Raw genomic sequence first — 144,179 nt, 5'->3', positions numbered from 1 at the left:
GTGAGCACTATATTGATGGAAGACAAATGATTTTCAACAAATGTCAGAATGCATGGCCATATGCATATCACTGGCCGCTTATTGTAGTGAAGGCCCAAAACGGTGAGAGCAGGGGAATCTACTGGACTGAACAAGGCATAAATGAAGAGAAATCCAGATGTGAAATTTTATTTGGAATTGAAAATGCAAAACAACCTCACAAAATAACCAGTAATTTTCTGGAAGAACCACTTAGTGATTCAAACAGACCAACCAGAAAAGGCTAAGCCTATATTATTCAGAATGAGAGGGATCTAGCTTCTGATTGTCCAGGTACAATGTTAGCACGATTATAGGATGACACAAGTTGCATTTTACACATTTTGCGCCATTGGTCAGACAGACCAAGAAGGTTATACAAGGGTAGAAATACATGTACATTCATTTTAGATAAGAGAGATTTCAGAATGATAAGCTATGTTGTACACTGGTGAGATCAACCATTCGCAGTCCCAGAAGGTCCTGAGCTGTATTGATCAGACAGGTACATGTATAGTTTCCAAAACAAATGGGTCAGATGGACATAAAGGTTCCAGATAAAGTACATGCATGGCTGTACATACAGTGTGCAGGTCAGATGGTCATAAAAGTTCCAGATAAAGTATGACTGCACATACAAAGTGTACAGGTCAGATGGACATAATGGTTCCAGATAAAGTATGACTGTACATACAAAGTGTACAGGTCAGATGGCCATAAAGGTTCCAGATAAAGTATGGCTGTACATACAAAGCGTGCAGGCCAGATGGCCATAAAGATTCCAGATAAAGCATGGCTGTGCATACAAAGCGTACAGGTCAGATGGCCATAAAGCTTCCAGATAAAGTATAGCTGTACATACAAATGTGCAGGTCAGATGACCATAAAGAATTCAGGCAAAGTATAATTGTACATTGTATACACATCAGATAGTGCATAAAGGTTCCAGATAAAGTATGGCTGTACATACAAAATATACAGGTCAGATGGCCAGAAAGGTTCCAGATAAAGTATAGCTGTACATACAAATGTGCAGGTCAGATGACCATGAAGAATTCAGGCAAAGTATAGTTGTACATTGTGTACAGGTCAGATAGGGCATAAAGGTTCCAGATAAAGTGTGGCTGTACATACAAAGTGTACAGGTCAGATGGCCATAACGGTTCCTGATAAACTAGAGTTGTACATTATTTACAGGTCAGATAGGGCATAAAGGTTCCAAAAAAGGTTACAGGTCAGATAGGGCAAAATTTCCTGACAAAGGTAAGGCTGTACATTGCCAAAAGGTCAGAAAAGCTATAAAAGTTCCGAAAAACACAGCTGTGCTTTTTACCCAGATAAGATAGACCATACACTTCTGTCATATCTGTGCTTTTCACATAGGTCAGTTATCAGCCATAAAGGTCCTAGGGCTTGGCTGTGCATTGCATACAGGTCAGACAGGCTAGTCTCTCAGAACAGAGACTGTGTGTTTCTAAAGATAGTCAGACATTTCCTGCAGACTTTTACAGCTACTTGAACACATGCATGTGTATCTTGGTAGGAGTGATATTTTCTGTAGGAACATCAGTAACTGTTGCTGATATGGCAAACAGTGTGGCTGAGTAACTCAATATGAGCAGGCAAACCACCTACAGATCACCTTCATTGTTTGAACCAATGTTAGGTTCTACATGTTTAACCTGATGGAACTTTCTTTAGATATCGCATGAAAAGTTATGAAAAAGATAAAAGTATGAAAATTATTTCTGATTTTAATATCAAGAAAGGAGGCTAACAGGCACTGCTCCAAAGAGCATAGGCAAAATCAGCATCCTAACGTGAATGAAAACAAATATGTTTGAGGCTTGTTCCATTTTAAAGAAAACACTTATGCTGTACCAATTAGCTTTCGGTCACATACACATAAATACTTGCTTACATGCATCTTAATTTTAAATAGTTATTTACCACTGTACATTTCACCATTTAAATAACCAGAATTTGAAGTTCAAACTAATTTTACTATTTACACACCAACAGTGTTTAGTTTTCAATTATGGTAATCAATCTGTTGAATATATAACAAATGTGAACATACCTGTCTTGAAAAAGAAACTTGTCTTGAACCTGGAATTACTGTTGTCATTGTACCGCTTTTCAAAGCATTTGGCTTCTCTTTCTTTCCAGCGTTTCTCTCTGGCTGCATCAGCTTGAGCGTTTTCCCTTTCTCGTCTGTAAATTGATCTCAAATCTGAACTTTTTAGAGTGTCCATAGGCAGCAGATATGACTTTGAACTTGTCTTCCGCACCTTCATACTCGGTTCTTGTCAGGGTGCCATTGTTTGGCCAGAGCCCTTATATGCCTTTTTGACCTCCTCATCTGTAGAGGATGGCTTAACTCCCAGGACATCAAAAAAGTTCACTTCTAAATCTATTTTCTTGCCCATAGTTGTAAGAAGAGAGTTGAGGGATGGATCAACCAGATTCAGAAGGATTTCGAAGGCCAGGTTCTTTAGCTGCCAATGTTAGGAAAGATCAGCCAGATCACCATGGAGGAAGGTAAAATTATATATGTACACTTATTATATACAGACGATATCCGTGAAGAACTATGTACAACAAATCCGAGGTAAGTCTGTCATAAAAGTCTTGTCCTTCAGGTTCATGACAATCATGTTGCCATCTGTCAGTGCCCGGGTAAAATCTCCCTCTCCTCAAAGTAAGAGGAGGGTTGGCTACACATTGATGATGGCCGCAGCCCAGATAGCTCCCAGCATTCCAGGATTGGGTCACAGGCCAACAGAAGGATGGTGTATACTGCACAGGTCTGCCTGTTCTCCTGCTACATGTACAGCTAAAGCCTACCTGCAGTAAGCTAGGAGGTGCCAAATCTGTGTGCTAAATATAACTGTTCATGTCCAGAGGATACACATTAGAGTATATACTCTATGTTCTGACTCACAGTTGGGAGTGAAAGATGATTGAATGTGTATGTACTTACAGTAGGCCAGATCTACTTGTACCAGTACCATGGTAACAGCCAAGGTCTCAGCTTGTCATGCCTATAGTTGGCCATCACAGATGTAACCACAAACTCATTTTTGGACAATAGAGGACTGCCCATTGGTCAATGCCTGGTTCATTAAGTTTCATTTTTGTGTGCGCTTAATACAAGGCATCTTTTCTTTTAGATGAAAGATACATGAAGATAAATCACAGAGCTAAGTGATTAAGACAGTGATAAATTCACTAAAAATATGGTATGCACACAAGTTGCTGACAAGCAGTTAAATCAACTAATTCATACAAAAAATCCCAATGTATTTCGCAAAGAACAAAGTCCTTAAAGTTCAAATACTCCTAATCAACTGGAAAAAAAAAATTCTTACACCTTGAATTACAAAAGCAATAAATACAATTTGTTGAAGTTTGTTTATCTAATAAATGAGACATGTACATGAAAGTACATGCATGAAAAATTGGTGCTTCTGGCCCACCATACACCCTCCCCATTTATAGATCTATGCCAGCTATTAAGCATATTAACATACAGGCAGTCTTGGTGCACTACACTAAAGCATCTTTTCTATTTCATAAAGTACAAACACAGTACAAAATAGTTATACTTGTAATATAGCTGCTTTATTATAGTCTTCTGATCATAAAAAATGTTTTACACTAACTGAATGGAAGTATTTAATTGCATGAGTGCACATATATGACAGAATACATGAACAAAGATATTTACTGTAATATAGTCTAACTAGTCTTACTTTCAATAAAGAAATATTCTGATACATTTGTCCTAATATGTAACTGAATTATATGAAATGAAAAAAAAAAATCAATATGCAGTTTTTCAGTGTGACGCATCATAATGACAACAGAGTGAAGTGCATTTCAGCACAAAATGACAAAGCTGCCTTATGGCATTGTGGGCCTATTTGCCTATCTTTTAACATGGCAGTATCTTAATTTTAGATAAAACTAATGGTGGAATATCATTAGTCTTGCAACATGTATACATGTACGACAAACAATCCCAACCATGAACACAATTCAGACCATAAATCTGCATGATACATTTCAAAATTGATCAAAATTTGTAAATGCACAAGCAAATAACTCTAAATTGCTGTGTACTCATAACATTGTCAAATTTTATAAGACTAATAAGTAACCTACCATTGGATGTCCTACTTCAGATTTGTCAGGTAACCATAGCTGGATCCACTGTTGACCAATTACCAACCCCAACTATGAACTGCATGGAATGGTGAAACAAACAATTATACACTACTTCTACAGTGAAATCATAAAAAGAAAAAACAAATTTAATATAATCCAAATTACTTAGGAAGGGGAGTGGAAACAGATCTACACACCCAGACATTTTTCCTGATGTGCTTGGTAACTGGGTAAATCCACTTTTAATCAGAATTCTTTAGAGACCATGGATATGCCATGTTAGAGAAGCCAGAACATCACTTGTACCCCATGTACATATGGTTTAAATGCAAACCATGATTCAGGTGACAGCAGCGTCCTTAGGTTATAGAAAACAACCAATCTGATTAAAACTTGCGCTCTGATCAGTCAAAAATGGTGATACTTTAGTAGCCTCGGCCAGTGTGCACTATTTTGCTTACTTTGAACTGGGATATCTCGGTTGTGCAACATCACAAAAATAAAAAGTTATACTTCTTATATCCTTGCTGTATAATTTTATCAGGGAATATATATACAATTTTTTTTTTTCAAACAAATTAATCTGTAAGGCCTGGCACATTAATATTCTTTCACATAGAGATAATCACTAATAAATATGAATTTGTACTTCTATCACTAAAGGTTGGCCCTGAAATCTTTAGGATTCAATGTTCAGAAATGCTACAGACATGCCCATAATGTGAGAAATCTACATGTATGTCAATTTAAGCATTAGAAGAATCAAGAATGGTATAGGCCTACTGTTTTAACAAGATAACTCATGCAATGATGTATGCTGTTTGATATATGAGGTGTTCCAATTGCCTCTCTTGATCTTTACAGAGTCTGCATCACTCATTCATGTGCGCTGTTTGACATATACATGTATGTATGTATCAAGAGTTTCAATTGCCTCTCTTAAACCGAGTAGTAACCGATGTCCAATAACGTTTTGAAAATTAATCTGAGCTTTTGAACATGCCTATGTAACAAGTTAAATTATGCCATGAAAACAATAAACAACTTGGGGCTGTTCATCGCAGTGGAAATAGTTCAATAGTTCACATTCACTTTAAAAGATAACCAGCCAAGAAATTTTTATTTTCCTGCTGTATAATTACTTCTTTGTACAGTCATGTCATATCCAGCCTATCTGAATAAAACCTGTAAAAGTATGAACATCAAAAGCATCAACACTGGGATAGGACAATTATGCATATGTATATATTTATTTATTTATTTATTTGATTGGTGTTTCTAAACAAGGCTTCATTAGGCTCATCTTTTCAGGTTTAATGCACATGCGCCATCAAGGAACGATAACTTCTTCAAGACCCATAACTGTGGCGAAGGCAAAATGGCTGCTACTTTAGCAATGACCATGAAAGGAATCTGGGTCTCCTGTGTCCCTTACCAAGTGGAATATACGTGAGATATTGCAGGTGCGGCCGAGCTGAGAGGTAAGAGCCAAAGTTGACAACTAGTTTTGGATTGCAGGCATTCTTTTAGAAAGGTCTTATTAGATATGGCATGAATCGGTGTATGGTTTACCATTGGTTGCCACTGTGGGTGAGATACTCCGCCATCTCAGTGTAAAGAGAGGATCTTAAGTAGACACCTGGGGTTAGGATTGCCCTAGAATTGTGTTATCTGCGGCTGGTTTAGAAGTTAAAGATGTTGAATAAAGCTGAATAACAACGACTTTACTACACATAATGATGTGCATGTATGCCATTCACACACTACTTTTTCATGAAAATTTAGCCAGGTAAAGACTAGTGCTGAACTACTCGGCGACTTTCTAAGCGTAGCGCGACTTGTTTTGTTGTTGCCAATAGCGACTAGAGCCAAAATAAAGCAATGAGGTGAAGAAATAACTTCTTCCATCTATGTTAAAAGTCCTAAAGCCCATAAAGCCCACAGGGCGATGCAGGACAGCGATTAAAAAATGTAATGATCTAAGCACTACAAAAATGAAACAAAGTACCGTTTTCGAAATAAGTTCTTCCCCCAACTGTCAAATTCGTCCCAAGCGGTTACTTAAGGTCAAGGCCGGTATGAAATCGTACAATGTCAAGTAGTCTCGTACATTTACGTACTTCTTCAGAATTGTCGGCGAGCCGGCTGACCCAACCAACAATATCCATGAGTGCACCTCCACGATGGGGACTGCTCGACGCTGAAACTGCTCCACGGTGGGACTGGTTGTCCCAAACATCAAACCAAAATACACTGATCGTGGCCTATATGAATTAAATTTTGCGTAAGCAAGTAAACAATCGTTTATAAGTCATTTGTTCATATATTCAGCTTTGTACTTGCTTCTTTGATATATGAAATATATACCGCTTGTAGGCAAATCTCTAAAACCTAACTGGGCCAAATCTCTAAAAATAGTTACAAGCCGGGATTGGTCATTCCCACAGCCTATACATACAGCTGAGCCATCTTCTAGCTTGGGCTGGTCGATCTTATCGCCTACCTAGATGCTACAGAATCATCTCCACGTGGGGGAAAATTATTCTAATTTCTTACGTAAATACTACTGAATCACCCACGCTGGGGCTGGTATATATAAATAAAATAAAACCACTTTCGCGTGAGAACCGGTCCTTTTAACCTCTTATGTAAATACATGTACCGGGTACTACAGAATCATCTCCGCGATGGGGCTGGTCATTTTTATAGCACATATAGATACTATGGTTATTTTCATTTCTCATGTTAATATTTCTTATGTAAATACCACATAATCACATATAGATACTACAGAACTACCTCCACATGGGGAATGGTCATATTTATAGCCCATATAGGCCTAGATACTACAGAATCACCTCCACGTGGAGACTGGTCATTCTAATTTCTTATGTAAATACCAGCGAATCACCTCCACGCTGGGGCTGCCATTGCTGTCTTTTATTTGCACGAAACTTGTTCGATAGCAAAGACAATCGACCTGGACCTTCGTTGAGTATGACCTTAAAACTGTTAGCGTCAAGACTCAAACGAGGCAAGACCAATATAAGAAATGGAGTTGGGAGTTTTCCGGGCTAACCTCACTGCATGCCTGCTTGTGGATTATCCAGCTGCCACCACTGAACACGGGAGCTCTTCACCTGTAGTTCAATCCTCCCTCATAACTAGCCCAGAATAACTATGCTTCACTCTTTTACATTTGTTATGGCTCACTGTTATCCAGGGTTAGGTCAAAACATAGCCTACTATATGTGTTGAGAGAATAGATTGCATTGCGGACAGATGTAAGAGTTCCTGTTCCACTGAAGTATCATGTCGAAGACACTGTGACCGGATATGACATCCAACCCAGTCACATAATTAACTCTACCAGGCCAAGCTTGCCTGTTTCAGCACCTCTCAGCGCTAACGCAGCAACAAGTACCCAGCACGTAACATTTTTAAAGTCTTTGGTATAACGTTCATGACCCAAGTTTGATCCCAGATCTCCAGCTTTGAAGTGGACGCTCTAACCACAAAGTCACATAAGCGTTTCACTGCAGAGGTGTGCAGCATCATGATTGTGGTGCAGTGGTGACAACATCGGCTAAGCTGCAGTTTCAAATTAAGAATGTTTAACTTCACCATACTTAAACTTAAGTTTTAACCTCATCAGTAATTGATTCTACAACTTCCTATTCTCTGGAGGTGGTATAGTACATTGAAATACTGGTTGTTATCTAGTTCCATACAATCAGACTCTGTTTTATACATGTAGGTCACACTGTTTAACAATCAGAACTATAAAACACAGTCATATTGTACAGGACTAGAATTGCCTGTTTAAAAGTCTATTTTTGGATCACAGAAGTTAAAACTGGGAACATTTGAAAAACGTTTTTAAAAGACGTGGGCATAGAAATTTGAACTTTTGGGGCCATAATTAAATTGCATATATTATAGGTTTTAAATTTTGGCTTCATTCAAACTCCCTTTGTGCAATCAGTACCAGGATTAATTGACATCATCACCAAAAAAATGAAAACCATATGTTTATTTTTTTGACCAGCTGAAAACTATACAAGACCTTGTCCAGTTCACTTCCGATTTAGTGCTACTTAATAGGAAGACTATGTAAGACATTACAAACTGGACAAACTTTGAAGTTGTATCATGTTTAATGTTTCCTCAAGATCCACCATGGGACAAACAAATTTCAATGACCATATCCTTAGGCATCTACAGAACAAATACTGAAACAAACAAAACACCACTGAACACTGTATCAACCAAGGTTTACTAGTATTCATTGAGTAAAAACACACTTTTTCAAAACTGTGTACAACCATTTATATACATATAATACACATTTATATATAGATTATAATTTATACTTATCACAATATAGACTTGTTTAGCAAAGACATGGAACACTTTGGTAAATATTGTACCAGTTCAGCACACACAACCGCAAACACATGCCTAAACTAAATCTGCATGAGATGCTATAACAAAGGATAGCATCATGTGTGGTAAATGTCATTTCAAAACAGATTTTACACGTGTAAGGCCACTCCTGTACTCTGTAATCTCAGAGGCATATTCTTCGTGAAGTTGTATCACCTGAAATGTGATCAACCTTAATGCAGCACCCCACAATTCATTGTTAACGAATAGAAAAAAAAACATGCAAAAAATAGCAAATAGGGAATCATACATATCAATATGAAAGACATATTTTCTTTTCTACACATTTGTTGCCAAACATAAATTCAAATTTAGAGCCCGTTTTAAAAAAAAAGAGTATATAGCATATGCATCAGGCTGCGCCATCAACCCCTTACTGGTAAGAAATTAGAGCTGGGCAATTAACAATATTTCCCATCCGAGTAACATAACATAATTCTGAAGTTTCAGTCAGCCCTCATCCCTGATGCCACCACCCCCTGGGGGGCAAAAATAACAGCTAGGGCCCAATTAGCTAGGGTTGTTTCAAGCAGAAGACATCCTGGCCACCAGAGTTTGTTTTATACATGTAACATAATTAAATATACATTACCAGTATATTTATAGGATTATCCTGATATATTAATACCTGAATAATTACTTAATGTACTTATTCAAACAAAACAATACCACATGTATATCATAAACATTTCCTCATTAATAGCCATTTCAATGACTAGACATAAATTTGCTTGTGACCATGGTAGTTTTGCTGGTTGTAGCTGTGGCATTTATATTTACCCAAAATTTTACCTAATAATGGCTGTGAAGCACCATGCTTGTATACTGAATGTGCGAAGTGCAGGACGGATCAGTGAACCAGGCTATTAAAACTGAACACAAATACTTACATAAATATACCTGCATATCTAATATTCTTTGGAACAGCTAAATACATAACAAACTGTAAACAGTACACATCTAGTGTCTGGGAATATGGGAATCCTAGAGATATGACTATATATATCTTGAATAAAATTCACACAGGTTTGCCTACAGACTTAGACAAGATTGAACCAGCCTAGCTGTGCAAGTCTTTGTTTTAAATACCGATGGAGAGTGTTCCATACATGAGACATCTTGAATGCATGTACATTTAGTATCATAAGCAGCTAATTCAAATTGTAAAAGTGCATTAAGGTACATGTATCTAGGGCTAAAATTCTTTGTGAGAAATGGATTTAGGAAGTCTAGTATATACCTGAAGTACTTGTCCTGAACTTTGATTTTATCACCTGCTGTTCAGAGCTGTGAAAACGACAGAATGTAGCACGATCAAAATAATATCTGAAAGGTAATATTAGACTTCTACATCACATTCCAATTACACATATTTATCAGACAGGCTATTACAGGAGTCACGCTGAGAACCGGGAGCAAAGATGAAGTACAAGACAGGGGAGACAACTTTGGGAAGACTAGAATATAATACTCATTTTCCTACTCTTTGATCTGATGGCAGTTTCCTTTATCAGTAATCATCCCTATCACATCTCTGAGCTCTACATTTACATGATATAAAAACATAAAGTTTAAACTCTCTTAATAACTATGATGGGATGACCTGCAATATTTTTCATCAACATAGTTGGACACTGAATTTGAATTCTTCAAGGTCCTTACATTCTAAGTAAATATATCCTGACAACACTGAAGACCACTTCACTCTGAGACAATCTTCAATAAATGACACATACAACACAAAGTCAGTCTCAATTTTACATATCTAAGAACTGTATTAACCGTGATTAAAAAACTGTCATAAACAGAAATAATACCACAAGTGTACGTCATATATTAAAGGGAAAGACAGCACCTGACAAATGTTTATGTCCACTGAAAGACTACAATTCAAAGTATCTTAAACCAGCATTAAATGTTTTTTCAGATTTGTTACAACCCACTAAAAGTTTAGTGAAACTTCATCTTGACACAGCTTCAGCACGCCTCCATTATCAAGAGCAAGGTGACATCATGTTTACTCTAACTCTCTAATGTCGAAAGTATTTTCCGTATAATAGTCTAAGCAGTAGCCTATAACAAATAGAAGTTGTGAACTTCAGCGATGAAGGGCCACGTGATACACAGAGTTTTCTGTGTATCAAGACAGGGAGTATCCTTAGATCAGATCTGTTCTGAGGAAACATATAACTAATGAGACAAAAAAAAAAGAAAACAGAAAAACAGTGCAGGTTGTAAAACACACAGAAATTGTTCCAGACAAAATCTATAAATTTAGGTAGCACTGACTATGCAGTTTATGGATTTCTAAATATTGCGTAGTAGAGTTCAAACCCCCCCAAAATTCATCTGTAGGTCTACTTTCCTTGGACACTTGTGCAATGTATGTATACAAGAACCAGTAACAGCAAATTTTAACAATTTTACTGTAAAATCAGGTTCTAACTTTGCAAACTATCAATTTCAACCACATACTAGAAGTTACAAGGATCAACACTTCAAAGTTTCACTTAGTGGCTGAACGAAGAATTGTGTGAAAACAAAAACAACCTTGTTTAGGAATTCTCTAAACACAGATATAATTACCCGGTTTATCTTTTAACATGATAGTAAACTTCTACATAGTACATAGAATAAAACCACCTGTTCATCACATATAACAGCTCAACCACATTTCTGTATTCATGATGTCACACACAAGCTTCAGACTTCAGGTCATCCTACAATGTCCAATGTGCGTATCTCTCCATGACATCTGTTTGGCTATTAATTTGACTACAGTTTCTTGTCCGGGAATGGGCTTGGAGTGTTCAAGACTTTATTCCCCTGATAGATAGCCTTCAGCTCATTGACGAGGGTTTCGTATCGGTAGGCTGCCCGAATATCAGGGACATTGGTTTCTGCTCACATCATTTCCCACCACCCCTTCCCTGGTGTAGTTCAGGCCCAGCCAGTGCTGTTTTACCTGTCATGACAAACAAGTCTGGTTCATTACATGCATCCAAATCACTGTCAATCTATGCTGAAGAGATTCCTACTAAAAGGAACTAATCAGTGCTAATACAGAGAAAGGATATATCATATATCCTGAATCTTCAATATACAAGAATTCTTGATGCAAACTGAATAAATTGTCTGGCTTTAATTTGGTTACACGGCAACACCCTTGAAGTTGATCATCTCGCTCTCTTCCTACAGTGAACACTGAACTTGTTGTCATTTACTGACACCCTGTCAAAACACTTTAACAGCCAGGACAAAGGGTACACCCAGTTCTGAGGCACTACTGCAAAATATCTGTCACCATTGGATGAAATACTGCAAATATGGCCTTAAACCCTAATCATTCATTCAAAAGATCTCATTTGCCAGATTTTGGTAAGATCTTCCTAAACTGCTGCTTTCTGCATACATCAAAGCTAGTTCCTCAACCAGTACATCAGTTTGGCTATTAATTTCTTTTCCCCACTGAATTCAAAATAAATTCACCTGCACCACATAAGCAGATCAAATCATTTAAAGATGTTTCACAGACTATGTTCATAGCTTACCTCATGGGCAAATCCACTCTGTAGTACACTGTTACGGGCTATTTCACACATGTCACAGGTACTCAGTTTCCACACCTGAGCTGCAATACTGTACTCCTCCATGAGTGGCTCCTGCAAAAGTACAGGACCACACGTAAGTACCACAGTATCAATTCTACTCTTTACTTGCACTTCATAACACAGTAAATACAGTACAACAAGGTCAAATGCAGGCTGACCTGCTTAAAACACAAAATTTTGCTTTACCTTTTCTGCTGTTTTTTTTCTTGGTTTTGTACCAAGATTTATCAATTGCCTTTAAACCACATACAACAGTGAAGAAAGTACATTGCTTCTGTATTTTGATAAATTAATCATAGCGTAAATAGTGTTTTACCCAATTATGTAAAAAGACCACAAGTTAAAATGCAAACTGTTCCAGTGGGTGAAAACCTTACCTTTGTGAAGTGAAACTGTAACGGGTCATCAGTGGAAAGAGAAACATTCAATCCCCGTGCAAAGTATTCAGGAAGGGGATTTCGGTGGTAACTAAGGAAGAGGGAGTTGTTACTGAGGGGTGACATGGCCACCCCCACCTGGGCCAGGTAGTAAAGGTACTGAAGGACTGGAACCTGGAAAACAGCAACAGAGTATATCACACAAGACTTTTCATCATTAAATTAAAGAGACATTACCTTTTCACTTTTTGACACATTTATTTATGTTTTTTATTTGAACCAAAACCTTAGATGAGATAAGTAGGCCGTGTTCAATCCTTTGCCTTCATTAACTGCTGTTAATTATTGCACTTTATGAACCGAGTTGTCCTGAACACTTCATGATGAAAGGATGCAGGTTTTTCCAGCATACAACTATGACTACTACAACTATGTCGATGAGAGTATAGCTAAGAGGGAGGAATGAAACAGATGTCAGTTCTAGGCCACACTCAACAACCATGCTCAATATTTCAAACCAACTTTATCAACTAGGTCCCTGCAGAGTTGTCTTTCTTGTTTTCTAATGAACCAAGAGGTACTCTTGTTAAACATTAGGTTTTCAATTGTGACAGATTAGCCTTTTATACAAATGCTCAAAACAGCTTTTAGGTAGACAGATGCACATGAGCTCAGGTGAAGCCTACCTTTCTCAGTAACAAGCCATGGGAGATGTTCTCAGCCAGCATGAACCCAGACACCAGGTGAGTCACATTGCCAGCCTCTCCAGAGTGAGGCCGCAGTGTGAAGGTAGACATGCCTCGCTCTCTGCCACAAAGTCAACACACATTACACATTAATTACACAATATATCAATACATATTTTTTGTTATCTTTGTTACAATTTTAAGTTAACTGAAACACACTGTATTTCATTCTACCTACTGCAAGGTCGGGGAAAATACCATACAGCCTGTCCAGAAATCAAACTAACAACTTTTAATATTTATTTTAGATTCTCATTTAACAGCATACTCAAGAATTTTGCTTTAGATGATGGTGGTCGGTTTTATGGCTAAAGGCGACTGGAGAGACTCTGTTAAGCCACAGGCCTTTGGCATGTTACTAACAAATTTTCACAAATTTGATGTCTGTACAACCTCTTTGGACTACTTTGCCTGCAGATCTCACCTTCTGAAGTGGTTAAGCACAGTGATGTTGGCATACATGTAGTAGATGTAATAGTTATAAGGAGGGTTTTCCTCCATGTCCCAGTCTGGAGGCAGAGGGGTTTCCGAGTCAAACATGATGTTCTCGGCCTTAGACTCATCATCTACAGAGTCAAAACCAGTCACCTGCATGGGGGAGGCACACAACAAAATACACCAGATATGAAATGACGACCATGAACAATGTAATGATCATAGGCCAGCTGTGAGAAAGGCTATTTTTTTGTAATAATAACAAATTTGATATATGTATGTTGCAGCAGATATTTGTATCAAATTCATATTCAACAATCTACATGTACATGTAAATATCTACATTTTCATGTTTCAAGAAATACAAGTTTAATAGTTACACAGGTCTGACAGTATCTTGATGCATTTGCAGACATAAGGAGTTACATTTAACTCCTTAAAAATCTATTTTAATTACTGTGAAACTTACATATTGCAGGAACTGATGAAGCTCTGGATGTGATGATGGATCATTTGTGACCTCAAAGATTGGGAGGAAGATGTTCTCTAGGATCTGTTGGAAATTTTTAACTAGTTTGTTTGACTTGAAGACATCACTGTAAGTCAGAATAATAAACATATAAGAATAGGTAATCATACAGTGCAATGCACTCAACCATTTGGTCAATTGGGTGCATCGATGAGAAAATATAGGAAAATCAAAGTTAATGAAAATCAACAGGGTTCATCCTCATGGCAATGTGTACTACAAGCATAGGTTTGGTGAGCTTGAGATCACCTATTCTGAAGATAACATGTATGCCGGGAAACAAACAGATGGATGCCCTAACAGGCTGATGATTGCTGATGAAACACTGAAATAAAATATTGTTCATCTACATGTCTCGGTTTACATGTTACGCACATTTAGTAAACTTTGCTTACAAACTTCAAGGGAAATCCTGATAACAAGCCTTTCATAAAATTTAAATTTTAATGACCTCTACAACCTTGAATAAGTATGTCAAGGTAAATAAACAAAGGGTCATCCTCATAACAGTGTAAGTTTGATGAACTTTAGATAAACTGTATTTACATGTTATACTGTGTTAACAAGAAAATGGACAGACAGGCAGCTGGAGTCACAGCTGCTCAGATCGCAAAAGATTTGCAACACTTTTCAACATAAGTGTTACAGTTTTGTCTCGTTGAGCCCAGTTGCCCTGGATCATAAGTCCACCTGCTCGTGGCCTTATGTGTAGCAATGTCAGTTTCAGAAGATGATACATAAATCGCCTGACCTTCCAACTATAAAATGATACGTTACTGGTAGTTATAAATAAAGGCAAATGAGAAGATATATATTTCCCTTGACTAAAATTGGTGAATAAACACTTCTACAATTTATGTACATGTACATGAACATACAATCATTTAATACCAAATATAAGATTCTTGTTAATAAACTTACTAGAGCCTGGGTACCTGGATAAGCCAGCGGACATGGTCAGAGTGGACATTGTGGTTTACTGCCCACTTTGCCAGGTTATCCCACTCATCACGAGATCGACCGTATATAGACAAACGATATTCAGCATTCTGGTATTTGAACTCTTCCAGGTCATTCATTACCTCCTAAGGAAAGAAAAGAAACAATATGAATTAATCCTGAATAATACTGCAAAAGGGGATTATCTAAATGTTAATACTAAACTATATCAAAGAAATTTAAGTTAATATTAAACTCTCTAGGAAAACAAGTATTAATGTTTTGTAGGCCATTAACTGGATACGTGTACAAATCAAGATAATGTCCTATATCAGGCTGGACTAACTGCCAACCCATTTATGGTGCTGTTTCACTGGAACACCATGTCAAGGATACAAAACACAAACCTGTTATACTGACATCACGCTGATTACTAATTGGCCTTTTTCTGTAATCCTGAGTGCTAAATGAGAGGTAAAACTAATGACATCAATCTTTTAGCCACAGGCAGGCTATGACTCCAGAAGACTCCAGATTTAATACTGACAAGCCAGATGTTTTAGTCAATATACCACTGCACAATCACACATAGTATGTACATGTATACCTGATATTACTAAGCTTTGTTCCGTCCTTTAACATTAACATATTCTGTAGTCTTAACTGCAAATGATGATGAGTAAGACCTGTGTAAATTAAAAAACACTGTGGAAATGCATTTTCATATTTAACAACAAACATTCATACTAACCTTTATTACATGAGCGAAGTATTTTCCTCCAATGTAGTTGTCAGTTTTAATGAAGATCTCTCGTAACCTGCTCTCGCCAATAGGATTATATTTCGCATTGAATTTATCAAAGCGGTGGAATGTGTTGCGGTCCTGGTAAAGACAAAGTGAAAACGAAACACATTTACTAGTACTGAACTGGACAGTTTCGACGACTGTATTTAATTACTTTACTAACAATGCCACAAAATTATCCTTCAGAATGAAGAATTTAAAATCACAGTGTGTGTATACAGATATGAAGTGTGACTGACAGATTTCAATCAGAAAAACTGGAAAATAACTGCCTATGAGTAACTGCTTTAATGTATACAAATTACACTATGTGAGTGCTATGGTTATTTCAAAAAACAATGAGACTTCAATGCATACTAAAGGCCACTTCAAGGATACAAAACCTCCACCCTAGATGAACGTTTGAATTTCCACTCTAACAAACCCTGCCAACAATATTATCTCCTATGACAGAGGTAACAATGGAATCTTCACATTTATCATGGAAATGGTGGAACTAAGTACAGCGCATACAACAAAAGATGCAGGACGTAATAGTCAGTACATACACATTCTGATTTACATGGAAATAAAAAGCGTATTTAGAATACGGTGGTGGAGGGAAACATGAACAAATTTTTTTAGACATGAAAATATCCCCTTAAAAGTTTGATATTGCATAAGTGATACTTACAGCATGGACATCCAACATATCCACATTGAGGTCATATGGAGTCAGGTTGAGGGTCTCGAAAACCTAGAAAATAAGACTGAACTGGGTGAGCAAAGCAGGTTAATATCTCTACTCTTTTGACATAGTAAACATGGAAAACAAACCATATTCCTGACATACACAAACATGCAGTTGTGTTTGCAGAAACAAATGTTACCATGAGTGCAGTGGTTTATTTAATTGTGGTGAAACATTTTTTTATGTAGACACTATGTTGTCATATTTCTACAGAACAACTTACAGTAAAAAATTTAACAGTAAGTAATTTCCTTCGATGAAAAAAAAATGTGAACAAAAAAAAACAAAAAAAAAACATGGTAATTCCCTTCCATGAAAGGCACTCTTGTGTATCATGTGCTAAGGGGCTAAAATGTTAAGTACATGTAGTGAATGAAGAGTGCCCAGCTGCTGGAAACAAAGAGTCTTATTAAGTATAAGCAGTGTTGAGTGCCTACCTGCTGAAGAGTGAGCACCTCGCCACTCTTATCCTTGTATACCTGATCATTAGCATGGGTCCTCATGGTCTTCTTGATGAACCTCAACAGGTGCTTCTGGTTCATACAGGATGACGCATGCACGTGGGTATCCACCTGTCACAACAAGCAGCACAGTTAAACATCAATCGGGAAACTAAAGTCAGTATTTTTTATGGTTTTGTTTTTTATGGTCTTGGAGCATATATAACTTAAAACAATATTCAACACTGTCAAAACTAGTGTCTGTTTCTCCTGAAAACATGACTAAGCAAAGACAGAAAGAAAATCTCAGCGTATGCTGAAATTGTGGATAGTCTAATGACGAGATCTAAACAAGTTCTCAACTCTTAGCTGGGTCACCCCATCACAAGAGAATATATTTCATAATGTCATGAAAACAAATGTGGGAGATATCAAGCCCAGCAACAATAGGGGAGTTTCAAGTTCAAAGTCTTTAATCTTTGAAGGTAGAAGAAGTAAAACTATCATGTGACCTTTCAAAAATATTTTTGATCACATCCACTATAATATGGGTGTCTGATAAAAGTGTCATAAAAAGTAATTTAGAGTGGATTTATTTATTTATTTGATTGGTGTTTTACACCGTGGGAGGAAACCGGGCAGAGCCCGGCGAAAACCCACGACCATCCGCAGGTCGATGACAGACCTTCCCACTTATGGACAGAGATGAAGCCAGCATGAGCTGGACTTGAACTCACAGCGACTGCATTTAATTTAGACTGGAGGAATGATAGAAAAGATTGAGAATATGAATGTCTGTGAACTTGAGAAGTTCCTAAAGGACAGACGTGTAATTTGTGCCTCTGGAAAAAGGTGAGACAGGTGATCGGTAAATTAATGTCAACAAAGGTTGCCTAACATTTTTCACCATTGACATGATACAGTACGACTGTTCTTACCTTTGAGTTCCAACTCGCAACTCCCTATTAAATAATATTATTTTATTCTTCCCAGCTTAGCTTTCAGAAATACAGATGTGTACTCTTCCATTTACTTGTCTGGAACTCAGTCTTCCCACATGTGCTGTCGAAGCTGTACGCTACAAAAACGTGTTTCCTGTAATTCTTCAGTAATTCTTACTTCATATCCCTTTGTTATTCGTGAACAGTAAAACCACAGTATCAAAATTAACACAAATGATTAACACAAGCCAAACTTCACTAACCGCCATTTTCAATTGAGATGGCCGCACTTGGCATAAACCGGAAAAAGATAAACCCATGGAATGATTTGATGGAAACCAATGTGACATACACCATCTAAAGGGTGACTGACAAACTGTTTGGGAGTCTATCTGGGTGTCTTTGACTTTAATCTGGGTGTTAATAATGAACAAAAATGATCTATAATCAATTATATTTTGAAAAAAAAATGGTCCTAATTTTGGGAAGAGCAGCCGAATCCACCCTAGCAACAGAGTCACGTGATTTGAAAATGGCGGCTTGCGAAGTTGTGATGCTGTTCGCGTGGGTGTGTTGATTACATTTGTGTTATTTACGACGCTGTGTTCTTTCTTATTACCACATAATGAAGTGATATAAATTCAGAATTACTTTAACATCATCGGACAACTCTTTTTGTGGCGCACAGCATTGGTACTTTGGAGACAGTGCAGATGACAGAACCGAGTTCCATGTTAGTGAATGTAATGTTTCAGAGCGGTTAATGTGGGAGCTAAGCTGGGAACATGGTTAACTGATCTCAGAGCCAAATTTCAACCTACCTTCCTGATGTTGTAGAAATCTCTATGTGGAACAGCTTTCTGTTCTGCAGACTCCTTCAGTTCGTTCAATAATGTGTGAAGTTGGTACTTAGATGACAAGTATGATAGTCTTCGGTAGCAAAATGACTTCCTGAGAGAGAGATACAGAGAACACCAAATATTAATAACCTTTCCACACAGAAAGAATATTACAGTAACACTCTGTGGAGCTCAAGTAGAAGGAAGGGTGAAAAGGGTGCACGTATGTATGAGTATGTATACTTGGGCCTTAACATCCTATAACGTTGAGGAGTAATTAGGTACATGTATGTGTACATGTACTGTGTCTTTTTGTGGCAGTGCGGGTCCATGCGGCCAAAGTGCTGCAGCCACTGAAGTATCATGCCAAAGACACCAGACATGACACCCCACCCTGTCACATTATACTGACACCAGGCCAACCAGTCCTGTTTCCTTGCTCTAACCTCTCAGTGCTAAAGTACCATTTATAAAGTCTTTTGGTCTCCTGACCTGTAGAAGGAAGCTCTAATCATTAGGCCACCGAAACCATTAAAAAGGTTGCATGTGAAAATCTATCAGCATATGCTGGTAACATTCATTTGCATCTTTTACGTTTGAGTTAATTAGGGTGCCTGGAGTAAACCACTGACTTGGCTAGTTATATTGAGGAAATTGTCCCAGTGTTGAGTATTGCTTTAGTTGTGTATATAGGAAACTAAAGAGGCCAGAGTATATCAGCTGCCTTTGCCAGGTAATCCTCAGCAGAATTAACTAGAGAGGTATCCTTCCACGACTCACAGTGGTCCATCGCTAATGAAGGCATACATCATGTTCTGATCATCAAGGAAGGTCTGTAGGTCTGTGTAGGGAAACTCTATAGGCTTCTCCTTGCCCAAATGGTCAGCATCCTGATACACATACATTACTCCATCCTTCATCTTTAGCTGACATCCCACACCAGGAGGCAGCTCGCTTATGAAGGGATTTCCATCAGTCCGTGGGGGGTGGATGGGGTGATCTACATGTACAGAAAGAGAAAGAACCCCAGATTATTACATGTCCATACTGCTAGCTAGCTTCTTAGTACTGATGGAAACTACAGGTTATATTTTATCACTCTGTCACAAACAATGCTATGTTTGAATGCTGTTAAAATTTCCTTCATTAATAAGATCATGGTTCACGTATTTTAACATTTAAGTGCAACATGCAAAGTATATAAGGAAATAATTTTCCTCAAAGTCTTATTATTTGAAGGATTTTTTTTTCAAGAAAACCTTTGTCCACTGTGAGTGTATGCTAAAATAACCTTTCTAATATGCATTGTAAGGAAGATAATTCTGGAAAAACTTGTAAATGCTGAAGGTTTAGCAACAAGACTAGAAACAAATGCCAAACATCCTTATTATCTTCACAAATTTCCATTTACTGCCGACAAACCCACAGCCTTTCAAGCAGGTCTCAATAGCGCAATGAATAGCAGGCAAATGGTCGTCACTGAAAATGAAAGTTGGCACTCTGAGGAATTTAACAGAAGCAACAGTTTTCAAAATATTGCCACATGCACTTGTACATGTATATCAATAGATTCATACAGTTGCAGTAAACAATAAAAGTTACCCTTGATGGATTTCTAGCAGAATTTGTTTACTGTGGAAAATGGTTCATGCACAACACAACTTGACTACAAGTTATTACAATTATAGGCAAGACTGCCAAATAAATAGTTCTCCTGAATGACAAGGAAGTTATTTTTTTGAAAACAACACTGGTAAAATTTCAAGGAAGAGATTTTTCCCAATTATACAACACACCGTGGTAAAGATGTATCTTTACAGTGTCAAGTACATGTACAACTGATCTAAACTTGAAGCTTTGTACACACAGTACTTGTAAATATCACACGGCTTCAAAAAACTTTTGGCCATATCTTTGAGAATTATAGGTATGTTACATAACCTTTAATACATGTACATCCAAAATGAAATCAGCTGTCTGGACAGGTAGTTCTGAGTTACACCCACAACTGTTGCGTTCACAGTGTACCGGTTCAACCTACTGTTTCTGACACAGGGTGAATCAATACACTTGTCTGGCTGCATGTACGATGTACCTGTATTACCATTTATAACATTATATTTATTACATTTATAACATTATCACAGTTAACATAACATCACAAGTTTTCAGTCACATGAAACAATGGCTACTTATTGTTAGATGTGGTGCTACTGTTAATACCGACACCCAAGCGATACAAAGAAAAATTTAAAATATACAAATTTGCAAAAAAGATTTTGAATAAATTATCTGGAGAAGACACGGAAATTCCATCCATATTGTGCTGCAACTGGATTTTACTGGACATACCTACTGGTCGTTAATAAAGACGTAAACTAACAAACTCTTCAAAATTACATTCTATGTCACTTTGCAGTACATGTACGTGTAGCTACGTTAAATTTTCACTGATCAAGTAACTATCAGATTCATGGCATAAATCATGCAAATCACTACAAACATAAACTGGGTGTAAATGCACAGCTAAACTGCAGCCACGAATTCAATGCAAAGTGTCTTTAAATGTTTTACTTCCATTTCTCTCTCCTGCATTGATACCTACTTCATTTATTGGTGCTAAAAATGCAAGTGGCATTTCCTTGGGATATAATCAACAAGAGTTGATGTGATTATTCCTACTAAATAAATTTGAAATGTAGTTTTGAAATGAAAATTGTTTCAAAATTCTTTCACCTCAAGACAATTTCTGTTAACCAAATCACATCATGAGGTAACAGTAATTACTAATCCCATGCACTTACAACTGATATGTAGCTCCATAACAAGAGATAAGAAGCATGTAAGCACATGACAATACTACTCATGGCATACAAGAACTGTTTTTTCCAGCTCAATCTGTACTGTTTGTCATCACTCAATACAAATAAGTGTTGGCTGACAAAAGGGTAAAATTGTCAAATCTTGGGGTCACACCTGGGCAATTCTGAAAGATCTCACCCATATCTACTCAGCTAACATGTACAGTGTAGAAAATTATGTACTTCTGTCAAACTCACATTCTGTACACACCAAACGTCAACAGTCTGGAGCACATCCATGATTCGTATGGCACCATTTAAAATTGTTTACAAAATTAATGTGTTTCACACACTGTTATCATAAAGTGTTTCACACATAATACATATAAAAGGTTAAGTTACACAATCAAGAGTAGTAAATCTTAATGCAGACGTTAATTTTACTAATTTTTTGTCTCTTTTTTACACTTTCTCAAATTATTTCCCATATATATTAAAAACTCTGTATTAAAATGCACACAGCATTACTCCAAAACAGTTAGACTTTATATTTATTTAGATTTTCAGACCTTTGTTAACAGTAGCAATTGACAAAAGCCTGGAGTGAGAATCATGAATGTCAGACCACACAGCATGTATTTGACAAAGTGAGAAAACAGAATGACATTACTTCCTTCTCCAGACGAGAAATCCTTGCTTGCTGACCAAACAGGCCTTGGCTGCTCTAAAAATTCACAATCACAACACATGTATGAGCACTGAGAATCAAACTGAACAATTCATTCAAGAAGACTGCAATGTCCTGTTATAGACAAAAGATATGTCACAATATCAGATTATCATTGTTTGCATGGCAATAAATATAACCTGCTGTAAGCATGCAAAAACTGCTTATTGATTAAAATGTATGATTGTGTCAATTTTACTGCTTGAGTAAGACGTTTTATAATGCAATATGGCTGATTAAAAAATACTGTATTTATACAATGGGAAACAGCAGTGAGCTTGGATCCAACTTGTTTTGTTGGGAAGAGCTACTGGTTCCAACCAGACACTGCTATCTATGACATTAACAACGAAGTTTCTTCCTCACAGAGTTCCAATGTACTAACAAGAACTGGGTCACCATAGCAAGTCAATAATGGAATTTTGCCAGTGATGGCCACCAGTGTTAGCTATTTACTGTAGTGCAAACTTCAGCCTTCAGGTATAGCACTGAGGACAATTAGGACTGCTACAGCTAGCAAGCTCACTGATTCCGCTTCTCTCTTTTTTTTAATATATATATACAGTAGATTTCCCTGAGGGAATTTGACATTCATGAAAACACACTTTGACATGGATTTTGACATAGAAGAAATCTGTTGCACAGGGATCATCATTATTAAATCACACCTGCATGTACATGTTTAAATCATAAGGACAAATTTTTCTTCCCTACAAACTAGTACCTAAAACTACCTGAATTATCATTAATTATTTCCTCAGCCGTGGTCTTTATTAAAACAAAAACATGCAGAATATATATAGTTTCAACAAAATTAAACTTCAAATGTACATGCAACAAAAACTTGTTTTGATACTGTACGTGTATGGGTTAAAAGTTTCACAGTTTCCTTGTCTCCAGGATCTCTTATTTATTTGATTGTTGTTTTATGCCATACTCAAAAATATTTCACTGGTACCATAGCGACCAGCATTATGGTGGGAGGAAACTGGGCAGAGCCCAAGTGGAAGCCCATGACCAGCCGCATGTTGCTGCAGACCTTCCCACGTACGTCCAGTGGGGAAGCCAGCATGAGCTGGGTCATTGCACTCCAAAATATCATGTGAGCTAAACACCAGTGAAAATCACAGAGCAACCACTTCTTTTGAGGAATTGTGCAGGTGTGTGTATGTGAACATACCACAACAGTTATGACTACACTTAGTGTTTGTATCTCATGTAATCCTGACTTCAGAAAGCAGTCAAATTTGAAGTAAATATGCTAGAAATGTTTTGACAAAGCATACATAAAGATCAAAACAAAAAACTGCCTTTAGAGTGTCATGATGTGAAAGCGGAGAGCGTGAAGGCATGGGGATGGAACATGGGACAAATGTAGAGCGACTTGAAAAAATTCTAACACCTACAAATAAAATTCATTACACTTGCAGACACAGTCACTGTTAAAAAAAATATAACTTGAAAAATGTTTCGCAACTTTACCAGACAACAGATTCAAAATATTTGTAAATGTATATACTACTGTCTCGTGACTAGTCCCACTCATTGACAAACTTTCCCACAAGTCACACACAGATATCACCCGCAGAGCAATTTCAATGTATGTGACATATTGGTGAAGGCAATGAAGTATATTCCATCAAACTTTACGTTGGAACACCTGAGTAGCCAGAGCTACAAGTGCTGCTGACTGCTTCCTTTTAAGGTATTGCTTATTGCAACAAATACCCACAGAATAGTAGCAGCAGGGAAAATTAATCAATTACCAGTGCACATTTAAACATGGTCTACCCAGATGTGGAAAGTTGCATAGTAATACTTGCATCCGACATTTTCCAATATAATTTATCTGCACCCCAGCCACCACAAATTATCACATGTACATAGTTGCAAATAATGAAATCTCCCCCCCCCCCCCACCCCCAAATATATTCAATAATATCAATTGACTTTTGTAGGCTCAAATGAAAAGTTTGCAGTGACAAGCCATGTGAATGGTATGGGGAGTTGAGCGAACATTTTAATATATGTGTTCAGAATTATCACGGACATGGAATTAACATAACTCATTGACATTAAACTGCTTTTTTCGTAGTCATCAGTTCACACGGTGGTATATCTTTTATCTCTTCTATTATATTTAGACAAAAATATACATGTATCTCACTATATGCAGCCCTACATGTAATTAAAACCTCTTCTTCATTGCCAGCGTTGAAATCCTTGAGTCAAACCTCTTCTTCATTTTCAGCATCGAAATAATTGTTATGATCACAACCAATCTCTTAAGAAACCAGCACAAAAACAAAACAAAGCTGATACAGCTCTTTTAGCAGCATGTGCTATCATTACATCAGGAATATTACAGAACAGTGCTTGTCTACAATGGCCAAATGGACACTGTTTCCTTTTGCTGAAAAGGATACCAAAAATATAAAATGGCTCAGGAGAGGCTTGAACTCAAGACTGAAGACATCCAGACCCGTCCTCTATAAATTGAACTACTACAAAGCTCGACAAGAACTGCTGGTTTATAGGTGTCCAGTTAGGTCTACAGGTAAAAAGTACTGTCCACAGACAAAAATATTTTGTACCATGTTCAGAGTTTTCCATTTATGTGTTAGAAATCTTATCATTTTGATGTGCTCCCGATTACTGACTGTGAATACCTGCATATCATAGTCAGCAGCTAGCATTGGTCATATAATTCACAATGGCCAGATACACAGTGAATAATACATTGCTTGATTTGGTTTTAAAACAAAAGCAAAGTACATGTAATTCTTAAGTCACCATGTGCTACTTAATTAAAACATTTCTGTTTAACAGGAAAGTGCATGTTTGCAGTGCAAATGTTGGGGGTAACTTTTTATAAAATTTGTTGTACAGTTCAATACAAAAGTTAGACACCAGTTTCACTGTGTTAGTGCACTAAAAACAATGACACAAATGTTGGTCAAAACATGATAACCTGTAACTTGAACACAGTGTCAATGTCTTGAGCTACTGTGATGCATGAGATGCAGGATTTCAGTGTAAGAACTACACTACTCAAATGCAACTCCACAAATATAGCCAAGATGGAGCTGTAAGAGATAACCCAAAGGAACTGGGGGAAGGGGAAACTTAACATGGGCCAGGTTGGGGTTTTGTGAGTGTGTATGCGGAGTGGCACACAAAGAGTTAGCTCACAGCAAACAAGAAATACCTCGGATGTCATAGTACATCACACCATCAACTTCATCTTCTAGAGAACAAAATAAAAACAAAAGCATAACAACACACGCTGCCAGCAAAGCTACCAAATGGTATTATTAAGATGGCAATCAACTGACTGCAATGTTGATGAACAAAATTAACGCCTGCTTTTTTTCTAAATTTGTATCTACGGGACTGACATGTAGCATGTGGTGAGCTATCAAACAAATTACCCTCTTAAAATTGCAGTTTAGTAGATATTAGAATGTTCTGTGGAATATCTTAGTAATCGTGCCTCCAAAGATAAATAAGCAAAAACTGTGTGTTTTCATGATTTTAGTATTTCTAATCTCATCATTCCCTACAAACAAAAAGGTGCTAGCAACCGAACATAAAATATAAAGTAATACCCTCTTTGGCATTTTTCTTCAGACTATGACTTGTTAGAGCATGAACACACACAAGTACATAAGTAAAAAGTTTTATCTCTTTGAATGCATTCAGGCTCTATTGCAAGATACAGATTACAAGAGCATGGCTAAAAGAAATATCTATTCTTTGTAAGAAGGTGTGACTTTTTCATTGATTTATTTATTTATTTATCTGATTGGTGTTTTATGCCGTACTCAAGAATATTTCACTTATACAACGGCCGACAACATTATGATGGGAGGAAACCGATCAGAGCCCAGGGAAAACCCATGACCATCCGCAGGTTGCTGGCAGACCTTCCCACTTACGGTCGGAGAGGAAACAGCATGAACTGGACTTGAACTCACAACAACCGCATTGATGAGAGGCTCCTTGGTCATTAGAGTTTTGTTCATTTTATTTCATTAGAAGAAGCACAAATGTGTGTTGAGGCCTCAGTCCTCCATGCAGATTTGCGATGTTTGACTATGACTGAAATCTGCATATTGCAGGAATGGTATTTTTTGTAAATGAAATTTATAGCTAATTAACAACAAAAGATACAACAACAAAAAGTCAAAAAAGGAAAAAAAAAACACAGAAAAAAAAATTCAAACACACATTTCGTTACTTACCATCAGTGAGTTTTCTGTCCTCAGAGTCCAGCTGTTCAAACATGCCTTGAAACTTCTGTCCACTGTGTAAGGATTGAAGAAAGCGTGCTGTGATCTTAGGAAAGCTCTGCTGTGACAGGGCCATGTATTTCTCTCTGATAGTAAGAGCCTTTACCAGGCTCTTAGATGCATGCTGTAAATCTTTGAGGGGCACCTGCAAAACCGGAGGTTAAGTTGATTGAATGGTTGGTTTATACAGTGTATTGTAGTTATCTACATGTACTAGTCCGTTCACTCTCCAGAAGAAAAATCAGGCAAAAAAAAAAAAAAAAGACCCATTCTCATGGTAACAACTAACAAGAAGTGCGAGTTACACAATCTCATCTGATTTAACAGCTATTCAATATAGATATTCAAAGCTCCAGAATAGCAATATTTAAATGATCAGGTAAATGAAGCAACTGACAATAGCATGAACTCAAGAAGCAAGGGTTTTTTTTTTAGATCAAAATAGGTCAAGTTTATATTGAAAAGTAGTTGATTCTCATACATGAAGTAATCAGCCACAGGTTAATAGGAAATTAACTGAGTTCAATATATTAACCTGTACACCAATTATGGAATGTGTTAACTCGCAAAACTTTTCTTGAGTTACTTCACATTATTAAAGCATGCAATTTTAGTGTGTTTCAAGAAACTTTTGTTTGTTGTTTGTTAAACCAGAAACTAGATCAAAACAGCCTCTCATCTGTAATCTTTATCTGAAGTGGACTGGCTCTTCTACCACGATGGTTGAACGACTTACAAAAATGTTGTGTTTCTTGCAATCCTTAGCATGCTCTGACACATAGTGTACAATTAACTTTCTCAGCATTTTTTTTTTTATCAAGGGTGAAAAACTTGTTTTAGATAAGATCTCCAGCATTTCATCTGACAGTCAGACCAGTCAGTGAGACACAGGGCATTAAAAGGGTTACAAGCTTTACTAAAAATCCTCAGCGGCCATTCAATCTTAGTGTTAAACAAACATGCAAATACCACAGACTGTGGTATCAAATCACATCATTTTACCATAGATCTACCTTAAGGTTCAAGTTCATGGTCTCCATGTCCACTGGAGTTCCTGTGCAGATACTAGTGCACTAGAAAGCATACAAGTATGAACAGATAAAAACCACTGGTAGGTATTACATGTGAGAAAAAGTTATGTCAACAGACCCCACTGGTGTCCTCTCCACTGACATGCACTCGCTGGAAGGTGGGCACTAAGTCCTCAATGTCAGGGCTGAAGTCTGCCGCAGGGGGAACAACCTGTACATAAGGGGTCTTGGATATGCTAAAGGATGTCTCCACAGGTGCCCCAAATTGACTGGGTGTGCCCTTCAATTGGGTCCCACTGTAAGGCCAGAACAGAGCAATAATTACAGGGTATCGGTACAAATACAGAAGTATAACAAAAAGAATAAATAAATAAGTAATACACCTTCTAAGAGCAAGTTACACGCAGAAATGTGAGAGTGGCATTTATAAATTATATCTTGCACAACACTTCCATTACATCAGCTCTACAAAAGTTCTGTAACTAATATAATGTGACCATTACCAAGTTTAAAATTTTATTAGGTATCAGGAAAGTCATCATTTGATCTACATATATTTATTAATTGCCTGCTTGTAGCGCCCTTCCATACATACACACTGGAGCTGCTGGGATCTAAATGCTGATTTTTCTTCTATCAGAATCCATTTAAGACACATATACCTGTATGTTCTAGTCCAGCAGTCACCAATGAAGTCTGCACAACAATTGTAAATACATGAATCAATGACACAGTATTTACACTTTTTACTGGTGATCAAAACCAAATACCCTATTTCCTCAAACATTTTGTATTTTAACATGTTGTTTGTGTAGGGAAATGCATAAGTTGAATATAAAGTTGTCCTTTTCTCTGCAAAGAAAGGTCAATTACCAGTAATTACGGTATACCCCAATTCTTGAACCTTTTCAACCACCACCATCATAAATATTCTGAAACATTCTAAGTGATCTATGGAGAGTAGAGAAATAATCTGCACAGATTTATGAAGCTTGCATCTTAAGTGACACAAACAAATCATTTCTGGTGTCATTTTCATAATAAATGTTTTAATAAATTCCACCTAAAAAGGCGATTCCGTAGTTGAAAAGGTTGAAGATTTACAGTATATTTCTTCATTAGGATAGAATATCTAGCTTAAATACATGCAGGAGGTCAGGAATATGATTGGAGGAAACCACTGCCCAGCTCCTCAAGGACTGTCAGCTTCCTGACATAAAGACAGAAAAAGCCATTCTCAATTATACATTATCCTATTACATATGAAAAACATTCAAACATCTTAAATTCAGTAACTTCCTCATTTAGTCACACTTCGAACTGATCCACTGAACAATGCATGTGCATGTACAGCACTATTTCAATAGTTTACCATTATAAATCAAATGTTGTAGATCAACTGCAGCACACAAAAGGGCCTGAACACAATCACATACACATAAAATACTAATTTGGATGTTTACTTTCTACTCGGCCTAATTCTGCCATTACCTGAAAGTAAATATACCCCCGACATTGATGAGTTTGTTTAAGTCATGCGATCAATTTTAGAATAGCTGTACATTGTTTATTCACCATAGCATTTACTTCACACCTCAAGACCAAATGGTTTACCAGTAGGGGTCTGCCTTGTAAAGACCAAAGTCTATATTTACAATCTAGTGAGAAGTTCGCAGGCCAGCCTTGTTAACGTTCCAGGCCAGATCCACTGTCAGATAGCCTACCCTGCCTACATTGCTTGTTGTTAGTACAGGCATGAATAGATATCAATATCTGTCCAGTATAGGATCTGTGAAATCATCCCAAAATATCAACATCATTGACATAAGATGGGGCTAAACCCATGAGAATGGTGCACCCACATTTCACATATTATACCAAGTAACGCATACCGAAAATCTACCGATTTTACACTGAAGGGCAGGTTATGTTTATAGCAATGAAGCCAGAGAAGACCATCATCTAAAGGCACTGCGTTTTAGTCCTAATGTACTAAGAAAAAACATTCCTGGTCTACTTTCTGTCTTTTATCTGTTAAGAAACCTTGCGCACATATACAACCTACCAATAAGGACTGCCTTCTCTAGCCAATCAACATCTTGATACACAATAAATATTAATAGCTTCTCTATAATAATAATAATACAGAACTTCTATTTGACAGATACAAACTGTCATCAGTAACAATCAGTAAAATTACATTATATATAATGATGCAAAAGAACCTTTGTTTTTTTTTATTTATTTACTTAGTACCTGAAAAAAATAATTCCATATATGTAAGCAGACAGACAGATATTTCATGCCACTGAAACAAAAAAAAACAAAAAAAAAACAGTAAAAATATCCCATGCACTGGGGTAATTGGTGGGGAAAGACACGGAGTATGAATTACATGTACATATAGTACAGACAGGTTTAAAAAAAAAGAGAGATATTACGGTACCTGAAGCTTATTTGTCTCTCAAAATAGTTCTTGGTTTCCTGTTCTTCAATAGGGTACTGCGGAATTTCATAGGGAGCTGAGATTTCACTGCTACCTATTGGGTTTGTACCACTACGACTTCTGTTGAAAATCGTGTCGGCTATTTCATGGAACTGGTCGTCAATTGGAGTGTGAATATGCTTTGGAAATTTAATTCTGGTGGGCGCAAACACTGGTGTTGTTGGATCTGAAATGGAACATATCAACAATGATAAAGTTAATTCCACTTACCAGGTTAACATCTTCTAGGGATCCTCACCCTCCCATAGATAGAGCCAAGGGTTAAATATCATTCACACAAAACTAAACATCTTTACAGAATGCTGAAGCTGTAGATGCAGCACCTTTAACTGGTATCACTTTATGATACTGGTACCCACAAAGTTAATCATTTCCGTGAAGACAAGACATCCTCCATTTCTATTCAGTCTCCATAAAAGCATTGGATTTTTAGGAGAAATATTAACCGATCTTCCCAGGATTATGTGCTGAGCATTTTCACCACACTCTCTACTCTTCCTCTGGTCAATGAATTGTGGTCAATAGTGTGTCATTATCCAGACTTATCAGCCACCAAGGTCCCTCTACTTAAAGACAGCCTCATAACAGCCTGTCAATATGATATAAAAGAATTTACCTTGGTAACCACCAATAATTCAACCTCGAATATTGACAACTTCCTTAGAGGATATACAGTATGTGTTGCAAGTCAAATGTTACATGTGACCCAACCTCACTGCCATGATGAGCCATCTAATCATGTCTGTCTGTGATAAGACTTCTTTTTCCAAGAAGCTTGTCTGCCACGAAGAATTCAATACACCATTCCTATTCACGTACAGATGTGGCCCAGACATGCACTACAGTAAAAATCAAATCAGGATTTCAAATGCATCTATTTGAGCTTACGTTGACTTATTTGGAAATACACTGTACATGTGAGTGAATGCTTGGGGTTTAACGTTGTACCGCTGTACATGTGTGTTGCCCTGATATTGCAATTGTCCGCTCTAGTATATATGCAATTAATACCAGAGAATCCATTAGATGATTAGGAATGTGCATCCAGTGTGACAGCTGGAGACTGCAGCTGGCTGATATCTCATCAAAGTCTCAGACAGTCAACTAGCACATGGCTTAATTACACGCTTTCTGAGGGCTATTGAACATGTTCATTGATTGCAACATTCCTTCTCAATGTTCCTTAGATACAATAATGAATAACGTCTGTTTATTAGAATCCAGACTTTAGGAAATGTACACACACACACACACACACACATATATATAAATATATATATATATATATATATAACTGCATAGTAACTGCCGGTAAAGAATACAGGCTAACACATAAATCTCAATTTAATGATAAACTGTCTGGGTTTCAAAATCAGTACACATGTGCACATAATATCTCTATCATGAATTGTACATATACTTAAGAAACAATGGCTTCATTCACCGCCTATACGCTGCTGCCTCCTCCAAAAACAATGGACACTTCTTTTTTACTGCAGTTATCACAGCATAGTTGCAGTGAACTAAGCCATTACATCTATTCCAACACATCACCGTTCATATGTATTTTACACTAATTTTCAGTTTCTACTTACTTTCGATTTTAAAACTGATAGCTATTCACCCCTTTATTTTGATTACACTTCTCTTGCGTTGATTGATCCAAGGAAGAGTCCCCTTTAAAGAACTACAGGGTTCATATGTCGAGAACCAATGAGAATAAATTGCAGTTGGAACAACCCTGCTAAATGCAGTGACGTTACTCTTCAAAACAGTGTTGGGTCCGTGAAAAAATATACAGTCTGATATATGCAGTCGATGTCTATTTTCTGCATTTATACCTCCACTAGGGATGTTCACATTTCCTCAAAAAGGCTTGAACATATATTAGTTCCACAAAGGAAAAAATATGCATTTAAGCTATATGTACATATCCTTGCATGGCCAATACCAAAGTATACATGTATGTTGACAATGTTTAGTACCACATGTATTGGGGGAAAAGTGTAACAGGGAACTATGATTTTATGCGTATTTTACAGTTAACTGGTATTTTAAATAAAAACTTGTCAATGCATTAAGTTAACCTAAGCTGAACACACAAAACTTCACATCTCATATTATCCCATTTTTCAAACAGTAAAAGAGAGGTGTGCCGATCTGAAAAGTGTGTATTTTGGAAAATCAAAACCCAATTGGGGCCTCTAGCTGGAAATTAGGAACAGACCATTGGGAATGGGGCTCTGGAGCATAGGTAAATAATACCATAATAACAATACTTTACTTACTGAGGGAGATAAATCAGTTACAAAACCAATCTTCCCTGAATCCCTCATGTATACCCACATTCACACAAGTCATTTCTATGTATATACAGTATATATATATATATATATATATATATATATATAGAACATGGGTGACCCTGATATAATATACAACTACATGTATATACAGTGTAGTGCATCATAGACAATTTCACACTTAATCAATGGAAGCATATTTTGACATGATGAACATTTCCTTTTTTTTTTTCTTTTCTTTGAAAACACTGAATTTGATATTTTAAGATGTATAGGGAGTCGTTTCCAGTGTCAACCCATAATATCTAAAAGAATTTGTAAGGGCACTGGTTGAAGGTTCTGGAGGAAAAAGTTTCATGGATGTTGAAGATCGAAGGTTATTTTCATAGACAGTTAGGGGGTAGGTGAAATGGCTGAAAAGGTAACTTTGAGTCAGTCTGTTCAGGCATTTAACCATTAGCACAGCTTTGTGCAACATGCCCTGATAGGTGACCTGTAATTCCAAATGCTTTTGAAATTGATGCCACCATGGCTACTAACTCTAGATGTTAGAACCCTCTGAAAAAAAATTTACAACCAAGCACCAAAGGCTGAACACTTCTTTCTCAAAAATTATCATGACATGATTGCAGAAAGTCTTTCATCCAAGCGACCTGTTGGTAATTTGTTCCCAAATGCAAATTAAATATTTTCTGTCAATAATTGACAGAAATGTCTTTGAAATCAGATGTACACTACACCCCTGCAGATCAATAAGCCAGATCAAGAGTCAATTTCTTTATAAAGATCTCTGATTGGAGTCAAAATTTAAAACTGCATCACCATGTTCATAAAAAATTTAATCAAGACAAGTAAAATATATATACAGGGTATAACTTGGAAAGTTTGTGATCAAAAAAATAAAGATTTCATTATATATCAATACATATAAATTTCCAGTATGATTAGCACAATATCCTTGACCAACATTACAGTCAAAACTTACACTCATGAAACGATAGTTTACAAAGAGATTTCAAAGTGACAGAGGTGATAGCCAGAAAAAAAATATTACAAGCCTATTTTCTCTCAATAACTATAGTACACCAACATTAAGTTACACTTTCCTGAATTTTTTTCCTGCAGATTTTTTTGTGCAGAGGGAGCTATCAGGCCTCTGGCCCTATGCCTTTAACATGAGAATGCCAAGCCCACTGGCAGATTTGGTTTTTAATTACATGTAGACACAATGAGCTGCCAACGTGTTCTTACGTTATACTTGTGTGACTGACAGCAGAGCTCTCTATCCATTCAAAACCACAGGAGCTTCAATCTACCCTAGTCTAATCTCATCTCTCCACACATACTATATTGATGAGGTGGAACTGGAAGTAGATAAAAGTTGTGAAAAAATGATGTTTATCTCTGTTTTTTTTTAAATACCATTACAAAGCATTTCTTCATTTTGCAACAGTCACATGCAACTTATAAGTGAAATTGACGCAGGAAAATTTAACAGATAACTGTCACTTTGCCTTCAGTTGTTTGGAAAATGAAAAAGGAAAATGACAGAATTTGGTCTGGCAGAATTCTACAGCTAATATCTAATGTTTTGGCCACATTCCCTCCCTATCCATCAGTATAGCAGAATGAAGCATTTGTAATTAATTGCCTGTTCAGCTATATTATAATGTACTTGCTATTTATTATATCATTCTGTGCTTAAACAGACACATTGTTTTTGTTCTGTGTATTTATTCATTTACTTGAATAAATGTTTCACGCCACAATCAAGAATATTTCACTTATACAAAGGCGTGGGAGGAAGCTGGGCAGAGTTCAGGGGGAAACCCACAACCATCTGCAAGTTGCTGGCAGACCTTCCCATGTACAGCCCGAGCGGAAACCAGCATCAGCTGGACTCACAGCGACCGCATTGGTGAGGTGCTCCTGGGTCATTGCACAGCACTTGTGAGCGAACCTCTCAGCCACAGAGGCCCCTGTTTTTTGTTTCTGTAATTCACACACAACATTCACTTCTTTTCAAAGTTGATCCTGTTTTGAATAAAACTGAACGTTTGTTTCACTGACAGGTACACTACTAACTTGAAGATGTTGTAGTAAGACTGTAAATAGAATTTGGCTTCCTGCCTTTCTGGCAACACTGATGTGTTAGGTTTAAAGACTTTGGGGAAGAAATTCATCATTAGTGATTGATATCAGGTAGCGATATTGCATATGGCTCTTCGTATTAAGTTGTACTTTGTCATCATGGTTACTAGCTTGCAGGTGGAATGATATTTAAAAAGTTATTGAGGATTTACAGTAAAATTAAAATGAGTTAGTTTGGTTTCATAGCAATTAAATGATGTTTGGAGGTAGTAGTAGTATTTTGCATACCTCTTGAGTATAAATAGCAGATTAAGTAGCAGTTAAATGTTCTTACATGTACCTTTTAAGCTGTCTTTAAATGCAGTGTTTCCAATGTTATGGAAACACAAATCTTAGTTAAGTCATGTACTGAGTATATACCCACAGCTGGGTAATTAAATGCTTTCTCTAAGGTCCTTGCTGGGGCTATAAAAATCCAGCCCTAGAGTGAGGTGAGTAGTGAGGAGTCAGTCACCACCTTGGACTGTCATCAGTGTGGCTGGTCACCCAGATGGCTGCAATACACATCACTCACTCACTGTGAACATCTGTCAGTTCTTTGCCTACCACCTAGCATCCCCTAATGTTAGTCATAGCTAACCTGTTGACTCCCCTCCCCCCCCCCACCCACCATGCAATGTTACAATACTCTGTGCTATTTTGCAACTATCTGACCTCCATACATGTATGTATTCCTTTAAAATAACAGCAAACTGGGTCCACCTACAGTAGCATCATTTTATTTGAATTCTACATGACTGTAAGGCAGGAAACAGATTCTCTGAAAAATCATGTTTTAAATGTAAGGCTGTGGGCCTATTGTAAAGATTAGGGTGTTGTTTACGTGTAGCTTTCTATGTCACTACTTATATCAATTCATTCATGCTTCCCTGACTGAGACTGGCCGAATATAGAGGAAACCGTTTCAGATGTCGTCCACGAGACAAAAGCATACGACAGAAGCACATGCACATTCAACCCTTACCAATGTTCATTTGTCTTAATCACGTCTGAAAAACATGTTCCATCACATTAAATCAAGTGGTCTAGAGGTTTAAGCATCCAGCTACTTACCCAACATGCTGTCTGTTCAAAAAGAAATGATCTTCTAAAATGTATGAACTGTAGCAGACTAGAATGAAAACTAAACATTTCTCTATTAATTTTTTAACCAATGAAAAATCAGTAAAAGCATGTGACTGTGGGAAAAAAATTACGTCAAAAGGCATGAGGAAATCAACACATAAATAGCACCCTAGTCTTTACAAATCACAGGCTATGTTGTCAAGCACGCCAGTATCAAACAGTCTTAGAGTTTACTGCACCTGTGTCTACCTTGAGATTAATACATACAAGTCAACATAGGCTTGCAATTTTACATGTACTGATGTAGTCCCAGGTGACTACTTTAACTTCTCTCTTTATATTGGGCGGGCGGAGTATTGTAGTCACACGGGGAACCAATGGTAAACCAAACACCGATTCATGCCGTGTCCGTCAAGTCCTTTCCAAACAATGGCTGCCGTCCAAAGGTGGTGCCAACTTTGGCTCTTACCTCTTCAGCTTGCCCGCACATGCAACAACTCAGGCATATTCCACTTGGTAATGGCACACCAGCCCTGTATTCACGACACGGCAGACCATTTCTACACAAGGCAGCCATTAGCTCGTCTTTTCAGAGTTAACAAGCATGTGCCATCTACTAACAATAACTTTTTCATGACCCATAGCTGTGACGAAGGCAAATGGCTGCTGCTTTAGCGATGACTCTGAAGTGAATTCCAGGTCTCGTGTGTCCTTACCATACTGCCTGTACGGCCGGACCGAGAGGTATGTTGACCCCCCTTTTGGACTGCAGCCACTGCTTAGAAAGACTTGTCGGACAAAGTGTGAATCAGTGTATGGTTTACCATTGATTCCCCCTATGGTTACAATACTCTGCCAAGCCCAATATAAATAAAGGAGTTGAAGTAGCCATCGGGGGTCTGTTTTACGAAGCGGCTTCAAATTCTGCCTGGCGTATTTTCCATGGCAACATATAGTGAAGAGAAACGTCATCATGGTAAATGTGCTTCATAAAACAGGCCCCTGGGGATAGAATTGACGTAAATACTTGGCTCTGGCTTATCTTCAGAAGAAATTCATCTTCGCATTATTCAGCACTAAAATTTATATGAAACGACCCCAATAAAGTATCAATATGAATTCACAACACTCTGCCAAAACAGCATGGCCTGTCAGTGTCTAGACATCTGTGGTTTAACGTCAAAAAAGGTATTTACCGGAGGCATCTTTTTCGTCGCCATTTGCTTTCTCGTAGGAGCGTTTTACTTCGGCCTCTATTGGACGCTCTTCTAATGCGAGTTCCATGCCTTGTCTTAGATTATATGTATCTAACCAAAATTGGCCGTGAATGCAGTGAAAAAGTATGCTCTAAACGTAGTTGTTCAGGTGTTCAATCTCCTAGCTGCATCAGAAGCTCGCAAGTCGACTGACAGGATGTACACACCATTCGTCTGTCACTTGTAATATGACGTGGGGGTTAACATCAACCAAGCCACATCGAGGACCAGCACCCTTCAGTTGAGCATGTATAAAATGCAGACTTGATTTTATTCTGGACAAATGTGAGCCTCGTGGTCTTCAGTTAGAAATTACATGTTCGCATAGTAACAGGTCGATTTTTTAACTGAAAACCAAGAATAAAGAGAACATTTATCATTGGATAATTCAGATAATTATATAAAAGCACATGCTGGATTAAATTACATTTGTCTGACTTTTCCAGATGACGAGAAAACTTTAAATTGTGAATTTGGCGTCCCCCTGAAAATAAAATTTAAACATCCGTAACGTTTTTATTCTCTCAAGTTTTAATGTTCGTGTAGCCTTCACGTACATGTACCACAGGTGTGTGCAGCCACTTAGGAGAAAGCCGTGACACGCGAAATTGATTTTCCGGCAAAACTTTAGGTCAGCTCTTTCAAAATGTATTTAACGTTTTGTGAATGTGGGTATTCCTGTATATATTTATGTTAATTTTAGGTGTGTTTCTAATATAACTCTTGACCATGAGTGAGTAGCATCACGATTTCAAGCTGACATTATAAAGGATTCTACAATGCGATACAAACTTAAAGAGCAAAACGGTCCGCTCTGCTTAATCGGAGCCCACACGCACTGTGGGATTGTCGGATGTTAACCACCTAGCTGTTCAAGCTTTGTCTGCTCTGAGGGTCAATGTATTTTCAGAGTTTCCGGTCGGAGAAGTTTGTTAAATTCTGGCTCTACGAAATCATTTTAAGGCGTCACTGACATTTATGAAAGCAAACTTGATCATAAAGAAAGGTAATATCTTCAAATCTGCGGGGTCTTCTGGATTTTGGCCACTCTTTTTGGGCTACTTTGTTGAGGAACGTGGTGCGACGTTCAGCGTATAGGACCTAAGCCGGAAGTGCTTCAAATCGGAAGCAGAATTACAAAACCGGATGGATAATTTTGGAGACCGTCACATTGTGGTTGCTTGATTTCATTCCCTCAGAATGAATGTACGGTTAATGGCAGGTTGCGCTCAAGATGTGTATACCTCTCAAATTATGATTTCTGGAGGTTGTCTCCCTGAGATATGTACGTTGTTGTTGTTGTGTGAAGGTTTTGTCTGGGAGTTATTGGCCAGTAAATTTTTTGTTCTGAATGCGGATGTTGTTGTAGTCATGACCAGCACCAGCTGGAAGCAGGACGTATGAAGAGATTTAAAACTTCCGTCTTCGTACAACTTCCTAGAATCACTTCCCGGAGGATAAGAGAAAGCTTAAGCAGGATGTCTTACATAGACGTGTGCACTGTTCTTCACATTCTATTCACAATCCGACGGTTTTAGGGGCATTAATTTCTTGTTTTTACTTCACTGAAAGCTGTAAGTTTGAACATATGGCCCCAGAAACTCATTAATTTTAAATAGTTTATTCGATTACATTTCAACTAGTTATGACTGAGTAATCGGTAAACGAACACCGTAAGATGAATCCATGTACTTCGTACTCATTCAGCCTTTTTGCTCTCTACCTTACAGGGTTTTGGCTGAATGAGAAAACATGAAGAGAGCTACATCACCACTTGTGGGAGACGAGAAGAAGCTGAAGATAGAGGAATATCAAGTTGTGACTGAAGGGGTTGAACTGGAGCAAGTAGAGGAACCATGTGTTACTGAGGAGACATGCATTACAGATGGACTTGTCGTTAACCTGGGAGAAGATGGCAATGTCACCACAGAAGAGTTAGTTTGTGTTGTGATAAATATTTATTAAACTAAAATAATACAGGTACATATCACCACAACATGGCTGGCATAGTTTAAGCCAAAAATCGTTCAGTGAGAGGATTTCTCGGGTTAATAATCCATGGGTTGCTTTATGTAGCATTTAGTAAGCTTAATCACACTTATGACAATGCCAGTAGTACCAGATATATGCAACACTAATTGTAATAAATAAAGCAAATGTTAAAGTAAATTTGCTTCTTGGTCTTGCCTGTTCTTTAACAGGGTATACATACTTAACTTAATGAAAATATTTTCCTATTTGCCCTGTAGAGTAAATACACTGACAGAGGATGGTGAGGTTATATCTGAACAGGGGGCTCCACCCCAGTACCAGAACCTTATCATCCAGCACATGGATATAGCTGAACCACTCTCCACACTGAAGAGGCTGCTTGAGATAAGGCTGCAGTGTTCATTAGCTGGACATGACTTCTATTTACAAGATGACCTTCTGGTGAGTGGTGTAATATAATGTACTTAACATACACATCCATGTGTCCAAATCACATTTCCTTATAATTACGTTCACAAGACACTTGTTACAGTTCAGCAGATTTTGGATTGAAGTTTGAATGGCCAAACAAAATAAATTTGGGCACTTTATCCAGTCACTATAACATTTGGTTATCAGTATACTCTGAACTCCTGTTTTCTACATTTGACTTGTACAATATACAACCAATAACTTTGTTCATTTTTTTTTTTTTTCGTTCTTAGCTGGACTCAAACAAGAGTTTGGTTGACCAGTGTGTGCAGGGGGAAGGAATGGTCCAGATCAATGTAGAAGTGAAATCACAACCAGGTAGAGTACTTTGTTAAACATTTCCATTAACATGTTTTCGTAACTGTAGTTAAAAAAAGAGAAACTTGACAGTTCCCCAAATTATAACCATGGGGTGAGCCATCACTTGGCGAAATGATTGAGGTGCTTGCCTTTTAATGTTGTACCAGCAGATTTTCCTCACAAAAGGTGGCACTAGCATGACATAGGACTTACACGTCACAAGTATTTCATTGTGCCATGCAAAACATGTTGCATTCTGTGGTTTCATCTGTGGCATATTTGGTTTTCCCACTATGATGTCGCACTATTGATGCTGCAGTGGAATATCGAGCATCACTGAAATGACGTAATATGTCCCACTTCGGACTTCTGCCAGTATCTCGTATCTCTAGATCACTTGAGACATCAGTTTATTTGCATCCTTGGACAAAGAATTTTCTAGATTCACCTGCTTCAGTTGTTCTGAAGTCCTTGGTGGCAGTAACCGACGGACCATGCTTTCTTTTTTGCTGGCAGTTATAACCTATCAATATGACCCATGTCGGGTTGATGGTTTACACCTGCCACTAGGCTATTGCCCTCAATTCGACATCCCTTTCACATATGAAAGAGAAACTTGCAGTGCAGTTTATGTACACTTTTAGTAGCCTTCTGAATATGCTTGAATAAACACTTTGCAAACATGCGAAAAGTTTTAAGAATTATAGTAGTGTTTTGATAACATCAGCTGCACCCCCAACAAATGGTTGGGTTGCTCATTATGTCCTAGATACAATATATGTAGTAAACAATTGTCAGGGTATTATGGAGTGTTTTATGTGACATGCTGCGCTGTTGAATTACATTCTTCTTTGTTGTTTCCATCATGAAAGGTGTAAAATCAAAGATAAACATCGTGGACATCTTAAAACCTGCAGAGGAAGTAGAAACTGTGGCAGAACAGGAAGAGACTGTACAAGGTATGGAAAAATTGTGTCACTGTGAAAATATGATCTCCATCTACCTGTATCTACATGTATATTTCTGCATTGATTTTCACATTTGAACATCAAACTGGTAACGTCATACCAGGTATGTAGTATACATGTAACGCCATCCCTTTGCAGGTGGTAGACAACATTTTCAGATTTGTGAAAATATTTTATGAATATGTAACATTTTGTTTATTTGGTAAATATTGGTAACCTAATGACGTCCACTCTTCCCACCATGTTGTTTTTCAGCTGAGGAAGCTATAGAGGCAGGAGCTGTTCAGCCACAGGGTAAGGCTCAATATGCTGAAGAGGCTGAACATGTTACTCGCTGGATCGTTGATCAGAACTTCAGAAAGGAACAAGAGAGACTGAAAATTCCTTTTGGTAAGTTCTGATCTCATACGAAAATTACCATTCATACACATTACATAAAGGTTATTGCACAGTGAGGGTTGAATTCCAGAAATATTTTTTCAGGTGAGAGATGGAACATGATGTATGCTGTGACTTTGTGTCTTGTTGTGTGACATAAGAATGGTGAATGTTAGTAAACTTGTATTGTGACGTCATCCCACCAAGCTCGGAAGGGACCATCACCTAAAAAAAATCGTTCTTTTTGATGTCAAGGCACTTGGGTTTGAGATATCAAGTTATAGTAACAAAAGTGATATCTGAGCGAAAGTACAACTTTTATCAGTGAAGAAAATATATGTAAATGTAAATTATTATCTTAAATTTTCTCACTTGGATGAGGTATCAGTGACAGCAGCGAATAGTTGCCAAGTACTAAAGTGTATGTCACCTTAAACAAATGAAGTAACTGACCAACAATGAATGGTTTACTCCAGACTCATAGTTCTGTGGGTTCAATAATAATAACGAAGTCAAGGAATCAAGGCGTAAATGTTTCAAAGGTTTCACAAGCTTTCGATGCACATGCCGGGATCGTTATCAAGTGACTAGTCGTTATCAAGTGGTTAGTTACTTGATAATGATCCCAGCATGTGGATTGAAAGTTTGTGAAACATTGTTACATTTATGTTGTGATTCCTTGACTTCATTATTATTAAGATAAATCTTGTTAGTTGTGTCTCCATGCTATTATTTCTATACAAAATAATATTTGCCATGAAACATTTAACTCACTGGATGTGAGTTCCCTGCTGATATTTAGGGGTCAAACTCTTTAAACTGGAACTGTCACATGACATCAGTGTCTTCGCTAAATTAAGTAGCCATGTGTAAATATGATTATCAGTCTTGACCTGCTAATTGCGAAAAAAAAAAATTGTCGAAGTAAGCTACACTGTTTTGCAATTATTCGAAATATTACCACATTTTTTTGTAAAATTATGAGGACCATAGGAGAAAAACCATGGCAGACAAAAAGCTGAAAGTTGGTCAGCACGTAGATTAGGTAGATGTGCTGCTCTCCATTTTTTGTTAACCACTTTACTATGACTAATTGTTTTGCCACCAAATGCATTTAAAAAATTTTGCTATATTCAGTGCCTCTGTACCTCAGATTTTTCTCTAGGGATAGTAATAAGATAACGAGCCAGTCTTTAGCTACATAATCTTCTCTACCACACTGTTATTGTGGTTTGTTTTCACAATTGTATGTTTTGTGGAGCTATTGCCGCCCATGTCTGGTTTTGAATCTTGACCCCAGCTATCGCTGCAACAGATGTAACAACATTAATTTGATAGGTTCCAAAAGAATTTATCGTACACATACTTTGACACCAGCAGAATAGAAGGGAAGAACTGTGCTTTGGTTCTTATCATTTCCTTCAGTCATGATATTGTTGTTGCAATGGTCACCACAGTCATACTTATTTTGTGCACTTAATCACACTCTGGTCTGGTGTTTGGAATGAAACAAGTTATATGCCATCAACTAGGCATTCGGGCAGTCAACCATCAGCAACGTTACTGACATAGGGTTCCCCTGCAACATTGTTTCTCTCAAACCTTGTGCTTCGGGGTGTTTGTTGGGCCACACCAGATCATCATTGTTATACTAATGTTGCATGGTTGAAACTAAAGTGAACAAAATTATGCATCCACCTTTTAGCCAGTGAACCCCAAAATGTTTACCTGTGTACCCATTTTGCAAATCTGGGTGCACAGGAGCACATCACGCTTCCTGGTCAGCTAACACTATTTTGGAAACATGACCGTTGAATGGTCAGTCAATCAAACAGGCATAAATTAGGACTGGGAATGCTTTTGAAATTGCTCAAAAAAACTGTGCCCTTTGGAATATTTTCCATAGATAACTTGTTCACTTACATGTATTTGAAGTGAGTCGCAATAAAGGGTTAAGAAGTCACAGCAGTCATCATGCAGATCAACATTACTCTGCCAAACAAGAGACTGTTTTACTATAAAATGTGTAAAAAGCATGCACCATTGCCATCAACAGTCAGAAGTGTAAGATCAGTCTTGATAGGATGTTTAGAAGATGATAATTAAACAGTTGTAGGGGATCGTTCTCCATTTTAATATGTCTCTACATACATTGCATGTACCTATGTAGTATTGTGATCCGTCTAAGGTGTGTTCTACATTATTTTGTGTCCATGCAGACCCCAACTTGTGGAATGAGGCACACGTGCGTCACTGGATCCAGTGGGCAGTCAAGGAGTTCAAACTTGAGGGTGTCAATCTTAGTGATTTCCTGTTCAATGGCAACAGGCTGTGTGAACTCACACACCCAGAGTTTGTTAACTTAATTCCCAAAGATCCTGGCGATATCTTCTGGACTCACCTGGAGCTCCTTCGTAAATGTAAATTTGTTGGTAAGTATCTGCTGACAGATGGTATGTTTCAGGTCTTCATCCACCAACTATTTTTTTTAAAGTTCAAGAAAGAATGAAAGGAGAAAAACCTTTTTTCTCTGTGACAGTGAACACAGAGAAATAAGAGTTGTATGTACATTTCATGCTTAAAAGTAAAGTATTTATTCCACAAGCTTGCAGAATTATAGTCAGAATGAGATTACCTACATATGTAGTGAATAACTCCTAATGGAATTCCGATATCTGTAGATGCCATTTTCGAGTGATAACCTGTGGTGATATTGTAGAATATAAAGTTGCATTCTGTATTGGACATGTAGACATACGATGACCTGGTGTCAGTAGTTATTGTCTGTATCGGATAAGATATGGCACCATAGTGATCACCTCAGTTTTTTTCTGTATCAGATCACCTACATGTACATGTATGACATTGCAATGTCATATGATGACATTGTGGTATCTGTCATTTACACCTTTAAGTGAAAACCTGTAGCATTGTAGTTTCCACCTTCAAATGATAACCCATCATGACATTGTGGTATCTGTAGTTTCCACCTTTAAGTGATAACATGTCATGTTATTGTGGTATCTGTAGTTTCCACCTTTAAGTGATAACATGTCATGTTATTGTGGTATTTGTAGTTTCCACCTTTAAGTGAAAACCTGTTATGACATTGTGGTATCTGTAGTTTCCACCTTTAAGTGATAACCCATGATGACATTGTGGTATCTGTAGTTTCCACCTTTAAGTGATAACCTGTCATGTTATTGTGGTATCTGTAGTTTCCACCTTTAAGTGATAACCTGTAATGACATTGTGGTATCTAGTTTCCACCTTTAAGTGAAAACATATGATGACATCAGGGTATCTGTTGTTTAAACGTTTAAGTGATAACCTGTCTCTTAGTCTCGTTCTGTATCAGATAATCTATGGTGACATTATCAATGTGGTATCTGTAGTTTATTGTAGATTAAGTTATAACCTGTGCTGGCATTGTAGTGTGTGTAGTTAGGTTATAACTTGATGCTGGTATGTACTTACAGCTGTGGTTCAGCAGCAAACACCTCAGGCCATCACCCACATCACAGTGTCAACCACAGGTAAGGGTAACATTTTACTACTGCAAGTCATTCATATACAGATTTCAAATCTGCCACGCCACTGTGTACAGTGTAAGTGAGAAGTGATGTATGTCAATTTACTTTTTCTTTGATAGTTAAATCTTCACACCTTAAGTTGTAAAAACTGTCCAAAATACAATTAAAAGCAGTGGTGTTGTGCCTGTGCCTTCCTGATTACATTTTACACAAACTTTATAACATTGGCATCTTGAATCTTTATTGTTTTTCAAGATCCATATTATGCATAAATATTTTGCATCTGTGTGTTATCAGGGAAAGGTCGCAATTACAAGTGTGGCTCCAAGTCCAGGTCTCCTCGTCTATCAGGAGAGGAGAGAATAACAGGACCAGGGAACCGGACAGGTGAGGTTTTGATTTAAACACTCTTAACATTTGTCCATATTTTCAGGTGATGGTCAGGTAATGACACAACTGCCATATTGTGTAGACAAGTTTTGGTCTGCCTTTCAGTGTTGTCTTTCTGGTTTTTCTGCATGGACCTGGAAATATATGACCTACTAAACCGCGAGTAAATGTCAAGCTATGCGTAATTCAGGGAATTTTCTAGATTCTTATGCTTCCTGGGGTTTTGTTTGTAAGAGGATAGTCTCTTATATGAAGATCTCTTTCAACAAGATTTTATGGATACCCTTAAAAAGTCACAGATGGTTTGGGGACGACACGTACATGTTTGTGTTCATGGATTTTGATATGTTCATTACTTTCAGTGTTTCTGTTGATTATTTTGTCCACCAGACATTAATATGGGAGTGCATAGCAGTCAGCATATCCGTTGGTCAGCTAGTCTGCTTGTCTGTCTGTCCATCATTCATAGTCATCACATTTTTTATGTAGCTGCATTGCACTGAAGCTTGGTTAGTCTTTTTATATGTCTGAGTTGTATTTCTTGACTTATTGTCCAAGTTATCACTGTTTGAGGATGGAATCTGAACATCACAAAAATGTGCCAACATAACTCATCATACAGCTTTCAGTAGGTTACATGAGAACTTTACATAAGTGCTGCAGTGACCGTGTTGTTTGATTGTTAGTTTGATTGCAGTGCAGTAATGATGACAAAAGAGTTATCAAAAGATCATGACTCATTTTCATTGTTGTGAGGCTTGGATATGTCATCTAATGACTCTTATTCCTTGACTTTATCATCAGAGGGGGGCTTCATAAAGCACACATAGCTACATGTATATAAGCCCTTAACTTGCCATGACAGCCTCTGCTGTGAAGATACATGAAACGGAGGCCAGTTATGTTTTTGCTCTGTGTACCACAGTAGTGATTATTTGCTGTTTTCTACAGGTAACAATGGTCAGATACAGTTATGGCAGTTTTTGCTGGAGCTGCTGACAGACAAAGACTGTCGGGAGGTGATCACATGGGTAGGGGATGATGGTGAGTTCAGACTGAACAACCCTGAGGTCGTGGCACAGATGTGGGGAGGCAGGAAAAACAAGCCCACAATGAACTATGAAAAACTCAGCAGAGCTTTGCGGTATTACTACGATGGAGACATGATTGCAAAGGTAGGGCGAACTTCCAAAATCCTATATGCACATGTTGAGTGCAGTATTAAGTGTAGAATGAATGAATGATAATGGCTTAGTCGACAAAATGTATGGTTGATAAACAGAAAAAAGTGTATCGTTAGTTATAGTCATCCAGAATCAACTCATGCCTAATTGGTAATCTTGGTACTACCCCACTTGATGCTCATCGGAAAGAGAGTAGACAAAGTACTGGTTGGTGGAAGGTTAGTATAATGTGATTAGGTGGGGGCCATGTCTGGTGTCTTCGGCATCGTATTCCTTTGAGGCACTACTATAAATATGTCTACTTTTGATCCATCATGCTACGAGCGGAGACCGTTGTCACATGACCCAAATGATGTTAAAAGCGACATTAAACCCTAATCAAATTTACAAACATATTATATTTATAGTGGGTGAATAGAATACGGTTTAATTGTTAAATGGTCATACAGAGAAACAGTGCAAAACACTCTGTGAACAGTGGAGGGTTGTGAAACAATGATATTAAACACTAACGTATGACTGCTGAGGTGACAGTTATAGGGGTCAACCAGGATGACACAAATTAATATTAAGATGATTATTTATTTATTTATTTGATTGGTGTTTCACACCGTACTCAAGAATATTTCACTTATACTGCGGCGACAAGCATTATGGTGGGAGGAAACCAGGCAGAGCCCGGGGGAAACCCACAAACTTCCGCAGGTTGCTGGAAAACCTTCCCACGTACAGCCGGAGAGGAAGCCAGCATTAACATGATTAAAATGAGATATGAAGCGGATGTATGGTTTGAAGATACAGAAAGTTATCACGGGAAAGATTTAGACTTGTTGCCTTGGACGCCATTAAAAATTCCTTTCTGTCGGATGAGTAGTCTGTTTAATGTTTTTTTGTTTTTTTTTTTAAGGTACATGGGAAGAGGTTTGTGTACAAGTTTGTGTGTGACCTGAAAATGCTACTGGGGTATTCAGCTGGAGAACTGAACCACTTGGTGACGGAGTGTGCTGAGAAAAAACTCAAACTTGTGCGGCAGTCTCTTCAGCCGGGCATAGTCAGACGAGATTTCATGCAATGACGCTGAACGCTTCACTCATCATTGTAAATAATTCTCATCTTCCATCGTGCCTTTGGATCCATCCATACACATATTTGTCTAACCCACAGCGGTGACGTGTCATGGGTCATGTGGGCCAACATTTGTAAGACTAGAAATGAAATCAGACATCTGTGTTTGATCATTTGACCAATACAGCCAGGCAAACACTGCAGGAATTCTTGGACCAGTCCCAAGTATACTACATGGGTTGTGGCTTCTTTAAGCCTCGGGGTAAAATTTGTTTGAACAGTGGATCTGGCAGAGAACACAACAAGGCATGCTCACTTACTAGTGTCTTTGGGCACAGTGGCAGGCCTAATCTGTAAACATTTTTATGTATTCAACTAAGATATCTGAATGTGGACAGGATGAACTGTCAAATATCATATTAGTATGTTTTGACTTATTTGAAGGACAAGATAGCACCGGGTTAAAACATGTTTCAGCCCAAAGCAGGATACTCAAGCTTTCTAAAAAGTATCATACTTCCTTATTTTAATGAGATTTCACCAAATAACATGTAGAACATAATGACAATACTGCCCAAATGCCTGGCGTGAGTCGAGGCAGCCATGTTGAGAATTTTATCCAATCAAACATGTTGGTATCAGCTTGTGAGGCCTAAGCTGTGACAGAACCTTTACTCCTTCACTCCATGAAATGTCTGTGCGAGACATTTTCAGATCGTTTACAGTGATTTAGTTACATGTAGCTGAAGGGTCATTTCACAAAGTGTTGTGGGCAGGTTTGTATCATTTACGGACCACAACAGAAGTAAAATCAGTTGATTTACACACTTTGTTTAAAATATTCAACGATGGTATCACAAATTATGCGAGACAGTAGCATACCGTCTCAGCCCAAATCACATTCATCTCCCCAAATGCATTTTTTGTCGTTCATTTTAGCATTTAGTCAGCAGTTTCTAAATAACAGATATCAGAGTCAGTGCATAATTTATTAGGGATTTCGAGGGTTTATCGGAATGAGAAGAGGCATCTCACCGGACAACGCTTAAAGTGAATTGAACCTTATGATATAATTTTTTTTTCTGAATATATTACAAGCTAAGAATTAAAATTTTGCTCCTTCGTGTTTCTCGCATACAAGGGATGCTTTTTTCTGTTCTCTTTTATAAAATAAATGAAAACTATTGAAACGTTGTGTTCAAGGCGAGATGCTTTCTCTGGTGTTCGTGATAACTAGGTCAGCACTGCTTTCTTCTTAGAACCCAAAAATTGAAGCATAAAATCCAGCGACAGTCGAACGCCTAGATCAGCCTTAGTGGTACTTAGATTTATTTCCTTTTGTTTTAGAATTGAGTATGAATCTAGCTGTACAAATATCCTACCCAAATGTTGTAAACATTTCATAGGGGTCAAAATCACCAGCACAACCCCTCCGGAGGCTACGACCTGTACCAACCATACCCTGGCTGTGCATCGGCAGCTAGGCAATTTAAACTGTTGTTGCCTGTTGTATTAGTGAATAATGATTATGGTGGAACGGGCAGTTGTAAAATACGGAATAAAACAGTGTTTGTTTAGGACAAGTGAATGATAGAAGAAGCGGGTAGCCACTGCTTATTTTTTTATCCGGTAGGATTGTTTGCAAATTAGATATCTCGGTGGAAAGTACTTTTGTATTTACAAATTGTTCAATTTCTTATTTGCAAAGAAAGATTAATTACTGGACTGGTGAATTACTAGCTTCTCTTTGTCAGATTTCATGCCCTTTTCTTGTCAGACATCAACAAAGTATGCATTAATTACTGATGATGGGGTGAAAATTTGGATTTTTTTGTTGGACTGTTTACCCCAAGACAAGGAAAAAAACGGTAAAAATGTTCATCTAAATAAATATTAGTAACCACAAGTAATTACAAGATGTGATTCGTGCCCTTTTTAAATATGCACCTAACAATGAAGAACAAGAATACCATCCCCACCTAGAAGAATGCTTTTCTTATTATTTCTCAGAACAGCTTGTCGCAACGAATAAGATGACCTGCAAATGTTAACTATCTGCCGCCTTCATTTAGTATCAAAAATCCACGTAAAGAATGATGGAGGAAGAATTAAAGTGGTCTTGGCAGCAATCCATTTGTCAGCCAACCTGAAATGTGCGCTCCAGACCATGAAGAAATTTAGCCAGATCCAGGTACATTGTGGCATGAACAGTTAGCCACAATTTTCTGCTTCTTTGTCTATGAATACAATTCATATCTGTCAACAAGCCTGTGCCTAATATTCTAATATTTATTTAGTCTTGAAATATTTAGACTTGTATTTTGACATTTAAATAACTTTTGTTTTCTGTATAGAAGAATATCCTCCAAAACGAAAGATTGTGGTTACTGATTCAGCAACTAATGACCAAAATGTATTGCTGTAGATTTTATTTTGAGGATAAAGATACATGTAGGCAACTACTGGGGAAAAATATGTTTTGTGAAGCTTTGGAAGCTGATATTAGTGGTATTATATTTAAGGCTTCCAGAAAAGTTACCAGTGCTTGTGTCTGACATAACCTGATGACAGCCATTTTTGTTGTTGCACTTCTTGCAGGTTCAGGTTCTTTGGTACTTAAATGATATTGCCAGAGATGGAGATTTTTTGAAATGTTCAAGTAAGCAATCTCACTTATGTATGTTTAGGATAGTAATAAAGGTATATGTCTGCTGTATGCATCTTTTTGCATGTTGTCTTGTCCCATTCAGATTACTGTTCTACTGCTTATCGGATGGGGTGCACTCTGTGGATATGAGTTATGACATTAATGCTTATGTAAGTATACATGAGAAAGTAATAACTTGGTGTACGTTTATTTATTCTGTAAAACGTGAAGGGGCTGTACTATATGATGCATTTGAGAACACCAAAACCTAAATCACTGGTTGAATTTATGGCCAAATATTCACTACCTGTAAATCAATGTGTTTCTGGAAGGCAGCTAAAATCATCCTTTCACTTGAAACTCAATCACTGGTTCATATGATTTGTTGTCTTACGTTGTCCATGGCTAAAGCCATTAATTATAATTAATGTCATCTGTATATTACTTGTTTATTATTATGATTTATACCATTGTTAATTGAAGGAGTATGGAGACGGTGTTATGTAAGAACAATGTCCATCAAAATTACTCATACACCTCTTTGTTTATTATTTAGTTGTAATAAAACTATTTCCATCTACCATGGCGTGGTTGTTATTCTCCTAGAATAAAATGACCCATGCTCTAACAAAAAACGTGTTATTAAAAAAAAGTTATTGCAATAACTTGGGCAGAAAATAATTAGATTTGACTTGTTATGATAGCTAATTTGAAAGCGGAATATTTTGAGGTCCCAATTTTGATGCTTCCCTATCTTGGCACTCAGCCTAAGAGATGCATCAATTGCTTGTCCACCGCCGGGAAGTGTCTTAAGGCATATGCCAATTACAGCAACGACAGTGGGATAGTTAGCAAATTGTGGCACGTAAGCGGTGAAATCCGACCTCTTGTCAGTTTACACCATATGCGGCTTGAGAGAATCTAAGACAAGCTGGACGTGGACTCACAGCGGCAGCATTGGCGACAGATTTCTGGGTCATTGTGCCGTGCTGGCACGTTAACCTCCACGCAGGATTCCACTTAAGGTTTTATGGCATTCGAGTAAAGACAGCACTATAAATATGGAGATGTGCACGCTGCAACGAAATATCACGTAAATGGCGAAACAGACAAAGCCAAGCACACAAACTATAGCTGGACATATACCACACCTCCAGGTTAGAATTCACCAGAAAAGCCCCGCTGTCTGATTGATGAGATTTTAAATTTATTTACCTCATTCTATATAACTACAACGATCGACGATATGGTGCTACATGTATGTGGCAGTTAGGAGGCACGTATAACCAATATCCACCTTCATTAAATCAAGTCGCTTTTATATCACTTCGTTCACTGCCTTGATCCGACGGCTACACGAAAGTTTTACATAATTGATAGAGCGTCTGCCTCTTACACGGTAGATCCGGGAACCACGGGCGAACAAGGTGGATATGTCATTCGTGCTGTTGAATGAGGGCAGTAAACCTATGCAGCTACTTCGACCTTGTCGACCGCTAAGGCACTTTTTTTTCAGTGGAATTTATGCATACATAAAGATACAAGCTTCATGTAACTATTGGAATAATTTCTGTGCACCCCACAGTTCTTTCAGAATGACTCAAAATATTGATTACAGCGGCCTTTGAAAAGGTTGAAGAATATGACGGAATAAAACTGAGAGGCGAAATGGTGGTTTGTGTTATAGTTCGGTCACACGTACAAGAATGTCATGAACAGAAATACAATTACAAGTATAAGCACAATGTCTTCCATTGCATAACATTTTCATAACATTTATTTGGAATATCATTACAGAAGCTTATTGTTCACGCGACTGAAGCTTGGTTGGATCTATAAAGGGCTGAATTGCTCACACATGCTTTGATGGCAAAAGCTGACGGTCTAGAATGAACAGAATCACTCGCTCTGGTATAGTATATATAGTGAACAAGCACACAAAAATACAGAATAAGACCTTAGAGGGGCTAAGAAAACCGGTAAATCTACAATGGCTACAGGGCTCGGTTTCCAAAAAATTCTGAACTACTTTGTTTTTTGCGGTTTTTTAACCGACTTTAGCAATACACTCTTTCAGTATAATATAAACCACTGGTTTGCCCCTTGTATTATCGGTTGTTCTATACAATTGCGTCTTCTAGGTGTAAATCCATCGAAAGCCAAGAGTAACATGAATAGGGCCTAGTCCTTTTATCTAAGAATCTGAAGTTTTAGTTCTTATGAAGTGTACCCAGAATACAGAAACGCGACGGTAACATTAATATAATAGTGACATGACGACCCAGGGCAGACATGTTTATAATTTCACACATTCTGATAAATAATTATAAACACGTTAACAGGGTTGACTACTGGGCCTCTTTGTGATCATAAGAAGCAAATCAAATTTTGTAGAAAATAAAATTGCCCAATGTTTGAAACAAACACATATGCAGTTCTTCACACTGACCCATAACATTTTGATGGTTTTGTAATTTTAACCAGACAGAGCAAAAAAGAATCTGTTGTTCACGAATATCCAAACCTGTCTGCTCTAATCAATACCGGTATCTGTTTTCTTTTCTGATGTCATGTGATTATTTTTTTTCCTAAAAAAGGACCTGAACCAAACCGAATGCCACCTTTGAGGGGAGGGAGTTACTGAGTTAGGAAGCAGTGTAAATCTTTCTGGTGGCCAGAAGTTTTTTACAGTCCTTGTTGGACATGCCCTTCGGCTTCACAGTGTCCCCTGTTCCGTCCGCCGAGTCTGGAACGTTGAGGGACATGTTCCCCTCTGACTGACTCAGACTCACATTGTCAACACTCTGCCGGCCGATAAGGTCCACAGTTGATCCCATGGGGGTAGGACTCACTTTATGGACGCGTTTTGAAACTTTTACGTTCAGGACGACTAAGTAGATCACGACGAGGAGCAAGGGCACTCCGAGGGCAGACCCTACCACGGCCCCAACGACGGGAGTCAAGGACTGTGTGAAAGCGCCTGCAATGTGAATACAGCGAATTAATTTCCATAAATATAATGGCTACAAATCAAATTTCACCTGTATATGTTTACGGGCTGGAGAGTTCTTACCAAGAGAGCCTGAGGAAAATCTGAACGAATGCCCACACGAAAAGATTAAAAGGTTAACAAAACCGCGTTCTGACACGGAAGTTAGGCACATACAAGTGAAATGTCACTTGGAACATTTTATCTCTGCCTAACTGTTCAAAATTCCACATATATTCACTAATGTATAAATTCTATTCTACTTACTGGACTTGGGGTTGCCGATGGACAGGTAAGCCCATTCCCCTAAGTGGTCCCTCGAGTAAGCCCGCACTTGGATGAGGATTTGTCGTTTGGGGAAATCCACAGTGAAGTAGTGATATGGTGTACCAGTAAGCAAGGTTTCGTACACAACTCCATTAGACTTCATTATCACAGTCACATTGTAACCTGGGATGTAATTTTATTTCCATTACTCAAATAACACTTACCACCGAAGAACTAAAAAAGCATATGAAATTTGAACTTAGGAGGGAATTATACAAAGAGAAGCAGTAAATAGTTTCCAGTGATGTTGGAGAGAGACAAGGTATGTTCGAGGTGAATGGGTGAAATCAGTATTCAATTCGTGTACAATGCTAGTATATAAGTTGTCGATAATATAATAAGTATATCAGTTGCGCTTTGATTTGATTGCAACATCCAACGTGGCAACCTTACTCACCACATTAGATATACAGCCCCTGGGTTAAGCGGAACTAGACACAGTCATGAAGCAGAATTCCAGAGATTCTGGACGATCTCTCCATATTACTTACAAAGGAATTATACTCATTGTAAAACTGAAGAAATTTAGAACGAAGGCGTTTGATGGAATCACCTTGATACATTACGTATTGCAGTAATAACTTTAGACGTTGGTTGAAATCGTCACTTAACGCACAAGATCTACATGTAATAAATGCTACACGGCGAGATATGTACACGTCCTATACAGCACCTTTCGGTTTATTTCTGTCCAAATAAGGATAATTTAGTATATAAAAACTGAAAGTATCCCTCTTGTTGGGAAGTCTAAGAAAGTGAAAACCTTCATAAAACCTTCCCTATACTTTTCTTGAAGTAGTGACTGAGTTCTGCCACCTGATACCTCAGGCACTTATCGTGTGGCTCTTGCAAAAGTACAAAATTACAGTTTTGGCAGCTCTTCTATATTATGACTTACACTCAAATAACTTTCATTTCTTACCTCTGACAAAGCCAGCAGCGTGTTGAGGAGGAACCCAATCCAGTGCGGCTTTGTCTTCGATCACACTGTACGTGAGATTTGTTGGGGGGCCAATCGGGCTGGACTTTTCCTCATCCACTGCAAAAAGAAAAGATCACATATCGCTTCACAAAATAATTTCAGTTCAAACGAAAACATTTTGTTAGTTCATTTAGTTGGTACTGGTGTTGTCTGCCCATATTATTCATTTTTGAAATATAACCATACTAAAGCATTGTGAAGGCGAGTGAGAATAGTTTCAAAAATTTCATAGTAATGACTGTAAGTTTTATTTCATTAAAGGCTCTTATAATTGTATCTTATCAGTAAGATAAATAGTTTGTTGTATGTCCGATTTAGCCCAAGTATTCGGTAATTTTCGCACTGATTTTTTCTCCATTACGACAAATGTAGATTGCAATATGGTAAACATCTTTCCCCTGTTTTGGTTGACCATACGTAGCACTGCGACGTAAGATACTCACAAATACGTAATTCATTCTGCTAAGACCTATAGATTAGACCCAACGGTTGATGACAGCTTTAGAAATTCATCATGGCAAACTTTTATTAAGGATTGTTTTAAATATATTAAAATATCAAATGGATGTTTCTCTCGCAAAGATATGACTGCATTATTGCCAAAGTGGCCTTAAACCATAATCATTCATTCATTCTAATGGATCTCTCAAATAGCCCTCAGGCCTCTCTCTTTGTGACAGATGTTTGGGACATGGTATTGTGTTAGCGACTCATCTGAGATGCCATTCGTGATGTTTATACAATGAATTGTCATTATACTGACCACACGGCGTAAAACATCAATCAAATAAATAAATATACTGACCACATACAAATTCCGAGTGTTTTTTATATCCAGTAGGACACAGGGCCACGGTATCCAGAACAGCCACATAAGCAGAGTTGAAGAAATACTTCTTGTCAGATGTAAATAGTGCCAAGCTGTCTCGCATAATTGGCCTGAGTTTCTCTGCATGGTGTTCAAGGACGGCCCGCAGATCCTCGTACCAAGCTGAGCATTCTGAGGATGAACACATCGGCGCTGTGTCACAGGAATAGGGGCGCAGTGATAGCTTTATGTCCATCAAATCTTCATCAACAACAAACCCTTCTACTTTCGTCAAGTTTGAGGTTTGTTTCTCGAGCAAATCAGTCAACGTTGACAGGAGATTTTGTCTAAACCCGGCATCGCCTGCATCGTGTAGGTCCTGTGTCTGCTCGTTGGCGATGAAGCTAGTCCATAAGGTTAGATGAGGGCAGATGGGTTGGCCAACCTTCACGTCCAAGAAGGTCTCATGGGAGGTATCAGATCCGTGAGGATTCTCAGCGTGGCACATGTACATTCCACGTGAATCAGCGGTCACCGGCCGGAACTTCAGGAATCTGCCCGAGAGGTTTGGATGGGACTTCGCATTTGTCGTCCAGTGATAATCGGGCTCAGGAAGCCCAGTGGCTTGACACACCAATTGCTCTGCATCTCCTTCAATACACCTAACGATTTTCGTGGCCATGGAGATCTTTGGTGGGCTCACAAGAACCACACTCTGAGAAGGGCCGACCCTAACATTCAAAGCATTTGAAACGCTGCATTCATACGTCCCCTCGTTATTGTACCAGGCGTTGGTCAAATTCAAGTAATTACTGGCCAGTGCGATTGGGGTAATCAAGCCTTTTTTCCACCAAACAATGTTCACTTCAGTCTCGACTTCCAGGAGACAAGACATCTGCACTGGTTCTCCAAGCATCACCGAGATCTCATCCATAGGTGCAAATGACGGCACGGAAATCTCACAAAATATCTTTTCCAACGGATTTCTCGACACTATACCAATGACATTGTTCAATTTCTTACTCAAATTTTCTATGGTAAGTGTGGTCAGAAAAATTTCTTGGAACAAGTCAGTTAGATTTGTCAAATCTCTTTTGGTTTGGTCCATCGATAAATGGCTGATTGAATCCAATAACTGATTGACAGGTAATGTAACCCACTTTACACAGTCTTCTAAATGAAAGCAACCTTGAAACTCCACGTTATCTTCCATGAACCTGTTTTCCCATTGCTCAATCAGTGTCATATTTAATGTGTAGTAAACATCTTCTAATTCGGTTTGCATCAAGTCTTTAGCACTGTAGTAAATCTTCACGAAATGATGGTTTACAAGAGGATTTATTTTTGCTAAGAAAGCTGATAATTTGCTGCCTCCGATTCCATATTTTTCGGTTAGAATTGCCAAGTCAATCCCACTTTCCTTCTTAGATACAGACAGTTGGGTAAAAAACGTATGTATGTACCTCTGAAACATAATGTTTTTCTGTATGTAGCTGGTTGTGTTTTGGAGAATCGTGACGCTGTCAAGGACGAAACTGTTGGCTCTCTGTATTTCCTGGCATTCACCAATCCATGATGTGACGTCTGTTGATATTTTTAAATTATCCTCAGTTAATCCTTTACCGATTCTTGCAGCGGTGTCAGCGTCATTTAAATCGCCGTTTTGTATTACTTCCAAAAGAGTGGTGATAAACTTTTTAGAAATTTTCCACAGATGTGGAACTATGTTTTTAAAGTCTACCTGAATAGTGATACGCCGCCATCCGCTAAGAAGGGGATTAATAGCACAGGTGACGACCACGTCCTCAGAGGTTTCACTCACTATATCCACCTGGAAACCACAGTTTGTTACATTAAAAATGGCGGAATACCCATATTTAACGGCAACCTCGTGTATATATAATCTGGAGCCAACTTCAGCTCGCAAATATTTTAGATTAGTCTTCATCTCATAGACCTTTTTCTCTAGGGTTTCAACCACCAAATTTGTAGCATTATATTTCACCTTCAAATGTTCAAGCTTCTGGCGCAGGAGATCCTCGGTGTGGGTAAGCTGAATCGACTGCCAGGTTGTGTCTTCATACGATGCAACTCGATCAAATGCTGTTTTTGATCGATTGTAAGCCAGTAATCTGACTTCGTGACAGCCAAGTGATGCTAGAAGGCAGGTAAAATCTGGTATTCTGATGGCACAGTTCGAGTAAGGTACACATGGCATCTTCAGATGCTTGTCTCGGATGTCACATATCCTTAAAGCAGAGCCTTGTACACAGATGTTTTTGCACCCAGTATTCATACAAATGGAATTAAGCTGTTGTAACTCCTCTCCAACGAAATCCGTTGCTGTAACTACAGCCTGTTTTGCAGCCTCCAATGCTTTCACAGTTTCACGATAATCTTCCTTTAATTTACTGAGTTCATTGCCATGATTCTGAAGATCGAGTTTTGCTTGATGTAGGCTTTGCTCTGCGTACATAATTCTGTCCGCCGTGTCTTGGACCCTTTGAACAGCAGACATTGCCAGTTTGCTGGCATACTTCTGCAATGCACTATCGAACTCTAGAGAAAACGACCTTTCACCTGGCTGAGTGAATTCTCCTGTCACACGGAGAGACCATTCATCGTCGGGTTTCCTTGGCAGGGCGGGAAGACTGGCTGAAAGGTGCACTGGGAACATTCCGAACAGCTTCGCATTGGATTCCAATAAAATGTCAGATTTGTTCACGACCAGACGAGAAGAAGGATGCACGCCCAAAGCTAAAAACGTAACCCCAACTTCGACGGAAAATTCGTCAGTTTCTTTACTGAGGACAGCAGTTAATCGATTATCTGTTTCCATTTCCACATACTTCCAAAGCCTCTTGTGCCATTCACTGACCCCTGATTTTGTCTGAACGTCCACTATAGTTCCGTTGATACAGACCGCGGGGTCGCTTCCGGAGAGGCTGTTCGACTTCCGCTCACACAAACAGCTGCCTACATCACCTGTATAGTGAAAGGCCCCATGAAGCTTCAGGACCTTTCCAGCTAGGTGAAGAGACATGACCGCCTTCAAACCCCAAGAGTTAGGCCCTTGAAGATGGGGAGTGATGGACAAGGCAATGCTCTCGCTCAGTGTTATTGCCAACAGCTGAAGTTCACCCAGCTTTTCTCTAATGTGCTGCAGGCGTTCGGTGAAAAATGTCATGAATGACAGAGATAGCTTTTGGTCCACATCGTCAATCTTTCTGGTAATGTCGGCTAAATGGGTAATTATAGTAGCATCCAGAACCGAATCTAGAATCAGACTGGAGACATTTTCGTTTTGCCTTTCTGTAATTGCAACTGCCATGTCTCCAACTTTTGTGGCGATTAGTTCAACTTCCGGAAGTGACTTCATTTCAGATTCTGAGACTTCCGATTGGATGTAAAGCGATAGAGTATTTGATAAATTTTTAAATTCGTTATATATCTCATCAAAGTGATAACTTCCCATCGTTTTGAAATTATTCATCCTGTTAAAGGCAAAGTAAAAGTTGGACAGGTAGGACATGAACTCGATGTCTCCGAACACTGGCTGCTTGACCAGAAAGTGACCGACCGGTTTCACCTTGAAAAACAATCCGACTGGGTTGGAGTCCTCGTCACACATACTTCTCCTTTGCTCAACTATGCCACAAGAATAGAAAGAGGTGTCATTTACAGGGCATTTGGTTCTTAAAATTCATTAATGAAAGAGCACTAAGACCATGAAGAAAGACTGGGAGCAATTAGTATCTTATCGGTAAGACATTGTGTTCACATAATTTTTCTCATCAAATGGTATAAAATTCTTTTCAGAAATTGAGATATATATTTCAGGCGAGAGAAAAGTATTTATGATTTACTCTTAGATAGATGTATATAAATTGGAAACGCGTAAAGAATCGCCCAACCAAGCTGCTAGGTGGCATATCTCACCCCCAACAGCAGCAAAGCCGTCTCCGTCAACGCCATGACGATGAAGCTTCAAATGATGGGAAGCTGACAGCAGCCGGGCCGGAAGTGAAACAGACAGACCATCTCCAAAGCCAACTACCATACTGTTCGCTTGGATAAACAAGGGTATTGTAATCTGTCGTGTTCGTCAAAATAAAAATGGAAATTAGCGTCTGATTGTCTTGAGGACAATAAGTAAATAGCTTACTAAATGGATATCCAAAACTATTACAATGCTGTGTTTTCTTTTTTAAATGATTCCGGGGCCTCTGTGGCCCAATTGGTTAGCGCAGGAGCCTCTCACCAATGCGGTCGCTGTGAGTTCAAGTCCAGCTCATGCTGGCTTCCTCTCCAGCTATAAGTGAGAAGGTCTGAAAGCAACCTGTGGATGGTCGTGGGTTTCCTCCGGGACTCTGCCCGGTTTCCACCCACCATAATGCTGGCCGCCGTCGTATAAGTGAAATATTCTTTAGTACGGCGTAAACACTAATCAAATAAATAAATAAATACATTTCAACGATTCCTCTTAAGTAAGTTTGGCTTCTAAAGAAAGTTTTGTGCATGAAAAAACAAAAGTAGCAAACCAAATAGTGGTAGTAGTGCAATGTATATTCACTTCATGCAAAAATTATGCACACCATTTGCACTTTACATGTAGTGTTAATTTAATGGCGTGAAGGAATTTTCCTGCTTTTCGGCTACACAGGCTACACACAAGAAGATTTTATTTGCCAGCAACGTTGTGTTTTTACCATATGCTTGAGACTAACTATATTTGCCCATACCTGAGCCAAATCTGACTCAGCAAACATCACGTCCACAGCAGCGTTGAAATTAATCCATTCCATGTTTTGAATTACTGGGGCTTTTTTCTGCACTTCCAGATGAAGACATAAAGAAGACTTGGCTGGGAACCTGTGCAAAATGATAGACATGGGTAAGTATGCTTGGTAAAAAGTCTGCTCAATTCATGAAAGTGTAAACACTGAGGAAGGTTTTTAAATCCTATAGTGTTTCTATTTGACTTGCAGGCAAATAAGAAAGAAACAGTGCATGGTAGATGACAAGAGATGAAGGTTACAGCCTCCAAAAGTTTTCAAATCTAAATATGAGTAATTCGGGAAGCCTCTGTGACCGAGGTGGCTAGCGCGGCGCAATAGCCTGTCACCAATGCGGTTCGTTTCAAGCCCAGCTCATGATGGCTTCCTCTCTGGCAGCACGTGGGAAGATCTGATAACATTCTGTGGATGGTTGTGAGTTTTCCCCCGGGCTCTGCCCAGATCCCTCCCACCAAAATGGTGGCCGCCATTACAAGTGAAATATTCTTGAGTATGGCGTAAAACAACAATCAAATAAATCAATAAATAAACGTAAGTAATTCTCTCCTTAATGACGAAAAGGTGAAACAGTAGTTGTATGAATTAAGATACATTTCATTCTTTTTTATCTGTCCCTATTATTATGGGACGACAGATCGACACCATGATACATACCCTTGGAGGACGTTTCCGTGGCCGTTCCACAGGCGAGCCCCCGTGTCTTCTCGTGAGATGTGGCCGTAAGGGGATACGGAGAACCCCTTCCAGCCAATTAGCGAGCCAGTCATCTCCTGTATAGACTTGATCGTCACGATTTCCTCTAACTTCTGCTTGGCTTCGTCTGGGAATATGAGATGCACGGCTTCACGAACATCAGTAGGACTTGTGACGATCAGACAAAACTCCGAGGGCAAAGTGGTTCCATCTAGATCTACCGTTTGGCCGTTGACAGTCAGCCTTATCCCGTGAGTGAACCGAAACACGTAATAGAGCACTCCGTCAATTACACGAGCCAACTCACACGAGGGAAGGTTTCTTATCTGATATCCAGTGAGAATTTGAACAAGGTACGTTTTCATATGCTCCAGTTTGTGTTCACCGATTTCTAGACTCAGAGTGGCTGGCAGCAGATGCTTTATGCTTTTAAACAGGGAGTTAAACAGGCTTTTAGCGCTTTTGAACAGCCGTCTGTCCTCTGGCAGAAGTTCTATTTCCTGACATGTGGGTCTGGTCAACTCGCCCGTCTTTTCTCCCTGGCTCGTCTGTCTGTATGGGCTGATCGGTCCGAAATATAGTATATCTGGTCTTACAGTCAGCTCAATGCCTTCGTCATATAGCGGAAGCTCCATTCTGCCCAGACCGGTCGAATGAACAACTCCAAATGTGAAAAACACATCGGTTCTATTCTTCAGCCGATACCAAGATGACGTGGACAGGAATTCGATTTTATACTGAAAGCGGTCTCCTTTCCGTTTGCCATTCACCGATTTGGTAACATGGTGGTCGAATGTGAGTTTAAAACACCCGGTTGGTAAAACTCGGTTATGCAGTTGATGACGTTGAAACACGTCACCGGAGATGACGTCGGTGCCTGAAGGCCGATCAAACCGATTTTCGTCAACACCCGCTAATCCGTATTCCAGTCGAAAGATTCCACTTGCATTCGTGGACAGAATGAAATATCCGCGAATAGCTGGGGTTTTAATAACAATTGGATTGGTTGTAATTACAAGGTCTTTGCCGTGATGCGCCTTGATAATGATGGCGATCTTGGGTCTGACAGTGACGTGTATCTTAACACTACCTCCGGGGTATCTTACGCTCACAGTAGAAGGGATGTCCACGGTAGGTACAGTGCACAGGTCTCCCTTGTAACCAGTTCCCGAACAATCGCACTCGTACATAGGCAGTTCAGTTACACAGTAGCCTCCATTCTGACACGGACAGCCACCTTGAAATAGAAATATAAACATATTTTCTGTCAAATTACATATAAAAACGAAGCTCAAAACATGGCCTATAACTCATCCAGAACTCGGTTGCATACAATTAATACAAGGGCTTTCATTCTGACCTTGGGCGGTTATGGAATTCACGCGTATTTGCTACGAAAGAACAATTTTCGATTTTCCATATTTTATATGAAGACCCCAAGACATGTCACACAAACTTACCTATACAGTGCACGCCATCGCTATGAGGATAATATCCATCTGGACAAAGGCATTTGGACTCCCTCTCCACACATAGAGGCAAACAGTCCAATTCACTGTCCCCTGAGCACCCTAAACCAACCATGTCTCGATGTAAATGAAAAGTGGAAATGCCCCAAGAAATCTGAATTTATGAAGCCCTATTCTCGTCTTCCCAGAAAAACAGATGTGCCTTGGGATTCTTACACCAATTACCAATCTCCAAAACGGATACAATGGAACGCCTTTACCTTTAACTTAATACAATCACATCCAAAAATATATAGTTTAGCTGATACCATCATTGATTTCATCACCTAAATTCATATAAATATATCGGATACATAATATCCATTGCAAAAAAGATTATTAAAGAATGTGCTTTCATCAGTGGGCAAAAAGCATGATTATAATCGTTGCATACCAGCATTTACAACAAAGATCATCAGAATATGTACTTTAGGAATCTGTTTTAGGTTGAATGCCATACTTTCACAAGTCCTTCCGTCGGCTGTTAACCTCTTGCCGGGCTCGCATTCACATCGCCACGAACCCTGGGTGTTTTGACAGCGGTCAGAACACCCGGCTGTGTCCATCTCACATTCGTCCTCGTCTGATGAGTATAAATTGAAACGAAGTGATAACAACCTCCTAAAACATGTGTTTTTCACAAAAACTGCGTTTGGATACACGAGGATAAATCCAAACTTGAATTGCCTGTTCATGAATTTGTGGCCATAATGACATTGAAAATGGATTGACACCAGTGTTAAAGGTTATATTATTACAGTTATCAACAAATGTATTTTCTACTGACCCGAGTAAAAATATCGCGATTGTACTACGCCAGAAAAGTGGTGGGACATACCAATACAGTTATCGTGTCCTGCCAGTTGATACCCCTTAAAACACACACACTGGGGTCCAGACTGGGTGTTCTCACAGCGAAATGTACAACCGCCATTGTCCGTGTCACAGGCGTCCTCACCTGTGAAAGCAAATCACAGCTCTAGATCTACTTATACATATATCTTAGGTTTACTTACATAGTATTTAGTCTTTTCATTACCATTTCAAGATCAAGAAAATTTGACATATTCTAAAACGCTAAACCACCCAGTAAACAGTGAAAGGAAGTAGAGCTGGATATGTATGGAGAAGAAAGACACTTTGAAAAGAAAAACAATATGGAAATGACGAAATACGGCAGAAAAAAACACTATCAAAGTGTACGACCTGAGGTTTAATATCAAAAACTGGGAATAGTTATCCACTGTAATGCTGAGTAAATTCACGCCAAAGGCGACTTTAAGCAAGTGATAAAACCAAGTTTCTTGACACGCTTTATCTTCACAGTTTGGCCATGAGTAACATTTTCTAGCAGATCTAGCATGCCAGATGAGCTCCTGTCTGTCTGTATACTCACCAAGACAAGTGTGACCGTCGTCATCCAGATAGTAACCCTTAGGACACAGACATATGTAGGAACTTTCCACATTGACACAGATATGTGTACACAGCCTCTCTGACAGAGAACACTCGTCGATGTCTGAAATTGTGTGATTTTTGATAATCTCCAATCGTGCAAATAGAAGTGAAATGTAGAACAATGGAGTAAATATATTACACATTGAAAATCTGTTAATCATGCTGACCGGATAAGTGGAAAAAAATTAAAATTTAATCACAAAATAAAACAGGACATCTGCCATTCTGTCAAAGGTGTAATTCCAACCAAAGACGTAGTGTTTATTGTTCATTCCTGCCTCTATTGGCCATGATAGCACAGTTGGTAGAGCATCCGCTTCGGATCAATCACACCTAAGACCCTTAAAAGAGGAAGTTGTAACTTTCTCGCTTAGTGCAACGACTGGTTGACCCCTATCAGTGAAATGACTCGGGCGGGGCCGCTTACTTGCTTGGCGAGGTGTTTCACTGAGGCAGCACTAGATAAATGAGGGGTGGAAATCCGTCCTGCAACAAGGAGGCACAGTACATGCACTCTAAGGATTCCTTACTCACTCATTCCTGCCTCTGCGGGCAAACAGGTAACGTAATACTCCTTTATTACACGGGAACAATTTTAAACATTCCGCGAAATGATACTCTCATTATAACCAATCTTATGCTACGGATGTTAAATAATTCTGACTGAGAGACAGGAGGGTATGCTTTCCCTGGTGGAGCGTGATTGTCCTGAAACCTGATAACCGATTATCACTGATGGTGTGTTTAGGAAGGTATATTCTCGCTGGTGGAGTGGTCTATCGGGCTTTTCCTGATAACCAATTATCACTGATAGTGTGCTTAGGAGGGTATATTATCGCTGATGATAAGCGATTATCAATGATGGCGTGTTTAACAGAGTATGTTCTCGCTGGTGGAGCGGTCTAACGAGCTTGTCCTGATAACCGATTAACACTGATTGTGTGTTTCAGAGGGTATGTCCTCACTACATCGTAGAGTGGTCTAATTGGCTTTTCCTGATAGCCAATTATCACTGGTGTTTTAGGAGGGTATATGTTCTCATGGCTGAGCGGTATAAGGGGATTGTATTGACGTACTGACCACCAAGGGAGTGTTCAGGAGGGTGTGTCCTCGCTGTTGAAGTCATCTAAAGGGTATGTTTTGATAACTTTTAGCCATTGAATAATATCGTGTTTTCCATTCGTCTCAATGAGTATGAATCTTAGGTGCTATCAATATATCAACGACCAACAGATAGGTTAAAGGCTCTATTACTCATGGATCAGTTCATTTATGAAGCACATTTTACTTCATTAAACCCTCCCCTATCTCTCACCCCTACTCACCGGTACATGTCTTGTGATCCTCCGTCAGCAAGTATCCCTCCTGACACGTGCACATGAACGAACCGTCTGTGTTCTTACATTTGTCAGAACATCCGGGGTCTGTATCAACACACTCATCTATGTCTGAAGTTAAAATATATCTTAAATTAAACACACATCTGCAAGGTTAGATGTACGAGTAGACCTGTACTATGCAGTGAGTGTATTCTTGTTAGACCTATAAAAATGTTTTTCTTGAAATCACAGCGCCAAAACAGACTTTGGTATAGCAATAGTCCACCATAATGGGTGGTGTAGGTCAATAATTATGAAACCAATTTCCAGAACAACGTTTAACATAAAGGTAACATCCCAAAATCAAGCTTACCTGTGCAGTAGGGCATACTGTAACCCTCAGAGCACAAACACTGGTCAGTATTTATACAAATTCCGCCTGGTCCACAGGTACCCGGGTCGTAATGGTAGCATATAGCTGAAACAACATGCATTAAATCCATACTTTATTCACCTATCATGGGCTTTAGAATAGATATCATATGTTTCAACCAAACAATGCAGAATAAAGCCCGAGAAGCTGAGATGATGTCCAGAATTTGCTGAGGGTATGAAGGAGGTGGTTATGAAAACGGTTAACGTGATATGAATGTTTACCCCTATAAATATCACATCGCTCTGATTCAATGCGTTCTCTGTGTCGTGATTTTGTGGCACTGGATCCTTTACTAAAGCAAGATTTGGCTCTCGTGAAGGCTCTGTCTCAAATGGGGGGTTGAGATTCAAGAGCACGTTGTAGCACGGAATTCGTGCCTCTAGCCATTGGTAAATTTACCTGCACAAGACTTGCCATCCGGTCCCACACCTCTCTCACCCCCGCACTCACAGTTGAATGACCCCATCGTGTTCACACAAGCCTCGGTGCATCCGCCATTAGACGAAGCGCACTCATCCACATCTGTGGGGTACGGAAGAGAGTGATTCACTTAGTCTGAAGCATAACATAGATATAGGCCACACCTATATTTAACACCCGTTTTGTATAGATCCCGGAACGTTTGCAATTTTGAATTCACGAATTCAAGACATAAACTTACCCTCACACCCAACCCCAGCCTTGGAAAGCTGGTAGCCTTCCCCACAAGTACAGCTGTATGTCCCCTCCATGTTCACACACTTCTGTGGACAGTCCCCATTGTTCATCTCGCACTCATCAGTGTCTATTGCGAAGAGTAGAAAAAATGGTGGGATTAGGGGTATACACAAGAAACAACGATTTGGTCAAACTGATAAGTTCTATTCTATAAGACTATGAAACAAGCATTACCTCAGTGTTTTCCCCACAGAGAAATGCCTATCAAATTAACTGATGTATTGGGCTGGGCTATGATATTTCACCACGTGTAAAACTCCCGTATTTGGAACAAATCCTCTTTAATTCACCTCCAAATGAGAGTGTTGCCCTGAATAAGCTGGTGCCATTTCATCAACTGAGTACCTTGACAAAGTCAACGGTTCTTTTTCACTTGCTGCAGTCGATCATGACGGGATATATCGACTGCTTGCATGTATAAAATGTATCAACTGTGACAGCACAGTAACAAATTACAAGTCAACATGCATACACTGTATGAAGATCGCTTTCGTGAGTTGAGCATGTCTTAAAAATCATCCATTGTATAAATTTTATTCTCACCAAACAGGATTTTCACGGAGCTTCTCTCAAACCAGTATGATCAGTTGTGGCGACTTACCTGCGCATCGGCTGAGGTCCTCCATCAGTGAGTATCCAGTGTTGCACTTACAGGCGAAGGAACCAGGTTTGTTCTCACACAGTTGAGAGCAGCCACCATTCTCCTCAGCACACTCGTTTATATCTGCATGAGATAAATAGATAAATCAGAGATCTTCATGTACAACTGTACAAGTACGTGCAAGTTTGAAACGTTTTTGTTGTTGTTGTTTTGTCACAGTTTTGTGAACTACACACAAAAGAATCTCATCCCGATCGCCACTAACCTTCACAGATAGGTTCACTGTAGCCTTCGGGACAGGAGCAGACAAAAGGTTCCACACAGGTACCGCCGTTAGGGCACTCTCCCGCTGGCGAATCGTAACAAGACGCTGGCAACAGAGAGAAACATGCTTTAAGTAAGACCCAATTCATCAGTTAATTTAACTAATATAACGCTTTTCCACCAAAATCTTTGGCTCCTATGACAACAAATGTTACCGAGGGAAGTAGGACGATACAAAAGCAGCCATCTCAGACAGCCCCAAACCTTTCCCTAATAGAACATCCATGTATTTTGACTCTTTGCCTAGTGATATAACAATAACAATGGTGTAGCGCAATTTGAGCAACCAAGGTACCGGATATCTTGAAGAGGGAAAAGTCGTAAATTTTAAAGAAGTATGCTACAAGGAAAGAAGCGAGAAAGGCTATATACAAACACACTAATACATCTGCGAAATCCACAGTAGGGATCGCAAAGAGGCTGAACATACATACAAAATACGCAGATGATTAAGAGAACGACATTTGTATATTAAGATCGATGCGCATATTGGAGAAATTTTGCTCTTTAAAGTAATTAGGGCCTGAGTTGTGTGGTATTTGTCTATTCTTTCTCTCCAATGACGTCTTGCGTGCAAACCGGTCAGGTATTAATAATGCCTTACAATGCTGGGACCCGATACGCCATTATACAGGGTTCGTGCACTAAGCAAGCATATGAACATAGAGTTTGGAGTTGCTTGTGATGCAGTACCCATTTACCTTGACAAGCATCTTTTGCAGCGTTCCAGGCATACCCGGCCTCGCATTCACAATGGTAAGCCCCATCTGTGTTTACACATCGTACACAGTCAGGATCTAATGTATTCGTCTCGCACTCGTTAATATCTGCAGGTAAACACCTAAATCTGAGATATGACTACATAATGGGATTCTGGCGTGAATATATCCACCGTAAGGAGAACATTTTCCAGGTATATTTTTATTGCTTTATGTCAAAGTTTTAGTACAAATTCCATTCTTTTGAAACGCAGCTGGCAAGAATTTACAACTTTCTTCCTGTTACAAGGAACACAACGGTTGGTCACCTTACCTGAGCAATAAGGCAATTCAAACCCGACATGACATTCACAGGTATCTGGGGCCGTACACTGACCTCCGTTAGGACAGGACCCCGGAAGCTGGCTCTCATGGCAGATCGCTGAATCACGAGAAATGAATAACAGGTTTATAACATTCATGAAGAAAATTGGTCAAACGAAAAAAATGCTATTTTGACGTCTTCTTAGCAGTAAAGGTCTAAGTAACTATGGTCGACCTTAGTGCAACTTGATTTAGGAATTAAAAAATATCCCACCGGGAGTGTTGATTGACTGCCTTATCAATACACACATGAGACGACTGAATAACGTGCAGTAGACACCAAAACGATCTGGACAGCTCCCCGTAAAAGTTGTCCTATCATTGCTAACTCTCAAGTTCAACATCTGCGATGTTGATTTTCAATATCATATTAAGTGCCTGTTTGAAAATGACACAAAAAACTCAGTGAAGGCCTACGTTTGTCTGTGTCCTCTCCTGGAATTCGTCCGTAGCCTTGTCTACTCCCCTGACAGTAGAAGAAGCCATGTCGGTTTACACAGCCATTCTTACAGATGTTCCCTTCTCCCGTGGAACATTCGTCAATGTCTGAAAGGTAGATAATAGGAACACCTTTATTACAAAAGAGGCCAGTGTACGTTATATGCAAGGTGTGTGTAAACTCGATCGCGAGGTTTGTCTGTTATAACAGAGATTGGACTAACTATAAATGTTAGTTTACCTGAACAATCTGGTTCCTGGAATCCCTTCTCACAGCGACAAACCCCCGGTCTAACACAAGTACCTCCGTCAGGGCATTCCCCGGGGGAAAGACCATCACAGACAGCTACAAGAGGAATATACATGGCATATGCATGTATTTGGAAGTATGAAGAAATAACAGCAAACATATTTATTGCTACCTATATACCGACATAAGAAAGCTTTAATAAAATAGTGTTATATATTTGTTTCAAGATTTTGAGAATTAAAAATATGTCTTTTAGTAAATAGGTAAATATTCATCTCCAAATTCCAGAAAATTCAGTTTGAACTATATTGACATAATTGTTTGTTTAATCTCTTAAAAAGGCCAAAAAGTATTTAAGTCTGATTATGCTTTGTTATGGGTAGAATTGCAATTTTCGTTTTGAATGCCAGCCTGGCCAATAAAATGGGTATAAGATCACCCTACATGCAGACACTAAACCAGCTAGGCTAACATCAGTCGCCTGAATGCCGTGGACTTACCTACACACTTTTTCAGCTTATCATCCCAACCATAACCCAGTTCACAATCGCACTTAAACGATCCCACCAGGTTTTCACAGTATTGAGCACAGCCACCATTTGAGATGGCACATTCGTCAATATCTAACCAAGATCAAAGTAAATCAAGAATTAAATGATATTAAATATGTAGACAAGTTTCGTACAGTGATTACACTGGAAAATGCACCTTGACCATTTGGTGCCAAACAATATTAGTAGCATGTTTAAACGTAACAAACACTTGAGCTGCAAATGTGCTAACTCCATAAACGCCTTATGAAGCTTCATTAAGTCACAGGTGCAGTGCATGCTTAGGATCGTATGTGAAACGTTACCAGATTGGTAGGATCAATGGTAAATTCTCCCAGAAAAAAAGAAATAAATGCTTTTGTGTTCAAAATTCTCACCCTGGCAATCCGAGTCGATGAACTGGAATCCCGAGGGACAGGAACAAGTGTTCGGGGAGAAACAGATGCCTCCGTGAGAACAGGTGCCGGGCTTCAGACCATTACATACCGCTGAGAAATAAAGAGAGCGGACGAATGAGTGGTTGGGTATTAACGTCACATTAGCAGAATTTCAGCCATTGAGTGTAACTCAGATACTGAGAATTACTGGCAGAGTGGATTTCAGAATAAAAGAGACACGTAAAAATCTGGTAAATTTTACGAAATCTGGCTTTCCATGAATTATGAAGTGTACAGAACTGACTAACTGAAACAAAATCACTACACGACAAAACAAGAACTGACACTGATGACTGATCTTTCAAGTGAAAATAAATTTAGAGTAATCTAAAAAGTGTCGTCATGTCTGTAGTGTTCGTCCATTTATTATGCACTCGTGACCGATGAAGAAACGGTGTCTTAAACAGATTTTAAATCATTTGGAGTCGTTCAATAGACATTAAAAGAGACATTCGTATACCAGTCGGCAACCAGAAACAATGCTTAACACAAACCACTAAGAAACTAACTAGAGAATGTATACAAAGCACGAAATGCGGACAGGTTCATATAAAGAGAAACTGGCATTGGTTTTCAGCGATGAGACACTTTCATTGTACCACTGAACCCTCTCCCGTTCAGATCATATATACGTTCTTAATTGATTAGCTCAGCGCCAAAAGCTGAATATTTCACATGTTTCACTTTCTGATCTTCAAGCAGCAACTATCCTCTAGAATTTTCTAGATTTACCGGCTTCAATTGATTAACGTGCAATTAATGTACCACGGTTGTCTCGTCTGAGGACCATTTTCCTTCCACTATAATATAACACATGTCAAACCTGGGAGAGTCCGTCAGTGACAATGTCGGTGATTTACTCAGGGCTCATCGGTGTACATACGTTTCATGTATTTGTCTCCTGGTCCTTGGCCATATCCAGGTTTGTCACTCTTACAGTAGTAGGAGCCGGCAATGTTCACACACCCGAGATCACAGGAAATGCTTCCGCTAGCACACTCGTCCACATCTAAAAACAAATTCGCAAGAACCACACAGCTTCAAAAGAAGCTTTCCTCAGACGGTGGTCTTACCATTTAGACTTTCACGTGAAAATTGTATTCGTAAACATTTATACACAAAAATAAATGCACGCTCTAGAAATAACGAGTACAGAACACTTATACACTTCTTAATAAATCCTTCACATACACGTAAACAACATAGATTCACAGCTACGTTATAAAATAATGTAGATTTCCATGCAACCTGAACTTTCACAATCTATGCATCGAAACAGAAATCCGAATGGCAGCCGTCAAACAAAATGGACGTCCCGGGTATATAATCGTAAAGCCAATTCCCAAGAAGACGTTTAGTATAGTATTCCAATCACACATTGAAATCTCTCACACCGTTTTGCATACTGTAAGGATAAGATTCTTCATTGAAAATATGGAAGGAACATTCAAGAATTCGTTATCCATCAAAGTTCTATCAAATTCCCTTTACTCTGCAAAATATGTCGTTTTTCATCTTAGTAAAATCAATGTTTCTTAACCTACATTTTGGTAAAGAGACGACCTCCATGACACAGTGAATTACAAACAATTAACCAGGGAAACATCATTATAAAACTACTACCCTTTTGGCCCCTGGTATAGCCTGTTTTTTTTTATAGCATAAACTCACTGTTGCTATTGAGAACAGTTTCTGATCATTATAACTCTACCTTCACAAGTCCCGTCTTGGTACCCAAAGGGACAAGAACAGACATTTGGTGAGACACATTCCCCTCCGTGTTGACACGAGTTCGATCCCTTACATAACGCTGTAAGAGGAAGACAAGGCAAAGATTAAAACTTCAGTTTACTTAAAAGGTAATACAAGTTAATCAAAATGGAAATAGTAACAAATATAGTTCATGGAATAAAAAGCGACCGATTCTCCGAAAGATGAAGCTTAGAATTTAGAAGCCTGAAAAGATTGAATCTTGCTTTGATTATATATTCAACTGAATAAAAAGAACTAAAAGAATCAGTACCTGTCGTTTTTAAAGACGACAGATTGATGGCGTTGGGGAACAATGAATCTATTACTGATGATCTTACCTTTGCACTCGTGCTTGTCTTCATCCCAGCTGTATCCGAACAAGCAGTCACAACTGTACCCACCATTCTCATTGATACAAGCTCCAGGACAATCGTTCGCTGACAGGCATTCATTAACATCTGATAGAACAATTAAACCATAATAAAGATTATCTCGGCCACACCGTGAGAATATTCGATAGAGTTTTCGTGGTGGGTACATTCCTTGAATGTAATGGCATGTTCCTTGAAGGCTTAATATGTACAATACAGATATAAAGCCTTGTCATAATAAAAACCTGAATAGTAAGGTTAATGAAAGACCACACCTCTTCCAATTAAGAAAATGTGGTATGTGGTGTAGCCAGGGAGTTTCGGGATCCAAGAACTGCTGAACAAAATGTTAACTGTGATCTTAGCAGGTGCCAAAAAGGAACTCTGACCTGAAAGAGCATACTAAGGTTTGTAGCACAAACGGATGTAAAAGATTTACAGCATGGAGAGTAAAAGTAGAGGAGCGATGACAACGTGGTAGCTGGCACATGATCATATAACCTGTGAAATCCGGCACCTTGTCAGTCTACCGCATTTAAAATTTTATTCTAACATATACATGCTTAAATAGTAGCGACTGATGCAGCCCTTTTATCCTACCAGCATGGCTAAAAAAGTCAGTGATATTAATGGCAGTATATTAGAGGTCACTGGTGTAGAATTGCTATATGCTGTGTTGTCATCCCATCATAATAAACAGTAACCTGAAAACAATAAAAGGGGCAGTTTGAGGGATCTATTAGGCTTAAATGACCACCCCTTAATCTGTATATGAAATTTTATACAGAAAATTAGTTTTGGAAACTTTGTGCTGAGAAAAACTTGACTAAAATAAATTAAAATGCTTATATTTATGTATAAATTAGACAAAGGATATTGTCAGACAATGTTCATAGTGTTTGCCACAATTCTTGGCCATCATAGAAGCCTACTACACCTAAGTCCTGTCTTTGATTTACCTGAACATTCAGCTCCCTCGTAACCCTCAGCACAGCTACATGTCCCGGGAGAGTCACAGGTGCCTCCATTAGGGCACTGGCCCGGGGAGCTGGATAAGCACAAGGCTGCAAAATTTACAGCGTAACAGGGTGAAGCATTACTTGAACTGCAGCATGATAATTTTAAGCCTAAAACAAGTCACATTTCACCGGGTCGAATAAACAGTCATAATCTTATGATATATTGATATCAATACGGCTGGCAACGCTTCCCTTTAACAGATAACCAGCTCTATTAACATGGGATTAATTATGTGACTAGAAGCCTGCAAAGAAACGGTGGTAGACTAAGTGTTTTTTATTATTATATATAACTCATGCTATAAATATATGATTTTTCTATGTTACTCAAAGAAACGCAACTACTTTATAGAATCGAACGTTTGTTGTATGGATCACAGAGGAAACGTTCCCGTTCACAAGCTGCAGTATACTCACGTTTACATCGAGTGTCAGTTGGTCCTTTCCCAAATCCAGCCTGTTCACATTCACAGTAGTAAGACCCCATGATGTTCACGCATGCGCCTGATGTGCACTTATCTGCTTCCTTACATTCATCGATATCTGCACGTAATGAAGAAAAAGTTATTTAATGTGTCCATGCTGAGAGGGAAATAACATCTCAATAACATGGTTCAGGTTGCTTTGAAAGTCTGCAGTTATTTTGTTCCTACAATCAACCTTTTTTATACTATGGGCGGGAATTCATAATGTGTGACGCTTGATTTCACATCAAAGCTTCTTCTAGAGATTTTGTAGCCAAAATTCAAACAGGACTAATAAAGTCAAAAAAGTGCTTTCGTTTTTTCACTCTCAACGTGTGTATATTTTTATCACATATGTGTTGACGCCATCTTAGACGGTACTTCATTCACACAACAGCGGTCACTTCTTTTAGGGGGAAAAATACATACTCAACTGGACGAACACCAGACAAAACATTCTGTAAAGCAAAGCCGTAGCCAATCTAGCCAGAGTTAGAATCAAATACAAAGGCCTCTATGATCTTCGATAACAGCAAAATAACTATGTAATTGCTTGTATGTGCGATGCACTTGTGACTTCGTCTTGTTCGGAAACCAACTATTTCATAGATAACTCAGCGTTTGCCATATTTGCAGTCCCATTATCATCTTGTCAACTTTTATTCAAACATCTAAATAATAGAATTTCGGATTATCTTTGAATGGACTCATAAACAAGGAAGCATTAATCAAACACAGAACAATTAACCTGAACAGGATGTGTCTGGATCAAACCCAGGTAAACAATGACATTGCTCCGGAGCAACACATGTGCCGCCATTGGGACAGGTTCCTGGATGGTTATTTCCACAAATACCTGGATAAAGTAATTAATAAATTCCCTGAGAAACTGAACAGGGTTTTTAACCTGAAAGTATACATGCCATGTGTCATTTTATATCTTCCATGTGATAAGTATTTCCACATAATCAAAGAATATGATTCTGTTGATGGTAATATATTTCCTTAATTAATAAACAGCATAATTGTAGAGGGCCATCAAAGCCAAAGGCATTAATCACAACCATGCTTGTATTAAAAAATAGCATCCCTTTCGTCAGCGTAATCTTATCGGTCATTGCATTTCACGGTTACTAAACCATTATTTGGAGATACCGTTATCTAAAGCCGATAGTTGTAATTAAATATTAAGCCCCGAGTGTATCGTAAATTAATACATAAAACAATAAGTGTTTCGTTGCAAGTATCTGCGTTATCCGTTTGATTTAGTGGATGGATATGTGAGTAATACCTCGGCACGTCTTGGTTGTATCGTCATACTGATAGCCTTTGATACAAGAACACTGATAGGAGCCCAGCAGATTGGTGCAGGCTCGCTCACACCCACCGTTGTTCACAGCGCATTCGTCTACATCTGACAACACGAGAGAACAATAATTCAAAAGAGTTCATAGATTATGCAAAATGTACAAATGACAAAACTCTGTGGTGCTTAATACGAGGATAATAAACGTATTATGTTCAACAGTATTCATAAGACTTTGACATTTCAACATGTGACAGATATATCAATATTTTCTACGTTTTCCAAAAATAGTCGTTCGTTTAAAAATCAACAACATTTCTATGAAAAAAATTATTGGCATGGAAATATCTGTGTTCACAACGATATAAACCATTTATTTAGACTACAAATGATTAACACAGATAGTAGACGTAGATATCTACGGAGTAGTACTCTGTGTAAGGACGCTGTGCCTCAAGCATACATTGCACTTCTGTAAACTGTTTGTTATCCTTTTATTTCGTTGTCAACCCATCACCAAGTGAACCGCTTGGCTTCTGGGCACGCTCTTCTAAATCATACCCGGTAGTTATCTTACATTGTTTCGGGAGCATAATACGACCTATTCGGGAAATCAAGACTACAACAATAAACCATAAATTTTACCATTAAAATGTATTATACAGCTTTACGAGCCATGAGGTTATTCAGTGTTATCTCCCTTTCCTGGTTAACTTCCCTTTGTGATTATTGCCCTTTAGTGCGCCATTTGTACATTCATCATATCAGGCCAAAGTAAGTTTTGTTGCTTAAGCATTCGACACCTGCTCAGCCATGAAATTGAAATACATGCACAGGACCATGTGTTCAGCGTAATACCGGCAGTTGTCGATGAACGTACACTGGATACGACTGGATAGTCAATGCTGAGTGATTCGTTTGACCCAGTACTTGATTGTATTTTTATTCATTAATATTGTGGCGGGTTATTATGGTGAAACGTCAAGCAGCCCATTTCAAAACACTTGCAAAACAATATTTAAATATACAGTAATGGTCTGTGTGTAAAGCCAAAGGACAGTGCTAGAGTCTATGGGGCTGCTTGACAGGTGTTTTTTTTTTCTGTATGTTTACCCAAGCTAGTGTTACCAGACAGAGTGAATTTGTTTGAGTTAACCATTCACCCCAATTAGGGTCATCTTCATCCCTCACATTTTATTGTCTGTTACGCATGTAACAGACAATGTAATACAATGTGTATTTCACGTCATTAATGTTTTCGAATTATCTGTGTTTGCATTTCTAAGGTTTTCTACAGACTAATTTGTTAAGTTATCGGATAGTTAATTAGTTGTCATTTATAAAGTCATTAAAACTATTACCCATCATATAACCTTCAGTGCTTTGGATACAGAGCTCCTTGATTGTTTATGATAATTTACGGAAGACAGTTACAAATTACTGATCGCTTCCACCGAAATGTTAAGCTTTCTATAGCAGCCTACAGCTTCGTTAGCTTTTCAGTATATACAGGTGAGCACAAGAACTTACCAGTACACCTGGGTTGAGCAAAACCCTCCTTGCACTCACACACTCCCGGCTCTCTACAAATTCCATTGTTTAGACAGGTTCCGATCAAGCCGAAACAAATGGCTGCGAATGAAATCGACGCCTGATTAACTCAAATGATGAACAGAGTGATACAGTGACTCCAAATTTCGTCTTCCTGAAAGTATTTCTATATTCACGAATTAAACGCTATATGGCAAGGCAATGTTACATTTCATTTTCCGCTTGGGGCAAGTTCTAATAGCCTTTTTGACAGTAAATATAGGCCTATCCATAACAGATCGAACACAAAGACATTGGTCAAGGCCACGTAAAAATACCTGCTTTCATGTACGGATTCAGTAGAAATTGCCTACACTAATACGTACGCAGACATTTTTTCTCGGCCGCTTTCCAGTGGTAACCCTCTGGACAGTCACAACTGTAAGACCCGTGGTTGTTATGGCAACCTGCCTCACACACATTATCTCCCGTCGAGCATTCGTCAATGTCTGCGACAAAGTTCATAAAAATGTTAACTAATGTTGTGACTTGGTATTATAAGTAATTATACTGTAACATAAGTTTAGAGTCTATTTCCATCTTGGACATAAAAAAACAGCTGCCAAGTGTTTTTCCAGTTCTGTAGAGCTGAAATTTCTCCGTAAAGAAAAACCGTGTAACTACTTGTTTTCACATGGGTACATGGACTTTTTCTCAATCTGTGAAAAGATGTCGCCAAAAAGTTTGTTTATTTGTAGCATTCTAAAAATGGCTTCTACAACATCAAATTCTAACTAAAACGCGGCTCGTTTCATACACCGACAGGAAAAGTCATTTTAAAAGTGTAGTGGAGAACACTTACCGGAACAGTCTGGTTTTTTGAAGCCTTCTCGGCAGGTACACACACCAACCTCTAAACAATCCCCACCGTTAGGACATAAACCAGGTGGCAGACCAAAGCAAACCGCTGAAGGACAAACAGATTTGTATATACTTTGGCGCTACGTTCAAAAGAGAAATTACTTTAATTTGCTATAAAACATACATTTCCATTTCATCTTTCATCTCGTATTGTTGAAAACAGTGATGAAAATGCTTTTACAAAACATCTTTAAGCGCATTATTTGCACATTGATAAAGATCTGTCCGTTTTAATAATAGTGAGATACAAAAACTTGTGTAGATATACACTCAAGTCCCTGGTACCTCTGAGTCATATTTTATTCATCCTATATCGCCTTTATCCAGTCTAAGAATATCAGAACAACTCTGAATCATAACTACACAAAACTTCAGCTATACCCTGTGGTCCGATTCTCCTCTAAATTGCTATGATTTCATGCCTTATAAATAAGTTCAGCTTGGCATCTCTTTCAAGTTCCGAAAGACAGGAAACGTCTTCTTTTTACAAACGGTTAACAATATATAGCACATTTAATGTCTTACGTTTGCAGGCCATTTCCTTCTCGCTCCACCCAAAACCTCGTCTACATTCACAGTAGAATGATCCCTTAGTGTTATGACATGCCTCTTCACACCCTCCGTTATCCTCTATACACTCGTTCTTATCTGTAAAAGTTGTATCAGTAGGTCTAACACGATAGTTTTTGTAGCTTCGATTATTGCTGAAGTAACAGATAATTCGAGAAAATATTTATGTTTCACATCTGACACGGCTAGTAACGGCAAAATACACAGTTAAGTCCACATCTTTATACATCGACCTTTTTGCAGTTCATAGAACCTTCAACAAATACAACAATGGTCGAGTTAAAAACTAACAAAACTGTAACAATGACGACGAAGACAAAGAAATAATGAACCTCGGTCAGAGTGATGAGGTAGATACTAATCACTACGTCGAGGCATCACCAGGTAAGTGTAAAAATTTTTAATTTACACGGTGATGCCTGGACCTCTTTGTTATTATCACTGAACCCACGCACCACTATGAGCCTAAAGCAGTATGGAGTGGATATTATTGCGATCTTTGATCTATTATAATCAAGACTAATTTTAATTATTTCGACCACTGTTTCATATGTGGGGCATGACAGTTTATACAAGTACACAGTAGGTACGACATAACACCCATTCACCATGACATGAACAGCAATTAAAATCTGTTTAAGAAATAAATCCATGTCTGAGACACTTACCTTGGCAGTCTGGAGGCATGAAGCCATGCTTACACTCACACTTTTCCGGCTCAATGCAGGTGCCGTCATTGGGACAAATACCCGGTGGGAGCAAATAGCAAAGACCTGGCAAAGATACACAGACCACGACAGACAGGAGAGTACAGGGCTACAGTGGGAGAACATCCGGCAAAAATGCGATATATCAGGCCTACTGGTAATTTTGAAGACCAAACAATACAGGGTTCTATAGAACCCTATTTCTGTTGACCACAGAAAAATATAAACAGCAAACGCGCATCACAACCACTCGTAACGGGGTATACGTTTAAAATGTCGCTGGATTTAAAGGAAACCACAGACGCCCTTATCTGGATCTATGTTTGTACAAAGACCAAAACGTTTTCCTGTCTCACAGACTGTACGACTAGAGGGATAGTTTCAATTTCAACCAAAGGGTCCTACATATGGCGCGTACATATCTCCCCGTGCAGTATTTTCAAAATCTTGTGTACATGTTATGTGACGATTTAAAATAACATCACAAATTCTCACTGCAAAAACTAGCGTGTCAAGGTTATTCCATCAGAGTGCCCAGAATCTCCGGCACTCTGTTTCATGATCATGTCTAATTCCGCTTAACCCGGGGCTTTAGGGGCTGTATATTTATCGTGGATACATGAACTGTTGCAATCAAAACGCAACTGAGATACATATTTTGTTATCGAAAACTTATATTTTATCATGGTACACGATTTGAATACTGATTTCACTCAGTCCCCTAGAACATACCTTGCGTCTTTCCAGCATCATTGAAAAGTGTTGACTGTTTCGATCCTATTATCGTACTTTATACACTTTCTTAGTTCTCTGGTAGTTTGTGTCGCTTTGAGAAGTTACTGTGTAATTATTGACCTGGAACGTCCATCTTGGTATACAAGTGTTTGCTTCGATGCATAGACTTTACTAATCTGGATAATATATAACACATCTGATGTCGTTTTCATTTGATCATTCTAAAAATGATATCGTTTGAGCGCTTTTCATGACCAAATCAGTTTGTTTCATGATTCCTCACTCTGAAAACATGTTGGTTCTTTTTGTAGCACACGTTGCAGTAGGAAAACTTACTTATTTTCTCGCCGGTCCCTTGCACTACCCCATAGCCATTTCCGTCTGTGCAGTAGTAAGACCCTTTGATATTCTTACATTCGATCTCACATATATCAGGGTCAGCTGCGCATTCGTCGATATCTAGAAAGTCAGACACATAAAAACTCACCAAATAAAACTCCCTCGAAAGATGCAAGGAATATGCTTTCCCTGTCAGAAATAATAATAGTTTTTCCCTATTTTTACCACAAAACTCAAGGAAAATATTTTCTACGTTCACAGTATCGCAAGGGAACGCAATAAGCCCATACATAGCATACAACTTCACATCCTTTTTTTCAGAGAATACTAGACTTGAAAGCTCACTATAAAAGTCAAATCACTTAGTCGAATATACTGAGAATTCTATAGATGGCGAAAGCGCATGTAGTTTAAGATTATAAGTAAAACAGACACATTCGATTTACAAGTTTTTTATGACTGTTTTCTTTAAAAAAAATACAGTTACTTGTTAGGGGTATCATTTTCCTGTAGTATTTCGTGTTAAATGCAATTACGTGGAAACGTCATTCAATGTGCAATTGAGTTGACATTGTGACATTTCGTATTAAAAGTTGTACTTTACTGATGACATAACCAGCAGAACAGACCTGTGCAGTCCGGTCGACGGTAACCTTCCTTACATTTACAAGTGTCTGGAGATATACACTCTCCACCATTTGGACATTCTCCTGCCGGGTTGTCCATACAAATAGCTGACATGAAACAGAAGAAAGTGTTACAATTGTTAAAAGGCAAAGCAAATGTAAAGAGTGGAGTATAGTTGGACCCAAATAATAACTTACAGACTGGCAGATTTTGCCAGTTACATGATTATTCGGGATAATTTCGGATGCAAACATTCTCCACAACACGAAGAAGCTTCGTGATGGATAACGGTAAACCGTGGTACTCACGTTTACATGACCCGGATGTCACGTGCCACCCATGGTCACTGAGGCACTCGCAGTGATATCCTCCGATCGTGTTCCAACATGTCTGATCACAGTTACCATTATTAACGGCACATTCGTCGATATCTGAAAACAGATAACAGGTAAACAGATCCGTATATTTATTTATTTGATTGATGTTTTACACCGAACTCAAGAATATTTCACTTATACTACGGCTCCCAGCATTATGGTGGGAGAAAAATGGACAGAGCAAGGCGGAAACCCACGACCCAGAGAACGCTAAACAACTGCGCCACAAAGGCCCCCCTATCCATATATAGATCTCTAATAATGAATGCAGGCTTCGATGTATATGCACTACTAAGATATGTGCTATATTTAAGCTTCTAAGGCTCACTTTCTGGTTATATATTCTGCATGTCCACCACGACGATAAAATGGCATGAAAATCGAAAATAAATGTAGTGAAGGCCATTCACGGAAATCTAACAAGGTTATTTAGAATTCCAGACTGCCATGAAATACAGTAAAGTTGACATCCTGTTGATCACGTGACATACCTGAACAGTCTGGTGTGGCAAAGCCTGGTTTACACTCACACACCCAAGGTCTCAGGCACGTTCCCCCGTGGGCACAGGTGCCCGGCGGTTGACCGAAGCACGACGCTAAACACAAAAATGCAGCACCGTCAAATTTTGGTTTGCTACCAACTGGTATTATGTGGAACACGTTTCTTCTTGACACACAATAAATATGTATAATTAAATATATATTCTCCAAAGACAAGCTTTTACCGTTGGTGTGTCCAAAATTTCTTGAATATAAAAAAGGTCACAGTTAAAGGTTAAAAAATCGTCAGACAAAAACTTTTTCCTGCTATGTCGCCCATCCATTCTGAAGGACTACTCTGAACTATTAGTAGGGAAACGTACGCACGTGTGTGAGGTGTTTGATACTAATATATACCCACATTTACAAGTTTTATCCTCACCATTCCTGGTGTAATCCTCTGGACACTCATACCTGTAGGAGCCGACAATAAATACTCACCTCTACAGGCTTCCTTATGGTCCGAGCTGTAATTGTCTGGACAGTCGTGCCTGTAGGAGCGGACAATATATACCCACCTTTACATGTTTTATCCTCATCATCCCAGCTGTAATCCTTTATACAGTGGCATCTGTAGGAGCGGACGATATATACTCACCTTGACACGTTTTCTCCTCATCATCGCAGCTGTAATCCTGCTGACAGAAGCCTGTAGGGGTGGGCAATATACACTCACCCTTACAGGTTTTAACCTTGTCATCCCCGTCTCAATCATTTGGACACTGACGCCTGTATGATCAGCAAATATATACCCACCTTTACAGGTTTTATCCTCATCATCCCAACTGTAATCCTCTGGACAGTCACACCTGTAGGAGCCGATGACGTTTTTACAGCCTGATTGACACATGTGTGTGTTTGACACACATTCGTCTTCATCTACAAAACGGTTGTGTATATTTACAGTTCACAGACTGGTGAGATATAATTTCAATATTTCGGCCCCACATCCTACTATATTCATAAAATTCTGTAAGATAAAGATCATTTTCATCATGTATCTAAGAGGTCAATGTTTGTCATCTTTATTTTTCTGGGAACTCTTGATATCTTTCTTGTTAATATTTTTAAGCAGTTGTTCCAAAACAACACATACTTACCTGAGCAGTCTGGTACTTGGTATCCCTTGGGACAGGTGCATACGTCTGGCTCAGTGCACTCCCCACCGTTGGGACAGAACCCAGGGGCTGTTTTGAAGCACACGGCTGCAGGTTTGGGGAGAGGGAGAGTATGACAGTAATACAACACACACCCATACAACTTTATAAAATACACATTATAATAAAATTTCGTAGGTTTTGCAATAAGTATAACACTCTTGGCTAATACTGACAAATTTTTCAGAAACTTTGATCATTTGCTTATAACAGTTTTACCTAAGCAGACGATTGGGCACTACAAGTCACATTGAAATAATGCTTGTATCCGTTTCAACTGAAACTTTACTTTAAGAATCTAGTTCGAATATCATGAATGCTGACTATCTCCCTGGCAACAGGCTTGTGGTAAAGTGATGATTGTTTCTTACCTACGTGTACATATTATTAGTATTATATGTATGTTTCATTTGCTGCAAAATGTGAATTTTATCCCAAGGCTCCACAAACATCACTATGTATAAAATGCAATAGGCCTACATTGCACACAGAAGCAGTATTTTATTTATTTATTTACTTATTTATTTATTCATTTATTTAATGTATTTATTAGTGTAACACAATATCGTGTCATATTCAACATAATATCCTGTTAATAGAATGGCTATGTTGAATTAATAGAATATAAGCGTTATATTTAACAGAAGAATCTGCTGCAATAACAGAATACATTCTAGCATCACACAGATAACAGACACTAATAAATTTAACGGATTAACTTCTTGAGTGAAGAGTAGTGGAAACTGGAGTGTTTAGGGTCAAAGGAACAATAGATTACAGTTTTGGACCCTTCTCTTAAAAACAGGAACAGTTATTAGATGTATATAACCGACAAGCGGAATCTTTATTAATTTATTTAAATGGTGTCGATTGCCGTACTCAAAGAGTTTTTAAGTACAGGGCGGTTGTCAGAGGAAACTCAAGTAATCCATCGCCCTAACCAGGCAACTGAAAAACCGACCAAGCTCAACCTCATTCATACATTTACATAGGTTAAGCGTAATGGCTCCCATGCCGTTTGTGCCCGTCACACATGTATGACAATTATGCAGGGATTTAATGATTGAGATGGATATAACGTACGTTTGGATTCATTTTGCCCAGGTAACATCCCATATCCAGGTCTCTCCGCCTGACAGTAGTAACTTCCAGGTATGTTAACGCAGCCCGTTGGGCAATCACCATTGTTAGTCTGACACTCGTCAATATCTAAAACAAAGACAACTTTTACTTTACGTATTAACGGGTTAGGTGCTCGTCAAATAACTGAACACTGTGATAATTAATTTCACTGAGCATGTACTATCTCATAAAATGCTAGCCGCAAAGCCTCTACTGCATGGTATAACCAAATGAAAGTCCAGTTTGCAGGAAAACAAACCTTTTCGGTCCACGTATGAATTTGCATTCGGTATAATGCAAAATGTATCATAGCTGAAAAATGTATTTTTAAAGTCAAAGGTAAAGTCATTATATGTTCGCTTTACAGAAATGTTAATATAAGACGTGCATAAATCCCATTCCTACCTGTGCAATCAACACCTTCGTAACCGGGTGCGCAGCTACAGAGTGTTGGCGATACACAGTCTGTCTTGATAGCGCAGGAACATGACCGTCGATTGGCACACATTCCTGAAAATATACAATGTAATATGTGGGTTTCCAGTCAAAAATCTTCACGCGGTACTTTATTTCGTTTTCAATCTCATTTCTTCAATAACACCCACTCATAGCGGTCGATGCATTAACGTTATGATATCAATGGATGTGAAAAAATCTGCGTTGAGGTTTGTTATTAACACAAATTTCTTCTTGGGCGATATTTACTTATCACTTGCTTGACAATTCACAAACTTGAAGGAGAAGTAAATGAGATGATTAGATAATAAGTTATCTCAGTTTAGATAAGCTGAACTTTCTTATAAAACAATCACTCAATCTGGGCACTGAATGCATCTTTCTGGCATCACTGAAAACCAATGAGTCTCTCTCTCACTGGCATTCATCAATCGTAATTTCACAATTTCTTACTCTATATACTTTCATAGTTTCTTGCTGGTTTCTGGTGAACGTTGTTTTGGTAATTAGTCTTTGAATTATTGACCAGGGACATCCTTTATTGTTAAGTTTCCGTAAACTAAGACTAAGAACTTTATCTTATCATGAATTGAGCTTACCTTCAGTGACTTGTTCAAAGTTATCGGTGCATCTGCACCCTACCGGTCCCACAAAGTTAAAACACGTTGTTGAATGGCATGCAGCACAGGCATTCTCTTTTTCTGAAAATACGAAATCGAATTTCTGTATGAGTAATTGACAGTCATTGACTCTAGAGGAGTGTCCTCCATCATTTTATACTTAGCCAGCTTTTCTGGAGAGACAGATTGAGCTACCCAGTACTGGACCTACTTTGGGTCAAATTGTAGGTAAAATTTATAACACCGCGTGGTTAGCTCAAAACTGTCGCGCGTCAATCGACATTTTCATCGCTGGTTCGCAAACGACAAATGCTAAATGATAAATCATATCTTTGTTATACCGTATATCCGTATGTACACAATTTCTAAAGGATGTAAACATGTTTTGAATGTCAGTATATCATTGCATTTATCAGTATATCTGCTACGGTCTGCGGAAAACCACAATCAGCTACAGGGAGGTGTAGTGATGAAATTTTACCGAAAACGGACTACTAAACATCAGTCCAGAACAAGTCAAGAGTCAGGGATAGTCATTACACTGATGTCACTACACTACCCAGGGATAGTCACTACAATGAAGAAATATGTACTATGGAATAGTAAAATACATACCTATACAGTCTGGAGGCAGGAATCCTTGTGCGCATGTGCATATCCCTGGGCTGACACATGTCCCGCCGTTTGCGCAAAGACCGGGTAAGTTGTTGATGCACAGCGCTGTTAGGCAAAATAGATCAACTCATTAAAATCCAAGCTTGCACAAATGAACATAACTGTCATGGTCAACGTACATGTACAAGAGATTGTAAGAATTGCAGAATAATAAATGTACTGATATATCACAGGTATTCAGTCAAAAGAGTTTGGTGCAAATGTGTTCTATCTGCACACTGTTTGAATTTTCAGTTTTAAGACAGCACAAGATGAACGTCGAAATCTAATTCGATCAATTTTACTTTCTTCTTACGTTTGAAAACAGTATCACCGGGTGCTTTCCCATATCCAGGCACCCCTTGACAGTAGTAGCTTCCTATCAAGTTAGTGCAACCTCTTTGACAGTTGGCTGCCCCAGAAGTGCATTCGTCAACATCTTAAAATATAAAGATAAACACAAAATTATTTCTAATTTATATTAAAGGTATAAGGAATTAATTCTGATTGGCTGGTGTGACAGACAGGCAGGTCAGGACTATGCCTTGTCTGAGATGAATTTTAAGTATGGTACATTTATTTATGCGTGACCAAGACTACAAGATTTAACCCAGGAGACCCTATCCGCACTGTCAGCCAATCAACGTCGATTCTGTATTCCTTCAACTAATTGATATTGTCCACTGTTTCTCAGTTTGACAATGGAATCAAAGGAAACAAAGGAAAGATGATAATAATAACATAAATGCCATTATCTCTTCATAAGGAAGCCAGTTCACATAACACATGATTCATTTACTCTTTTGGAATCGTTCATGATACCTTTGCATTCTGGACCGTCATATCCCGATGCACAGGAGCAAACATCGGGGGCCGCACACGTCCCTCCGCTCGGGCATTTTCCAGGCAGAGCTCCATGACAGATGGCTGAAAGTCGCAGATTTTGTTATTAACATACAGAAAAACACCAACGTCACCCTACAGACATCGCGATTCCATAGTAGGAAAATGTAATGCGCGAAAGGGTAAATGGGAACAAAGGATGTCCACATATTCCATTAATAAGACGTAGGTATCTTGAACACTGAATAGCAAAAACCTATAATTTGAAAGCCGTTATCATACAGTACGACGAAAAAAAATCAAAAAAGGGATCCCGGCTTACGTGTCTCCACTTCTTGTCCGGGCAGTCGGCCATATCCGGGCTGAGACCCCTCACAGTAATACTGTCCCGGAAGGTTAATACATCCTGAGGAACAACCACCCGCGCCATCCGCACACTCGTCAATGTCTAGGATAACAAAGGATGGTATACGGTGAGGGTAGTACGTGGAGTGAATTGATCAAGGTCGATATCTTCGAAGATTTCGGAACATCAAAATAAACACATGTATACATGTACGATTTACTGTTCGTACAGCACGAAGGCACTACCTCAATCAAAACCTCGCGTTCTTGACCAAGGAGATCTTGGTCTTGAACGAAGATATTTACTTTTGAGGGGCCTTCGCCTTTCGTTGTGAGATTTACACAGTGTATGCCGAGATGCGATGGTCTCCTAACACACCTGGTTGACCTCACTTGTATTTGTAATGAAATGAGGAATGAGATAGCCATTGTATTAGCGTGTATCGAAAGAATTGACACCTCCTTACATTTTTATGAAGAGTGAGAGCAAAAACCTAACAGAGGTAAATTGACAAGAGGCCGAATTTCAGCGGTTACGTGTGATCATTTGCAAACTGTTACACTGCGGCTCATAGGTGCTATTTGTTTATTCTCCACTCTATAGTTTTTTACATCATATACTACTATATGGTAATTTAACTGATAGGATTGCGACTGCAGTTCATACCTTGACAGAGTTCGGCCTGGTATCCCTCCTTGCACTCACACACGTTTGGAGCTGAACAGATTCCGTCGTTAGGGCACACTCCCGGCAAACCGAAGTTACATACAGCTGTAATACAAAACATATATGAATTTTTTTTTTTGGCTCACATTACACAGCTGGCCATGTTTAATGAAATACTACAAAATACTGGTGCTTGTCGAAGGTGGATAGTTTATTTCGGGCACTTCAGTTTCCTCCACCCTTAAATCGTGAATGAGGAGTTAATCGCTGATTAAATACATAAATAAGTAAATAAATGTATACTGCATAATGCAGATTAATATTTTCACAATTCTCACGTACGTCTGCATAGTCTTCTGAACTGGTCCCACGAGAAGCCGGTTTGGCAATCACACATGTATCCCCCTGGAGAGTTGTGACACTCCAGCTCACATCCGCCATTCTCCTGAACACACTCATTAACGTCTGGGAAACCAACAGCAGAAATTTAATTTTGGGTCAGTAGAATACCGAAACGACTAACAGTCAGATTATTCTAGCTTCAGAATCTCTGATCATTTCAGCTTAACAATTTTTCTTCTCAGAAAAAAAATTTAATTAACGTAAGCAATCAAATAAAGACCTTGGTTGTTGAAATTGATGAGAATTGGGCAAACGTCATTGAACTTAATTTTCCAAAATAATCGATATTCTAACCTTTGCATTCATCTCCTCCATATCCATCCGTGCAAGTGCATGTGTCAGGGGCTGTACACTTCCCCCCGCCATTGCAAGTCCCAGGTTGCGAGTGAAAACAGATAGCTGGAATACAAAGTTATTGTGTCACCAATAAGACATACAAATCATGCTGATTAGGTGTAAATTAAATTCTTAGACAACCTGTTCCAATATTAATGTCTTCAAAATATCCGGTTGTTGTAGTGAATAAATAAATATATATGAATAAATATATTCTTTTACAATGGGTTTTGACAGAGTGACCAAGTCTGATTTCTGGTTGTACGAGATGGCTCCCCAAACCATAACACTGCCTCCGCCAAATCTGTCCACCTGCCGGACGCAGATGGGCGCAAAGCGTTCATGACGTCTCCTATACACACGCTGTCTTCCGTCGTGACGTGTCAAAAGAAAACGGGATTCATCAGAAAACCAGATGCGCCTCCAGTTTTGTAAAGTCCATATCCTTACGTTGTTGCACCACCTAAGTCGTAGGCATCGATGTAAGGGGCGTAGTACAGGTCCAACAACTGGTCTACAGGCACGTAAACCCGCTTCTTTCAGACGGTTCCTAATCATTTGAGCCGACACTCTCCTCAAACCTGATATTTGTGTGGCAGTCACGGTTGGTAGGGCATGCCGATTACGCAGGTGAAGGACCCGGATGTACCGATCTTGAAGTGGGGTCGTGATTCTTGGCCTTCCACTTCTCGGGCGATCGTTGGTCGAATTAAAGTTGTTGTAACGGCTCCAAAGTCGGGATATCGTTGTTTTGTGAACATTTAGGTGTCGTGCAATAGTACCAAAACTTTTTCCGGCTTGAAGGCGACCAATGGCGATATTTCGGTCGGCAGCACTCAGTCGCGGCATTTTACCGACTGCCTTTCGTCGACGAATGAATGAATAAAATACGAAAGCACATGGGCTTTTATACACCCCCACACTATAACTGCCATTGACATGATTTGCATGTGAATGGTTCTGTGTGCGACGTCAACAGGGTCAGTCCATGCGTTGTGACGTCATGAGCAATAAAATACACTTAGGAGAGGAAAGGCAGTTGTTTGGATGGTAATCTTCATTAAAAACATGTATAATTTCATTACATTCGGCTAAAATTTAGTTTGGAAGCAATAACTTTATTCGAACGATTTTTTGATATCCGAGGACAGGGGTTGCGTTTCTTTTTTGACAGAGTTTATATCACCTTTCTTGTTATCCTATAACAAAAGTTGACTTACGTTCACAAATATCTGCAGCGGGGTTCATACCATAGCCTTCCCAGCAGGAACAGTAAAATGAACCTTTGGTGTTCACACACTCTTTCTCACAGCCTCCATTGTCTACCAAGCACTCGTTCGTATCTACGACGAGGAACAAAAGTACTCAGAAAATCTATTTCTAATCTAGTTAGATCAACTTGGCCACGAATAATGAAAACTTTTTGATTATTTCAGATTTATGTACGAAACCTTTTAGAAGAATTGCTTTAGGAAACTTGGGAAGCATTTTCAGTCGAATCAGACATTGTTAATGTTTTAAAAGTTGCAATAAAATATTACGATCGAGTTTATACGCTCCTCTTACCTTCACATCTGGGTGGGATGTAACCTTCAGGACAGCGGCACATGTCCGGGTTCACACATTCTCCACCGTTAGGACATTCACCAGGATACATCCCAAAGCAAATAGCTATAAAAAGTGACCAACTCATGTTACGCTTTTGCATGCTTTGAATTTATTGGAGCACACAAATTCTCTAAAGAATAATTTGCTAATATTAATTTAACCTGACATTATGTTCAGCTGAGTCTTTTTTTCCGAAAATACTAGCAAAACATTTTTGGATCATCACATATGTTCCACAAATCTATCTGGTATCCAGTTTCACTTAAAGAACGTGCTAAAGAAACCACAACCGACGAGCCAGTGCTGAGGGAATCATACACGACGAACCAGTGATAAGGAGACCATACACGACGAACCAGTGATAAGGAGACCATACACGACGAACCAGTGATAAGGAGACCATACACGACGAACTAGTGCTGAGGAGACCATACACGACGAACCAGTACTGAGAGAACCATACAAGACGAACCAGTGCTAAGGAAACCATACAGGAGGAACCAGTGCTGAGGGAATCATACACGACGAACCAGTGCTAAGGAGACCATACAGGAGAAACCAGTGCTGAGGGAATCATACAAACCGAATCAGTCTTTAAATGCTGAACACGATGCAAGACAAAGGAGACTCACCATCTCGTTCGGGGAAGGGGAGGGGGGGCGTAATGGTTACTCGGATCAAAACCGATTGACCATATAGTTCTACGTTACGAATCTAGCCATAAATCGTAAATGCCAATACAGGAATGAAGGATAGACTGTACAACTTTTACCCTAATTATTTTTGGCCATTTTTTCATTATTTTTGACAGATCTTTAGTTGATAAATCGGGACATCTAAATACAGAGAAGGTTAGAATCCGGAACATACGCTTATTAATCTTCTGTCCGGGGCTCTGTCCATAGCCCTCCTGTCCTTTACAGTAAAATTTCCCCCCAGCGGAGGCACATGTGTGACTTTCGGGACATTTGGCACTGTTCCCAATGCAATCGTCAGTGACTGAAGCAAAAAAAAACAGGCTAAAACTGAAGTAAAAAAGCAGCAAGTAAACACTTTAAATTTCCTGTACTAATGCAGTGAAAATTCATCTGATTTATGGTCATTCACGTTATTGAAACAATCCCGTACTGTTTATGGGTTTTACAGGTTAGGTGAATATTGAAATCGAGCCATTCATTTATAGAAGAGGTCTTGATTCTAATAATGAAGAACACCTATTTTGACATATGAATGGTATTGCGTAACTTATTATTTAACAGTCGCCACTAAATACCTACCATCGCATCTGGGTGCTGAGTACCCGATGGGACAATTGCACACATCCGGTTTGACACAGGTCCCTTTATTAGGACATTCTCCAGGAAGAAGGTCAAAGCAGATGGCTGAAGGCCAGAAGGTCATAGTTATAATTCATACCTTTTCGATGGTGACATTTTAAATGGAATATCTTTTCTGAAATTTTGTCCAATAATAATACATATATTTAAAAGAGAAATTTACAATCGCCAGAACGATATGGAAAACATGCAAATGGGTTTCCATTAAAGCCAATTAACAGTTGTAATCATGCATTTTTGTAGAGATGCTGCAACCTCTTTTTCAGTTAAGCTTTAAAATAGGGTCCACCTGACACTTCAACTAATTTTAGTAGTAGGGTTGCTTCTCATACCATAATACATGTGATTATGTCTTACCCAAATCTTTATCACTGTCCGGAAGCCTTCCGTACCCAGGGGTTGTTGAGCCACAATAGTAGCCACCGTCAGTGTTGATACAACTACTCTGACAGCCATGATCTCCAGAACATTCGTCAATATCTGTAGATAATAGTGGGGAGAAACTACTATCATAAATCAAATAGCGTTACCAATACCTGGTATAGCTTTGGCATCAGGTATAATGTGTTAAATACCAGAAAATCAAGATGCACGTGTAGGATATCTCGCAGTTAACCTGTGGACCTGTACAGAAACAATGTATATTACAGGAAAGAACACAAGAGTGCACTACTTGGATCAACTTGGTTGGGCAATGTTTCCCGTTGAAATGACAATATGATATGAATCTTGGCAAACTATCCTCCAGGAATGATTTTTCAACTATGCTTAAGTCGAAGTTATCAATTTTATCAAAACGCAATCCAAATACATGTACGATATCTGCCTTCATGAGCGCAAAACACTGACAGTTATTCTTTAATATCGACTAAACCGAATATATATGAATATGTGTAATCGCTTTTATAACATGACGCTCGACTTATCTCTTAAAGCTAATAGTGTATTAATTGTTAACTTTCTAAATTAATGTTAGACGTCCACTCCAAATACTGATACGGGTTGCAAAAGTGACAAATGTCACATAACCTGGAATGAAGGGGATAGTGCAACGACTGGTTGACCCGTATCAGTATAATGGCTCGGGCGGGGCGGCTTACTTGCCTTCGGTAAGTCGTCTCAGTGAAGCAGCACTAAATAAAAGAGCGGTGGAAATCCGTCCTGCAACAAGGAGGCACATTACACGTACATGCACCCTAATGATTCCTTCGTCGTCATATGACTGAAAAATTGTTGAGTACGACGTTAAACCCCAAGCACTCACTCACTCACTCATAACCTGGAATAACAATCCCCCTACCTGTGCATCCTGGCAACTGGAAACCCGCAGCACACGTGCACTGACCCGGATTTGAACATTCACCTCCATTAGGGCATACACCGGGTTCATCGAATGAACAATCAGCTGAAAAGGTAGGTATCACGACTACGTAACACATGGGATTAAAGAAACACGTGATGCACACATTAACAGATCGAGAGAAATACAGTGCTTGCATTATCTCCTGTTATGTGTTCATTTTTACCATTCAAAAGTGAGAGTTATATATGCTACATTGTACATGATACACTGATGTATACAACTGATTTGTGGCCAGGAGCAAAATGTGACCTGTACATCTGATGGTTTGCTGGCAGACATATAGCCTAGACACTTATCACGTCGTAAACAGCAATGCGTAGAATTCATATCTTTCTTGCCAACACAAGACGATTTATGATGGCAGACGGTACAAAGTCTTAGCTCAATGCAGCACTTACCCAAACAGGCCTGTCGATTTTCATTCCACGCATAGCCATCGTCGCAGTCACAGTAATAAGAGCCAGGTGTGTTGTGGCACATGTAGTAGTTACAGCTGGCCACGCCCTCGCTACACTCATCCACGTCTGCAATCAGATTATAGACTCAAGCATAATGAAACATAAGAAAGTTAAATGTTCTTTATTCAGACAAAATCTTTAACAATATCTATTGTTAATTTACGCATATTTATGAACGTGGACCAGTAAAGAAATAGGGGGCGTCCGTGGCCGAGGTGATTAGCGTACCAGCGCGACGCAATGGCCCAGGCGCCTCTCACCAATAGGGTTGCTGTGGGTTCAAGCCCAGCTCATGTGGCATTTCTCTCCGGCTGTACGTGGGAAGGTCGGCTAGCAACCTGCGGATGGCCTTGGGTTTCTCTCGGTCTATGCCCGTTTTCCTCCCACCATAATGCTGCCTGTCGTCGTATAAGTGAAATATTCAGTGAAATAAATGAATTTCAATTGATAGGAAAAATTGGCGTTTACGTCAAGAGCTCTACGCTGGTCCGCCTGCTAAAATTTTTTATCATTTTTTTTTTAATTGTTTGACCTGTTCTTTTATGGGTAGTGTGGTATTCAGTGAGGAGTGTCATAAAATAAAATGCACAGTCAGATGAACAACATGTTTTTCTGGACCTAACACTGTTTCTGTGAAGACCATCTCACCCGAGCACATTTTGCCGCCGTAACCCTTAGCACATTGGCAGACATCAGGCTCTATACAGACCCCAGCGTGAGGACAGGTGCCCGCCTTCATCAAGTTACACACAGCTGGAACACGAAATCATATAGGTGAGTTCCTATTATGAGTATAATTGTGGAAGAAAGCATTGTATATATATATATATATATATATATATATATATATATATATATATATATATATATATATATATATATATATATATATATATATATATATATATATATATATATATATATACATTACATACAGTTAAAGTACTAACGGAGTAATGCAGTTGTGCCATCCTTGTGTTGTGTATAATGTGCAACAAACTGTGTTGTTGTGTATTTCGGGTCAATTGTACAGTATTGCTGCTAATTGTATAGTTTTACTGCTAAGCGATTTCAATAGTTTGCAAATGATGCAGTGTTACCAAAGACAGTAATCGATATTCAAACCTTAGAAACGGCTTCTTTCTAGTGAGTGTTGTTTCTTATTCCTGAAGAAAACGCTTGGCACAAGTTCAGTTTCGCGAATTTTCACACAGATAAAGAAAAAACCAACTCAACAGAGCCTTTTTTCGAAAGTGTTATGCAGAAGAGAACTGTAATGTTTCGGTGATAACGGAAATCACAGTTCATTTACATGACACTCCCGGTTACTGCAGTGGTCACCCCTCACTTACGTGCACACGTCTCAGTGATGGTCACCCAGGTATATCCTGCAGCACACTCACAGGAGTATGAGCCGACGTTGTTCAGACATGCCAACTCACAACCACCGTTATATACCGCACATTCGTCAATATCTAAATTTTAAACAACAGTTTGAAAATTACAAGAGGCGTTTGATGAGAAAATGGACACTTTATTTATCTTGACCTTTTTTCATCCGACCGAACAACTGACAGGAAATTGCAGGTATACTGAAAAAAATATATGTTACGCCTATGCACTTACATTGTTCTTACAGGAACTTATAGGAATGAACATGAGTGAACATATAAACCTTGCTTTGACAGGTGAAAGGTAACATATCATTTCATTTTTGCATACCATCACACCTTGGTTGTTCGAAACCATCTTCACAGGCACAGTTATCTGGTGACAGACACTGACCACCATTGGCGCACGAGCCGGGCGATTCGCCGAAACATACGGCTGAAAAAAGCAAGGCATATCCAAATGAGCCCACATCCGAACAGTTCGGCTTACGACTATCTGGGAATTGAAGTCTTTCCACTCTCATGTTCTAAAGTGGTAATCACGACAGTCTTTTTCAAGGTCACAGTTCCTACACTAAAAGTTACCTTAAACAGACTTCGCGCCTGATTGCTTACATAATTTCGCTGACATTGTGCCAGATCAAAAAAGGACTGAAGAAAGTATTCTTGTCACGTTCCATCATGCACACACATACTCTGATCTACAATCATGCAATGAAAAAGATGTTTTGCGCAGATCTGAAACAAATTATTCCATTTTTAGTGCTTGTAATAGCATGTCTTTGCGCACATTACAAGCGACATATATGTAGTGTAAAGACTCGTATTCATTTTATATCACAATATGGAATAACTGCGCATGTTTTGGGCGTATTTGCTTTACTCAGGGTGTGTCGATGACCCAACCCTTGTACTGGAATTGAGGCAACCGTGCCTCCCACATCATAGTTTGAATTTCAGTAGATTTCCAATCATAATACGCCACAATCAGATCAGAACTGTTTTAAATGAAAAAACAACAAATAACATAAATGTAAGGGTGGAAATTGTCGTAAATGGCCACAGTTATTTTTTTAACGTACTTGATAACTCTATAGCTTCATTTTTAATCTTAAATTTTTACGACGTCTTGAGATGTGCCATGTTAGAGTCACCACAACGACGATGTCGCTTCACTCCAGCCTCACACATAGGGTTAAAAAGCAAAACAAGGTTCGGTTTACGTGAGCGGAAATAGTTACATTCTCGGGCTATATAGATAACTTCTGCCTGACTGGTTATAATTTATAACATGGCGGCGCTTTCGATTTTTTCAGTGTATGCGATTTTGCTTACTTTGAACTGTGATATATGTGTTGTGCTACATCACAAAAATATAAGGGTATGTTTTTCTGGAACATTTCTATCGATGTACATATACATGTCTGGTGTTGTATGTTCTTTTAATATTTTGAAGTCATAATGTGATGTTAGATTACGGACATTTGTGTATACTTACGTTTACAGGAGAGGGTTTCCCATTGCCAGCCGAACTGTGCCTCACATTCACATTCATAAGAGCCGTCCAAGTTGGTGCAGGATTTCTCACACACGGCCGCTCCAGTCTTACACTCATCAATATCTGTGTAACACAGCATTAGCCCCTCATTTTCTCTATTCATGTCACTATCATATGTAAAATATAATACATATAAAATCGATCGTTGTATCTATAGTATTCCACAAAATGGAGGGATTCATATTCTTCTCACCAAAATATGTGCAAAACAAACGGTGTGAAATTACAGGGGTGTCGTGAAAAAAGCACAACTGCATCTACCGTTTATTGCACTGTTGGTATAGACGTGCAACTGGTCATATTTAAGAAGTAAAACATGCTCAGATCATCTACATGTGGATAACTCTCTGCAGACAGGAGTTATTCACTGTTTGGGAACGAGGGGTTACATAAATAAATACACCAGAATAAAGCACACGCCTATAGATTTTGCGCTTTTGGCTTAGAAATGGAAATCAACACGTTTACAGAATAAAGTGTTATCAGTGTTGGCATAGAAACAAAACAAAAATAGAGCTCACCTTCACATGATTGATCAGCCTGAAGTTCGTATCCCGGGAAACACGTGCATTTGTAATTTCCCACAAGGTTGTTACACTGTTGCTGACAGATCGCTGGAGTGTTGCACTCATTGATGTCTACCACACAAAGAATTTTACTAGTATTGGTTAAGTAATTATGGATTTATTGATCCTTAATGTTACCAGAGCAAAACAAAGAAAAAAACACATAATTGAAAGGAAGGAGTACTTAGTTAGCTTAATGGTTTAAAGGGAACAAAAGTACACGTATCTACAGGTATATATTTCCTTGGGATACATGTAATTCTTAATGTACTTGCCATGCAGAAACACTCGTGTTTCGATGAGCAGTTATTAAAACGGGAAACTATAGCGTGGTAGAGGTTTTGGGCGAGCCTTTTTATGTCTCCCCCCCCACCCCCCACCCCCCACCCCGCCCTCCAAACACACACTCACCAAACCGCAAACCGTAAACGGGGCAAACTGAAGATCTAATTCAAACATAATTACAGCTTTTTCCCAAGGCTTTGAGTGAATATTATCGACAGAGAATGCTAGTGATATATAAGGAAATATATATCGTCTAACTTTTCACAAATACCAATAACACGATATTTGATCATTAATTCACAAAATTTGAAAGTTCGACTTGGCTAGCGGAAGGTCTTGAAAAACATTGCCTCTGAAAGGAGAGTGCAGGCATTACCTGTACATTGCGGGGGCTGGAAGCCTGACGGACATGCGCAGATACCTGGATTGCTACAGGTTCCGCCGTTCTGGCAAACACCCGGCTCTCCTCCGAAACACACCGCTATAAAGACGCAAAAATTACAAGACAAACATAAGCATTTAGTTGCGTTCGTCCTTATTTCTTGACCAGCGGTGACATAATAAGTGGGCCATTTTTATATAGCTCAGACCCCAAAGATGATGCGAATTTGATACAAGCATACAGGGCTTCATCACAGAAGTATTCATCGTTACGCAGTTGCTTGCAAGTCGTTATCTTACTCGTTCTTAACAATGTTTCAGGGCACGTGCTTATTATAAATTACATCGACATATATATATATGCTTGAACAAGTTCCCATACAAACTTTCCTTCATTGATACATGTTAATCCAAAGTCTAAATGTACCAAAAGCTGTGACGTGTAGCCTAGCTCTGCATAAATGGAAGTTACCTACGATTTTAACAACAATTTAGGGATCACTTACTATACTGGTACAATGTATATACTATAACTGCTGTATCCGACAGAAAACCACCTGCCCATTTAGCCTCTAAAAACTCGACACTTTAGAAGGCTATTTCTTATGCATATACATTTCTAACATACACAGAGGCTGATGGGTGATTAACTTATAAAATAATGATTATCAGACAACTGAATGAACCGTACGTTTACAGGAGGCGCTTTCAGCCTCCCAGCTGTAGCCATGACCACATTCACACCGATATGAGCCTATCGCGTTAATGCATGAGAGATAACAACCCCCATCGCTCACTCTACATTCGTCCACATCTGAAAACACAAATCAATCACAAAACTTTTATATTTTTATGCATATTCACGATAAAAGCTGGGAAATGGTGAGAATAGTGGACAATTAAACTGGCTAGTGAACATTTTGAACTGATCATATAGAATGTCATTATATTTTTCTACGTTACCCGACACCCAGGGGAACCGTTAAAAACTTTGAACCAAGCGGTGCTTTAAAATTATGACCGGTTTTCCATAGCTGCCTAATCGCATCATACACTCACATTTTAAGAAGGTAAATAATGTAAGGAATAAGGGCGGATCCATGCAAGAAAAAACAGATAACCGTTTTCAATGATGAAGGAAAGACGCAAGGAATGTTGTGTGAATGAATAAAATTAGTGTACAAATACTGCACCGGGCTATAGTTTATATAGGCTGTCAATAATATCGATATAATTGCAAGGTGTGGATCTTATTCAACAGGATGAATATATATCTACCAGGGACTAGACATATGTATGCAGCAGAGTGTCAGAGATTCTGAACACTCTGTCCATCATTCCTTACAAGACTTTACGATGCTGATCAGACAAGAGGGGTGATTGAAATAAGGGACACATAGGCTTTAACGTTTCGCTATACTTTCAAAAAATGCCAATCGTCTTAAGCTTTATAGTTAGAAAGTCAATATAAACATTTTGGACACAAAATTTTGAATACAGGTATATACAATTTGGAACTCTACACAGAAATATCTAAGTCGCATCTTGTGACTTTTATTGAAATTATCGAATGTGTTATCGAGTTATTTATGAGTGATGAAGGCAAGTGTGTATGAGTGACGTCACCTTCGCAAGTCTTCTGATCCTTGCCAACGCCGTAGCCAGGGAAACACGTGCATCGGTAAGAGCCAATGTCATTCTCACACGTGTCAGAGCAACCACCATTGGAGTTGGCACATTCATCCAAATCTACACACATTAGCAATGAAATGAGCACATCCAAACGTCCAACGGGACGCCCAGGGTCCAATAGTATAAATATATATGATCAGCAATGGGAATATAACATCTGCGTAATGCCTTTTTTAAAACTATATTAGGAATATGTCAAAATCTTTTTATAAAATGAGCATGTGCAGGATTTAATTTGTAACTTTGACATCAGCAGAGCCCTGACACAAGAATATGTGGCATTTTGTGAGACCGTGGCAAGAATACCGCTATCTTCAAATTTTTGTATACATAAAGAACAGACATGTATTAGTTTTGTTTATTTATTTATTTGATTCTAGATTAGCGTCAGTCTTATGAGCTGAATAAAACCAAGTTATCTTTGTGTGTCGATAAATAAAAAAGAGACAAATTAATATGGAAATACAGCGATTGAAAATGATTTGATGACGCCATTTTCACAATAAACTCAGGATTACCTAGGCACGACTGTGTATCCAGTCTGAAGGTGTAACCAGCATGGCACTCACATCTGAAGGAACCCGGGGAGTTTACACACAGCTGTTCACACGTGTTCACTACAGGATCAACACACTCGTCGATGTCTGCAGTAAACACAAGAATAGTCAGGAAGGCACTTTGGTGGTCATTGTCAGTGTATTTGGATTAGTCCTATACGCTTTCAAACTGATATAATATTGTTGGACCGGCTATTGAAAATCCATCGCTTTCTTGGACTTCACAAACTAAGCTTATCCAGGGTTTCAAATGCATTCTACTTTGTGATAAACAATTCAAAAATAAACAAATCGAACTATTTCCATGGACGGGATGGTCTTTAATCCAACACTCGAGTTTAGTCAATGTTATTGTTTTCTTTGCCTTTAAAGTAAAAGAAATATGAAGTAAGGTTCATCATACGGACAACTGAAAACTATGCGTAAAAATACTTTTATTTATTTTTTCAGTTTTTTTTTTGAGACTGTTGAAGGCATTCAAACATTTGAATACTATGGTGGGCTTTATAGTCATACTGACGGTATCTTGGAACTCCGGCGCATTTGTTTCTGATGCTTACCAGAAGATAGGAATTTTGGAGAACATTATTTCAGTAATCTTTTACTCATGGGTGGAAAAAGCTATTCCAACATCCAGTGTCGTGATTAGAGTTTCTGTGACGTCTGTTCTTAAACTCTAATACTATGGTCCATAAAGCTCACCTTAGAGTTTAAATGTTTGAACGCCTTTAACTATTTTCATAAAAATCTAAAAAAATAAATGAAAGTATATTTGTACTGAAAGTACAAAGTACTGATGCCTACTTTGATTTTTGGAAATCTTTTTCTTTAAGGAATTGTGTTCAATGTGATGACTTGGGCTTATAGAAGTACACATTGATGACACATTTGTCTCTTGGTTCTGTTCCCAACAACACGTTTGATGGAAATGCTTTACGGAGCCCTTACCTGCACAGTCAGGTTGGGAGAATCCTTCTTTACAGTCACACTTATCGGGGCTTATACACTTGTTACCAAAACTGCACTTTCCAGGTTCTTCTCCATAGCATACAGCTGAAAGACAAATTGTATACACTAAATTTCGCTTTGCTCCAAAGTACCCTGTGCAGTTTTAGGGTAAAATAAAAAGTGATGAAAATCATGACTTAAAGACATACTTCAAAAATTGGTAATTTTTGTCGATGGAACAATCAGCGAGAGGGTTTTGTGCAATGCGTTCAACCATGTTGTAAAATAACCTGCCCCAAATACATAATGAAGCAATTTTCATGGCATTATGAAGCAATTCTCATAGCATTTCGTTAATCACACCCGCGCATTTGTAAAGTTAGCCGCGTGTTCCATGGCATCAGTGCTTGGTCCACAATATATGGTTCATTCGTATAAACCCAGCTATAAAATGTCAGGGTTTGCTTTGGACAATATAGGGCCCTACACACTGATAACTATAATAGACTGTGTCTGTAGTACAAAAGATGATCATTTCTGCCCCATTTGCTCCCACCAGAATATAGTCATGCGTCGTGTATGAGAAATATTCCTGAGTACGACGTAAAAATAAATAAATAAATATGTGAATATATCCACAGCTTAAGAAAATGGTCATAGGTGAAGGCTAAGGCTCATGATTAGCTGTCATCTTGGCGATTCCTAAGCGTACTCACGCGAGCAGTGTTTCTTGTTACTCAGCAACCCGTAGCCAGGGTTACATGTGCACGTGTAGGTTCCCAGTGTGTTGACGCACTGGTGCGAACAGCTATGCTCCCCTAAGCACTCATTCACGTCTGAATAAATAAATAAATAAATAAACTGCAACCATGCACGTCTGGACATATAAGCAGAATGCAATGCAATCGTCAAAAAGATAGATAAAACTCTCTGGAATAATATCACAACTGGAATATGTTGAATATATCAATCGGTCAATTAGATAATGAAATATGAAGGTTTTGCTGCAAGTCAGAGATATCCCGCGTATTATATTTACCTTGCACATAAGAATATTTGTATATTTTGTTATATCCCCTTTGAAACTTTGGGTTTGATGCTTTGTACATGGCTTTGGTACTTTGTGTTAAATGTCGTACTGGGAATTGGCCTTCTGATTATTGCCCCGGAACGTTCGTTTTGGTTGACGTCTGGAATACGAGTGTCTGTTTCGACGCATGGACGCAAAGAAACAGGGCTGTTTGACCCGGGGTCAGTGTATTGTGATTGGGTGGAGTTCTATGGTTATTGTTTTCGAAAAGATACTTCAGTGCCGGCAGCACTATAGGCTGCATGGACTCGCTCTGCCACCAGAAGACACAGTATATGTACACACACCTACATGTAATGACTCGTCATTGTCATCCCATTGAAAAATTTTTGAGCTCGACGTAAAAACTCCAAGCAAGTCCGCTAAGTATGCGATTGATATATAACTGAACAATACTATGTTTTATCTTGGATAGTTGATAGCTGAATCACAATACAAAGGTTTACTAACGATTTTTGCTGAGAAAAGTCTTCTTGGCAGAAGATTACAGAATGGAGAGTATAACCCATCACAGTATGATAGTTAGCACATAGATGGTGAAATCTGACCTCTTGTCAATTGAGCTCAGATAGGATTCTATTCTGCTTATGCAAATGTTTAAAAAGTATTCACTTAAAGCCCTCTTCAAATTAAAGATGCAGGTGATTTCTAATAAATGAATGTTTCATCACTTACCTTCGCAGGTTGGAGCTTTGGTGCCTACAAGACATTCACACTTGTCGATGCCTACACAAGTCCCTCCATTCTGGCACTTTCCAGGGGCTTGGCCAAAGCATATCGCTGAGAATGTAAATTAGACAGATGTAAGATGTAACGATGTAATTTTTTTTCTCTGTGTGATGGTGTATTTTTTTTTCTGTCTGATGGTGCATGCTGCATAATTTGGCGATTTTTCCTCGCCATACACATAAAGCTTGAAAACGGTAAAGCTGGCATAAATCGCCTCCTCCATCGCCTCCTCCATCTTCAACACCCTGTAATTTATGCTGGGGGTGTGTTGCCTCTCAGCCAGTGAGAGTCGTTAAAACTGCCGGCTTGTTCGTGTAAACTCGGAACCCACTCCAACATTCCAGTTTCCCGATAGTCAAGCGGAAAACGAACTGTACTGCTCGCTACCCTCTGGGAAGAAGAGTTCTACCGGAAATGTACGAACTGTAGGCCTACTTCGGCGTTTTCCGACGGCAATTCGCCTCCCAACACAGAAGACTTCAGGACTAGTTTTTTATGGCATGCACCTGCGAGGAAATGTATACTCTTTTCAATGGTATTTGTTTGGTATTTAAATTTCCTCCTTTAATATATGGACCTGTATAATATGATTTATGGTTTACAGGCAATAGCCTTATAGATGCGATACTTACGTGCACAGTGTTTGTCATCGACAAGGCCTCTCCCTGTGAAACATTTGCATTGGAAACTACCAACGTTGTTTTGACATGTATCATCACATCCTCCGTTGTCAGTTAGGCATTCGTCAATATCTGAAGCGAAATAACTATCTAATGTTGATATAGTAATCAGCCGGCGTCAAAACGGCGATACCTAGCGGTCAGTGTTGTTGTTGAGTTGGTGATTATGGTATGGTATGGCGTTGATTTATTTATTTATTTCATTGGTGTTTTACGCCACAAATATTTCACTTATACGATGGCGGTCAAGATTATGGTAGGTGGAAACCGGGTAGAGCCTGGAGGAAACCCACGACCATCCGCTTGTTGCTGTGAGACCTTCCACGCACGGCCACGTCAGCATGAGCTCACAGCGGCTGCATTGGTGGAGCATTTATAAATATGGTGGTATTTGGACTATCCTGCCGAAAATAGAAGGTGTGGTCATGATATGGCTGAAACTGATAAAGGAGTTTCAGAATTAGCGGATAAATTTATTTTATACCAATATTTATTACTTTACAGACGAAATATGCAGCCCTTTAGCACTGTGACGATGACATGGACAACTCGTACCTTGACACTCTGGTAGCGCTGTTCCTGTTGGACATGAACACACGTCTGGACGCAGACAACGGCCACCATTCCGACAAGTACCTTTAGGGGCCAGTCCGAAACAAGACGCTATGAAGAACAAGACAATATACAAAGTGTTGATTTTGTCGGTATTATGAGGATTCTATTCGTGTGTGCACTTTATCACCAGATGAGATACTGTATTATTTAATCCACAAAAGGTAGATACTGCATTGTCTGGTCCACGTAAAGTAGTTGCTGTATTGTCTAGTCCTGAGAAGGTAGTTGCTGTATTGTCTAGTCCTGAGAAGATAGTTGCTATGTTGTCTAGCCCACGTAAGGCAGTTGCTTTCTTGTCTAGTCCACCAAAGGTAGTTGCTTTCTTGTCTAAGCTTGGTGTTATACCTATATCACAGTGTACAGATCCTTCTTCGGTAGTCCAACCAGGGCAACATTCGTAACATACGGCTGATCTTTCAAACGACCCAGATCTGTAAACGAAATAAAATAAGATATTATTAAAACATAGAACGAATGCAGGCCATGAACAGTTGAAGTGCACAAAATAAAAACTAAAATCCAGGTGGATAAGTTTTATTTGCTGCAGCTACTTATAACATGTAATTGTTTATTAAACTCTGTTGGCCGAATGTGTAGCTGTGTCCTGCTTTTTTCCCTTTCTTAGATTACCGTTTCAAACTCTTTAACGAGGCAGTTCGCAAATGTAGTAGCTTCACATATGAAGGGACAAATAATATGAATTTGTCCGATGTGACCAAATATATCGTTCGAGTAGTCATGAAATACTCTCTTGAATTGGTAAACCACCTACCTTTTCAATATTTCTATTAAACCTCCTGTTGGTAAACCGAAACTGAACATCGATCAACATATATACGTACTATACTGGTTCATCCAAATTGTACCTTTACCTGTATGCTGTACAGGTGGACCATCCTGCGAAACCACAGTCAGAAGACGTACGCACCACTTGCGTATAGGCTTCGGTACACGTTTTGGAACATACGTTATTCCTGTTGAAATGGTTAAAGGCACATTACAGTGGTTAAATGTCTGTTCTCACCAACTGCCACAAATGACCAGTACAAAGTAAAAACGATCTTCAAAAGTTACTTGGTACGATTAAGCTCACCTTTACCAGTTAACATTCTCGTGCATGCATGTTGTAAGATTTTAAACTCAATTGGGCTACTGTGTGTCTTTCTTAGTTAAGAGTTATGAGAACTTTATTTATATACACCTCAACTGTTTTCAGAGTCATTAGTCTTTTGTTGTAAAGATGTACTTATGAAATATGCCCTGTTGAAATGTTGTATGGAAAACATAGATGGTGTTTTCCCCAAAGCATATGTGGTACTAGTGGAATATTAATGGCTTTTTGCAGGCAGAACAAAGCAACTAGTGTGTCATTTTCTGTCATTAATAATTTAGTAATAAACTCATCATAAGTCATGAACGCATATGCTGAACAACTCAGTTGTAATGCGCATAATGTGTTGTTTTTTTTTTTCTCATGGGCCAGATATTTTGTTTTCGCTCTATCGAAATTGTAATAATTTGGCCTTTGACGATGGAACACCATGCAGTATTTCACACCAGACCCCAGACGTTAGTGGTTTTCTTATAGTGTACTCCCCTACAAAAAAAAAACATTAAAGAAAAAACGTGGACTATAGACAATCAGCTACAGGTTCTAGTATATAGAATAAACTTACCTACAAGATGGTATATCACAGTATATAGGAACCACACTGTATACAGCTTTCCTTGACTTGAAGCCTTACCCGTAACTTTGGAGACTGGCAGAGGTGCTGATGCATAGCTGGATCAGGCAAATAAGCGTGGACGTCAGGCACTGGAGAAATGGAGCCATCTTGGGAATGTAGGCATAGAATATCCTTCCGCCCACTAGTTAGAGCTTAAATATGGCTTCTGTTCGGCTTGACATCATCACAGATCTGTTAATTTCACTTGAATGAAGAATGTAATGAATTTGGCCAAATACGGTGAAATCTATTTTCATGATTTTTGTCCAAATACGGTAAAAACCTTATCAGTCATGATTTTGTTAAAATACAGCAACATCTATATATTGCTGTATTTAAAATGGTCGCTGATTGGCACTTACAGGAATTTGCCCAACTGGATAGCAAAACATTTAGATGCGGGCTATGTGATAAATACGTCGTGAATTTGTGGACGCTGATTGGTACTTACAGGCATTTGCCCAACTGCACAGCAAAACATTTAGACACGGGCTATGTTTTAAATACATCGCGAATTTGTGGTCACTGATCGGCACTTACAGGAATTTGCCCAACTGGATAGTACAACATTTAGACGCAGGTTATGTGATAAATACGTCGAGAATTTGTGGATCTTATCACGTTAATAATCGGTGCACGAAACGCATCAAAACCTGCGATCTGATATTTTTGTTCATTTTATCACATTTTGACGTGACATTTTTATCACATCCTCACAATTTATGGATTTCAGCCAACACATTGCGAGAGCATTCTGAGACTTTAATCAGACTTTGAGACAGAAAATAAAGATGGACAATGAATAATAGTCATAACTGTATCGCTGTAAGAAAAAAGCATTTAAAGGAGAAAAAAAATTTAAAAAATGACACTATAGGCTGAAAACACCAGATTTTATTTATCCGATGGTGCCTGCTGCATAATTTGGCGATTTTTCCTCGCCGTACACATAAAGCTTGAAAACAGTAAAGCTGGCATAAATCGCTGAGTCCATCGCCTCCTCTACCATTAACACCCTGTAATGTATGCTGGGGGTGTGTTGCCTCTCAGCCAATGAGAGTCGTTAAAACTGCCGGCTTGTTCGTGTAAACTCGGAACCCACTTCCAACGTTCCGGTTTCCCGATCGTCAAGCGGAAAACGAACTGTACTGTTCGCTACCTTCTGGGAAGAAGAGTTCTATCGGAAATGTACGAACTACTCTTCGGCGGTTTCCGACGGCAATTCTCCTCCTAACACTTCAGGACTAGTTCTTAGGCAAAATGGAGTCGCCCGTAGCGGATTTTGGCGCTGACTTTATTTGTCATTTATCAACTTGAGGTACATATTAGAATTTTTTATGGTATGCACCTGCGAGGAAATGCATACTCTCTTTTCAGTGGTATTTGTTTGATATTTAAATTTTCTTCTCCTTTAAACGTGAAGTAATGACCTCTATACATATTATAATGCATACGAACATAAAACGTGAAACATTGACTGTTATAGAATTATATTATTTACCTAATTTCGAAATACCAAGACACTACTGGAACACTCAATAAGGAATTAAATTGTCTTGCTGGTATGGGAAAAGCTAATACTATTTAAACATTATTTATCAACGCTTAATTTGTGGGCTATATGTTATTTTGTCCAAAAGTAAACCAAATACGATGTAAGAATTATAAATCATTCATTAATGCATTATAATAAAAACTATTCTAAAAACATCAAAATACAGCGTTTATAACTTTATTTTTGTTGCCCTGATAGGTTTGTAATTTCTGAATTGAGAAAATGAATTGTACTGACCTGTCTTCCAATGTTTCCCTTCAGATTGTTATGGTGAGTTAAAATATTACAATGCACGCGAATGTTTTAACCCCAGTCTGACTGTGCACTAGCAGCATACTGTCATCGTGTAGGCCCAAATGCCAGTATAATGCCTTGTGACTGACCATACTCAAGTTCTTTCATAATTAATACCACAGGCAGTGTCTCTTGTCGACTTTATATCAATTATTGAAACTAACACCAAACAACTTTGGAATATATTTTGGAGAGAGTCCAAAATATCGTTAAACGAAGCCAACACTGAAATTTACCGATAACATGTGCGCAGATTGCGTACTGCATGTATGTCCGAGACTTCTTTCAACTTATTGCTTATACAAAATACGAATAGTTCGATGCCTGTGCCAAGTTTACTCTCCATGGAAGTGATAAAAAGCGCATGATACCACCATACCCGCCCTTAACACAGTGCCTCTGACTAGAGAAGGCTCTATAATATGTTGCTGTCTTGAAAACGTACATGGTTTGATAGTGCCCTTCAGATTTTTGGTATGTTTTCCACATATAATTAAAAGCCTATCAGGAAAAGATAACAAATGTTTTTTCATACATAGCCAATAAACGTTTTAGAAAAGAAATTATTGTTACATAGGGAAACATTTTGGATAGTAAAATGATTTCAACTGTTGTAAACATATTTCAACCACGAAGAAATTGTTTATATCGCGGATAAAATTATTCCACAAAATTTATATGTTTGGAAAATTGCCCTATTTCAAGTCTTACGGTGAGAAAAAAGGCAGCATGTAAGACGTCAAGTATAAGTTCAGAGAGCAACATGGCGTGTACCCCTGCTAGTATTATAACCAATCATAGGGCCTTATATGCAGTATGCAGGGCAAAAAGTGACACACCCAAAACTTGATACTGAGTCATACAGTGATCACATGCGTGCCAGGCACTTAACCATCACATCATATCTATCTTCCACATGATGACAAGTTTCCTATCACGCACGTCATATTCAATAATGTTTCACTTTAAAAGGTGACGATGTAACATTTATATATTTGACTTGAGTTTTACGCCATTACGATGAGAGAGGCTGCATTAGCAAGCTAAGCAAGAGGCCACAGAGTCCCCGACGATGTAACAGAGGTGTTATAATCCCGATAAACCGAACTGGCATTAAAACGTCTCTTTTCATTGTCGATCCAGTTGCTGACGGTTTGGTACATACTTATATACATCACGTCCAAGCTAAAACATTGCTGATGGCAAAATCCACCTAAAATCATTAATGATTTCCTGAGGAGAAACGTATTTTTTCTCAACCTTTGTTCCTTTTACACAGCAGCCAAACTTTTCAACGCCCTGTTATTCTCCTAAATGTAAGACCAATAATTCAGTTCTTCAATCACAGAAATCAGAAATACAAATTATAGACAGGCTATAATGATTTTTATGTGTGGACAAATTATCATTTCATAATGTTTAATTCTAGATCAGCGCTTCCTTTGGAAAAGTAGTCTCCCCTGTGGAAGTGATCTCCCCTTCTTGGGGTGAGTTGCGGAGTTCTGATAACCTCTGTGCACCATCACTTGTGATGATCACATGGCAGGGTTCATCCCTACGGTGATATTAGCATATAAAAGGCAGCGTGGCTCCATTGTGGCCTTTCGGGGCCTACGTGGTTCAGTTGGTTAGCACGCTAGCGCAGCTTAATGACACAGGAGTCTCTCACCAATGCGGTCGCTGTGAGTTCAAGTCCAGCTCATGCTGGCTTCCTCTCCGGCCGTACGTGGGAAGGTCTTGCAGCAACCTGCGGATGGTTGTGGGTTTCCCCCGGGCTCTGCCTTGTTTCTTCCCACCATAATGCTGGCTGCCGTCGTATGAGTGAAATATCCTTGAGTATGGAGAAAAACACCAATCAAATAAATAAATAAATCTTTCCGGCCTTTCCAAAATTTTCTCTCAGGGAGGCAAGACGTGGTTTGGGTGAAAGAAATTTTCCACTCTCCTCTCCCTTGGAGGCGTGATGGTTTAACTTTTTGTCTTCAGTTTGTCTCTTTTTTTTTTTTAGCCCCCACCTTTTGCGGATTCCAACTTCAATTTCGTCTGCACATGAAGATAGTTCCATGCTTTGATATGCGGTGTTTCAAAGTTAATCAGCTCGAAGATTGCTATATACTATACGCCTGTCTGTGGGTGACACAGGGCACAGCTTGGAGGATTGAACCACTGAAGCTGAAACGTTGACCGAGTCAACAGGAGCTGAATTAAAAATCACGAACTCCCAGGTCATAAGAATGTGATGTTCATGTTAGAATGTTAGAGCACGAGAACAGAGCAGATTATCATTGTATCCCCGATATTTAAGACAACAACATGGTGTGGAAAGCGACGACAGTGTGATAGTTGGCAAAGAGTAACATGTAAACAGTGAAATGCGGCCTCATGTGAGTTTACCTCACTTAAAGTCTATTCTGTTCGTGTAAACGTTTAACTAGTATCAATTTACACGCCCCCTAGCCCCAAGGCTTAATAGAATTACATGTAGGTAAAACAATGCTGTGATGTTAAAAGCAATATTTTAGACGGTATCGACATAAAATTAATCAACGTCGCAAACATACAAACATACTTGTAGTCCATGTAAACCAACTTGACATTCAAATGCATTTAATATAACTGAAGAAATTTGACAACTTTTGCCAGATCAGTTGTGTGCCTTATGACGACCGTTATTTCTTGTTCTAAATGCATCTTTAACTCAATATTCAAGAGTATTCAATTTTTCATTGGGTTGAGAAAGTCATAGTCCCCACAGAGACCACAGAAACCCTCGGCAAGTTACTGACGAACATTCCCACATACTTGACTGCACAAAGGGCCATTCGATTGTCGTCCACCACTTATTGCCATCAGGGCCCCAAGAATAGGGAGAGTATGGGATTCTACAAATTTCTTGTCCAATGCCGGGTTTGAACCCGCTTATCACGTGGCCTAGTGACTGAAAGGCAACCGTATTTAACCACTCTACAGCTTACTGCCTGCTCCTCGTCCTTCCTGTCCATTTCTTTAAGTTGCTCTGACGCAATGTGGCTCTAGAAAGCAGTTTTTAGAACTGATGAGTTATCGATTACACATATCATCTGCACCTGGCATGGTACACATAAAAGTATAACTGCCAGTCACTAACCTTTGTTCGCTGTTGTACATATGTCGTGGAATAAACATTCACCAGAGAATGAGAAACAGAACGACCACTGTACTTGCAAAATATTTTATTGAAAACGTTGTGTTTTCTCAACACGGTTCTACTTGCTTTGAACAAACCTTTAATTCGAACACAACAGGCCTAACAGCACTGTTGGACATTTTTTTATAACAATATTTATCGAACAATCCTGTCCAAAAAACATTCTGTTGTTACTGTACAGGTTAATCATAGAGACAGGCAGCTGTCATTGCTAGGAGGAACTGTTAAACATTGTAACCGCCACGCACCAAGATGTTGGTAAGGAGAACATATAACATTAGTCAACACCCAAAGTTAACATTCACAAAGCGACTTAAACTACACCAGTATGCATGGGCTGCTACCTGGGAAAGCTTTCAGGCCAACGACAACTCAAAAATTCCTTCCATTTAATCTGTAAAACAAGCAGTTTGGATGAACTGACAGTAATAAGACAGAACAAGAAACTGCATCAGTTCTGGCGCCAGTGGCAAAAGGGCAAGGAATGAACTTGGTATCCTTGTAATTTAACTTGTAAAATTGGTGCCATATTAGAATCTTAGTTTTTAAATTATTAAACAATATATTTATCCAAAGATATATGAATGAACATACCTTCAATTTTCTTCGGGGCAGTGGACATAAAACAGTAATTTCCTTTTTTAAGTCATAATTTAGAGTACATTAACATCATTTAAATGAAAACAATAACCAAGCAAAAGTGGTGTTTTATGCATGTTTACAAAGAAAAACACACTACTGAAAAGCTACTCCAGTTCCAAAGTCATTGTGTTAAAAAAAAAGTTTTAACTGATAAGCATAATCGAGACTGATTTCCTAAACAGTAACACTTTTACAAGGTATTAATGCATATTTTTGCATGTTTGCAGAAATTGGGAATCTTAAGGACACTTTAACAATACATTGTGAATTTTTCAATCATAATTTAATTTTTGTTCTGAACAAAACACTTTGCCTGAGAATTGGAGTAGCTCTATAAATCTACAAAACTTCAGTGCGAGACAGATTCGTCAACAAGACACTTAAGTTCAGGTTTAGTTTTCTAAACTGGCTCCTATGTTTTTAACAAAGAGTCCAGCTTAGAAAGTGACCATAATTCTGGGCAAGGTACCAGTCTGTAAGAGGTCACTGGGGCCTGTAGAGACAATCATGTAGTTTTTTCAGAAGACGATCAACAGATTAATGCTTACAGGTACTTACAGAATCAGTCTTATAATATGGCCATAGACTAACACACAGCTATAAAAAACACCTGAAATGATCAACAGAGTACCAAGGGCTGATATGGAAACATGTGCACAGTAATTTTTGTGTTTTCCTGAATCATGCACAAGCTATGTACATTTATTCATGTATGGGAAAGTACATCACATTGAGAAATAACCCAATGAGCCAAGTCTTGACAATAACCACTTTCTGGCTGGAACTACTGAACACTTGCTGGCCAGCCACACTAGCTCCATATCCAGCCTGTGTATTCTCAAACTCCTGGCACATAACAAATCTATCAATACGCAGATTCCACATTACATACAGGATTACCACAGTGGAACATGTTTCCGAAAAACCGACTATTCGTGGATAGCTGATATAAATGAAATTGTGCCAGTATTTACACAGGTCAAGAAAGCAAGATTATGGCTTCAAAAAGTAAATTATCAGACAAAAGCACTGAATAGTGAATACAGCAGCGCAAGCATTTCACATTCTGTGCATGCATATATATATCAAATAAGATTTGGGGCGGGATGTAGGTTTGGCCTCTTTGCAACATCATTAACAAAATAGGATTATTTATGAATATAAGCCAGGCTTAAATTTAACGTTAGGTAGTTGCGTGATTAAAATAGAAACAAACTCACACAACTTCATACATAATAAATAAACATCACTCAAACAGTAATCACTTACAAGTGTATTTGACCAGCTGTAACATTACTGCTTTATAACAGGGTACCAGTTTCATAGTCAGGGCAGTATGACTGCTTATCTGTATCCAAATCAAATTCGAACAGGTAACAAGTATAACTGTCTGGTGAAGCCATCAAAAATTCTAAATCTTCTAGCACAACCTTCCTTTAGCCTATGATTACCTAGACTACCATGGCAGCATGTCTACGCCAAAGCTTGCCAAGGTAACCATTATTTCCATAAGCTAGAAGAATTTTGTGCTAGTGGTTCCTGTACATCGGTGCCAATGTTGTCCAGGCAGGCAGGTAGGCTGGCAGGCTCTAGGACGGAGCACATTGCATACGGTCAGGGGTTACTTCATCCTCGTCTGACTCCATGTCACTGCTGTCTGATGAACTGGACACATGCTCCCCATCCTGACGAGCCTGTACAGACACACAGACAGTTAGACACTTACACAGCTGGGCGCTGATGCCAACACTCAGGGTATCCTTTATAAGGTGAGCTAACAAGACAACATGGTGCATAGAGATAAATTAATGCAAAAACTAAAAAGAACTTTGGAACTGAAGTGAACAAAATCTGATTTCCTGAAATCAGCCCCCAGTTTTTAGTGGAAACTTGGTCTTTCCCAGAGGCTTTCACAGTTAATAGCAGACAAGAGAATGTGGTGGCAGAGGAGAAGAAATCGTTCAATTTGTGCTGCGTTTCACTTTTCACATCTAAAAATACGCAGAAGTTTAAATTGGCACAACTGAATACAAATAATGATCTTTTATCTAATCTCTGTTGTTCATTTCCTGACATTAAAATAAGGATAAGGTACCACAGATGTCCGGCTTCGAAGTAAATTTACTTACATTGTATACATTTATACATATCATGAGTTTGTAACCTTGGCAGTATACAAGTATACATGTAACTTACTCTTCGCCGGGTACTTCTGCGTATATGGTGCATAAGGAACCAGAGCATCTGCCCATCAATCATCTCGGGTTCATTAGACCTTTCATCTTCACGCTCACGTCGGTTCTTCCTCATTGTCTACAACACAATTACCAGGTGAACACCTGAGAACACTAAGTCAGTGACTGATTGTTGTTTAACCGCATACTCAAAATGTTTTCACTCCAGTGTCACTGATAAACCACCAAACTTTGGTCAGTTACTGATGAACTTACCCATGTACACATTTGAATGCCGAATTGGTCAAAGACAACTGCACAAAGTTCTATGAGTGCCATCAACTACTTATTGTCACCTGAGCTCCTGTAAGTAGTGCGAGTTACTTTATCTACAGATATCCTGGCCAAAGCCAGGACTGAACAACAACAGAGGCCTAATAAAGCCCTCCTCAGTGTACAATTACCCGAGGCTGGCATCATCTTCAAAGATACAACAATGAGGTTCAACCCCCTTCCCTTCAGTAGCTAGATTAGGCCCTGAGGACTCCATCTGCTTCGCACTTAGAACTAGGCACCTCACTGAGTTATAATCCCCTTTTAAAACTGACAAGGATAGTCATAAATCTGATCCCACAAGAGCATGTTTGGTACCTGACACTGTGGCGGTAGCAGCAGTCCTAAAATATTTACGATGAATATTACAATTTAACTCAATAAGTGGAGAGACCTATTTTACATTTTCTGTAAAAGTTTCCTGATGTAACGTGATAATAATCCATATGTGACAACGAATCAGGCATGCCGGAATAACGCCATGCGCATTTGGAAGTTTGTCATTTGTGGCTATACATCAGTGATGCTTGACGTCAATTCTTGCATCGTCGTCATATGACTGAAAAATTGTTGAGAACGACGTTAAACCCCAAGCACTCACTCACTCAATTCTTGCATGAGGTCACAACAGGCAAAATTGGAAATGACAGAAAACTTTTGTTTGCGTATTATCCTCCCAAACTAACAATAGCCACTTTAAAACAATCTATTTTTTTACAATTTAAGAAAGCAATGCCGACTATCTCGATCCTTATCATTTTACATTGCTTTTAGTAAATACAAGTGTTGACGCTATAATAGCTCAAGTAAAATGTAAAATACCCAAGAGTGTAGGTAAATATTAAACAAAAACTTGTACCACATAAACGTCTTACCTTCCTCAGTCCCTTCAAAGAAGTAGCCTCCTGAGCTGTTGGTGCCCAGATTTTGATGTCATGATCCAGACCACTTGTCGCTAGAATTGGGGCCATAGGGTGTGGTTCTAACACATTCACCTACAACACACCACCAATTGCTTCAACGTAAACCAATGAAAAACATGCACAAATATACATGTAGAAAATTTATTCCACAAATAGTGGAATAATTCCAAATGCTGAAAACCTCGAAGCTAGATCTGAACATTCTCCCTCACAGGTTATATACTCACCACACCCCCAACATCTCCCTCCATGAACTGTACCACCTCTTCAGTCTCCTTATCCCAGAGGAACACATGGCCACAGTCACTTCCACTCACAATAAACTCACTCTTGGGGCCATAGAAGTTCACTCCTTTCACTGACAAATAGAAACAGCAAAGGAGCTGCTACACCAATGGAACTCTTTTAAAGCAATGGTAACAATGCCTCTGATGTTGTAATCAACCACATATACATAAAATGATTAATATCATCGCGAACTTCAGGAAGAAAATGTAACAAAGGTCTTGTTTTTTCTAAGGTAACTTCGTGGGAAGGTCTGCAGCAACATGCAGATGGTCGTGGGTTTCCCCCGGGCACTACCTGATTTCCTCCCAACATAATGCTGGCCACCGTCATATAAGTGAAATATTCTTGAGTACGGCGTAAAACACTAATCAAATAAATAAATAAATCAAAGGTAACTTCTCAAAAAGTTAAAGTTTCACAGCGCCAAAAGGAAGACCACTAGACTTTCACCACATTTCACTATTTCCTGATTTGAGCTTGGAATCCCGCAAGCTACCTTAGGACCAAACAGTGGGAAGATACGGTCATTATAACCACATGTGGCCCCAGTAACTCTGGAAACGTCATATTCTGGAACAATATGAAAGGCTGATGAGTTACCTGTGGCATTGTTTCTGTGGCCCTTGTATCTGTGGATAAACTCTGCCCCATCAGAGTGGCTGTTGTCAAACAGGTATATATCCTCATCGTTGAATGTTCCAAGGACCTCTGTAAGCAATAACTTCCTTTAATCAGCATTAAATCAAAACTTGTGTATTAAAGGAATAGAGTATTATGGACTAAATCTTGATTAAAGGATTGAATGCACTCAAAGATTTAAAAAATCACACATAATTTTCTCAGAATAAACCACTGATTAAAAAAAAAACAGTGGACACACACCAACTGTAGTAAATTTATCATTGTATTCTCAAATAGTAGCTATCAATAAATAGAGAATCAACAAGAGAATCATAATCAACAAGATGTCAATTTCATTTAGCAAAAATAACATGTTATATGAAATAGCAGCATTATGAAACTTCTCCATAATCATAGGTTCAGTTGTTGTAGGCAGGAAGAATATTAGGATGCCAGATCATAAATACCTTGCGGTTTAATCAATAGTGTATTACACATGTAGTACACACTGATCTTTGAAATTAAATTTGTGCTTTCAAAATGCTGTTAAGATCGCCACATCCAGGAACTGAAAATAACACTTTAAGAAATTATCTTAACCCAAGTAACATCCCGAAACACTTTTAATTCAAAAATATTTCAGGTGTTGGAGAGTGGTTATCAGTACCAACAGTCTGCAGTAACTCACCCGATCCATTGTAATTATAGCAGGCACAAGTTACATTAGCTTTAATGTCACTGTTAAGCTGAAATGAGAGAAGATATTAAATAATTAAAAATATCTCATACATATTGTAAAAAATCAAAAATATCAAAAAACAAAATCCGAGCATCATCACTGCCCTATTCCAGGGGACTGAAAGCTAGTAAGAATTTAGAATAAAGATTTAGACATGTCTGCAAACTCACCAGACTTAGTTCTCATCCTAACTAAGGTGGAGAAACAAATCAGAAAAAAATCTGCCAAAATATGCATAAAAGAATGGTATGTCCTATTTAGATTAACAAATCTGTTAATAACAGAACATTCAGGAGAGAAGCTATATGTGCACAACAGTATATTGCATGTTTGTATGCTGGATATTTGAGAAAAAAAATAGGCTAACTTCATAAGATATACAGTCAGACTACAAACCCTTAAGGATTCAAAGGCAATACAGGAGTTGAAGGTAGAGAAAGTTCAACTGTATCATGTGACCTGTCAAACAAGTCAGGCAACCATATTTGATCAGATTCGCTATACTATGGACGTTTGAAAAAAGTCTCATAAAAAGTAATTTAGAGTAGACAAATGATAGAGAAGATTGAGAATCTGAAAGTTTGTGAAGTTCCTGAAGGAAAGAGGTGTCATTTGTGCCACTGGAAAAAGGTGAGACAGGTGAACGGTAAATTAATGTCAACAAAGGTTGCCTAACATTTTTCTCCATTCACATGACACAGTAGGGCTATTTTTACTTTTGATTACAAAAGAGTTCCAGCTCGAAACTCCTGTATTACACAACATTGTAACACAAATATCAAAGACCCAATTTGGTCTCAACATAACAAAGCCAAGCATGAATTTTCATAACATCCATTTTTATAGTACTATTATTTCACACTTCATACTAAACCTAACTTTTCTGGCGCAACAATATAGCCCACTTCAGCAAAGGTGTCAGTTTATAAAAATCAAAAGTAACAATTATTACTAATTTATAACACTATGGCTTTAAATTTTGGAATTTATAATCATACCTGTATAGGTTAAAGTTCAAATATAACAAATACCTTACCAGGTGTTGAGGACAGTATTTCTTCAGTACCCCTCCATTCACAGTCTGTAATTAGACAGAATTCAGCACTCTCACTCAGGGGTGCTCCTAGATATTCTTACAAGTACATGAATATGTAATTACTGCAAATCTTTAACAATTTCAACAACTAAAGCACTGTTTGCAAATGACATTGATGCATGTCACTTATTATGAAAATGACCTCAAAATGATTTGTTTGTGTCTCTAATGATGCAAGCTCATAAAACTGTGCAAATTCTTTCTTTACATCCCATTTTGAAATGAATCAATATAAAGACCAATCCTAGATATTTACTGACATGGACATTTACTATGTCTCAGTTGTGGACTACACCTTACTCTGTATTACAAGTTCAAAGTTTTTGGGCCATGTAGAGACAAGACTGATTGCCGTAAAATGTTTGTGTAAACTATTTGTGCCAACCATGCGTTATGCGGACAAATGGGTTACATGCACTAACATGTATACAAACTGCTGATAGAATATCATGTGCTCTTCTTACCTCATCAATCCTTCTCTTGTCATAGATTCTGAAGAAAAAAAAAAAAAAACATGAAAACTTTTTACATGCACTGGTTTAGAAATTTTCAAATATCTAGGATATATAGGAGATGCATTTAGAATGGATTTCAATGTAATGCTGTTGACACTTTAACCAATTTGTAAACAAGACAGGCTCAGTCGGTTAAAGCGCTAGCACAGCGTAATGACCCAGGAGTCTCTCACCAATGCGGTCGCTGTGAGTTCAAGTCCAGCTCATGCTGGCTTCCTCTCCAGCCGTACGTGAGAAGGTCTGTCAGCAACCTGCGGATGGTCGTGGGTTTCCCCCGGGCTCTGCCCGGTTTCCACCCACCATAATGCTGGCCGCCGTCGTATAAGTGAAATATTCTTGAGTACGGCGTAAAACACCAATCAAAAAAAAAAAAATAAAAAAAATAAACAAGACAGGTCTGTTGGAGTGAACTGTAATGTATCACAAGTTGTCTCCCTTGCTGACAGCATTCAAAAAGTCACTGAAAAGACATTCCTTCATTGCAGTTTGTCATTCTGACTCGCTAAATTTGATCAGTCAACTGAAACTACGTGAAGTTCTATGTCATACCATTCAACTATGAATGATTGCAATTTCACATTATTTCATTTTGACTTTGCTGAATTCTGCTAGTCGGTGCGACAAAGTGATGAATATGGTGTTAAGGATATAGATTTGGCCTTGTTCTAAATAAATCTGGGGAGGCCTTCGAAAGGTTAAAAAAAAAAAAAAAACAAGAATAGGTTCTTGAAAATATACCAAAAAACACTGAGAGAGTGGGTCCACAAACTTTTTTTAAGGTTAAACTTATTTATTTATTTCACTGGTCTTTCACACTGTACTCAAGAATATTTCACTTACATGATGGCAGTTAGCATTATGGTGGGAGGAAACCAGGCCGAGAATGGGGGAAACCCACCACCATCCACAGGCTACCAACAGGCCCTCCCACATACGAGCAGAGAGAAAGCCAGCAAGAGTGCATGTGCAGCACTAGCACGCTAAACACTCACCCACAGATGCCCCCTTATGGTTAAACTCATTCAGTTAATGCTCTCAATGATACCTTACAGAAAGACAGTTTAGCATTTAACAGTGGTAAGGGGAATACCAAAGTATGTGAAATGCCTTACCTGATGAAATGATCTCTTCCTCCCACACAGTACTCATATGAGTTAGATGGGTTAGAATGAATGGAATACAGGGCCACTTTACGGTCGTTTTCTTTGGTGGTTCCCAGTCTACAACAATAGGGCATCTTAATGTTTTATGTTGTACTCTTGGAAGCATTTAAAGCTGCATTTTGCCTGCAAAATATGGTGCAAAAACTGACAAAATATGGTACTATAGATTTCAATCATTTTTACAGAGGTGAACTGTTTTATTACCCTTTGATACTTGAGAAACCACAATTTTGTAGTCTATTCAACACTCTTTTAACACATGCAGATTGACTAACCTTATGAAATAATGAGATGGATTTATCAGTTGAAGACATGTACAGCAGTAAAATAAAATATATTTACTTGTTTGGTTTGTCAACACGGAGGTCAATTTCCAGCATCACAGCATCTTCTCCGCAGGTCAGAAATGTGTATGGCGAGTCATACTCCAAAGCCAACTGAAAATAAACCCAACACTTTCAAGTTAACATTGGCATGTAAATTTGTCACAATCTGTTTCCTTGAAAAATTTAAGAGCTAAGCAGAAGAGAAACAGTCAAATATTTTCTTAACTTTCATATTAAAGCTGCAACCCAAGTCTCAGTTGGCCACTGGTAACCATTATGCACCTACAGTCTGCAAATTATATATGCGTGCACAGTATTGTAATCATGTCCATGAACAAAGACATGCATACAACATAATATAACACTTCACATTTGTACCACCAAACATTTTTCTTATTGAATTAAACAGATTAGATTAAATATAGCTCTTATAGGATATTACCTTGTTTAACATGTACAGATGGATGTACTAATGGACATGAAGGAATAAATAATACTGGCATTTACAAAGGTCACACATTATCAAAGGCTTCTTTAGGCTGAAAAACAACACGGCAAACCTTATGAGCTGCCCCTTTGTGCTGAGCCAGTTTCTTGGTTCCCTTGCAGATCCCTGTGAGGGAGAGCTCTCCTAGTCTGACCTGACCGTCTCGGGCACAGCTGATCACGTGACAATCCCCACTGTAAGGCATAAACTTGGCCTGCATTAAAATAAAGGATATATAAGTACACGTATCAGAGCAATCCACAAATCACATTGTGAAGGATGTCCAAATTGGTATATATTCCACCTTATAGAAACTCTGCATGTCACATTTAACCTGATTTAACATATGAAGACATGTACAAAGAACAGTGGGCATTATCATTAAAATTTCACGCCAAAACTCGTCTCTGAATGTGTGTAAAAAAAAAAAAATTCTGCTGATATGCTATCATGCTTGTGAACCACCTCTTTCCCTTACAACCTTACAAGCACAACACTACACAAACAGTGATGCATTAGAGAAAAGAATAAAGACTACAAGGTTTGGAGTAAACTTCAGACCTACTTCTTTTGGGATTACTGCTCACTACTTAAGTTTGAAGCAACATTGAACATGGTTATCTAGAATATAAAATATAGTTTAACAGAACAAAATATTTAGGTGCACTGTGAAATCTTGCTCACCTGCAATCTTTCTTCACTGAATATCTCACACCTAGCTTACATTCAGATTTATCCCATTCACGTACCTCAGATTACACACTGTACAATAACAAAAGAAATCCACATCTCTCCTTTGTAGAAAAACAGTGTACCTCCATCAATTCAATTCCAACACAGTTACTTGGCTATGCAGTTAAATGCACCAGATTTAAAGAACTTGTATTCTCAGAGTGAACACATTTACTAAAAATGGTACAGACCTGGAATACATTACTCCTGTGGCCACTGTCAAAAATCAAGACAGGTTTGCTCTTGACCCAGTTCCACAACACAATGTTGAGATCATCAGAGCCACTTGCCAGCAACGTGCCTGAAACAACAATACATTACTGCATGTTATGTCTACAATTTCTCATCATTCATGCCATGAGATGTTTTCACAGCTAACTAAAAAATCACTCATATGTAAAATAAAAGATAAATTTTGAAATACATATTTATTTATTTGATTGGTGTTTTACACCATACTCAAGAATATTTCATTTATATGATTAGGGTGGCAGGAAACTGGGCAGAGCCTGACGAAAAGATACATGTTTATAAAATAATTCATAAATACGACACCACATTTAGCCCTGGTAGCAGGGCCACCAAAGAGCTTGTCTAGGAGACACATGAATGGGAAACTTCAGCTCATTACTGAATTTGTGAATTAAGTAATTTGCAGTAATTAACATGCACAAATAGCATCAGCAATGGAACATCACCCTGTACTCTGTACAGACGAGCTAAGCAGCGAGACACATTCTGGCATCTTGCTGGTAAACATTATTTACATGTAATAATTTAGATAGAAACCTTAACATTTACCTTAATATTGATTCAAATACCGGATGTATTGTGAATTTTGTAATCACTGTTAATAATACATAGCACATCAACAACGGAACATCCTCTTAGTTTAATGTGCTTTACCTAAAGCTTAATACATGACACTACCCTAAGCCTTGAAGTGAAAATACAGTCTGCCACTATATCTACATAGAAAAAAGAACACAGGACACAGTTATCGCAGAAAAATATGTTGAAAATTATATAAAGTTTTGAAAGCCGAGAAGAGGAAGTTCAGTATTGGGGATATCGCACTGATGAACAATTCGTTCAGAGTAGCCATGTTGTAGAAGTCCTTATGAACTTGGCCAATCATAAGCGTTGAAAGAGTCACGTGATATTTGGCTGTCACATCAAAATACCTATTAGCCCTCGATTGTCAGTGTGGTTTCTTGTGGTGGATAGACAAATATTGATGCAATAAATTGGATTTTGTGCTTAGTTTAAGTGTTAAACTGGGGCATTTTGGATCACACATTTATGAGCAGGGGACTGAGAAGGACTGCCTGTGTCACAATCTGCACATGTTGGGCAGGAAACTGCAGTAACTTGTCAGGGTAAGTTAGCAAGAAAACGGCCTAAGGAGAGTCACTGCTCGAAGAAAAATATTGTGATTTTACATTGTTTTTCCTTAGCAAACTCAGATTTATTTCGAAAATATCTTCCCAAAATCTGAACGAAAAAGTCTTTTACAAACCAGAAGGTCTTGCATGTAGGACAAGGACAAGCAGGACTGCTGAAACACAAAGCTTGTATCCACATACATTGCCCTGACCGAGCGCCAAACTAACAGAAATATTGGCTGTTTGAACACAGAACACAGCTGATACTCTCTGCTTGGTACCAGGCATTTTAGTTTGTATTTTCTCACTGTCACATTGTTTAATACTAATGGTACCGGAGAACTCCTAGGTTTTGCTAAGCATAAGCTATGCTTGAACTTTGTACAGGATGTAAAGCCTCAAGCATTACATTACATTAATGTACATTTGTACTGGTGAACTCAAAATTTTTGAGTATGGCCTTGCACAAGAATCAAGAACATAAATAAATCTCATAGCAATGTAGGCTGAGAGGGGTAACAACAAAGAAATTGGGTATGACAAGCTAAAAGTACCTTCTGTAAAGCAACCTTCAACAAGCACAAAAGCTTCAAACCACCAATCTATTTACATGGTGAATCATTCATATGACATGGAGATGTCTTCATAACTTACACCACACAATCTAAAAACATACTGGATACACTCTACTCGTACAAAGTATACTTCATTGTGTGACTCACAGAATTCATAAGACCCGCCCAGACGCCCTCTCTCAAGCAAATGTTCTTCTGGGGACTTTTCACCACTTACTTTCACAGTTCCAACTACTGTTTGAAGTTGCATGCATCACTACATGCATACTCGTACATCTTTAGACACGTTTCTCTCTGAACCCTTGGTACGACAATAACAAACTAACCGAGGGTGTCACACTGCAAACGGGGAAAGAACATCCACGTGGGGTAACCGCCTTCCCACCTCCACACTCAAACAAAAATATCAATACTCAAAACAAGGAAAACAATTTGAACTGTAAGATTGACTGTCCACAGATCAACAAAAGGATAAAAAGATTTATCTGAAAAGCCCTAGGCTTATACTTAGTCTCGGTGTACCAAGTTTCAATTCAGAATATCAAACCATTTTTAAGTCTGGCAAAATCAGAACCTTCAATAGGACAAAAATGGTAATAATTTTATGAAAATAGACGAAATTCTACATATATACATATATAGGGCCTCTGAGAGGTACGAGTTCTCTCAAGTTCATAGTGTAGGTGCACCAGAAATTGGGGTTTGAGCCCTAGTGGTACTAGGCCTTCGCGCATTAGCATTGGGCGAATGGAGGGTTTTCTTACCCCAACTTTCTTTTGTCTACAATGTGCATGAATGTCATGAAGTCTAAAAGGTAACCAGCATCATTACTAACAAATGTGTCAATAATGCAGGGTCTGTATCCAGCTTACTGAATTTTAAAGTCTTTGTGCTTTGAGTGAGTGAGTGAGAGCTTGGAGTTTAACGTCGTACCTAACAATTTTTCATATGACGACGAAGGAGTCCTTAGAGTGCATGTTATGTGCCTCCTTGTTGCAGGATGGATTTCCACCGCTCCTGTAGCTAGTGCTGCTTCACTGAGACGACTTTCCTAAGACAAGTAAATCACCCTGCCTGAGTCATTATACTGATACAGGTCAACCCTCTTTGTACTTTCCCCTCAATGCTGAATGCCAATCGAGGAAGTTACTTCCTCTTTTTTAAGGTCTTAGGTTTCACCTGACCCAAGACTGACCTTGGATCTACCGATCTCCCCAAAGTGGACACTCTACTAAATGTGCTATCGGGGCTGGTCTTTGTGCTTTAAGGTATATATCTTCCAGGTGGAAATACATTCTCAACACATGCAGAAATACAATGGGATTACTAACCTATTCTGTTGAAAGACAGCGTGTTAACGCACCCCACATGATAGTCCAATTTCGTCTGAAGCTCAAGTCTTTGCACCATTCGTAGACAACCAGTTATCCTCTCTTGAAACAAGAGATTAGACTTTGTATTAACAATCCCAACTTCACGAAGTCTCATCTCAGGCACAGCTCGCCAGCGGTGCTTAGGTTGTTTTCTTGGTGTCTCAAAAGCAGAGTAGTCTTCTTCATCACTATCTGAAGGCTTATCCTTAGCCTTCTCATCTGCACTATCCTCATCAGCATCATCACTGGAAGAAGAGCTGCTTCGTCTGCGTTCTCTACGTTTGACAGATGACCTCATGTCTGCACTGGAAGCATCACTCTCAGCTGCGGCCTCAGCAGGGCCTGACACTGAACTGTCTGTACCATCACAGGGTTGGGGTCCTGCTTCCTCAGACTGACTGACAACATCACCACTAAAGGCTCCATCATCCACCTCACTGGGGTCCTCTTCCATAGTGGCTTTGCCTTTATACTCACTCATTGAGTTAGTCCGAGAGCCAGAAGCACTGTCTGTGAACAATGACTCACTAATACTTTCATTCCCTTCACCATCAGAAGGCAACAAACTGTCTTTGACACTGGTGGGCGATTTCTCTACATCAATACCACTGTCATCTTTTTTCATTGAGCCATAGACATTGGTTTCCCCGGGTTTTAAGCCCTCTACTTCTGAGGCCAGGTTGTTACTATTGCTGTTGGAAGCCTGGTTTTCGTCACCAGGCACTGGTGTGGAGCAGCTGAACCCAGTCTGGTCTGAGGAAGACAACAAGCCCTTCTCTAAAGACACTGATGATAGGGCAGGCCGAGTGCGAAATCCATCTGAAGAAGTTGCTGAAGCTTCAAGACCCTGTGAAGTACTGAAATTTTCAGAGTCTGCATCATAATGCTTGTCACTCTGAGCTGCCTTCACAGAATTACAGTCCAGTTCATCAGATTTGTCAGCTCCATCATCAGCCATGGTCACTGAAGTAGCCCTGAAAACACAGAAGTTAAACAAATCATGTCTTGTCCTTTTTCACACGCTAAAAAGCAAGCGTAAAAGCAAAATATACTTTCAAAAATCTGGTCAGTCCTTGCCTATGCAATACCTAACATCAAAGAAGACAAAATCTAAAGTGCGCCAATTTATGAATGAAAAAAACAAAACAGGAAAGAAATTTAAATAAAATGCAGAAACTTAGTGTGCCATGAAAGTTTACACAATATACACAAACAGTAAAATCCATTGTTGAAAGAAACCATTCAAATCTATAGAAGTCCATTAAACCCAATTTATTTATTCAATTTAATAGTCGTTTTGTGTCCCATGCTGTGTGGCAAGCAAGTGGTCTTCAGCGAACTTCATGTAAGGCCGCATAAGTCTTGTCCCAAAGGTTCCCAAGGGCAATGAAAGTAGAAGAGTCTTGAAAATTTTCTCTTCCAGCATTAAAATGAACCCATGACTCGGGTGACAAAGGAATAAAAAGGCAAGCACCTTAAACACTCGACCACAACCTGTCCCAAACTTTCTCAGATAATGTGATGTTCAGAGTGACTCAGACACCATATCTGTGGAAAACAAGTAAGCTTCACTTGCAACAAGATCAAAGGGATCTAAAATTCAATTTCCATGGTCTTTATTTTCACTCAGTGATGTCCTATTTCTCTCTTTGTGAGCTTTTTCTTCGTTGTTATATTTATAAATATGTATGGTAGAGAACCACCATTAAAATATATTTATCTGAGGAAAAAAAGGCAAATAATTGTCTCATGCTAAGCTAACAGCCAGGTGGAATCCTGTACTATCTGAAATGTAATTGATCTACTGCTTTTGATGTCATGATCATAAAACATGATTAGGCCCAACAACAAAGCATTATACAGTTGCCCTACATATCACTATGCTATAAATAACCACCCATACTCTATAGCTTGTGTGAACATTTTGGCTGATGGCTACACATCCAAACAAATGAAGACCTATTTTGGGCAAATACAGTATAGCTCACCCTGACAGTCACACATAAAATGAGATATTGATATTTACATTACGTAGGCCTACCTCTTCGGTAAATGTAAATGGGTTCAAGTCTATTTACATATATAACTACAGGGCTGATGATTCAAGTTTCAGGTCTTGAAAACTGGAAGATGTTAGCGATACAGAACAAGCTTTCCGCGCTAGCTACAAAGGCCGTTACTGTATCACCGCATGTCTTCCTCGCCCATCTGTGCCGTTTTTATTGCAGGTGCACAGTCGTTACCTGGTAAAAACATCAGAGTATGCACTGTCAAAGAGATGCAAGTAAAACTAATTACATCACAGCATATCAATTTACCGAAATTACAGGCTTTTGGAGCGACAAATCTGATCACAGCTGAGCAAATGTCACCTTCCTCAACCAGTGTTCGGTTTCGTTCGCAGAAAGCAAAACATTCATGACGTTTGTTTTCCGATCGCCATTCCGATTTGTTAAATTAATATGTTCAAATTTCGCCATGGATTTTGCTAAAAATTACTTTAATATTTATTAAGGTTTATTTTTCATAGTTTGGGTGATTTTGTTTACATTGTTTTACTGTGACTTGTTGCGAGCCTGTAATCATGGAAAACCAAGCGCACCATATCAGCTGTCAAAAAATGAAGTGCGACACAGAACTGCAATCTACGCTAACAAATCTGTTCAGGGCACTTGGATCAGGAGCTCTGGTGAATATGGAACATTTTCAAGATGGGAAACATAGCCATCACGCCAGATTCCACGTCGCCTTCAGCCTTTTGTACGAACATTTGGAATTGGGCATCGAGCCCATGGCTCGAGAATTAGTGAACTGCGTGGGCGATTATGATTTAAGTCCAGATGTACCAGCAAATGGCTATAGGAGCTTACTAAAGATAATAGAGAAATGCTGCCTCAGGTTGTTACAACTTACACGTCACATCACTGTCAACAGGGACTCTCTGTTTTTTCGCAGTTCATTCTATTGTAAAGAACTGGAAGCATTTGTCACAGCATTGGGACAGTTGCGAGTTTGTTTGTACTATGTCCTCAAATTCATCTCGTTTTGTGATCAAGGAGATTTATTTGCAGTAGATGAAGAAGTGTATGAACCATTAGCAGAGGAACTTATGACAGAGGTGGAGATGTTAAACCAGGACTGCTTTTATGGCAGATGCTTAGCATTCCAGGTATATATGTGTTTAGCCCTGAAAGAGTCCAACTCCTTTTCTTATACTGGCCTTGTGTCGTAGTCTCGACGCATGCAGTATTAATTTCGTACTCAACAAAGGTTCAGGCCGATTGTTTTTGTTATCAAACAAGTCTTGTGCCTTCCCTTTTGCCAGCAAAGTGGCAGGTCCTTAGATTGTTGTCATTTATTTCCACGAGACTTTTTCTATAATAAAGACAATCGGATTGCCTTCATTGAGTACAAAATTAACACTGGAAGCTTTGAGACAAGAAGAACGCTAGGCCAGTATAAGAAAATCAGTTGGAGTCTTTTGGGGCTAATATGTGTTTCTTCACCAGCAATGGTTAATTTGTCATGTCAAAGTCTACCTCCTTATTTGATAATGCGATATTCATTGGTTGGTAGACTTACAAGGTAGGTGTCAGATGTTGAACAAGGATGCAGATCGTTTAGCTTAAGTAAGTTCATGTAAAATTTACCTTGTTTGGCTCCCTCTTTTACTAAAGAGAAAGCATAATCAGAGCTAACGCTGTAGGGCCATGATTACGTATACTATCACAGCTCTGTGTTGTTCCATAAGCTTACTTTCAATGCCTCTGTACTCCCCTTGCTGGCTTTAGTATACTACTACTGGGCACCAAATAATTTGTCTGTCCATAGCCTTAGTCGTCTCAGCTATTAATTCCAGATAGGTGTTACCATGTGTCACCATATGTAAATCCACTCAAGCATGAAAGTAGTGGAAACTGTATAAAATTCCAACTCCAACCGCCGTGTTTGAATGTATACTCGGTTAAAGGAAAGCTTATGAAACAAGACAGGGCTGTGATAGTATCACAGGCCTACAGAGCTAAATCAGAGCCCTTTTTGTTATGATTAGGCCGTCACACTTGATTCCCTGCTTCCCATAACCCTCCTGCCCAGCCTTTTACCGTTCGCAACTCATTATTTCATTTTTTATCAGCTAAATGTTGTCACAGGAGGTGGCATTTTCATAATCTAATGGTAATGAAAAATGTTAGCTTGAGGCAATCAAGACCTTAAAAAGTATCAGAGAATCATCAGATGAAACACACCATTAATTATAATGCTGTATCAGGAGGCATACAACCAGAATTGGACATTATACTTTTTCAAATTATGCTGCACTGGAGGTTTTCATTTTACAGTTGCTCTGTGTTATGGTTTCAGTAAATCTGTTACATCTTATTTCTTTCAGTTTTGTGAATCCATGCAACGACCCCTTCAGGTTGTGTCTGTTGCTATGGCATCTTTTGGAGATGGTTATCAGGAAACATCTGGACTCATGCAATTTGCCAGCTCTGTATTGAACAGTGGTAAATATTTGCTGGACCCAGAGCTAAGGGGTAAACAGGTAAATACTACTGCTAATTATTTACGTCATACTTCCCAGGTCACAAAAGTATGATTTTTTTTTTCCTGAGCCTGAGTTTCAGTGGATTAAATATAAATGTGACATGTAGCTACATGTGTATTAACTCTAAGGTTAAATCAGTGGTTTTGTCCATTCTGTGTTTAGTACCTTAGTGTTGAAAGCAGTCCTGGAAGAACAGAGTGATGCTCTGCATGTGATTTGGATGTTTCATACTTCATAACAAAGGTTTATTTGAAAAACAACCTTTTATCAGCATTTACCACATATGACAACAACCCACACCAATATACGTGTGCTTTCTAGTATGTATATGTACTTGTGATTGTAATTCCTATAAATATGTTTGTCTTTCTTTGAAGCACTATAATGTGATGACAGCGATGCAGTGTTCCTTAAAGTGACATGGTCGCCCAAATATTAGCTATTTTTGCATTATTGCAGAATGACATGAGTATGGAGTATTTGTCTCAAGAAGTAAAAGTTACAAGCTTTTCATTAATCCCACTCCCACCATTGTACATTAAGTGAATGTTTAAAAATGACCAAAAAAAAACTGAAAAATCTACCAGAATATTTAAATGAGGCGCTGTCAATTCAGAGGATATGGAGCATGCGCTGAGCGTGCGGTGAACTTCCTTTGTAAACAAACATAACTGATTACATGCAGAAAAGAAGGCATTATGGCTGAACAGGATTGGCCAAAAAGAGGCGTAAAAAAGAGCTCGACTGGTTGACAAGCAAGTTCAGAGTTGTAATTGATGGTCAGTTTAAACAGTTATGGTACAGTATGTATATCTACGGTATAACACCTAGATGGAGCAATATCGATTGAGTAGGAAAGATAGCAAGATCATGCTGTCACTATTTCTGCCACCCACACATACCTTGCTCTACCTGTTTGTTTTTGAGTGGAACTTTCCGAATGAGAAAATGGCCCGCCCTCTTTGTATTGAATTCGAATAACGGCAGGATTTTGTAGAGCTACATACTCAATGAATATTTTTTATTTCAACATGAATGATTTTGTTTAAATTCCAAATTTTGGGCAACCATCTCACTTTAAAGGAAATTATAGACTCTGCTGTGTTCATAAAAGCTGATTGAACTTTTTGACAGCAGTGCTGTGATTCATTATTGATATTAGAAAGTGTACATTTTTGTTTTTTTTCACATTCAGGTTGTTCATATGACTCGCACAGCCGATGTTAACTTTTGTAAATCTTTCTGGGCAATAACAGAAACAGAGATAATGCAGGTTTGTATATAATCGTCTTCATCCCAAGCATCTAGAATACTTGCTATAAAGAAAATTTTTGATCAGAACATTTTTTTTATATTATAGTATTAAATACAATGTATCTCTCTTGTGCTTTTATTCTTCTGCACATCTAGCGTCTAAGATTCAACCCTAGCTGTTTCAGATTTCGATCAGTTTATATTATTTTTTTGTTTACCATAAGTCAGTGCATGTAGAAATTCACAAATGCATCCTTCACTCTTGGATGACATTTGACCAATATAATAGCAGTCACATTGCCACATTATGTCTCAAATACAGCTGACGTGGGATAAAGTCATAATTATTCATTCTAAGCAATACATGAATTGAAAATTGTGTGTGTACTATGTTGGATATAAATATTCATGTAAATACAAGTGTACCACTCCAGGACTGTGAATGTTTTTCATTTTGACAGCAATTGCCAAGCCTAGTGTGCCCTTCAGTACAGGTGAATGAATTAATAACGCTCCGTCCAGATGTGCTCACAATGACCTCCAGTGATGGTAAAAGGGAGGTTACAATCCAGCCACCAAGTGCCCACACTGGCCCAGGGCCAGTTAATATAAGACTGATATCCCACGATCTCAGAGATGGTCAGGTAAGAACAAGATGTGGACATCCAGTAATTATAGGTAAAAAGAAGAACCTTCAACATGGGATAAGCAACTAATATATCGTGTTGAATTCAACATTCTAAAGTTGATTTTGTTTTTGTAAATTTTTCATATTTATTGCCACAGGAAAAATTTTAAATTGATCAGTTTGTATACATTTTTTTCTCCTGATGTTGATTTATTAATTTCTTTATATTTGCTCCGTTAGCATAATAGGGGAGCTTTTTGACACAAGTATTTCATAGACAAGCATAAATCCACCTCTGCAAAAATATCCACAAAGCAAAAATTATGAACAACTGTAACTGCTATTTGTGCTATTATTCTGTCTGTAAGATTACATTTTCTTGTTATTCTTCTCTATTGGCAGTGGTAATGCTCTTGTATTGTGTTTGCTACATAGTTTTCTGGAAGTGTTGGAGATAAGAAACACAAGATCAACTCAGTATGGCCTTGAGCTTCTTCTACTGTGTATCACCCGTTTTAATGTCAGTCATTCATGGTTTGTGTTGCGTTGTTAAGGACCCAAATGACAAATATGGCTTCAAGAAGAACAAGAAGAAAATTCAGCCTTTATCCCCCAGCCTGCTTATACACTGTCATGGTGGAGGGTTTGTTGCACAGTCCTCCAAGTCTCATGAGGTTGGTGATTTAGGGCACGTGGAGTTTTGTCTCTTTGCAAGACAACGCTTTTGGCGTGGTGAATTACACACCTATCCTGGAGCTTTGCATATTATAAATATGCCATAAACTATCGGCAGAATTTGTTTAATTGCTGGTAAATCCACATAAAAATGCAAAATTCAGAGTCTGATTCTCACTGCAGCTGATCAGCGACCAATGAAGTCACATGATTTATTCCAGCTCACAGTTTCAGCTGGTTTATTTGCAGCCTTAATTCTGTGGGTTTGTCCTCATCAAGTTCCTTGTGGTTCTCTCTGGGACCTTCCAGGTTTACTGTTTGTATTAAGCTGACAGTCATAAAAGTGAAATAGTCCTGGGTACTGCATTATTTTAAACCCAGATCAGATGAGTATAATTTTTAGATATTTTCAGTCAAATAAGCAATATTACATTGGACATATTTTATTATTAGCCCGACATAGATGCTGCTATGTTTATTTATTTGATTGTTGTTTTACACTGTACCCAATAATATTTCACTAAGACTGCGGCCAGCATTATGGTGGGAGGAAACCGGGCAGAGCTGGACTTGAACTCACAGAGACGGCATTGGTAAGAGGCACCTGGGTCAATGCTATTTCAAGTCAGGTTTTTCTGTTTGATGCAGCTTTATTACATATGCACTCCACTTTGAAGCTAACACTTTCAACATTTTGGGTGACAGGAAAATAAGTATATGCACAGCATTTAATGTCTTACATGTAGCTGAATGTGCACATTAAGAGTATTTCTTTTATCTACTTGTATGACTTCTGATCATTTCTACTGTTTTTCATATCGTAAGTTGTAATTATTTCTAGGTGTATCTGCGTCAGTGGGCCCGAGATCTGAAGGTGCCCATTGTCTCTATAGACTATTCCCTTGCACCGGAAAACCCGTTTCCCAGGGCCTTGGAAGAATGCTTTTATGCTTATGCCTGGATATTAAACAACTGTCAAAGACTAGGTAAAAATGCATGCCAGTGAACCTGTGTAATGGACATTTTTGTCATTTTACTTGTATCTAACTGTCTCCATTCATATTTACCACTCAGTAAATAGTTTTTTCACTGTGCAGTCATATCCTCGATCCCTTCCACATGTTTAATGAACAAAAGCCTTAGGTTAGCTCTGCATTGCATGTCTTTGGTTTAAAGCTGTTGATTTGAAGGAATTGAAATGAAGATCAACTGATAGGGGAGTTTTGAGTTTGAACTCTTTTATCGATGAAGGTAGAAAAAGTCCAACTGTATCATGTGACCTGTCAAAAATGTTAGGCAACTATTTTTATTCACATTCACTACAACATGAGTGCCTGAAAAAAGTGTCATTTAAAAAAAAAGTCATTTAGAATTGACGAATGATGGAGAGAATTGAGACTCCAAATGTTTGTGGACTCGAGAAGTTTCGACCGGCCTGGATAGCACAGTTGGTAGAGCGTCCGCTTCGGGACCAGTAGATCCAGGATCAATCCTTGGTCGAGTCACACCTAAGACTTTAAAAGAGGAAGTTGTAACTTCCTCGCTTGGCGTTCAGCATGAAGGGGATAGTGCAACGACTGGTTGACCCGTATCAGTATAATGGCTCGGGCGGGGCGGCTTACTTGCCTTCGGTAAGTCGTCTCAGTGAAGCAGCACTAAATAAAAGAGCGGTGGAAATCCGTCCTGCAACAAGGAGGCACATTACACGTGCATGCACCCTAATGATTCCTTCGTCGTCATATGACTGAAAAATTGTTGAGTACGACGTTAAACCCCAAGCATTCACTCACTCACTCGAGAAATTTCTGAAGGAAAGAAGTGTCATTTGTGCCTCTCAAACAGGTGATTAATGAATGTCAACACAAGTTGCCTATCATTTTCACAAGTCACATGACACCGTAATGCTGTTTTTACCTTTGCTGACAAAAGAGTTCCTACTTGAAAATCACCTAAGGTATCCCTAATTTCTTTAAAACTGGATCTCCTGCTGGTATGAATATTTTTCCTGCAACATAAATCCCATGCTATTGTGCATTTATTTACTTTTGAATAAATCTCAGCTAATGTGCACGTATTTACTTTATCATAAATCCCATGCTGATATGTATATTTTGACTATAGGATCATAAATCACCATGCTGATGTGTATATTTTCACTATAGGATAAGTCCCATGCTAATGTATATATTTTCACTATAGGATAAATCTCATGCTGTGTATATTTTGACTGTAGGATCCACCGGTGAGGTGATATGCTTGGCTGGTGACAGTGCTGGGGCAAACCTCATGATCTCCACATCTCTAAAAGCTGTGGAAGCTGGTATTCGTGTAGCAGATGGTATCATGGCAGCCTATACACCAACTCTTGTCCAGTACACCCCCTCCCCGTCACGCCTTCTTTCCCTGATGGACCCACTCCTGCCTTTGGGCATTCTCTCCAGATGTCTGGCTGGTAAGGAAACACAAAAAAACAAAATGGCCATCATTTGAGTGTGGAATTGAAAGCTTAACATTATCAAGGAATTAAACAAGAAAAAATGAAAGGGTTTCAGTCACTTTTTTTCCACATACCGATTGTAGCTATGTACATAGCTGCCAGCTCAAATCATACTTTCAGCAGTATATAAAACCAAATCGGGGGTATCAGTGGAGTATCCGAACCTCAAGCAGGGAAAGTTAGCAGTGTGGTCCTAAAGCTGTAGGCCTATACTTTTGGGCAATAGGAAGAGACTGGAACTATAAATATTAACTTCACATTTTATTATTTATTTATTTGACTGGTGTTTAACAGTTTCCTACAGAAATGGCTTCTTCAACATTGAAGGTATGCTTGGTCTCAGAATTGATAGCGCAAATACGATAGGTTGATTGTTGACCGCCTTGTCCACTAAATGATTTCCTAACAGTGTTGACTTGTTCGGCCTGAAAATGAAGAAGTCTTGCAGCAACATTTTGATTATGGGAATGCCAAGTAAATATACAAACTTCACAAAGACATGCGTGGATATTGACTTAAACATGATTGTAAATTTATTGAGCCTACCCGTCGCTTCAACAGGTGAATTTTTTTTGTGACCTGTCCCTAAGAAAAGTTGCATTTCACCTCCAGGTAGACCCTTGCTTGTACTGTTTTATGTAAGAGGGTAGAGGGACTCTCATGATGCCTGCATGGATGTTGGTTGTCTCCCTTGATTTTAGAATTATTTACATTTTATTCTTGATTAACACTATACTCATTATATATATAGTAGTGGCTTGTTGTAATTAATGGATGGAATGGATACATATATCAGTTTTTAAAAGGTTTTTTTTTTACCCAGGATTCACATCACAATTTACCCTTCTCCACACCACGATAACTTATAGTATGACTGTCATTTTCAGCCTATGCAGGGACTCCACCAGGAACTTCTCCAGCCTCTACTGAGAGTCAGTTTAGAAGAGACTCCAAAGGCGATACATCCAACTGCCCCGATAAAGCCGATGACGAATGGGTGTATATTGAAGAGTGCTCCCCATCTGAGACCGTAACACACGAGAAGCAGGACAATGTGTCACTGAGGCCCGAGTTTAATATCTCCCCAAACCATTCCCCCAAACCCTCCTCTGATACTCTCCCTAACTGTCAGATTGACCCTGCCAGCTTGACGTCTGAGGCAGATTACGTGATTACTGAACTAGCTTCAGACTGTCAGGCCCCCGCTGTCTCAGGGGATCAGGTTAAAGATGGAAGTCGAATGACACCGGACAGTGGTGTCCATTGTGACCTGGGCGAGCAGTCAGGGCTGGCTTCCTGCAGTGAATGGTCAGAAGCTGGAAGAGTTAAACTGTCACATCAGAGAAACCTAAGCTTAGATATTCCAAAGGACACACAAGAGAAACCTACACTGCCACCATCTAAATTGTTCACCATTCCAAGGACATTTTCGGCCCCTGTCTTGGATGGAAAGCTATTGCCAAAGTGCCCGTTGTCTCCAACATACGCTCCAAACTATGGAACCAAACAGATTCCTCTGAATGTCATCCGTCACCTGACCCTTGCCAAAAATCCTTTCATGTCACCTCTGTTGGCCCCTGATGGGCTACTTCTGGGACTGCCTCCAGTCTACCTTGTGGTAAGTCTTCATGTGGATTATAAAAGTTACAATTTTATGTGGTTAAACACTGTATTGTAGAGAAACTCTCGATGCTTGTGTCCACATCGATTATGTCAATTAACAGAAAACCAGGTTCTGGTATTTCATTCATCCGTGTAGTGAAATTGCTGTATATTGAATGATTTCACGAAATAAGCAATTGTAATTGCAATACATTCATTTTCGCGTGATTGTTTATTAAGGAAACTGTGAATGTGCATAACTACACATGCTTTGTGAAAAAGGACTTGAAAGAGGCCTCCGTGATCAAGGGGGTTAGCATGTCAGCTCGGCGCAATGACCTAGTAGCCTCTCAAGTCCAGCTCGTGCTGGCTTCCGCTCCGGCCATACATCTCCCAGCAACCTGCAGATGGTCATGTGTTTCTCTCAGGCTCTGCTCTGTTTCCTCTCACCACAACGCTGGCCGCTGTCATATGAGTGAAATGCTTGAGTACCGCGTGAAGCACCAATATAAAAAAAGTAAATAAATAAATAAATAAATAAATAAAAAGGACCTGAATTTTTATCGGAATTTCCTGGAGACTTCAGACAATTTTTATGAACTCATTCCAGATATTGTATTATACGAATAATCAGTATGTGAGAGTGGCAAAGTGTTATTTTCGCAGTGTTAAACAGAAATTTTTACATACTTGTCTTATTTTTTCAGGCCTGCCATTTAGACCCTATTCTGGATGACTCTGTCATGTTTGCTAAGAAACTGAGAGGGCTGGGTAAGACTGTTCACCTCCATGTCATAGATGACCTGCCCCATGGCTTCTTGAACTTTGCCCTTGTGAACAAAGAGGCCAAGAATGCCTCGGACATTTGCATTGCCTTCATTGATGCAGTATTTCACCCACAAGACTAATTTACATGAAGAAACTTTATTTTTGTGAAAAAAGGCCAGTGTTATAGATTTGTTTTGGTTCATTTTAATTGTCTTTGTAAAAATGCTACTGAGACATACCTGATGGTATGTATTGTGTTTTTAGGGTACCATCTTAGATTCTATAGATGGAAACAAGTTATGTCTAGTGCCAATATAAATATCATAGGAAAAGCTGTTGGGGTTTTGAAAAGACAGATTAAGTAAACTTGACTGACTTCAAGTTTTAGTAATATCAAGGATTTTGTCCTGAAAAGTTTAATTAAGTATGAAGTAATAGACACTTTGTGTGCGTGTGTGTGTGTGTGTGTGGGGGGGGGGGGGGGGCTTGGGGGATCAGTAGTGGTTTGTTCCAGGAATGCTATATTTTCTAACCTTGTAATAAATTCAAGATTCTGAGTGTCACATGTATATACACACACATATATACATCTACACGTGTGTATAACTATGTATAAAGTTGTAATAAAGTGCTGCTAAAGAGCTGTACAAAATTTCAGATAAAACCAGTAGCAGTATTAGGAAGAATTTGTAATTTTAACACATTCATTTTTTGTGCAGGATGTACACATGTATATGATAATGACATATGATGTATGTTTGTCCAAATTCGAGATTATGCCATATTTTTGATTAACAAATGAGAACTAATCTCTGGACAGGTGCATTGAGCTTCATTTAAAGCTTTTCACAGAAATATGTCAGTATATTTGAAGACGAGGTTGCCCCCTATAGATTTGTCACACTTTTGCAGGTATTCTATTCGAGTTCTTTTGGGATGGGGCAGGGCTATTGAATGCCGCAATCTACTCAGCTTATATCTGTTCTTGTTATGCGTTATGTGTGGCCGAGGTGGTTAGCATGCTAGCACAGTACAATGACCCAGCCTCTCACCAATACAGCCACTGGGAGTTCATCTCATGCTGGATTCTTCTCGGGCCATAAGTGGGAAGGTATGCCAGCAACCTGCAGTTGGCCATGTGTGTTCCCTGTGCTTTACCCAGTTTCCTCCAACCAAAATGCTGGCTTCCGTAGTGTTAGTGAAATACTCTTGAATACGGCAAAAAACACCAATCAAATAAATAAATACATAAATGTTATATTTTTATATACATGTACTTTGTATTGGTAAATACAAAAAAAGGGCTTCTAGTAAAGAATATTGAGGAAAAACGAGAGTAACTGAAATGTCCAATAGTGTCGTTATTGCCTGTACACTCTCATGGATTGTAAATTTTCAGTGACCAGTGGTTGAAAAGTTCAGCAACTACTTACCACCACTGCTCCTTTATTTTTCCTTCACTTTCATAGCAATGTTGTAGACTGAACTGTTCATGAGTTCTGAGGAAGTGTAAAATAACTGAGATCTCCTTTATAGTATATGTCTTCTGTTCGCCTACTAGACCCAAAAGCCTATTGTTTTTAACATCTCTGTGTCAAAGTATAACTCAATATTTACCTCATTGCAGAAATGTGTGTACTTGCACAGCTCTTTATATATTTATTGATGTAAATCTAAAACTATTCTCCGGTGTCACAATATGAAATTATTTATTGTAATTTTATCTTTTTTGGGGGGGAATTTGTTTATACATGACTTTCAAACTGATGATGTACATATTTATGTATTTATTGTCACAAAATGATATGGATATGTCTCCACAGCTCATGATACCTCATCCCAGAAATACTTGCCTGGACATCAGTTGCTTCATTCCTGGGTATATGTAATTGTCATTGTTCAAGTTTTATGTAGAAAATTATAGTATAATGCCTGTGTGTTTTCGTTATTTTATTTTGGGGTTGTTGTTTGTTTTTTTTAAAATCATTTTAAAGGGTTGGATTAGCTTTTACAGGTACTACTTATTGTATTATAAAAGACCTTGTGAATATTATTATGTCCTGGCTATATTTAACATAGTTATTTTAATCTGCAAGGACCTTTAATCCATCACCCATAATCTGAGGCTTTATAAATGGGCTAGTCATTTATTTTTTTATAGGTAGTTGTATCAGTTTTGTTAGAGATTGAATATGAATTATATCAGCCTAAGACTGTAATCTCTAAGAATTTTGTTGTCAGAACTTCGGGTGATTATATTTACATCATGATCATGGTCATGAACATTCTTTATCTGTTATGTTTTCATAAATACATGAGGTACATGTACATGAAATGTGGAAAATACAAACAAGTGAGACAATACTAATCAGTCTGTGTTGCTTTTAAATTCAGTTACATCTTTCTGATTGCTATCTTTGCTGTGATGTTGAAAAAAATGATCACATATTCCAATTGCAATAGTCAGACTTATATACAGGGAGACTTTTAAATTGTCATTAGTACTGTTACTGTGGACATTTGCACGAAGAGAAAGTGAAGTGTTGTACTCCCACAGTGAAGAAGCGAACATCCAGTGGTAACTTGTTGATGCTCAGAACAACCTCAGTTTTATCTGGTTTAGGAGCTGCCTTTAGTCAGGAGATATTTGTATGTATGTATGTTTTGGATTTAACATCGTACTCAATTTTTCAGTCATATGACCACCACGAGTCATTAGGTGTGTGTACATATATTGTGTCTTCTTGTGGCAGGCCTAATCTATGCCACAAAGTTCTGCGGCCACTGAAGTGTCATGCTGAAGACACCAGACATGACACCCCACCCAGTCACATTATACTGACACAGGGACAACCACTATTGTTTTCTGGCCCTAACCTCTCAGTACTAAGCGCCAAGCGAGGCAGCAGAAAGTACCAGTTTTATAGTCTTTGGTATGACCCTATTCGGGTTTGATCCCAGGGTCTCCCGAAGTGGGTTTTTGAGTCAGGTATGTGGTGAACGACAGTTTCCATCTGATAGGAGAAATACATGTCATGTCGCTGAACAACCATTTCCCCTCGACTTCCATATTTATATCCCCTTATAGTTTAGCTCGTTTCAGTACAGAACAAAGGCCACACTCGTCCATAAAACCTGAATTTCACGAAAGCTACAAGGGGAGGGAGCATTCAAAGCGACTTTCGGTGTGTAAAATGAGAAATTATAACATCGCATATTAAGCCAGGTAAATAAGAGTACATGTACATAAAAGGGACACCAAAACTGTACTGCATTCAAGATCGTTTATTTCACTTCTTGGCCATCTCTGTGGGCGTACCTTAATTTGCCCTCCAGAAATACATGTACTGCAAGTTTTGGGTCGCCTGAAATCCTGATTCGATTTTTACCATGTATTAAACTTAAAACTTAATTTTAGAAATAGAAATAGCGTTCCAGTGCCGTGTATTTGTGTGTATAATCGAACCCAAGCTGGCACGTATCGTGGCTATATATAAAACAAATGAAAACCATCTAAATACTTGTTTTTTTTTTGAAAGTCCAAGAATAACGATTCCGTAGAAATTGTGCTATATGGGAATGGGGTGGTATGAATGTTATATAAAACGACGGAACCGCCCCCACCACCTTCAACTTTGTTGCATAGGGACAATCTAATAATGAAAAATGCATGAACTGTTCAGATTAAGACGGATTCCATTTTATCACGAATTCTGATAAAGAATGTCTTTCCATATCATTAATCCAGTTCCCTCCAGCTCAAATATTGCATGGACTTCCTGTTTTTCGGAAGAAGATCATTGAATATATTCATGAATTGTCATTCTCTATTGTTGGATCACTATATCTTGAGAATAGTGAATCATAGACCATTCATTTATTAATTACGTTTGTCAGTGAATATTACTGGAAAATGTCATTTAGTCCAGACATCGCTATGAATTAGAACAGGAAAAGGGGAACGACCGTGCACAGAAACTGTTAGGCCCTGTTATGCATATAATATACACATACTTATATATACTGAAACTGAAACCAGGCATGTGGAATATCACCTGATGGTATGACGGTTTTGGATAACATATGTTAAACCTGCACCAACAGAGTGGTTATATACACCCGATGGTGGTCATATATTTATATAATCAGATAATCATCTGTTTTTTTACCTTTAGAATAAAATCACAGCACATAGAGGGTACGAATGATTTGCCTATCTAAATTAAATATCTTTAGCCAGACTGTACATTACTAATCAGGACTCCACTGCATGACTGATTATTCGTGAGTGGCGGCAAGTCACGTAAGTCATATATTATAGCGATAATATATATATTAGTTAGCTATATATACAATGTAATATATATGTATATATATATATATATATATATATATATATATATATATATATATATATATATATATATATACTTGATTATAGAAGTAATAAACAAATAAAAAGAAGCAATCAAGTTGCGGGTGAATTTGTGACTACAGCACAGTAACATTTATTATTACAAGCCGGGCTTCTTGTAACTCATAAACGTGTTAGCTGGTTAGAGAGCTTGCAAAGCGCAATGTACCCGTCCTATACGTATCCGCCCGATTATGTGTGCCGATAGTAATAACATCATTTATCTCGAATACAGATTTTCATTATTGTGAAGTTGGGCCAATCCAGTAATTGTTGTAACAGAGTGTGACCCAAACTCAAATTCCCTTCAACCCAGATAAAAGTCACCGTCACTGACCGTCTGGTCAACACAAGCATGCAGCTACAGGCAGGTGCGGCCTTCAGTCGGGAGTTTAGTCAGTTATACTGGACAATAGTCGGTGCTTATTGTCTCCATTTTCATTGACCGTATGACGATCCTGGTGTAAGGGAATAATTCTTGAGTACCTAATAACCACCTACCAGATAAATGAAGTTATCTATCCAAAAGTTACCGTTGACTGACGTTCTTCAGCTTCCGATGAAAATCCCTTTAATCTGCCGGGTTATTCAGTGGGACTGTGTTTTACCTATGCTCAAAGGAACATTCCCCTTTTAGCCTTCTTGCAGTCTCCTGTTATGTATTCAGGGAAGTTACAGTTGTAACAACAAACTGCTTGTCGTCCTTAATTCTCAAGCGTTTTAAAAATCAAACAATTGAAATTGTGTCTGAGATAGCAGGCTATAGGTACTGTTTAGTAGTTCGTTATTCAGTTTCAGATAGGCCTGTCTGGTATATATTCAGTTACTACATCATCCCCATGCAATCGCCATCATCGTCAAAGAAGTTACCATATATACGTGTCACGCCTGGTTCACCCAGTTTTAGGTTGTGCCTTTCGACAGTTTGTCAGAGATCACCTTAAGTGTTCGCAATGGATGGGAAAATCGGCTCTGCTTTTTCTGCACAAAAGTTGACTATATGGGCTTCTCTCGCTCTACCACGTTAAAAAGATCTTGAAAACGCGAATTGTTGTAGTTCTGCATTCTTGAATACACTATTAAACATAAACCCGCCCGAACAATAAAATACCCATCCAAAAGTTACCGTAGACAGATGTTCTGTAGGCTCCTACACCGCGTACGTTTGTCAGTTGTCACACTGTTGTCGCTGCTCTGGTCTTACTCTTTTGTATTTATAGGCCTATACACAGACTACAGCAGTTTCAAAAAATCTGTCAGGTAGCCTTACATGCACGTGTCTGTAACATGCTTTGTCAAGAAGATGGATGGCCATCCATTTTGACATGCAGTTGTAAGAACTGATTGGACCGCACCGCGCAAGACATCGCTGTGCGTATCAAGCCCTGTTCTCTACCTTTTGCTCCTTCTATATATACAATAAACACACCTGCATGTCTTTCTCAGATCTCTTACTTGTTTAGCCTGTGTGACACTGGCCTTCAGTGCCAAGTACTGCAGGTTTTCATTTCTCAGTTCTTTGGATATTTGTATAAGTTGAACCTTGTTTGGAAACTGAAACCGTATTATAACAATCTGAAAAGTGTATTATACGAACATCGGCATGAAAATTATCACGTAATAATGAATATTTATGCTAATACGGTCCATAAAACATCCTTATAATAGATCAATATTATTGTTTTCCACTGATATCCGGCAATGTTCTGACAAATCAAAAGTGTATTTTGATACACTCTTGCAATTTACAGGGCGCGAGTTCCCGCGACCTGGAGATGTTATATATTATACCTCTATATTTATAATAAGTAGAATATAGATACTCTGCTGATTGTATGGTTTGCACGTTTATGTGACTAAATAAAGCCCCGTTCACACTATCCAACATCACTCAACTTTTGTTGAAGTTGAGTCGTGTTGAGTGGTCTGGATGGGTTCTTCAACAACACTCAGCATCATCCAACATGGTTCAATCGGAAATGTTCATGAGTATTTTTTGTCAAGAAGTGGAGTCAAGTTGCGTGCGTGAAGAAGTAACGTGACCGTCTTAAGGCACGTGACCTGGGCAAAATGGTGTCTCCAAACGCGAAAGAGAGAAATTGGTCTAACGATGAGACAGTTTCGTTGATACAGGAGTATGAAAAACTACCCTTGCCTGTACAACACTCTCTCTAAAGATTACAAAGACAGGGATAAAAGAAAATCATTGTGTTTCATGCACTGGGGAGAATGATGGAAATTTCCCTCCAATTTATTGAAAGTTTGTTAAAAAAAAAAGCTCAGCTCAACAGTGCTGGACAATGTTGACCGATCTGATTTGTAGTGTGAACGGGACACTCAACTTACCTCAACAGCATTCAACTTGCTGTTGGGTCAACAAAAGTTGAACGATGTTGGATAGTCTGGACGGGGCGTAAAGACGTCTCCACACGCTATCACATGACACACGATGTGGAGTTTCAGTCCAAGATATCGCTATATATACAGACCATACAGCATTATATCATAATATAAGCCAATGCACGTAGTTCAAGCATTGCGCGCCTTTGTATTCATTGATTAAGTTTGTTTCCCGTGCAAAGATTTAGGATTTGAAAAGTTATGCAGCCACTTGCATTTGCAGATTTACATTTCGATCTGCATAAATCTTCTTGGTTGAAAAAAAAAATCCAAACATGGCAGATGTTGATTTGAGTTGTCCGATTCGAAAGCTTAAACGGCTGGATTACAGTTGAATGTTGGTTTAGCAATGCTGGCTTTGACATATTATATTTCGGACATTTTAGAGAATCGGCGGATAGCAAAAAATAAGGTAGGATTCGAGCGGGTTTTTTTAGCTGATACTAGTATTGTCAGCGTGGAAGACTATATGACCGAAGCTGGGCGTTACGGTACGAACGTCCAGTTTAGCTTTGGGCTAGCGTGTGGAAGGCAGTGGTTTCCCAGAATGCCCAGGTACACGATGGCGTTGACGTTTCCATCCGGCACACCCAGTGGCGTTTTTTCCCCATAATGAATACTGGCCCATATCATCACTGAACCGCCATCACCTCAAGCCCTTTCCTGAACACAATCATTTCGGGGGCTCTCACCGCGTAATCCTCGAACCCTTCCATCTACACAGTCAACGATGTCGCGGCTCTCGTCAGTAAAGACAACATGTTGCCAGTACCCGGGCAGTAGTTTTCTGTGCTTCCCAGCCCAGCGCCGTCGATCAATCTGTGTTGAACGGTTAGGCCTGGACATTTGGTCATTTGTCGGTAATGAGCAATTGTCAATCATCTCGTGTGGTAGTTAACCGTGGTCGTTCTAGAAATTTTCGTGTTCTCAAATGACCCACCTCTCGATGACGTTGGAGAATTTTACAGATCACCATCTGTGATATCCCGACGAAATCAACGACTTCGACTTGTTTGTACCCTCTCCGTTGGAGTACAAACACTCTTCGGTGTATTGGCAATGCCGTTGTACGAGGCATATCCTAGAGAACCTCTGTGTCAGTTTTTGTTGAGAAGGTAACAGCCAATCGTGAACAAAGTGAGCACGTTGCATACAGGATTGGAGTCAGTAAGAGCCGTTGATGTACAGTACGTCTCTTTCTGCGAAGGAAAGGCCAGATCACCTGTGCTAATTCACTGGCTTTATTCTTATCAGCAGAGTAAATGTCGCTAAATTTTTATCTGAAGTTACATTCCTCATACCATGGACAGTCCTAAGCAGAAATCACTCTGCATTGTGGTTTCCATCAAGGACGGATGGTTTTGAAGTGTGCAAACTGAGTTTGGAGAGATTGTCGGCGTTGTTATATATATATTTATATTTTCTTTCACCGATTAAGATTCAGAAAAAACGAAAACATTCCATATATCTGTGCCCTTTTACCAGTAATTTTGATCTTGTTTATTTCCCAGAGCTACATCACATTCCATTTGTTTATTTACTTCATTTCAGGTTGCTGGCACACATTCCACTTACGGCCGGAGACATTCCATTTGAAGAGCTATAGAAAACTTTATAAGCGTACTTAACATCATATATATAGTGTTAGTAGTATACCAGATTAGTTTTAAACCGCTGGTAGTGCCCGTCACTGCAAGACGTAAAGCATGTCAATGACAATGAGCCATATGAGCTTTGTTTTAGTGACTCTTATCTGAATAGTCATTCCGTTTTTTTTTTGTTTTTGTTTTGTGGAACCAGCCATAGAACTCCCACGCATCATATCAATCACCTGCACAGATGGCCTTATTCAATCTTATCACAGCATCTTTGATGGCACTAACATGCAAATTCCAACTGAAGCTGATGTAATGTCTCAGATTTCGTAAATCCATATAACAACAAAGTCTGCAGTCAACAATTAATCCACATAATAGATAGATTGTTAACTGTTCTTTGTTTAAACGCTGATACGTTGTTGACCTATATAATAGAAAAAAACGCACTCATGAGTTATACAGTCTATAGAGCCGATAATTTCTCGCTGAACGTCTGACACCGCATATGCCAAAATTTCATTTTGTGATACATGCGAGGTGCGTTTGTTTTTCTGTTTGCTTAACCAATTATTCAAGTTTGTGTTGTCAACAGATTGTTATCTGCATGATAAAATACAATTTGAATCTGTGTTATCAGTGTTTATCAGTGTTTCTCTGTAATACTAAGGAGTGTATACTGAAAATGCATGAATACTTTCTAAATTTTAAGTGTCGTAAACATGACTAATTCTTAGAGCAT

At 38.7% G+C, this 144,179-nt stretch overlaps 6 protein-coding genes and 1 long non-coding RNA gene across 11 annotated transcripts in view; 2 read left to right on the top strand and 5 right to left on the bottom strand.

Moving 5' to 3' along the window:
- The window catches only part of LOC135471434 (zinc finger C2HC domain-containing protein 1A-like), an 18,003-nt gene extending 11,761 nt beyond the window's left edge, over window positions 1–6,242 (bottom strand). The window contains exons 1-3 of one of the 2 annotated variants that reach the window (XM_064750686.1): window positions 6,197–6,242; window positions 4,186–4,264; window positions 2,099–2,516 (exon numbers count right to left, since the gene is read on the bottom strand). The gene's annotated coding sequence lies outside the window, so the exon portion shown is untranslated. Of the gene's footprint in view, window positions 1–2,098; window positions 2,830–4,185; window positions 4,265–6,196 lie in introns of those variants that run through there. The other variant, XM_064750677.1, reaches the window with a different exon arrangement.
- Window positions 6,243–8,333: 2,091 nt separating this feature from the next.
- Window positions 8,334–37,339, bottom strand: LOC135482275 (AMP deaminase 2-like). The gene is given in 19 exon segments (XM_064762182.1): window positions 8,334–11,532; window positions 11,534–11,599; window positions 12,186–12,296; window positions 12,623–12,796; window positions 13,309–13,429; window positions 13,793–13,956; window positions 14,273–14,399; window positions 15,254–15,417; window positions 16,023–16,154; window positions 16,750–16,812; window positions 17,244–17,378; window positions 19,009–19,138; window positions 19,807–20,026; window positions 22,498–22,551; window positions 25,763–25,801; window positions 26,799–26,991; window positions 27,996–28,173; window positions 30,324–30,549; window positions 37,099–37,339. Coding segments are annotated over 19 exon segments (2,508 nt in total). The 5' UTR covers window positions 37,187–37,339; the 3' UTR covers window positions 8,334–11,409.
- Window positions 37,340–38,032: 693 nt separating this feature from the next.
- Window positions 38,033–50,658, top strand: LOC135469637 (GA-binding protein alpha chain-like). 4 transcript variants are annotated; one of them, XM_064748169.1, is made up of 11 exons: window positions 38,033–38,164; window positions 38,889–39,092; window positions 39,408–39,591; window positions 39,855–39,939; window positions 40,794–40,880; window positions 41,145–41,279; window positions 43,487–43,699; window positions 44,747–44,803; window positions 45,098–45,187; window positions 46,142–46,365; window positions 47,282–50,658. In XM_064748169.1, the coding sequence occupies exons 2-11, from the start codon at window positions 38,911–38,913 to the stop codon at window positions 47,447–47,449; spliced, it is 1,425 nt and encodes a 474-aa protein (XP_064604239.1). In that variant the 5' UTR covers window positions 38,033–38,164; window positions 38,889–38,910; the 3' UTR covers window positions 47,450–50,658. The 4 variants fall into 4 exon arrangements, with proteins under 4 accessions (XP_064604239.1, XP_064604256.1, XP_064604247.1 ...); XM_064748186.1 differs by lacking the exon at window positions 38,033–38,164 and adding an exon at window positions 38,296–38,364; XM_064748177.1 differs by lacking the exon at window positions 38,033–38,164 and adding an exon at window positions 38,308–38,443.
- Window positions 50,659–60,608: 9,950 nt separating this feature from the next.
- LOC135463588 (fibrillin-1-like) lies at window positions 60,609–101,964 on the bottom strand. Its single transcript, XM_064740906.1, has 57 exons — window positions 101,898–101,964; window positions 101,572–101,676; window positions 99,807–99,911; window positions 98,871–98,945; window positions 98,236–98,358; window positions 97,307–97,423; window positions 96,605–96,709; window positions 95,899–96,015; window positions 95,318–95,440; window positions 94,151–94,255; window positions 93,781–93,903; window positions 93,077–93,181; window positions 92,369–92,494; window positions 90,965–91,087; window positions 90,548–90,652; window positions 90,141–90,269; window positions 89,229–89,333; window positions 88,883–89,005; window positions 87,621–87,725; window positions 86,925–87,029; window positions 86,235–86,360; window positions 85,892–85,996; window positions 85,386–85,508; window positions 85,031–85,135; window positions 84,395–84,496; window positions 83,745–83,849; window positions 83,301–83,426; window positions 82,161–82,265; window positions 81,817–81,939; window positions 81,659–81,709; window positions 81,012–81,116; window positions 80,452–80,574; window positions 80,146–80,250; window positions 79,514–79,636; window positions 78,404–78,508; window positions 77,691–77,813; window positions 74,700–74,822; window positions 74,157–74,264; window positions 73,362–73,487; window positions 72,885–72,989; window positions 71,893–72,012; window positions 70,686–70,811; window positions 69,743–69,853; window positions 69,315–69,437; window positions 68,806–68,910; window positions 67,746–67,871; window positions 66,986–67,090; window positions 66,721–66,843; window positions 66,064–66,186; window positions 65,802–65,924; window positions 65,340–65,444; window positions 64,973–65,095; window positions 63,586–63,708; window positions 63,028–63,147; window positions 62,650–62,772; window positions 62,142–62,252; window positions 60,609–61,918 (listed from the first exon to the last, which is right to left on the bottom strand). Exons 1-57 carry the CDS (start codon window positions 101,962–101,964, stop codon window positions 60,609–60,611), a joined length of 7,608 nt encoding a protein of 2,535 aa, XP_064596976.1.
- On the bottom strand, window positions 76,245–77,211 carry LOC135461714 (uncharacterized). The gene is made up of 3 exons (XR_010443384.1): window positions 77,107–77,211; window positions 76,631–76,753; window positions 76,245–76,346 (listed from the first exon to the last, which is right to left on the bottom strand). It is a non-coding gene; the product is annotated as an uncharacterized LOC135461714 (long non-coding RNA).
- Window positions 101,965–109,693: 7,729 nt separating the features above from the next.
- LOC135469587 (DDB1- and CUL4-associated factor 8-like) lies at window positions 109,694–125,453 on the bottom strand. The gene is made up of 14 exons (XM_064748079.1): window positions 125,374–125,453; window positions 123,014–124,029; window positions 119,914–120,023; window positions 119,064–119,204; window positions 118,520–118,614; window positions 118,127–118,234; window positions 116,964–116,991; window positions 116,440–116,484; window positions 115,353–115,410; window positions 114,644–114,751; window positions 113,983–114,113; window positions 113,708–113,827; window positions 112,522–112,638; window positions 109,694–112,019 (listed from the first exon to the last, which is right to left on the bottom strand). Exons 2-14 carry the CDS (start codon window positions 124,011–124,013, stop codon window positions 111,915–111,917), a joined length of 2,166 nt encoding a protein of 721 aa, XP_064604149.1. The 5' UTR covers window positions 124,014–124,029; window positions 125,374–125,453; the 3' UTR covers window positions 109,694–111,914.
- A 224-nt stretch (window positions 125,454–125,677) lies between these two features.
- On the top strand, window positions 125,678–135,475 carry LOC135477413 (hormone-sensitive lipase-like). The gene is made up of 9 exons (XM_064757502.1): window positions 125,678–126,224; window positions 127,446–127,601; window positions 128,800–128,877; window positions 129,320–129,502; window positions 130,041–130,160; window positions 131,003–131,147; window positions 132,395–132,613; window positions 133,546–134,276; window positions 134,968–135,475. The coding sequence occupies exons 1-9, from the start codon at window positions 125,751–125,753 to the stop codon at window positions 135,166–135,168; spliced, it is 2,307 nt and encodes a 768-aa protein (XP_064613572.1). The 5' UTR covers window positions 125,678–125,750; the 3' UTR covers window positions 135,169–135,475.
- The last annotated feature ends 8,704 nt before the right edge of the window (window positions 135,476–144,179 follow it).

This window comes from Liolophura sinensis, chromosome 1 (genome assembly GCF_032854445.1).
Source record: "Liolophura sinensis isolate JHLJ2023 chromosome 1, CUHK_Ljap_v2, whole genome shotgun sequence".
In the NCBI taxonomy this organism is placed as follows: domain Eukaryota; kingdom Metazoa; phylum Mollusca; class Polyplacophora; order Chitonida; family Chitonidae; genus Liolophura; species Liolophura sinensis.
This window is presented reverse-complemented; position numbering and strand designations above follow the sequence as displayed.

Bases quoted from the DNA above. Each gene is read 5' to 3' on its own strand.
- LOC135477413 (XM_064757502.1), top strand. From the start codon at position 125,751: ATGGAACATTTTCAAGATGGGAAACATAGCCATCACGCCAGATTCCAC. The intron at 128,878-129,319 runs GTTTGTATATAA...TCATTTTGACAG, and splicing joins CAGAAACAGAGATAATGCAG to CAATTGCCAAGCCTAGTGTG. The intron at 129,503-130,040 runs GTAAGAACAAGA...TGCGTTGTTAAG, and splicing joins ACGATCTCAGAGATGGTCAG to GACCCAAATGACAAATATGG.
- LOC135463588 (XM_064740906.1), bottom strand. From the start codon at position 101,964: ATGTTGGAGTGGGTTCCGAGTTTACACGAACAAGCCGGCAGTTTTAAC. The intron at 94,256-95,317 runs GTAAGTATACAC...TGCTTTTTTCAG, and splicing joins GGAAACCCTCTCCTGTAAAC to CCGTATGTTTCGGCGAATCG. The intron at 67,872-68,805 runs GTAAACTAACAT...GTTTACCTGCAG, and splicing joins CCAGGAACCAGATTGTTCAG to ATATTAACGAGTGCGAGACG.
- LOC135469587 (XM_064748079.1), bottom strand. From the start codon at position 124,013: ATGGCTGATGATGGAGCTGACAAATCTGATGAACTGGACTGTAATTCT. The intron at 118,615-119,063 runs GTTTGCCGTGTT...GTTTATTTTCAG, and splicing joins ACAAAGGGGCAGCTCATAAG to TTGGCTTTGGAGTATGACTC. The intron at 113,828-113,982 runs GTGAGTATATAA...GGTGTGTTGTAG, and splicing joins AGGGAGATGTTGGGGGTGTG to GTGAATGTGTTAGAACCACA.
- LOC135469637 (XM_064748169.1), top strand. From the start codon at position 38,911: ATGAAGAGAGCTACATCACCACTTGTGGGAGACGAGAAGAAGCTGAAG. The intron at 39,093-39,407 runs GTTAGTTTGTGT...TTTGCCCTGTAG, and splicing joins GGCAATGTCACCACAGAAGA to AGTAAATACACTGACAGAGG. The intron at 40,881-41,144 runs GTATGGAAAAAT...GTTGTTTTTCAG, and splicing joins ACAGGAAGAGACTGTACAAG to CTGAGGAAGCTATAGAGGCA.